This window comes from Hakea prostrata, chromosome 3 (assembly GCF_041222555.1).
Source record: "Hakea prostrata isolate BN-2017 chromosome 3, UWA_Hpros_2, whole genome shotgun sequence".
Taxonomy (NCBI): Eukaryota; Viridiplantae; Streptophyta; class Magnoliopsida; order Proteales; family Proteaceae; genus Hakea; species Hakea prostrata.
Genome location: NC_142602.1, coordinates 28,080,975 through 28,225,153, shown reverse-complemented (window position 1 = coordinate 28,225,153; position 144,179 = coordinate 28,080,975). Strand labels below are relative to the sequence as shown.

Genomic DNA, 144,179 nt, shown 5'->3' with positions numbered 1-144,179 from the left:
ATTTTCCTCTTGTTTTTATGGCGTTTTTGGACGACCAAAACATCTTTCAGAAAATCTTTTCTGGATTTATGGAAGAAATGAAAACTTTTTGTTTGACATTATAGATACTAGACAACAGTAGAAAGAAAAGAAAAACAAGGAGCCATATTTACATCTGTATAATTATAATAAAAAAGAATATCCACAGCAGAGGAAGAACTAACTCATACAAGTATTGGATCAACAGTGGTGCCGCTGAGAAAATTCTCTGGAGGGACAAATTTCTTTAGAATGGCCTCTAACAACTACTCGTTAGCAATCATAAAAGAAGGCTCCTTGCAAACTCAGACGACAAGTGCTCCCTTTCTTGGTTTAATGCCTCTGTTAATGACAACAATTAACCCAGCATTACTGGCCATCAAAAATGAAATCCTCCACCACCAAAGCCTTCGGGGAAGCCTCCTTCAAAGTGGAAAGTGTATTGATGTCCCCCACCACCGAAAGGATTGAAACCGCCGCCACCACCACCACCACCCATCCCCATATCCTCCAAGTCTTCACCTCTATCATATTTTACCCGTTTATCATCATCTCCGAGTACCTGGAGAATTAGGAGATTGATAGGGTCAGAAATCACAAACGAGCGTGGTTATGCAAAAACTAACAATAAGAGCAAAAGTTTAGTAAAAAATCCCAGTTTTTCTTTTCAAATTGTATGATGACACCCCTCGTGAGACTTACTGTAGGCACCACCTTCCGCAAAATGTCAAATCCAACCCAACAGTGTGCTTAATGGGGCCAACTCTAGTGTATATACACTAGATTGGACCAACCTAGTATGGGGTAAGTTAAAAGGCTTGATTTAACTCGTTCTATCAATTTTAAAGCTTTTGGTGCATTGGTCAAGTACCTGAGTTTGGCAACACGACAAGGATTCCAATCCCGAAAAGGGCTACCTGGAGTAGAATTAAAGCTACCAAGAAAGGGCTAATTACGTCCCCAAAAAAAAAATATTGAGGGAACAAATGCAGCCACTTGGAGAGGGCTACCTACTGCCAGAGAGTGAGCTATCTAGAGTCAGGGCCATTGAAGAGGGTGATTGCTAAAACATGGTGGTATGTTATGTGCCTAATGGGGTCCACTCTAGTGTATGGGCACTAGATTGGGCCAGCCTAATCTTGGATAGGTTGAAAGACTTGATTCAACTCATTCAATCAGTTTCGAAGTCATTGGGGCATTGGTCAAGTACCTAACAAACCCCAATCCAACCCTTCCCCCTTCTCTCTCTTTATTCTTATGTTCTTCGTAATGCCTCCCCTGCTTTTAAAGGTATATGAATATGTAACTGTCTGTGTAACTAAGCCCTCTTCCTGACAACAAACTAAATAGGCAAGGACAGAAAAGGTCAGATGATGATTCTCTATAAGTCGTGCACTTGGCAAGAACATATGTGTAAAAGCAATTTGTGCAATCTCACCAGGAAAAAGAAACAATTTGTCCAGAACCTTGGAAGTCTGGCTTGCCCCTCCCCCCCCCCCAAAAAAAAAATAAATTAAATAAATTAAAAAAATGATATTATATATATGCAGTGATTGAATCTCACCTCATATGCAGCAGCTATTTCTCGGAATTTAGCTTCAGCTTCCTCCCTATTATCAACATTCTTATCTGGGTGCCACTGTAAAGCAAGTTTCTTGTATGCACGTTTAATTTCTGATATAGATGCAGTTCTTGATACTCCCAGAATCTTGTACCAGTCCTTGCGTTTACTCAATTTTAAAGATCTCTCAGCCTTCATCAATACTTCCCGAATATTCATATCCTGGAAATTTGACCATTATTAGGACTCTGATTCGGAACTTTCCATGGAATAGTAATGTCTTCAGGTTAACAAAAAAAATGACAAACAGTGATGTTTAGCAAAGAAAATCATCTAATATTAAACACTGATATGTGGTCACAAGAATAAGAAAACAAAACAGTGGTTAAAATTTATATAAAATATATAATGGAAAAAATCAGTGCATAATTTAAAGAAGATTACAATCAAATTTTAAAAGAAACAGGACATAAAAGAAGCAAATTACAGGTTGAAGGATGTCATCCAAACACTCAAGATATGCCTCCGCATAAGAGGTGAAACCACACAATTTAAATATATCAACTTTATAATTTTCATATCCACGCTTTCCTTGAAGAAAAAACTTCGAGGATCCTGAGTCACCTGCTTAATCATGTGTAAGCTCTAGAAAACAAGCAAGAATATGTGTGTGCGTGTGTGTGTTAGCAAATGTGTGTTGCCCATATCTGTGGCAAATTGATAGTTCAGGCTGAAGTGTTACATCTGATAACTACAATCTGCCCAACAGTTCATCCTTCATCACACTGGCTGCTAAAAATATCACATCTATTCTTACAAACTGATCCCCGAATTCCCCTCCATAAAACATCTTGTTTAATGTTCTTTGATTGCCATTCCCCACCTAATGTGTAACTAAATGCATGGAGAAGCAAGTAAGAAACAAAATAAGATGTTATCCCTTGTAATTCTCATCCAGGTTGAAAATCTTGTCAGAGTTGGAAGCGACATTTTTGCTTCCAACAAGAAAACAACAAGAGACTGAGTTTACAAGAACAACAAAAACAAAGGGAAATTTAAAATGACAATGCACACACAATGGAAACAAAAGATATACGTGATACGGAAAAACTGGCTAAACAACTCCAGCGAGAACAAGAGAAGAAATAAAGAGATACTAAACTCCTAGCAATTTTAAAACCAAGCCCCTCATGGCTCATACACTCTTTCTCCCTTCCTTTTCCTTACCTGGTTACCACGTCACCATTTTCTTCTTCTTGATTTACTCTCTTCTCAATTATATGTTTATTTTCTCGGTAGCTGTCTCTATAAGCTATAGAAGCCTCTCCCTCTCTTCCCCCCCCCCCCCCTTCTCTTTTCTATTACCTTGCAAAATATCTTCCAACAACCAACGTACTTGCACCTCCTTAGACCCAAATTGTTGATGACCCCACCTTTCCCTCTCTTGGAAGACCAAACCTTGTAAAGGCTCCATCACTTAGAGACACCACCTCTTCACCAACCTTCCTAGACCACTGAACCAACAAACTTCCAACCAATCCAAAAAAATTAAAAGACAACCAAACCCAACAAATTTGTCCTGAAATCAGTTTTGTTTCTATAGCCACAACAGCAATTGAAATGGCTTGGTCATTTTCTTCTGTGTTGCAGATAAAATTGGGAAATGTTACTATGATAGCTGCAAAGAGTCATTATTTCATCCACATCTTAAGGTTCAATAACGGAAAATATTTGGAACCACAAATAAAAGAAAATACAACCGTCAACGGCAGGTTTTATTCTTGTTGACTTTTCCCCCAGATATTTCCACAAACCTGACTTTATAATGCCATACTTTTCTACTATGTTCAAATTTTTATTCCAACTAGCAGGAAAGGTCAGGTAAAACTTGAAATTGAATTCAATGTCATCCTAAGTCCAGAAAATTCAATCTCTAATAATGCACCAAAAACCATGTCCTTGCAGATTTTGGATTGACCTTTCTTTATGACTGCTTAGCAGGTGTGCTAGTCAATGCTCAACCCAAAGAAAGCAGTTGAACAACAAATCTAAACCCAATCCAGTAAAAAATGTTCAACCCCAAAGAAAACCTGGTTCTTACAGGTTTTTATTTGTCAAAATATTTAGTTTAGAAATCCTAATGCTAAATTCATTAATTACTATTTTTTAAGTCAAACATAGAATACCTACATGTTGTAATATGGGTACAAAGGTGTCTTTGTCCACAGGGGCTTATTTTATGTTGCCCTAATGATGTAATTGTAACTTGTACTCCTCATGTCTCATAAGAAAATAAACAGGATTCATGTCCCATCAACATAAGTTCAAGTCCCCAATATTTTCTTCATAGCATCAAGCGAGTGAATCAATTATGGGATATGCATCCCCATGGTTGTGCAAACCTAGCACTGCTGCTTCCTCCCACCCCCTCTCTCGTTTTCTCCCTTTCTGCTACCACCCTCTGCCTCACCCTCTCCTTCTCAGACTTGACCCCTTTTGAGCCTCCACCTCTACCTCCTCTCTAGGTTCCCTCTCCTCTCATTTTTCCCAACCAGCTGAAACCTCTCTTTTTTCAGCTTGATTACCTTTTTCCATTGGGCTGCATTTGTTTGCAAAGGTAGGGTGGGAAAAAAGGGGTGGGGAAAAAATGTGGGCCCCATGTGTAGTGGAGTGAGGGAGAAGGAAAGGAAAGGAAGGGATTTTGTGGAAAAGTGTTAATTGTGGATCCCACATTTTCACACTTTTCCACAAAGACCCACACATTTGTGGGGTTTTGAAAAGGTTTGGGGTGGGAAAGTTGAGTTGCCACCCCAAGCAACCAAACAATATACAATTTTAGAATTTAAAGGAAAAGTAGGAAAAGTTTGCTTTTTCCAAGAATTTTCCCACCCCACCTTTATTCCAGCAAACAAACGCAGCCTTGGTGGCTAGTTTCATTTAACCCACTGAATGGCTTTGACTTTACATGATTTAGATTCCTCTCTCTTTTTTTGTGGATTTTATGAGCTGGTCTTTGAGTTCTTCTCCTTCCCATCTGGTGATCAGCAGCCAAGTTAGGTGAATTTGCTGAATCTCTGGAATAGAGGATATTATCCAACCATGTGACTGAGTTTCTTTCCCTATAGACATCATTAAGCCTAATGGGAGTCATTATTTAATGTGGTCTATGTCTGGCACTCTTGTCATTGGTTCCTGCAGTATCTCTGCCCATCTAACTGGAGCATCTGTGAAGTGAGTCTGGATCCTCCACCCACATGGGTGGATGGTCACCAAGTGTCAACTTGAAAAACACGATCCTTCTTTCAAGCAAGATTAACATAAATAAACTTGCTGGTGTTAAACCACCGCTAACTATGTTTTCTAATACGGCAAGTTTATTTAACCCCAGCAAGTTTATTAATGTTAATCTTGCTTGAAAGAAGGATTGTGTTCTCCAAATTGACACTTGGCAACCATCCACTCATGTGAATTGGAACTAATTCCAGTCCATGTGGGTGAAGGATCCAGACTCCTGTGAAGTCTTTTACTGCTGCTCCTGCTCAGATTCAACAGGAGACTGATGATGCTTAGTCATGGGTTACCTTCTCAATTCTATTACTCCTGTTATTGCCAAGGGATATCTTCTTTTTGACAACTACCATTGTTTAGAAGACCTATTCGAAGGTGGTAATGATGCTGAACAATATAACCCTGATTTGCACATGATGTTTCAATAGATTATAGATGTGGTTTTCAGAAGCAAATACCTTTCCTACTCATCTGACATATGTCTTCAGGGGAGAGTAGTTTCAAATGAAGAGGTTCCATTATTAATTGCTCCCATGGATGTTCCATTTGATATTACCTTGGATGGCAAAGTACTTGAAGGTGTACCTGTGGTAGAAAATAAACCATGGTTCACGGGGAGCAAAAGCATACAACCCAAGAACTTTATATTATTGGACAGGATGAACATCCCACGGTTGGGGGGAGCAATGTCGAATTCCACTACAATACCCTCAAAAAGCATCTTTCACACTAGAGAAGGGCAAGGAGCAATTTCTCAAGCCCACAATTGTCACTCCTGAGCAATCAGACTTATTTAAGTCCACAGCTGTTCCTTGCTTAGTAAGTCTGTTCTTCTTAATAATCCTACCTGAAAATTTACCTATGGCCATTTGAAAACCCAATAGAACATGCACCCAACATCCTATTTCAAAGCTAGTGTCATATGACTTCTTTTGTCCTTCTTTCCCATCCTTTGTTTCTTCATTTTCTATCCATTCAAAATACTTGACAGAGACTCGAGATAATTTTCATCGGAAGGAGGCAATCAGTAAACATTGGTGGTTTGGAGAAGAACAACTAGTGAAAAGAAGTTTAGCTAACCTCTAGAAAAAGATATTTAGGTTGTATATGGATGTTTGTTAAAGCATTAAGCTGATGGAGCCAACCCAACACAAAGCCAGATTTTTTTTGGCCAAAGATTCATCTAGACATACAAAATTGATCACTAATAAACTTTTGCTCTCATGGCCAAAAAAAACCGGCGAGTTGGCCAAAACCCTAATAATATCCCAATTCTATAGATGCAGAAAAACAAGATAGACCTAGCCAGGGCCCCCCCCCCCGCCGGGTCCCCCCCGGCGCCCCAGCCCCAATATTTCCTCTCTCTCTTCCTCTTTCCCTCTATTTTATCTCATAACCCCTACCCCTTCCCTGGCCCATCCCTAGGGTCCTAACAGAGTTAACCTCTCAAGTGCAATAAATGAAGGATGAAACCTCCAGTAATTAGATGTAAAAATGCATTCTTGCCTGGAGAACTTTAAGAGGTGTAGCATCTGATGGACCACTGGTTAACGAGTTATGGTCGTGGTGCTAGGCCTGCCAGGTAGTTAAGCACTTAAGCAAGCAATTGAATAAGAAAAACAATAAAAAAGAACAAAGAGAAATAAGAAGAATAAGAGGGACACGTGTGCAGCAAAGACAGGTCCAGTTATACAATTTGGTTATGGGAAATTGAACGGCTGAATTGGGCTGGGAGGGGTTTGTATGCAATGAGGAAGAACTCATGAATGTTTTTGGGAGCAGATCACTGCTGGGGAGCGCTGGACTCTAGGTAATATAGGTTAATTTCTTGCTCTTTTTTATTTTCTAATTTTTCCTTCATTTGGATTCTGTTGTGTGGGGTTGAAAGCTTATCAAATTGGCATCAGAGCATGATCAGTCCCAGGAGAATGGTGAATACAAGAATTGACAGAAGAGTGGAGGATTTAGAGAGGGATATTGGGAATTACACACAAGTGTCCAAGACTTGCAGGGACAAGTCACTACACTTAGAGTCCAGAGTAGGTTGGTTTGTACAATAGATCGTGTAGGGAAGGGCACAATCCAATCTTTTATTGAACAAATATGGGCATACTTTAAGAAAGGGACACCGGGGAGGTCAGTGGAAGGGAAGACTGGATTTCCTGAGGCCAGGATTGAGGAACCTCGCGAGGTGAGAGAGAGGAAGACCCAATACATGAATATGCCAAAGGGAATTGAAAGGAAATTTATCACCATCAATTGGAAATGCCTGTTTTCTCAAGCAAAGATCTCATGGGTTGGGTGGCCAGGGTAGAACAATGTTTCTCCATTATGGAATGAGGAAGGAAAAAAGAATGCCAGTGGCAATGATTTGCTTCGAGAGACCCGTGCTTAGCTGGCTGCAGTTTCGGGAACTTAGCACACCCTTTCAAACTTGGATGGAGATGAAAGAGGAAGTGATGAAGAGATTTGGGTATCTGCAAATGAGAACTCCACAAAAACAACTGCTTACACTCTAGCAGACTGATTCTGTAGCTGAGTATAGGGAAAATTTTGAATGGTTGTTGAGGGCAGCAAAGGTGCGAGATCCGGCATGGTTGAAAGAGTTGTTTCTTGCTGGCTTAGAAGAGGCAATACATGTGGAAATTAGGTTATCTCACTTATCTGATCCTGGTTAGTTGGGCCAGACAATGGAGTTACCCCAAGCAATTGAAGATAAAAACAGGGCTTTAAGGGGCTAGCCCAACCCCATTACACTTCAAACACATAACCCAAGCCCAAGACTGAGCTTAGGCACAACTCATGATACCAATTAATTCCAAGCCCATTTCTTTAATGAACCCAGAACCGGTTCGTGCGAACCAATGGCACAACTCAAACCAGGACCAAAATTGGACCAAAACCGATGGAAACAGGACTCGCGAAGTCCATCTTCTCCGGCAATAGGATCTGTGAGAAGAAGAGGCTTGACTTATAGATGGCTTTCTCCTGAGGACCAGCAATCCAAGTATGAGAGATGCCCAATGTTTCAGATGCAAGGGGCCATATTCTCACAATTATGTATGCCCTAACAAGCAAGTGTTAGTGATGTTGCTGAACTACAATGACCCTAGAGATTCCAACAGTGGTGAGGCAAAAAATGAGCATGGAGTCCCTGTTGGAATCTCTGGGGTCCATGAACCGGTGCTCAAAGTTTAAGGTCTGGGGAGATTTGATTCCAACTAGGGAGTTGTAGTTGACAGGCTGGCTAAGTATGGGCACTTTGTGTTACTGTCCCATGAGTCCATCCCTACACAACAGGTGAAGTCGCAATGCAATTCAGCAGAGAAGTTGGCAAGCTGATGGATTACCTCATTGTATTGTCTCCAATCAAGGCCAACTATTCTTAAGCAATTTCTGGTCAGAACTGTTTAAGATTTCTGGTAATATCCTCCAATACAGCAGTGTATATCACCCACAGAAGGATGGCCAAACAGAGGTAGTTGACAGGTGTTTGGAGATTTACTTGCGATGATTTTGTGCCCGGCAACCCAAGGACTGGCCCATTGGCTTGAGTTGGCAAAATATTGATATAATACCACTTATCATGCTTCCACTTAGATGCCTCAAGAAGCAAGACAAAATTATGCATGAATTAAAAGCCAACATACTGGTAGCACAGGAACTTATGCAACAATCCACCAACCAGCATCGGCAGGAAGTTTCTTATAATGTGGGAGATGCAGTTTTCCTTCAAGTTACAGCCCTATCACTTCAAGAAACTTGCTCATAGACCCAATGAGAAGCCCAGTCCTAGATTCTATCCAATTATACAAGGATAGGACCACTAGCAGACAGGCTACAATTGCCAACCACCTCACATATTCACACAGTTTTTCATGTGTAACAGCTGAAGAAAGTCATTGGCCAAGGTATACAGTACAACCACTGCCAGACTGCTTGGCTGAAAACTGGAAGCTTAGCCTCACACCTGAAGAGCTGCTCACATTCTGTTCCTCTGACCAAGGATTGCTGCAGGTTTTGATCAAATGGAAACACTTGCCACACTATGAAAATACTCGGGAGAATCAACAGTTTCCTCACTTTCACCTTGAAGATAAGGTGAGACTCATTGGGGCAGGTGTTGATGGGCCACTGGTTACAAGAGTTTCTGATTGTGGTGCTAAGCCTTCTGGGTAGTTAAGTCAGCAATTGAGTAAGAAAAATAACGAAAAGGAATAAAGAGCATAAGACAAATAAGAGGGGACATGTGCAGCAAAGGCAGTGCCAGTTATGCAATTCAGTTACGGGAGATTGAATGGCTAAATTGGGCTGGGAGGAGTTTGTGCAGAAAGGAAGATCTCTTGAGTGTTTTGGTAGCAGATCACTGCTGGGGAACACTGGACTCTACCTAATCCACCTTAATTTCTTGCTGTTCTTTATTTTCTTATTTTTTCCTTCATTCGGGAATTCTGTTTTGCTCGGTTGAGAGCTTATCAACATCCAAATAAGATTTGCTTCCAAGGGAACTCATTGAAAGGTTTGGAAGCTTAACCAAATTTTATACAGATTAAAGCAGTATCCAAAATCATGGTTTGGAAGATCTCATAAAGCCATTATCTCCATTGGCTACATACAAAGTTATGCATATCATACTCATCCACAAAGATGATAGGCTCTCAGATCACCCATCTTGATTGTTATTGTGATTGATATAATCATCACAAGGAGCACTGATGAGGGTTCTTCCTTGAAGGCTTTCCTAGAAGCAGATTTTGACAAATAAGATGTGGGAAAACTGAGCTACATTCTTGGGCATGTAATAAGCCTACTTTGCACAAGGAATTTCTCTCTCAAAGGAAATATGCTCTTGACCTATTGACAGAGATCGGTGCACTTGTAAGCCCTCTGAAACCTGTTGAGCCTGATACTCATCTAAAATAAAAATGGTGAAACTGTTGAAAAAGGAAGTTGCCGACGGATAGCAGGGAGACTTATTTCACTATGTCATACTTAACCAAATATAGCTTTCGCTTAACTTGTTTAGTGTGTATATTCATGATCTCATTCCTCACATCTAGATGTTGTGCCTAGAACATAGAGATACTTGAAGGTAGCACCAGAAAAAAGGATTTGCAATTTCTTGCCATAACAACCTTAGCATCAAATCCTACGCAGAGTGAGCGGGTTGTCTAGATGATCAGAGATCTACTTTTGGATATTGTACTTATGTTGGTGCCAATTTGGTCACATGGCAAAGCAGAGTTTTGGGTCATGATCCACTAAATCTGTGAGTTACTATGACTAAGGGGTTCACTCACAAATAGTTGATTAGTTGTGCTAATGTGGAAGGACCTACACAACTATATTTTGGCAGTAAGCCTGGAATTAGCATTGCCATAATCCTGTTCAGCATGATAGAATCAAACATGATGAGATTGATCATCATCTAATCAAAAATAAGCTTGGACATCTGATTTGCATTTCATATGCTACTTTTTCTAGTCAGTTAGTTTATATAGGGTTAATTACTAAGAGCTTATTTCTATCAATTGCAAGTCGGGTGTGCTAGATTTTTATGCACCAACTTGTGGGGTAGTATTGTAATATTGTGTACATATGTCTGTTCTCTTAATGGTATAATTGTAATTTTGACTCTTTGTGACATTATGAATAAAGATCTGGGTTGCCGGGGAAAAACCCCCAACACCCCCCCCCCCCCCCCCCCCCCCCCCCCTCTTTTCCTTCCCCCCCCCCCCCCCCCCCCCCCCCCCCCCCCCCCGTACTTACATCACATCAACATAAGTTCAATGCTCCAAATATTCTTCACAACGGTTAATTTTATGGTACATCTCAGCCTACTATATCTGTAGTTTTATATATTAAATCTACAAAGAAAAGAAAAATGTAGCTTGGACCATTACCAAACTTAAATAGAAAAAAATTGAAATAAGCCAGGGGGAGAAAAAGCCTTCATCAACATGCCATCACCAGCCAATATGGAAAACTATATGGAAAACAACTTAATGACATACCTGAGGTGATTTTTGAGCTGCTGCTTTCAAATCTTCCACAGCACCCTCCCAATCTTCAACCAAAAGTTTTGCTTCACCCCTCTGCAAAACAGGGGAAAATGTCAAGAGAAGTTGAATTCCTTAGAATAATGCAAGTTCTCTTAAAAAAAACATTTATTCAATAGATTGTAATCTGGAAATTACAATGGTGATGCTACCTACCCAACTCCAAATGGCCTTTTAATAATATCCAGATGGTAGAATGGTTAATTTTTTAAGATAGAAGGGCCCATAACCTAATGTGAAGTCCCACCACATATGGTCCTTAAGCTTGGTATTTTCCAAAATTGTGGCTGCTCTGCCAGCCAAGCTTTATAGCACCGAACAAAGAGACAGTGCCGAGGATTCTCGTCAATGATGTACTAACAAATTGTGAGCACCAGATTGTTGGCTTCTAACCAGCCAGCACAACAAAAGGTTGATTGTATATCTTTTTCCCCTTTTGCTTGATTCACCCACCCAAAATAAGAAGTTTGAGTTTTATCAATAATTTCATTTATAGCCTTAAGATTGTCTGGTAAGTGAAAGAATCTTATCAATAAAGAGTGTGTATCCAATGAAAATTATTGTTTTGAATTCAAATACTGTAAGTGGACAAGTTATGAGTTGGGAAATGCCTGAGTTGTAGTATTGGTAGTGTAAGTAGACAAGGGTGAGTTAGGAAGTGGACAGGTGAGTAGGACTATATAAGAAACTTAGAACAATAGACCCTTAACAGGCAAGAGTCTAGAATTGATAGATATTATGAGGAGATGAATGGTTACTATCATTTCTATTCAAAGGCTAAGATGTTGGTGACTTGGAATTCAGTAGATCAAAGCAAATGAGGCGAAGTGGTTATAACGGGTTAAAGATCCAAGGAATGATGAGGTGAAAGTTAAAAGAGCTGGAAATAGGAGTATATCCATTAAACATGTGTTGGAGAAAGAGATTGTCAAAACTAACACATACACATCCCAAACAAGATTGGATGAAAAGATGGATTAATACAAGGTTATACTCAGTGAAAAAAGCTTATCAACAGGGGGTGATCTGGATGAACCTGTTGGGAGAGATGGTAGAGGCTATGAAGGAATCCATGGATGCCATGGCTTTGGAGAAAGGAATGAGGAGGAAATATTAGTTTTACATTAATGGTAGTTTGTGATTTATCCATTCATTCCATTGTGAACATTTTTCTTATTTTGATAAGAAACTAGCGACTAATTACTAAAATGTTTAATGGATCAATAGATTAAGGGGGGAAGAGATAGATGCATATCTCAATCCAGGGTCTCCCACCCATAGCTGTGCTTAGATATGTGTTTGGCAGGAGGGGCCTTAGGCAATCTATTCCTAATTATAGTTAGCTTACATGAAGGATCAGCCATGTGGATTTATTTGTTAGCATTTACCATTGATGATTAGCTAAAGGCATACAAGCTGAGGCTCTTTGGTGTACGCTCCCTTTTTTTTTTTGTGCAGAGTTTTTACAAACAATAATATTTTGGTAAATGAGAAAAAAGCAAGCATTGAAGCCAAAGTTGGCACAACAGAGATCAGCCTTGGATCAAAAGCTGGAAAAAAGTAGGAGAGAGTGAATAATGGTGATCTAGAGACTCCACAATGTGAATACTTAGACATCTAGGATCAACATAAACTAAGAAGGTGCAAAGAGGATGGTGTTGCCCTTAGGATTAAAATAGGGTAGATGAAGCAAAGGTGCTTCCAAAGTCTTGTGTGATTGGCAAATTCTTTTAAAGCTTAAAGCAAAATTTATAGGATAGTGCAAAATGTCACAGAGTTTAGAAATGTCACAAAATAAACTCTATAGTGGAGATAAGGGTGTTGAGATTGATGTGTAGAAAAAAGCAGCAAAGACAATGTAAGGAATGACCATATTGGAGCTGGACTTGGAGTAGCTTCATTGCATGAAAAGCTTAGAAAGAGTCATCTTAGGTGGCATAAACATGTCCAAAAGAGACTTTACAATAGAGAGGTCATTTACATCAGATTGCAGTAACTTAAAGAGCCAGGGCAGGCCTAAAATAACCATAGTAGAAGTGATGAGGCCATGAGGGAAGATATGGTTAGCCTAATGCTAATTTCATGTATGGCTTATAATAGAGTTGATTCAAGAGCAAGGATCCATATGGTCAACCTGGCTGTCACTGGTTAAACAGCTTAACTGGAATAGAAAAAAATCTTATAGCCATTTCATATGGCCATTGGCAAAGTCTTCAAGAGTTACATAGCACCAAAAACCTGATGTTGAATTGGCTTAGACCAAAACCACCTCCCCTTTGGTTTAGTCTGGATATAGAACTGCATAAGGGGAATTCATAATCAATCTGGGCAGTTTTCTCAAAAGCACCTGAATTGGCTTAACAATGATGCAGTCCTAGATTGGTAGAAGACCAACTAGGAGCCAATATCAAGGATCTACTGTGAACCAGCCAAGTTAAAGTACGTCAAGAAAAAAAAGAAAAAAGGTGGTCGTGGTGGGGAGTTGTTCCACTTGAGGGCTAGGGTTAGGTTATTATTAGGTTTGATGGTTAGGTTTAGTTAAGTAGATCATGAGGAAGATACTAGAGAAGGCTTAAGGTTTCAGAGAAGTATTTTGAATGCTGGATTTTAAGTTTTCAGCAAATTAAGATTAGGTTTCAAAAAGAAAATGAAAACTAATTCTGAAAGACTAGAGTCGTAATGATGATGTTCTGAAAGACTGGATTGTAAGGGTTCAAGTGTCATTTATTTGATGTTTATAGTAAAATTAGTCCTGGATTTGCAGAGTTAGAAGGTTAAAGAAGATGGACTAGAAAGTTTAGGGTTTTTGCTAGACAGAATTGGACCAACATTGGGGGTGTTCTGAAAATTAGTATGGTGTGTGAATGACTGATGGTACAAGAAAATGAAAATCAGAGGAGTAAGGTTGGCAATTGGAATTAAGAAGATAAAAGCACAATTAAGGGCCAGGAATTGATTCAGCTTACAGATGTTAGAAGATCAGCAACTCAACTGCTTGAGTTAGTCAAGTTACTTGAATTCTTCAACGGAGATTGAACTTGGCAGCTTAGGGAAGACTAAAAAATTTAATGGAAGAGATTGGGAAGATGTACCTCTCAAAGGACTAAGTAATACTCACAAATAATTTAATTAATTAAATCATCGCTAATTGATGGGGATGTATTACATGTATATAAGCCTTCTAACTCTTATAATTTAACTCATAAAAGGACTCTTGGTCATGGTAGAAGCCTCAAAATAGAACAAGGACTTAAACTAAAATTAGGATGTCCAACAAGGACTTACTAACAAACCCTAATTAAGATTACAACTTCAAAAGCAGACTTAAAAAAAAGGCTAGAGTAAAAATGTCTACTAATGTGAACTTACATGACCCCCCCCCAAAAAAAAACTATGGGCTTCTAAACTAAGAAAATTACATCAATAAACTGAAAAATAAGAAGCCTGAGTCCCAGAACCCAACTGTGGGATAGATGAAGACTTCTGAGTCCCAATTGACTTACTTGGACAACTGCACAAACGACTTTTTTTATTTTCCCTAGTTACTTTAATTTTTTGAAACCACAGTTTGATTGTTCAATCCTAGATAATAGTCATAAAACCAGAAGTGGATCCCTTTCCGGTTTAAACCAATTCAATTTTTAGAAACTAACTGATACAGATATAAAATGGGAATCACCCCAAGAACACACAAATATTTCCTGTGCTCATTAAAAATGTTTTGGAGAGACAAAGATGTAAGAAATGGAAATCAGAGCAAACCTGAACCAAAGCTTCAACAAGCTCCTCATCAATATTAAGTGCTTCTGTGCAACTACCCAGTGCATCCTTTCCCCTGCCAAGCTTGACCAAGGCCTTACACAAACCAAAATGAAGGTGTACATTGTGAGCAGTATGATTAGGATCCAGAGCAAGGGCTGCTTTGTAATCCTCCACTGCCAACCGCAACTTACCCTTGTCTATATTATTTTCAGCCTGTAAATATCACATTTAAGTGTGTTTAATTTATTATACCATCTCTGTGTGTAGTAAATATCAGAATTGATAATCCTCATGAACACCATAAAAGCTTGTGGTTCCTACACTTTTGGTCTTCTTAAGAAGATTCTTCAATCCAAAATATGCTTTCTTTAGTTCACTGTGTTCTGGATCTAGGCGGAGCCCTTTCTGAAAATGCCTGTGATTAAGTGATATAAAAACAAACAAAGTCAATAATACTTGTTACCAAAGAGCGTGGCTCATGATGACATTATATCCACAACCAAGTATGTTCTGACAAACCTTTGTGCAACATCATGATCTGCCAGATAATAATAGGCACGTCCACGCAACAGTAGCGCCTCCAGATTACTCTCATCTTCTTTGAGCATATATCCAGTCTCTGCTATGGCACCAGAATAGTCTTTCTCTGCTAACAATACCTTTACCTTTAGGAGTTTAGCCTGAAAAAACCCAAGTTCATCCAAGTAACTGCACCATACAGAATTGATTCATCAGACAAATGGAACTGTAACAACAAATAAAAATTACCTTTGAGCATGCAGGTGAGAAAACTAGGACAACTTTATCAATGTAATCCAAAGATTTTCCAGAATCGCCCGACTCAAAAAGACTAATAGCCGTTTCAAGGGCACTCTTTGCCTGTAGCAGCTGAGAAAGTTCCTTTTCTGCTGCAGAAGTCCGAGGCTTTAGCTCCAGAAACTTGTTATAGTTCTTCTCAGACTCTTCATATCTACATACAAAAATTTCCTTATCAGACATTAAAAATGACTCATGTATTTTTAACCATTTTACTGCTAATATAACTCAAAAGGGGGAGTTTTCTCTCCATCAGATTTAGTGTCTTAGTCTCGGATTACTTGACGTTAAGTTAATTCAATTTTGTTACTGATTCATCCAACCGGCTTTAATGTCTTAAGGTAAAGGACTAGATTAGGTTAAGCTTAATTCAAAATTGTTACCCTGTTCTATGTAATTCCAAGTATATAAATAAAGCTAGTGGAGACAAGGGACTGCCGGACATTGGCTCTTCTTTTCTAGTCAGTCCCCCTTTCCATTCCTTCCCTGCTGTTCACGGGTTCCATTATTCAGACTCTATCACATGGTATCAAAGCACTGAATAAACTAGTAATTGTTCTTTCTCAATCCTGGAATCGATTGGACATCAAGTTTCTTTCTTGGTTTATTGATTGCAACAGCCTTTGCTGCCTAACTACGACAGGGCACCCCCAGTTTCAGATGATTCAGAGTAAAGCTAGGACCTACCATTACCCATCTGATGTTCATGAAGATTAGCACCTGAAGTCATCAAGCTATGATCTATAAAACTTGCACTTCCATGTTCTGGGTTTTCTTCTTCAGATGTCGAGTTTTACTTGATTTATCCTTTCAGCCACTTAATGATGCTGAAAATTTTATGCCCATTGAAGACTTTATGTGATGCACTCACTCCATCCTTCAAAAACTTTTGCCAGTTTGATTTTCTGAATCAGATTTTCATTTATAACCTGTGGATGCTCTGTTTTATGTCTAATTCCAGGGCTGCTTCTTCCTAATTACTTTTAATCGTCCCATCAGATCAGAAATTTATATTCACCCCATAGGGACTCTTTCACTGCAGTTTCAGAGGTATCCAGCCTTATATCATCTCTTACTTTTTGATTGTTTCAACATGATGGTTGAACCTAGATCTTCAGTGGATTCAGTTGATGTACGGATTACCATATTAAAGTCAATGGGGTGTCCAATTACATGCTATGGTCTCCATCTCTTCATAGATGATCCTCCTATATGCTATCTGAAAGGCTCAGCTTCTATGACTGCATATGAAGAGTGATGCATGAAGATCCTATGATGCAGAATTGGCAGCATATACAAAAAAGAGAAAAGCCCAATGGTCAAGCCCATCAAAGCCTAAGGATATGATCCAAAACAGCCCATGGCTTGCATGGGCTAGGACTATTGTAGTGGGATAAAATGAGCCCATGGTTTCGCAAAGGATTATCTACATCAGATTATCTACATCAACACATTCAGATTGAGGACTTGGCCGATCTCTGATATTTTCTTGGTAATGAAGTTCTTGGCATAAGACCTGGATTAGTCTTTCACGGTGGAAATATGTGTCAGACATGTTATCTGAGACTGGTATGTTTGCTGTTTAACCACCATAAAAAATTGTGTACTCATACGAATGAGGATTTTGCTGAATTGCTTTCCCCTAGAAGATTGCTAGTCAAATCTAGAGATATCTAAAGGGGCTTCCAAAAAGAGGGGCTCACTTATCATCCTCATCGAAGTTTTGATCTGGTAGGAAGTAGGCTATTCTGATGCTAACTAGACTGGTGCAGTTAGTGACTGTAAGTCTACTAGTAACAACTATTGAAAGAGGATCGATCAAGATTCCGTTGATCCAATGGTAGGTAACAAGACAAAGCAAAACTAAGCAATAATCATTGCCCAGGCTAAACATTAAAAACACTATGTTTAGCATATATTGATCATGAGTAGTGGGTCGGTGTCAATCACAAGCTATGATATCTGACCAAAAATCTGATTTGGTGCTAAAGAGGGGTGTCTGAGGTAATCTAGTCACATGGTGTAACAAGAAGACAACCACAATGGCTAGATCTAGTGCTCTATATCATGAGTTGTGGGTGAGTGTCAAGCACAAGCTATGATATCCAGCCAAACGTCTAACATGACGCTGAAGAGTGGCGTCTGAGGCCATCTACCCACATGGTGTTGCAACTTGCAAGAAGACCACAACGGTGAGATTGAGTACCCAAGCATAACATAGAACTATGGGCCAAACTACTGCTGAATTGATGCAGTAACCATCTCTTCTTCAAGAGAGAGGATTTTTGCTAAACGTCATATGACTTTCAAGCAACGAAGAAAATTCGACCGAAACAAGAATTTCGACCTTGCAAAGGCTGAAATTTCAATGTTTCGGTCGAAACTACACTTTTTCTGAAGATTAGAACTTCAATTCTTGGGCCCCATATGGACTCAAAATGATTTGGATTTTTGGATACTACCTATTTCAAGCATAATAAACACTATAGAACTACTAGTTTACCAAAAAAAAAAAAAAAACCAGTGAAAATGTAACATCCAAGTATATACTACATATGAGAAGAAGCGATAATGTCACCAATCACAAGTCTACTCTATTCCATGTCTCCCTCTTCCGTCTGCACCCCATACAAATGACAATACAAGTCCCATGATGTTTGCCCCATATAGTTGTCGACATAGTCGGCAACTGCAGCCTCGTACGTGGCTTCATCCACATGCCTAAGATTTCCAAATGGTGGTAAGTTCTGAATTTCTTGATGGCCTCATCCATACATGCTTCTAATAATAACCTCCTATTTTTAAATATAAATAAAATATATATAAGTATTTTTTAATATATAAATAATTTAAAAAATATATAAAATACATACTATCTTAAAAAGCTCCACAACATGCTCCAAAAATTGCATACATGCTTCCACTAATACTCTCCTATTTTTAAATTTAAAACAGAATTAATTAGTTTTTTTTTAATATTTAAATATTTTTTAAATTATTTGAATATATATTAAATACAGTAAAAGTAGATAATTAACGAAGAAGAAAAAAAATTGATTCAACACCATCACAGCAATATGGTGTCTCAACTCTCACATACATTAATTTGAAGCTCATACATCTACTATACATATACATTTTTAGCAATATACATAATTTACAAAATAATTTTTAATAACAGAAAAATAAAAATTTGTCGGAAGAATAAGAAATTAATTTCGACACTACAAATTCATAGATCAACACTCTAAAGTAAACATACTTAAATTTGGAACAAATCCAAGAAGATTTAAGGCACAAACAAAACAAAAATAAAAAAATGAGGAAGTTGGTTACTCACCTTGTAAGATTTGAGAAAATTCATAAATGGAGGAGCAAATTTAGTGTTTGAATGAAATGGAGTTGTAGAAATTAGGTGAAAAGAATGATGAAAGCAAGAGGAAAAAAATTCAAAATAGGGTCGAAACTACAATGGCGATATTGCTCGATATTGTCGAAAATGACGATAGGTCAAAAAATGGGTCGAAAAGTTACATTTTATAACTTACTTACGTGTCGTTTCGATGCGATACAAAACGACACTAAATATCATGTTGTATCGACCGAATACGATACAATATAATACATTTCTTGTTCCTACTACTGTATTTCTTTCGATTTGTGATCTTGCAGACATTTCGACCAAAATTTCGATAATTTCGAACGAATTTTCTTCCATGCGACTTTGTACTGTGATAAGTAAGTTGCTACCAATATTGTTAGTAATCCAATGTCCCATGAAAGGAGCAAGCACATCAACTGATACCTCTTTTGCTCCAGGTACTAATTAGCTTGTTGGTATGTTTACAAAGCCTCACTTTGGGCCAACTTCCAGAAGAACTATGTCAAGCTGAGCATGGGAGATTTGCATGCTCCAACTCGAGAGAAAATGTTAAGCAATGTACCTAAGGTACATCTAGATTTAACTTAATAGGGGGATTTTTCCTCTATCAAAATTTTGTTTCTCAGTAGGTCTAGGATTAGTTCAAGTTTTCATATGATTCAATTTTGTTTGTGACATTTTCGGTTCCTTCTATCAAGTTTCCTTTAAATATTTAGTTACAAAGGCATAAAGAATGCTTCTTTTTTCCCTTTAGTAGATTGTCCCCCTTCCGTTCTCTTCTTTTTGTTGGTTTTATTACTCAAGTATCATCACATGTATGATTTACAAATTGAGGGCATCCAACCAAATTTTTATATGCTATCTTCCCATATATTTGAATAGAATAGTTGTTTTCAAAATTCGACAAAGTTAAGGTTTTGCCATCATTTCTAGTGAAACTATAAATATCCCATATCAATCTCCACTTTTCTCCTTTATGTTCCCTGATCTGGACTTGGTAGTGAATACAATTTAATGAAAACAAATGTGCAACATAAAAAACTAAATACTTAACACATCAATGAGATTCTAAATATATCGGGTATAACTTACTAAATATGCCTAGGACTTCAACTATAAAGAATTCTATGAGGTTCCTTGGTGTATGCTTTTTGCTAATGATATTGTTGTAGTAAATGAGACACAAATAGTGATTAATACCAAGTTAGAATCTTGGAGAGCAACTTGATATTAAAAGGCTTTAAACTAAGTAAAACAAATACAGAATATCTAGTGTGTAACTTTTGTGGTGATTGGAAAGATTATAAGATGGTGAAACTTCATAAGAAATAGATTCAACAAAGCAATTATTTAGGTAGATTGGACTCAATCATAGATAAAAAAATGTGATATACAGGAGATACTTTTCAAAGAATTAAAATAGGGTAGATGAAGTGGAGAACTGCGTCTTTGGTCTTATGTGATCAAGGCATTCCTTTAAAGCTCAAATCAAAATTCTATAGGACCTTTGTGCGACCAGCTAGGTTGTATGGTGTAGGGTGTCAGTGTAAGAAACACCATTTAAATAAACTAGGACCATTTAAATGGAAACTTAGTGGTGAGTGGCAAAACTAGGAAGGATAAGGTATGAAATGTTCTATTAGACTGGATGAGTGGCTCCAATAAATGATAAGCTAGGAAGGACTAAGGTGGCAAGCCACATCAAGGAGTCTTTGAAATGATTATATTAGAGCTGGTCACAGAGTAGCTCCAATAAATGATAAGCTACGAGAATGTTGACTAAGGTGGCATAGCCACATTCAATGGAAGTCTTTAAATGCCCCTATATGGATAAGTGATTTAATCCAAATTGAAGGAATTAGACAAACTAGGGACAGAGCTAAGATAACCTTAAGAGAAATGATGAGAAAGGATATGCATAGCTTAAGCCTTATATCTAGTATGGCTTCAAATAGAGCTGATTAGAAGGCAAGGAACCATGTAGCTGACCCCATTTAGCTGGGAAAGGCTTCTTTCCTTAATTGAAATTGATCACATCTGCAAAATATTAATCCAAGTTCAATAAAGAGCATTTCCGTCACTTTCCCTTCACTAGCCAAAATCTTGCCAATTTGTATCATCCTTACATATTTATATCATAGTATCAGAAGTTAGTATACCTCGATGGAACCAAAAATATGTGACAATAATGTTTAATTCCCTTAAAAAGACACTTCATAAAAATGTCATTGAATAAAGGAACCTGCACAATTGACGAAAAACTGATGCGCGGTGCCAATATGCCTCTGAAAGTGTTGGATCAGCCTCTATAGCAGCATTGAGATCTTCAAGAGCCTCACTGTAGCGTTTCATCTTTACATTTTCTGAAACTTTATTAAATAGGCCAGCGGCATTATCAAATTTCTCATCTGCAAACCATCAGATGGCCATTTGATAAGAGAAACAGATGAATATGTCTAATAAACAATATTAATTGAAAGAAAAGTGTAAAAAATAGATTGAAAAATAACTGTTTTCTGATTCCAACTTGGAGAAATTAGTAATGTCAACCATTTCTGTAGAAAAATGATGGAACTCCGGGGAAACTATGCATTCTTTATTCCAAGATGATAAATCCCCGCTCTCAATCTGTTTACATATCAAATATTCACTTTCATTTTTATTTACTATCATTTTTTTTCCTTCAAAAATCTATCCTTTTCACCTGAAGAAGCATTTAGGACCTGTTACATTAAGATACTACAACGCAAAATCAACAAGATAATGACCATACTAGCACTTCCATTTACAAGTTACACCTTCATCTTTGGGAAGAAGCAATTACAGATTCTATTTACTATCAAAAGTAATGAGCACAATGTGCTCGAAGTCAATAGAATTTTTTTCGCAACAGATATAGAAAGGAATGAACCTAGGTAGATCTAACGAAAAACAAAAGCTAACGAGCAATACGATTAGACTGAACTGCCGGCTGGAGCCGGCGTTGTAGATCAAAATCATGACACTACTAAATCTCTAAATCTCAAATACTCTGCCATAGATCAAACAATGCAGACACAACTGAAACCTCTAACACCACCAAATTTCACTACAGAATAAGGAAAGTTCACTTGAACGGCAACTTAGATGAACACAGTGCAGTGGTAAAGGGAAAACCAAAAACTTAACTAGAATGTGAATTAACAAATCCATGAAACCGATAACAGATCCAGCATTTTGGCATTGAAGCAGTTGAATTGCTGAGGCAATTGCAGACAGTAAGAGAGAATGTAAAGATTACCTTTAGCAGAAACCAAGGGTTGTAGAAGAACAAGTTGGCAAACAAACACGAAATGAAGGATGAAAAGCGAGAAAACGAAACCCCTCCAAGCGCCGAAATCGATGCCCGATGAGAATTTCCTCATCAACACCTCGGGCATCATCTTCGTCAGCTAAATTTGCGATCGCAGCTTTTGTTTGGAGAATTAGAAACGAGAAACACAATTTCTGGTACTCCTTTTCGGAGGGAAATTGAGAATGAGAGCTTTGTTATATGGAATCGGCGTTCGTACCAGAAAAAATTCAATAACAGGGCGTTCTCGCGGCTTAGACGATTTCCGTCGAAACACGTAGCAACCACCTATTGGAATCCACCACGTGGATACCAGCGTGGGAGTAAAGGTTTCAACGTTCCATGTCGGAATACTTTTAGAGAGAACCAAATCCGAGAAGGTCCGACCGAGGGCATCAAAATTCAGGCCAAACTGGTTGGATCGGCTAAAATCGACCAATTCAACTAGACCAAGTGAACAAAGCCCTACACATTGCTGTCAAAATTCCATCTGATATAATTTGTCACGTGTGAATATTCCTCTATGAGTGGAAAAGTTAGAAAGGTTTTTTTATGTTTTTTTGTCAAATGAAAATTTAGACTAATGCTAGGGGTGGAAATATTAGGTGTTAGACTGCTCTACTCAAAATTTATATCATCCATTTTCATCTGGATGAAGGATACATGTGCATCAGTCTAAGGGTGTCAATCATTACGATTTTGGTAATTCTGTATAGTTTCAGTACGGTATCAACTTTGCATACTAAAAACCAGAACTGTACCATACCGAATTTACACGGCACGGCTACGGTTTCGGTATTTGCAAAAACGGTTTAGTAAGGTTTCGGTATTAAATCGGTACAAAAAAATGGTTTAAACACTGTATTTAATGCGGTACACTTTTGGTACAAACAAACCCATGCCACTTTTGTTATTCGTTTATTAAAATCCTAATGAATTTGCGATCAAATAATCGATAGAATCTAATATTAACAGAGAGAAAGCAAATAAATCTAATTAATAGAGATAAAACAAGTAAATCTAAGAAGATGAGTGAAAGATGAAACGAAAATTTGGAATAGGGAATTATGGATAGGGTAAAGGTAAAATATTTTAATTGTAAAATTACATTTATATCCTTTAATTTTGTATGGTTTCGGTACGTACCGACAGTATGAATACCTAAAACCGGAACCATATTGAAGAAATTCGGTTTCAGTACGGTTTCAATACGGTTTTAGACAATGCGATTCAGTATGGTTAAAAGGTTTTGGTATGCAATTGACACCTTTACATCAGTTATATCCAAAAGTTTAGGTAAGATTTATAAGATAAATTTTTTTATTATTTTAATTTTAATTTTACCTTTTGATGGGACTAATGGATAGATACCCTTCATTTAGAGAGAAATGGACTTGATAAAATGACCGGTGAGACTCCAGAGGATAGAATTAGTCTAATTCTAAGAAGGTAATGGACCATCCATTTTTGTGAGGATGTGATGCATGTAGTATGTAAAGGTAAGGCCCAACTCCAGGGGGGGGGGGGCGGGGGGGCGGTTTATATATAAAAAAAAAATCTTCATTGAGGTGTAATCGTGGAGCGGCCGGATGAACGAGTCCGGTCCTTGCACCACAACAAAAAGGGGGGTGGTGATAGGGGGGTTTTTTAATGTTTATATGATGGGGCCCACCATTTTGGGGGGGGAAACCGCGGGGGGGGGCGGGGGGGGGCGCGGGGGGGGGGGGGGGGGGGGGGGGGGCCGCGCCCCCCAAAAAAAAAAAAAAAAAAAAAAAAAAATAGATAGTACATTTCTTTGTCAGAAATAGACTGGATAAAATTCCCCAGATGGTACATGTTCTCCCTTAACCCCGGTTCACTAGGAATTGATATCCATTGTATATAAATTACTTTCAATCTTTCAAGCTAAAACTTAAACGAATTGGGTTTAGCTTTCAAATTTTAGCCCACTCAGATGTAACAATTTTAGTTAACCAAAAAAGAAAAAGATGTAACAATTTTAGGCCCAGTTCACATCAGACACACCATTTAGCCGATCTGGCCCATCTATACATCGAAAGCTCTTGATGTTGATTAAGAGGCTCCCTGTTAAACCAAGGTCACCAATCCGATTCCCTTCAATAAAAAAAATAGAAATCTTGTTGTTGTGGCTATCCTTGCCTTATATGGTTTGGAAATCCATGGTTGCCCTAATTTTTTACATTTTTGGAATGAAATATAATTTATTAGAAAATGGGGCAACCAAGAAGTGTAATTACACAATAATGTCATGCATGTTAACAACACAACGTAGCTCATTGTGCCAGGGAATCAGCTACAAAGTTCAATTACCTTGGTACAAAGGTAAACACACAATCTTCAAATCAATCCTTCTAAACAAATCTTAATTAATAATCCTTCTTTCTTAGTCATTCATTCATGTATTTTGCGAACTAGTTACACAATTCGACGTCAATTTTCTTCTTCGTTTCATGCAATTAAACTCTAAAATGAAGGATTGAGTTTCATCCATTAGGTCATATGAGAAGTTGTGAGAAAATACATGCAAAATCTAGGTCTTGTTCTAAGTATGACAATCAATAGAGCTTTTTGGAAGTTGATGATTTATATACTAAACCCTTTTCAATAAGCTTATCCTTCTTTTCCTCCTAGCTACTCTTCCATTGTTATGATTTTTACTTTATTTTATTTTTTGTATATTCATTTTTTTTTTATGTTCTTTTTCCATTTTTAGAGTTTTCATCGTGCATCTAGCTTCCATTCCTCTCATCTCATCTCTTCAATCATTGTTCTTTTGTTCATAGTGTAATTATCTTTATTTTATTTTTTTTATAAATGCGGCCAACTTCACTAAGTTGGGATATGTTTGAATTTAGAGCAAATTGCACCCCAAAATGGAGGCCTTAAAGCACTGACACCTCACTTTATGTTTAAAAAGCACAGAGACCAAAAAATTAAATTTTTATTGGATATATTTGTCCAATTTGTTATTGAAAACCTTTCGACATTGCTATATTATAGGGATATTTTTGAAAATAAATAATAATTTAATTGTTTTCAATAATAATTTTGATAAAGTCAAGGAAGCCACAACATTTTATCATATCAAGGAATTCCTGGCAATCCCGGTTATTCGATGAGGAACCCCTTGTCTTCTCTTGCCACAATAGATGAGAGTTAAAAGTCCCCAATTCTAATCCAGGGTTCACTTCTTGTTGTAAATATATTTAAAACTTCATATAAATATTTGTTTTAATTGTGTCTTTTATCCATGGTTTTATTTATTCCCTCATAGGATTGTGCCATGTGGCATTTAAGTAATCTAATGGTTATCCAATTTAAACTAAATTTGAATTTTATTTAAACCCACCCATAAATTTGAATTTTATTAAAACTCTAGTTTGTTAGGTAACCTTTGGATTACTTAAATGCCACGGTGCCCCGGAGACATTCCTATAAGGGAATTGCGGGAATTAGGGAAGTCATTCTAAGCATTGAATCCTCCCCTTCGTGGATGTGGATTCGTACCCGTACCTTCTCGTTGCCACAATAGATGAGAGTTAAAAGTCCCCAATACTAATCCAAGGTTCATTTCTTACACTAACAATGTCAATGAGCTGGTCCCATACCATGTGTCTATTACTTCTAATTAGAGAGAGAGAGAAAATGGTTCCTCTTGTAGAACTGAGACTGGCACAGTAATCAATAGATTATCCGAGTAGTAGAACAAGTCCCCCAACGATCGGGTCCCGAGAAATCTAATGCATATGCAACTTCATCTTTACTCCGTAACCAAGGTTTCCCTCCTAGGATTGTGCCATGGTGGCGATTTAAGGTAATCCACAAGTTTGTAGCCCATATATTTTAGATTAGGGGGGGGGGGGGGGAACTAAATTTGATTCAAGTGTTGAGAGGGAGAGATGGATACAAACTGCATCCCATGGAGTCTCCATAGGAAAGTGTATCAGGTTAATTTCTCAGCAGAGCTCTCTCATTCTTTTTACTGTTTTTGGGAAGTATAAGTTTTCCTTGGCTTATGATTTAGCTGCACCATTGTTCGAAGGAGCTGCCAACAAGGGAGTAGTTGGGCTGCAAAATGCATTATGTTATGGTTGAAGGACATGCTACGTTGATTGCTGTTCAATGATTGGATTCGCCATCGCAGGACTACCATATGAGCTAGAAGAAGGGTAGATTCCGCCAGTTTCAATGCATCCATCTCTCCGGCGCCGTGCCGTGCCGGTCCGGAGTAGCCAACAAAACGTCAATTGATTCAAGAAGCCCAACTGCAGCAAACTACAAGTCTAGCCTCCTAAGGAGCATTGCATTCATGAACAGCACGATCTATGCAACTTACACTCTTCAAATTGAGAAAGCTAAACATCTGATCTCTTCATGGCCGATGCATATATGATTCCCACACGATGGCATCTAACACATTCTCTACGTAAATCTACTTCTAATGGAAGTAGAAAATGAAGCTATCTATATCCATGATCACCCGCAGCACAGCAAAAACCTTCAACTTTGGCCTTCGTGTTCCATCCTTTGAAAGCTTCGCTATTAGAGTACCCATAGCAGTTCACAGATACAAAGAGATATAGAAGAAGAAGGAACCAGTGTAACAGGTTTAATGATCCAACACACTCCAAGGAGCAGTAGTAGTAGTAATCTTTGTCTTAGCAATAATTCATATAACCAACCCCATTTAGCTTTGAACAAAGAAAAAAACTACATTTACTTGGGAAAACCCTTATCATTATTGTGGTTGTGTAATTGTATAAGCTACAAAAATTATGTAATTCACCACTCTATGGTAAGTTAACTAATACGTTTTCTTTTACCCAAAAGAACACTAATAAGTCTTCTTATCATGTCTTTCTAGGTTCCTTGGTGCACTCAATTGACTCCAACCAAATCTGGAGAATGAATCATCACATGTTAAATGCACTTGTACTCTTTTCTTCACCTTGAAATTCGCAATAATGAGACACATGGCTGCCCCCCACATGGAAAAAAATTCTCCTCAACCACTTACCTTGACTCTTGTTACTACAAGAAAAATAATTTCAAACTTTGAAATGAAAGAAAGGGAGACACAAGATGCAACGAGAGGGAGAAAGAAAGAAAGAAATTTATAAAGAACTGGAAATTAAGTAGAAAAAAGGAGAAAGAGAACAGTAGCTTACATAAAGAGAGGGTTGACGTCAAAGATTCAGAAGTTTGACCTACGGTCAACGACTTATCTTTCTGTGAGTTTCTTGGGAGTTTCAGTTTCAAAAAGGAAAACGATGGGAAGGCAAGAAAATAGCCGAACCTGCATTAGCAAAAGCATGACTACCATGCATGCCTTGCATGTCTCATTCCTCTTCTCTCCTCCTTTTTGCTTCTCACATGCACCATATAGGCATATAGCCTTCTATATATTGCTGTCTCTTTCTGGGTTTGTCTCTCTCTGGTACTGTTGATCTTCCCACTCAATGTCTCGTTATTCCTTTTAACACAGTGCGCTGTGCAATGGCAGCCATTCCCGAATCTGCCGATCTATCTGGCAGAGTGTCCCATCGATGAGGCGATGACCACTCGGGCAAGCCCAGCTGAGATGTACAATATGATAATATGATATACACACTACATGGGTTTCAGTGATTGGCATTGTAATGGTGGCTCAAGTCCCTCATGGAAGCATACCTCGCCAACTCCTGCTGCAAGAATGGCCGGCCGGCTTCTTCTCCTACGCCCAGGAAATCTCTCGTCAGCCCATGTTCCATTTCGTTTGGGTTTGGGTTTGGGTTTTGGTTTTGGTTTTGGTTTTGGTTTGGCTTAACACTCTGTGCCATCATCAGAGAGCTCAAGCTCATCCCACCCATCATTCCATCACCAGTGGTGGCGGTAGAGGAAGGAGAAGAATTTAGCACTGCGAAGCCACCGAAGGGGGTGGCGTGGTTGGTGTTGCTGCTTCTAGTGGAACCCATCTGAGCTGCCTTCTGTAACAATGCAGTGGCCGACATGTGAGCTGGGCTAGCTTGCTGTGCTTGAGACGCATGACTACCAGTAGGATTGCTAGATGAGTACAAAGAAGCTAAGCTTTCCACCATGGGCCCTTCGTTGTTAACACCATGGCCTTCTTCCTTCAAACCCCGTGGAGAGGTAGTTAATGAGAGAGTGGCATTTGAAGATGACCGACCCAACCATGGCTGATGCTGCTGCTGCTGCTGCTGCATGCAACTTCCGAAGTCCACCATTGAAGATGAGCCAAATAGATTGCTCGATGATGCCATTTGCATCAATTCAGGCAGGCCAGTTGAGCTCGGTGGCAAGTAAGCATTTGAACTAGTTTGTACATTGATAGGATTCATGTTCATGTTCATCTGATTAGAGTTTGCTTGATGCTGTTGATCCAGCCAAAGTGACAATCTGGGTTGATTCAATTGAGGCATTCCGGCAACATCTACTCCTCCACCTCCACCACCACTGCCTCGGCTACCAAACCCATGAGGCAAGCTCTGCGTAGCGTCATTGGTTGAAGAATCAGCCCCGAAGTTTAAGTTGGTGGGTGCTGCAACAGAAATGAGTCTACCACTCTCTTCTGCCAAAGCATCACAGAAGGCTCTGTGGGTGATGAAACTATCCTTCCTGTTTCATAAACTATAGCCCATCAGGAAGCAAACCTGAATCTCGATTTATAAAACATTAATTTGTCATTCATTAATTGAAAAGCTTTCATTTATTCTCATTGTAATTCTATTTCTAGAACTATTTTGTTCTACGTGAGCATTTATTTCTGATTCTTCTCAGGTGAAACAAGAACCATATTTTAATTATATATAAAACCGAAGATTTAACTCTGAAGGGGAGGTAACTAAGAAGAAGAAGATCGAAATAATTACCTGTTAAAAAGTGTTCCACAGTCGCATTTATACTCTCGAGTCCCACAAGTTTTGTTATGGGCCTTCCAATCTGAACGAACAGCGTATTTCTTCGAACATTTCTCACACTTCCATTTCTTCTCGCCATGTTTTCTACTATAATGTTTCTTAATTCCGGTGAGATCTCCGAGAGCCCTTGATGGGTCATGATGAACACAGCTCTTCTCGGGGCAGATGTAAACCCTCTTCTGAACCTCTTTGCTAGTTCTCTGCCGGAGTTTCCATGGCAGATTATGCCCTCGTCGATGAAGCTGGAGGTTCTGGTCTCTCTGAAACCCTTTGTTGCAGATTTCACAGAAGAATCTGTTTGTGGCCATGAGTGTTTTAGGCGAAAGAGCTATCACCTCGGCGTTTGGATCTGTTTTGACACATCAAATGACCCCACAAATTAAAAGTGACCCATCACCAGAAAGCTGCAGAAACAGAACTTCCCATCCCCCAAAAAAAATCCAAAAAATAAACGCAGGAGGAGGAAGAAGAGTTTAGTTAGTTAGCCAAGCTAGGCCTGAAGCTCACCTGGAGTTCCTGGAAGATTCCTCTTCTTCTTCACCACTGGTGCAGGAGTTGGATTGGGAGAAGGGTTAGGGTTTGGATTGGTTTCCTGATTAGCAAAACCTCTGATGGAAGTTGGAATTGAAAGCCCATCTCCAGACATCATCTGCATCTAAAATTATGAATTCAAACAAAACTTAATAACTAACAACGAACTCCCTGTGTCTTGTAACTCCTAGGCAATCTTTTGCTGTAGTTGCACCTCAGACAAGACGAACCAAGAGTCTTCTTCAAGCTTAGATCATACAGAACTAAAGCAAGAGCTTTATTTGTTTTTCTCTGAGAGCAAATTCCGAAGAAGAAGCAATAACAGCAGAAAATGATAAATTCACCTCTATGTTCAACTCTTGGATTCTCCGATTCTGCTTTAAAAAAAAAAAACAACCCAAACCCAAGTTGTAATCCAACAAATTAAAAGAACCCACAACGAAAACACTCTATAGTATCGGATATTCTTCTTTTGTTCTTACAAAGATCTTCTTCACTCCTTCAACTTGTTTGAATCTAACAAGAAAACACCAAAAACCATGAAAAAACTCAAACAGAATATTTCACCTCTCTTCCTCACACACACAGACACAGACAACCCTCTTCTCTCCTTCCTTATTTTACACGCCTCCTTCTCAAAGTCGGTCAGCCTTAGACTTAGCTGGACCACCGCTTCTCTCTCTCTCTCTCTTACACAGTCAAAATTTGTAATTTTCTTGAAGTGTGGTCATTGTTGGTGTGTGGTTTCATCAGATGTAATGACTGAAAAGCCCAAACTGCTTTGGTGTAGGTTTTCGAATTTTGGACAAGATTTACCATGGATTTGCACCATTGATATTTGAACAATCTATGCTTCTGGGAAAGTAGTTGCAGCTGATTAAAAGAAAAAAAAAACACAAAAGCAGCAAAGTAGTGGTAACTTCTTATCTTTAAGGTAGTAAGATTGAGATGTCCTACATTCAAACTTTCTTTCTTCAACACCTTTCTCTTTTCTTTCCCCCTTTTTTCTTCTTGTTCTGATTTTCGAAGTCCATAAATTCAATATTTATGACTACTTTGATGATGACTAGAAAAAAATTAAAAAGAAACGATACTATGTCAATATACATGATTGCATGCATGACCTTCATTTTAGATATTCTAGTTTGATATCGACAATGCCTAAGATTAGAATTTGAATCTTGAGCTCAAGGTGAATTAGGATCATCAAGGCCAAAATTCTTGAATATCAATTAATATCGCAAGTTCATGTTTATCCTTATTTCTAGAATATATGAAATGATGAACTAGAACCTTGATTCTAGTCAATTTGATTCTAGTCAATTTGACTCAAATTAATCCCCTTATTGAGATATATTTGATTTTGTCAAAAGAAGAAGAAGATATATTTGAGACTTATTCTTTTCGACTGATTTTAAACCATTAATTTGGTTAGGGCTGACGTGGGTTTCAAATTTTTGAGATTTAATACTGGATAAATCTTTTTTTTGACATTTTCACTCACATCAAAACCAAGCTTCGAATATCATGATTTGCAAAGGCAAAAAGGAGAAAATGGGAAGAAAGGGGGGGAAGAGGGGGTGGGGGGAGTGAGAAATGATTAAAATAAGAGGGGAGGAATCAGAAAAGCTTTATCAGGAAAAGGTTAAAAAAGTTAGAAAGGTAATTGCCTTTACAGTTCAGTAGTCCTTGAGGAGACATACGTGATTAAACCATTATTGTTTGATAATCATAATATAATAATATTAAAAATCATTTTAATATTATCTAATAGAGAGAAGCCAGAGCCGACGCTTGCGACCTCTATTTGACTAATAATTTGTACATGCAGAGAGAGAGAGAGAGAGAGAGAGAGAGAGAAAGAGAAAGAGAGACACGGGTTTTCGTCGTCACGGTTCCCGGTGGTGGTGGGGTCCAGTGTTAGGAGGAGGGTCAGTCCGTGATACTGTCTGCTGGAAAGGCTGAAAAAGAGTTTGGGCCGGTGGGCCCCACTTGACTGGCTAACTCTCAATCTCTCTCTGGTACCATCTGATTCCCATGCAGCAGTATCTATTCGTAGTAGTAGTAGTATGAGATGAAGATGATGATGATGATGATGCCACTAGCTGTTCATAGTGTAGATGTTGAAGAAAGGTTGGGCTTGGGCAGCTGAGCAGCTGAGCTTCAGAGCTTCAGTGGAGGAGGACAGCTGTAAACCTTATGTAGCATAAGAGTGTTCCCTTGGTTGAAATTGTTAGGGTTAAATTGGTCATAATGGTTTTAGGTCAAGGTTTCAAGCAATCAAAATTGAATTGGTCCAACCGGCATAGCATAGCATGAACTCTAGAAATTAGTGTGAAAAACGGTTTAAACACGGTATAGTTTTGATAAGAATGAACTTATGTCACATTTGTTATTATTTCATTAAGATCCTAATGAAATTGCGATTAACCAATCGATAGAATTTGATATTAATAGAGATAAAGTAAATAAATCTAATTAATAGAGACAAAACAAATAAATCTAAGAAGATAAGTGAATGATGAAACGAAAAAACTGAAATAAGGATAAAAAGCACATTTGTACAAAAAAAAATTGAAATAAGGATAAGATAATGGTAAAATGTTTTAGTTGTAAAATTACAATTTATATCCCTTAATTTTGTACTGTACCAATTAGGTATGGTTTCGGTACATTCCGATGGTATGAGTACCTAAAATCGGAACTGTACCAACCGTATGAAATTTTGAACGGTACAATGCGGTTTTAGACGTTGAAGTTCGGTACGATTAAACGGTTTCAGTACACAATTGACATGTCAATTGGTCCATGCTAGATTTCTAGGTTTCAAGAAAATTCTCCGGTTGGACCGTGAATGAAATTCAACAGTTGGGTTCAATCCAGATTCGATCCTGATATGAGTTTAACTAACATGATGGGCTGGACCCTCCATGGTTGACCCGGACGAGTGGGTGGATTTACTGGTTAGGTGAGTCATGATGCTCACGCATGAGTGGATTAGGTTGGGGAGCTGGTGTAGTCAAGATTCGGAACTTGGAATTGATTAAAAACTCTTTGCTATTTTTGTACTAACACAAATGTGGACCTTGCGTCTTAGAGGTATATTCTTTACATTATTTAATCATGAAATGATGATATAAAAATTTGGCTTTTTTATTCGAGGAAATTTTCAAATGAATATTCAGTGAATTATAGAATTTAATTACACTTAATATTTATTCATAAGACCCTAATCCTTAGATTATAAGACAAAATTAAAACGCTTTGGATGAATTTTCCATCCTCAGTGCCATTCCAAATGGTTAGAAATACTCAATGAAAAGAAAATTCATACAGAAAAGTGGCTATAATAACTATTTTTGTAAATTTTCTATTGATATCTTGATTCATGACCAACATGAATGGAAAAAGAAAGTGACAACCAAACACCACCAAACTTGAAACATGACATGTGTAAGGAGATGTTCACCTATGCCTTGTTATAGATTTTTTTTTTTGGGATTGGGGGGGGGGGGGGGGGGGTTGGGGAGGTGGGTTATGATGACATTTATCAATTTAGAGAACATCCCTTATAAGTAAGTGTTGTTCCAAAATCTGACTGTGAGTTATCAGGTTCGCTGCTGGACCAAGCCTGATTTGTGATAAATAAATAGCGTGAATGTTAGGGGTGCAAGTTTGGCTCTGGTGGCTCTGACCTGCCCTAAGTCCACCCTGATTTTGGCTCGATTTTAATCTTGATCTTGGCCCTGATTTGAGTATGGACCCTCCACCAATATGGAGATGAATTAATTCTAATCCACATTGGAGAAATACTTGACATGTGTCTAATTTTAAAAACATGATCATTTTTTGTAGAAAGTTAATAAAAATAAATTATATCCTCATTACCAATATAGTAAGCATCCATCTGATTTTAGCCCGATCCCGATCCTAACCCTAATTTTGGCTCTAGTCTTATGTTAATTTGATCTAATCATGTACTAGATTTTTACCCTAATTAATCTTCATATTAACACTGATATAACTATAAGTCTCGACTTTGACTTTCAGTCATTTTGATCATATTAGAATATGAGTCATTTTTATATTATTTTTAAGGTAATTTTTATTTTTCGAACTAAGTCATTTTTAGTTCCAAAAAAAAAATGATTTATTTTTTTACTAAGATGAGATAATATATTATAAAAAATAGTATATATATAATTAATATCTAACAAATCTACACCCTAACTTCTCATTATGAATATTGACATCTTTCTTTTGCCTTCAATGTGATATTTTAGAAAAAACTTATTTAGGACAGATAGCTATGTTTGTAACTAAAATATCATTTTCTTAACTACGAAAAAAATATCAATACTAAATTATCGTTGATTAACTTGTTAACAAGGTTTATAATATGGATTTTTTTGTTGAATAAGGACATCAATGGGAGAGGTTTTCAATTTCCATCACCAAAGCAATTGGAGATTTTCAGAGCTCAATATAGAATCTGGAGTATGAATTTATTAGCAATACTATCAACTTATTAACCATTTTATCATTTTGTAGGAGCTTGAATCATCTTATAGTTTTATGAATTTTATTTTTAGCCTTGTCCCTAGCCCTAACCCTAATTGGCCCTAACCCTGATCGACCAAAGTTCGCCTTTCCATCGATATCGATCGCCCTCGACCCTACCCTTCGCTCGTCACTCATTGGGAAAGGAAAGGGGCGCCTCGAAAGCATCACGGAGCGGCTAAGAACCTTTGTTTTTGGGCTCGATCATCTATGGGCTACCGCTCACCTGAGGGGAGTTGGCCTAACTCCTCCGCTCTCCCGCTCGGCTAATAGAACCTCTTCAAAAGGTATGAGGGCTCATCGAGCGCCCGCCTCGGTCCGCTGGACATCTTGTTCCAACCACATGTAACAAAACCCCTCATTTCGGCTTCAAATATGTGATGACGGCTCAACATAGGAAGAGAGAACGAGAGCTACTCGAAGAGAGGTAGCGGCCGGCTTGTATGTAGTCCTATAGATCAACCAAGGCTGGAAGGTTCTGTCTTTCTAGCATTTGAGTCAAGGTTACGAGTAGGTAGGTCCAAGTCAAACAAGCGGAGTTGAAGGCGGAATGCTTTTGGACTCCAAAGAGCACGAGAAGCAAGAAAAGACAAAACAGAAAGAACACAGAGAAAGACCAGCAGACAAAAAGAAAAGGCAAAGAGCGAAAGGAAGAAAAGGAAGGGACCCGGAAGAAGCCAGGGGGGGGGGGGGGCGGCATCAAGGGTTGCGATGAGAAAGAGATCAACACAAGGCTAGGGACAAGGCCAATCAGGGTTAGGGACAGGGACAGGGCCAATCAGGATTAGGGCCAGGGACATGGCCAATCAGGGTTAGGGCCAATTAGGGTTAGGGCTAGGGACAAGGCCAATCAGGGTCAGGGCTAGGGACAAAGCCAATCAGGGCCAACCCATCCCGACCCGTCCCAATGAGGGCCAATTAGGGTGGGAATGGGCTTGGCTTGGCCCTATAGGGCTTAGGGCTATGGACAATAATCCTTGGCCCTGAACTAGGGTTAGGGCGGGAATGAGCTTAGATTAGAACATATAGGGTTGGGCTTGGGATTGCAAAAGCCCAGCCTAGCCCGGCCCAGTTGTAGCCCTAGTGAATATGGACCACCTTTGAAGACGAGAAGCCACCTTCGATGATTAAATCAGAATCTGGAAAATACAAATTCTTGTAGGGAGGAGTAAATGCACGAAGAATACTGAGAATAAATGTATCATTTGGTAGTTGCAGAAGAGTGTTGCCAGAGTTCAGATAGCTGGGCTTACTTGAACTTACTTCAACTTAGTTGCCTTCATGCGTGCTAAGTATGAAGCTTATATCAACTCCATACTTCAAAGGTGGCTAGAATGCATCTTGGCCCTCAGATCTTTTAGTTCCAGATGGAGGGTTGATATGACTTACGTTGGGTTACTTAATCACCAAGTTAACCCCAATCTTCCAGGAGAAGCTTCATAGGACAGTTGCACCTTACCCCTCATTAATTAGAGGATTAGAATCACGTGGGTGCAGATGTGTCATCTATCCCTTACTTGGGCAGACAAAACGTAAGGAAGAGAGCTCGAGGAAGCTTGAGTGAATGAGGAGCTTCCTAATAAGCGTTGGGAATTTATTGAACCTCGGAGCATTAAATGTTGAATTTAATGACTTGATTGACATGCAGATAAGGATACGCCAAATCCCCTTACAACCTTACTTTTGCCAAGATGAAGCTTCTCTGGGTGCTTGACAAGGGTTATCCGAGAAATGCCCGATGCTAGGTGGCAAGCACAGAGACACGTCCTTTAGAGCCAGTATCTTCCCGTGAAGCAACCTTTTGAGAAGTTCTGTGCTAGGAAGTGGCGGGTGAACATAACCAACTAGTACACTAAGCCAGCTAGGAGTCACCATGAGTGTCCTTCTCGACAAGTATTCTTCTGTGAAGTGCCTTGCCGTGAAGTATCTGAGGAACCCTGTGAATCGGGTCTAAGCCAAACAAACTGCTCTGCGTGGCTCACTCAGGTCCAAGGAGTTAAACCAAAATATCCATAACACTAAGTAAATAAATGTATGTTATTCTTGGATGCTAACCTGAGTTCTAGGCTATCATGGTGGTGACAAAGCCTTCTTTTTGGGTGATTGGTGTTAATTGAAAAGTCTACATTTGAAGGTAGGCAATGGGCAACAGATTGACAATGGAATGATAATTGCATACCAACTTCCATGGATAAAAAAAAAAAGACACCGAACGCTGATGGTTGCCCCTTGAATCATATGGCTAACTAATCAACTTTGTTTGTCACACATGGAATGTGAATATTTTACACAGGTACTTCTCACTTGAGGATGTGGAGGCAATTCAATTTGTGCTATGGAGTTATTTCGGAAAAAGGATGCACAAGTTTTTTTTTTTTTTTGGGTGGGAGGGGGTGGTTGGAGTCATGTTGTGGTTATTTTGTTGTAAAATTAGCTTACAAAATGCTGGCTACGAAGGAAGATGCAGAAATGAGATAGACTACTTCTTCCAATCGAAATGGGATTGAATCCCATTGAAGACCTAGAATTAGGGGCAGATCTTCCCTAGGGCCAAGGGGCCATGGCCCCCTCGATTTTTTGAAATTTCCCTTCGCTTTCCACAAATTTTCAAAATTTTCCCAAAGATCCCTTTGGAACTCTTTCCGTGAATAAAATATCAGCACTTGCCCCCTATTGGAGAAAACTTTTGACAGCAAGGATAATGGATAGAAAGGTCATTTTATTTTTTGGCTTTTCACTTGTTATTTCTTTGTAAAAGACCAATATTAATATATATATTATCTATATGACTTGGGAGTTGGGACTTGGGACTTGGGCCGTGGGCTTTGATTCGGAAGGCCCATATTTTCATGGGCCCTATTCTGGAAAGCCCGCTGCTGGGTGATTACGTGGAGATGCCATTAGAGATGCTCTCTCTTGTAGGGAGGTCAGCTAGATATGTACCTTCTTGAAGGGAGTTGAGCTGAAAGGTACCCTCACAAAGAGAGGTGACCTTACCCTTTCACCCACAACCTTTGGAGCTCTATATAAACCCATTTCCGAGTTCATTCTAAGGACTGAATTACCTCCTCCTCTTTATTTCTCTCTCTCCCTGCTGTTGTTCTATCAAGCAGTGAACATTACTTGATACACCTTAAGTAACCTTTTTGGGCTGCAACCTTAAAGGTTGGACTGGTTGATCTTGGGGTGAAGACACTGTAGAACCCGTATTGCACAAATCGGGGTGTCTAAATACCTTAAAGAAAGTACATTTGGTACGTTTAAGCTCTCAAGTAGAATTGTAAGACAAGTGTATTTGCAGATTCCTCAACAAAGTTTCAACAATGTGGATTCCTTGTGTTGGCAGTGTGGTGCTAGAATGGAATCAATGGGTCAACTCTCTATTGACTACCCTTTCGCAAGGGCGGTGTGCTCTAGGAGCTCACTAAGTTACGTTGTTCCTCCATCAGAAAATTTTCGTTTGATGGGAGAATAGCTAGGGAGATGGGAGGTTCTTAGTGATAGAGAAAAAAACTTTGCACATAGTTCATTTTCTAGAGTTCCCTTCTTATTATGGAGTCTCTAGGATGCAAATAATGATTGTCTTTGGAGTTGCTGATGCACAAAATGAAGCACAACTAAAATCGACCAGAGCAAGCTCGATTGCTCCTAGTGAGCACTAGTCCCCCTTAGGGCTTGGTGAATTGTTGATGCAACAATGCATATAGCCTCTACAAAAGGGAGGTCTTGTGTGGTTTTTGACAGCACATAGGAGTGCAACAGAAGGCTTGATCAGTTCCCTGCAAGTTTGATATAGCTCTTCAAGGGTGAGCTTTATGCAATGTGGTTGGCTTTGAAGACTGCTATGAATGAAGGAGTGGAAAAGTAGCTAATGAAAAATAAAGGGGTTTCTAAAGGGAGGTAGGGCAACTCCCTGGGGGGGGCTTGGGGCGCCCGGGGCGGGGGGCATAAATATATATATATAAAATCTCCCTGAGGAAGTAATCATGGGCGCAGACCGGATGAACCAATAAAAAAAAAAAAAAAAAAAAAAAAAGATCTTTACCATATAGTCTTTATCATATTGTGTTGGATGTTGAAGGCTTTGACGCCATAGATGTATGTAATAGATTGAGCAAATTTCATTCCGTGACTTCATGAGTTGGTTGATAATGATGCCATTGATTGTAAAAACCCTTAAATCAGTAAAGTTCCATTGACCCAAAAGATTGAGAAAGAAAAAAATGCGTGCTTTTGAAATATGTTTTTGTTGCGTCTAGAACTTCTTTGAGGGCCGGATACTGAGATGACCACCTTAAGAGCTCCCCAGCCAAGTTGGAATAACTGGGATGCCTGCACTCACAAAGAAAACAAGAACGGTCCGGCCAAGTTTTGGCCCGGGAACCGCCTCCGACGCCCAAGTTAGCCTAGGCAACAATAAGAGTTCTCGAGAGAGTTCTTAAGAACGTAAGGAATAAATGAGCAGATGATTTTTCGTCCCTTTCTCCTTGTAGGAGGTGGGTTTATATAGAAGTTACTTGGAGGCGACGCTTCCTTGAGTTTCGGATCTTCAGTTGAAGAGTGTGGGGAGTTTCTTCGGAGCCAAGATTCCTTATATCAGGACAAACAGAGCCATTATCTGCCCACTCATCTCCGTTATTCTTGGAACGGCTATATCAGGTGGTTATCTGAACTAACCTTCTTGACTTGGTCATCCTCAACGGTATGCTGGACTTAGTCTCAGGACTTATGAGTGTACTTCGAATCTATCTCCCGAGTCGTCTCCATTTTTCATCCCAAAAAGGGATGTGTGCTACTCCCGATAGGGCTCCCTAGGTCTTTTTATCAGAAGACCTTCATGTCCCGTGTGGGGGTGTGCTTTTGTCCCGAGTGGGCTCTCGGGATACATGTTCTCCACAACAGTTTTAAATATATGATTATGATCTTATGGTGTTTAACTCTTTTCTCTCAAACACTAGGAACATTACCTTGTGTGGTTTTAGATCTCACGCTTTGAAACTATGGCTTTTAAATCTAGCACTAAACACTACCAAGTGTTAACAAAGGCACTAGTATGACTAAGTATGCAATTAGATGTAACTGTACTGTTTAATGCTTTATAAATTTTTCTTTCGCATTTAAAAAAAAAAAATAAAAATGAAAATGACTCTTTTCTCTCAAGTTGTAGACATAAGGGCGAGCAAAATGGTATCTCTTCAAATGTCAAATTTCAACTCAATTGCTAATTAGCAAAATACATGGCTAATAGGTTAAAATCAATATTGTAGTCCATCATTAGCAATACCCAAAGTGCTTTTGTTCTTGGTACATCTATTTTGGATAACATATATCTTGCACATGAATGTTTGCATTATATGAAGAAATCTAGATCTAAATATGAGTTTATGGCTCTCAAGAATCTTTACAAAGCTTATGATAAATTAGAAAGATCTTTCATTATAGAAACCCTTAGATCTCTACGCTTTGCTGAACAATAGATTCATTGGGTAATGCAATGTATAACTACTGTGTATCAAATCAAGGTGAATGAACAACTTACAAAGAAAATCACATCCTTTCGAGTTTTGAGGCAAGGATATGCTCTTAGTCCATGCATATTTATTTTATGTTAGGACACCCTTTCCAAAAGACTCACCTCTTCTTCTAGAATCTCGAAGTTGCCATGTTTGCATATTTCTAGAATAGGGCCTGAAATAAATCACTTGTTTTTTGCATATGATTGTATGCTTTTCACTTCAGCTAACCCTAAGAATTCGAATTCACTTTTCATTGTTCATATACTTCAGAAGTATCCCTAAGTCTCAGGTCAACATATCAATTCTATCAAGTCATCTGTTCTTTTTAGTAAATGTTGAGGTATTTGAGTAATACCCAACTTATGTTGAGGTATTCAAACTATACCCAACTTATTGTTGAGGTATTTGAGTCATACTCAACTTATGTTCTAATATGAGCTATCAGATTAGTTACGATCTAACGGTGTAATGAGCCTTTGTAGAAAAGTCCAATTACCAATAGAACTCAGTATTTATTCTATAAATACTAGCTGAAAGCAGCGGTCTGGGTATTCCAATTTAGATACTCAGGGTGTAATGCTTTAAGCAACCTCGTGCTTAAACCCTAACCCTAACAGTAAAGGCACTATAGTTGGCACTAAAAGGTATATATATATATCCTCGCTTCTCAATATCCTTGAGGTTTCTTCACTTGATGTATATCTTAGTCTCTCCTCTGTTGTTGGTAAGTTAAGAGCCTAAGTTTTTTCCTATTTACATGATAGACTCTTTAACAAAGTTAGCTAGGGGAAAAGGAAATTATTGTCACACGCGAGGAGGAAAATGATAAAGATTGCACTCAAGCTCATCTTTTTATAATGAAAAGGAAATTATTGTCACAATCTCTAAATTATAATGTTTTGAATCTAGGTTTCAAAGCTCTAATTATATAAAGCTAGTGCATTCTATTTGGAGTACAATCTATTGGATTATTTGGAAAGATAGGAATGAGACCTCTTTAAAGGTAAAATTCCATGATGTTGTCATCTCGTTTGATTAATGAAATTCATATTTTTTCCAATCAGCTCGAGGTAAGTGATAGAACACACCATCCTTATCCTTTTTTCTTTCCAATCCAATCAAACTTTCTAATGAATTTGTGATCTTCATAGATGGAGCTTGGGATTCATCATCATAGACATGACTCTCAGGCATGCATAGTATAGGAACCCTGGAGGAAACTTTGTTGCTGCTAACCTGATGGTGGGCAAGGGTTTTTTTGCTGCTATGATTGGATTGGACAAGTAATTTGTTATCAAATTTTTCTATGTTCATAGGTTTGAGAAATTTTTAGCTGATTTTCTAGCTCGTGGAGCTAAGAAATTTTCAATTAATAGGTCTTGGTGGCGATCCTCACCCCCTTTCATTGTAAATCCAACAAACTGTCTGTTGATCTATTCTCCTAGAGAGCTTAATGTAAGTTCCCTTTTGACGCAAAAAAAAACCCCCTCAATTCTAACATACCAAGTAACAAATTTAATAAAGTACACTACCCTTAAAGAAAAAAGTACGCAAAATATATTGTAGCTTAGTCAGAGACTCGGATTTTCGCTTCCCCAAGTTACTTGAGCTGAGTCAAGATTATTTCACAACGGCAAGAGTCATGCAAACTAAATTAAGGTGAAAAATGACTGAATCTTCTTACAACATTAAATAAGACTTAATATGTTTGTCCATATAATGGAGTTGATGAGTCTAGTTGTTTTGGAAAGAGATAAAGCCAATTCACTTAAAATCTAAATTGAGTAAAACAAAGCATCCTTAGTTTAAGAAGGGACCTTAAACTCCTTTATCTCTTCTAGATTCAGCTCTTCTATGGTATTAGGATGCATTGGATCGATGACACTTGTGGAAAATTACAACCATTGGATGGAAATGAATCACACCTTTTAAAAATAGGTTAATTCTGTTTCAATCTTTTCATCCTAGAGTAAAATTTGACCGTCCACGTGTCTCCTATATGGTGGTTGGATGAACAAGACGGAGGGAATGCGAGACAAAGAGGATTGGAATTCTTGATTTGTGAACCTTGTCTTTTAATTTTAAAAAAAAATTAAATTATACATATTTATTGCATCAAAACTAACCCTCCTTGAGGAATAAAGTAGTCAACCAAATCTTTGGGTTTTTATTTTTTATTTTTTTGGAGGAGGTTTCTTATGATTTAAAGGGTTTGTTTTATATTTTTGATTAAAAGAAATACTACAAGTGAGAAGGAATCAATTCGAGACAGCATGTAATTTAATTTCCAACTCTCTTTTAATATTTTAATATCATGAGAGATCGAAACAGCAAAGGTGAGAAATTTAAACAATATAAAGCTTTTTGGCTCCATGCATTCGGAGCTTCTTATGCAACAACTACGATAGATTAATTTCTCCTCCCTTTGCTCACTTCCCAACGTCTACACAAGAACATCACAGAACCCTAAAACTAAAAGAAAGCAAGAGTTGTGTTTTCTATCCATCAAAACCCTAATTCCCAGGAGAGGGAAGAGAGAGACGAACCAGGTTAATTACGAGTTACGACATCCCCATAGATTCCCATTTCTCTTTCTTTCTCTCTCTTCTGTCACGAATAGTTGTTTCGTTGTTCACACGCAGTGATAATATTATTGAAAAGCTCTTTGGTCTGGTTTGTTCCCGTTAGGTTAAAAGAATAATATTGATTACAACAAAAAAACAAGAAGAGAAGAGTTTAAAGCCAGACATTACCCCTGGGGGTTGCTTTTTTTTCCCCCTTTTTTTTTTTTTTGGTCAAAAGACCCAAAAAACAAAACAAATCAAACTAGAGCACAACTTTTGAGACAATCCTCTCTAAGGATGTCTGTCATTTCCTGCGGGGGATCATTGAAAAAGACCAGATCATCTCTTCCAATTAGCCGCCTCTTAGACAACCAATCAGCAGCCTTATTATTTTGACGTCTCACATGACTAAATCTAACATGGCCTCGAGAAGCATATAGGCTTCGAATTTCAGCAACTAATCTTCCCATCGATCCTTGCTCGTTAACTTCTCGGTTCCAAGTAACCTTATGGCCTTCAACGAGTCCGATTCTATTTGGAGTGGCCATGCTCCCATATCCAACGCTACCTTTACCCCTTCTTTGATTGCGCGATTTCCGCCTCTACTACATGGCATAGAGGAATCTTGATAGCAAATCCTCCTCTCCGAATAGGCCTTCTTGATCCCGAATCACCCCCGCCTAATTGAGCGTAGCATTCCTTCACTTTCTCAAAGACAGCATCCGTGTTGCACTTAAACCATCCTCTTCTAGGGCATGTCCACCCTAAAACTTCCAATTCTTTACTTGGATCAAGAACAGGGCTTCGGCATGTTGTCCAAGCTTCCTTATTGGCTCGATAAAACTTTTCGATAATGAGCACACCATTCCCTGGTCTGGAAAAATCTACCTCATGGATATCTCGATTTCGCCATCCCCAAAGAAATTGTAGGGTACACACAAATCGCTCAGGCCAATCGTTGCTCCATTTGGCAGCAAACCCACAGATATTGGCATAGATCCATTCCTGCTTTTCGCACCTAAAAAACCATATTTGATTTCGTGGTTTAACCATACGTTTCCAAATGCTTCTTGCAAAGCAACAATCCCTAAATACATGTAATACATCTTCCACCTCTGTCATGCAAAGATTGCATTTATCATTATCTTGAAGATGCAAGTGGCGCTTTCTAGCATTAGTCATCAACCTATTCTTTACAACTAGCCAAAAGAAACTGCAAAATCGGTTTGGAAGATGAAGTTTCCAAGAAGTATTCCAAAATTTTTCATCGAATATTCCCATATCTACAGCTGGTTCGTTCTTTATCAATGTCTCATATGCAGAGTGTATCGAAAAAATACCTTCAGTGGATGGGATCCAAGACATCACATCAGATCCATTGTTACTAGAGGGGAGTGGGAAATCCTTCAGTTTGGTGCAGATTTCTGTAGGGAGGTATCCCTCAATTTTTGTTGTCCATTCCATGCCATTACTTTCCAAGTATTGGTTAATGACTTCCCACTGCCACTGACTGGGAACTGGAGAAATCACATGGTCTTCCAAATTACCTTCTATATCTAACCAGTTGTCCCTCCAGAAATAAGTGTTCCTTCCATCTCCAATTTTTATTTTGCAAAGCTCTTTCATTCTATTTTCAACTCTGCAGATAGCTCGCCACAATGGAGAATCAGGAGAGGTTGCTTTAAAGGGATGTTTACGCCTTTTTGATCCATATTTATCTTGAAGAACTGCTGACCAAAGTGAGTTTTGCTTTTTAACCCCCCAAGCGAGTTTCATGATAAAGGCTTCATTCATCACCCGAAGCTTCCTAAAGCCTAAACCGCCTTCCACCTTCGGTCTACAAATCTCATTCCAGCTCACAAGATGTGCCCTTTTTTTTTCGATTTGACTCGCCCCATATAAAGGCTCGAGTTAGTTTTTCAACTTCACCAAGGACCCCTTTTGGAATCAAAGCTGTCTGCATCGAGTAGTAAGGTATAGTCATTACAACTGATTTTGCCAGGACAATTCGTCCCGCTAGGGAAAGCGAAGAAGCTTTCCAACTGGAGAGCCGATCTGATACCTTGTTAATAATGTATTGATAACTACCTTTCTTGTCTCTTTTATAGTGAATAGGTACCCCTAGATATCTGCCCAAATCATCTGTCATGGTAAAGCCGCTTCTTTGTGCAATCTCCTTTGCTCTCTGGCTCTCTACATTTTTGGAGAAGAAAATACGGGTTTTCTCTGTGCTCACTTTGCTTCCCGATGCATTGCAAAATTTATCCAAGCATTCCTTCACAATGGTAATTTGCTCTAGGGAAGCTTCTGCAAAAAGAACTACATCATCAGCGAACATAAGATGGGAGATTCCCATCCCCCCTTTACGAATACGACCAGGGATCCACTTCCCTACAGCCAATGCATCTTGGATACAGTGGGTCAATCTCTCCATGCAAAGGACAAATAAATAGGGTGACAAAGGGTCCCCTTGGCGAATTCCTCTGGAAGGCTTAAATTCTTTTGTACCTTCCCCATTCCAGAGAATTCTAAAGGTAGGACTTGTAACACACATCATAATCACATCAACCAGTTTGGATGGTACTCCTGCTTTCAAGAGTGAATCAGCAATAAATTCCCACCGGATTCGATCATATGCCTTTTCCAAGTCGATTTTAATAGCCATCTGATGGATTTTTCCTCCTTTTCGCTTCATGGAGTGAAAAAGTTCTTGTGCAACAATGATATCATCCTGAATATTCCTTCCAGGAACAAAACTGACTTGATTGGGTGCAACAAGGCTAGGCATAAACTCCTTCAATCTGTTAGTTATCAACTTAGTCAGAATTTTGAGGCTGACATTACAGAGAGATATAGGCCGGAATTGTGTAATCTTCTCAGGTTTGTCTATTTTGGGAATCAATACTAACAAAGTCTCATTGATCTTAGTCTCTAACTCTCCATTAAAGGCTCTGGCCACATTCCTGCAAACATCTTTACCTGTAATACTCCAAGTTTTCTGATAGAAAGCAGCTTGAAATCCATCTGGTCCTGGAGCCTTCCATGGACCAATTTGATGAGTAGCACGATAAATCTCCTCGTCAGTAAGCTCATTACCAAGAATAGATAACCAATCATGGTCTAAAACTGGGAAACTATGATCTGTTTGGAAAGGATCTGGATCAATATTATCCTCAATAAAGAGACTTGTGAAATAATTGACAACATGATTTCTCATATCTGCATCCTCAAAAATCCATTGATTATCTTCTCCCTTGAGGCCTTCAATTTTATTTCTCTTCCTTCTGTTTAGGGTAGATATGTGAAAATACCTCGTATTCCTATCACCTTGTAAAGTCCAATTTTTCCTCGATTTTTGGGCCCATAGAATTTCCTCTCTCTGCAAAACTTTTTCAAGTTCAACTATAAGATCCTCTTCCAATCTCCCTAAATAAGGGTTATAGGGTCCTACTGCAAGTTTTCTTTGGATTCCCCCTAGACGAGCATACAAACTTCTTTTCGCAGCTTCAATGTTCCCGAAAGTTTGTTTGTTCCAAGTAGACAATTTTTCTTGCAAATGATGTAAGGCATCTGGCAAAGGATGGTTTGTTTTCCAGCCCTGTCGCACAGTATCAACAAAATCTGCATGGGTGAACCACATAGCTTCTAATCTGAACGGTCTCTTTTTGTAGGGACTTCTAACTGAGTCTGTCTCAACTAGTAAAGGATGATGATCGGATTTGATTCTGGGCAGCACTCTAACTATAGCATCTGGCCACAAGATACGCCACCCACCTGAACAGAGTGCACGGTCCAGCCTTCGATAGATTCTTTGATAACCGTTCCACTTGGGTCCTCTCCAAGTAAATTTTGGACCCACAAATCCCAAGTCTATAAGATTGCATAGATTTAAATTTCCTCTAAACTTTGTACATTTTATGATCGACACCGGACTTCCACCTCTTACTTCAGATTGATCAAGTACATCATTTAGGTCTCCCACTACTAAATATGGGTAATGATATAAATTCAATATAGTAGCCAAATCCTCCCACCCTTCATTTCGATTGGATTCAATGGGGCTGGCATACATAGCCACAAGACCCCACCTATTATTATTGACAGTATCCAAAATTTCAATAAAAAGAAATTGGGTATGTGTATGAATAAGAGATACCTGATAACTTGTATTGAATAAAATGAACCAAATGCCTCCTGATAGCCCAACTGCATCACTTTTAAAGTGACGCACACCCTTAATTTTAGTTATGACACGCTCCGCCTTCTCTCCACTTATTCGAGGTTCCATAATAATAACACAATCAGGATTATGCTTTTGTCTATAATGCTTAAGAGTGGTGGCAAATGCTTTATTGCCCGCTCCCCTTGAATTCCATGCAAAAACCTTCATAAAGAAACTTGATATGGGTTTTGGTTACCGTCATTCATCACCACATCATTCCCAAGGGACTGGTCTTGTCCTTCATTGAGCATCGGTGTTTCGACCACAATTTCATCCATATCGTCAACTTCATCAAGAGGTTTACCTTGTTCAGGTAAGAGAGCAAGAGAGCAAAATGAGTGGTTACTTTTTTCAAAGCAATTTCCACTTCTCCCACCCATTAGATTAGGATCAAAATTCTCCACATCCTCTTTTTCTCCTATTTGGTCCTGCCTCTGAAGTTCCTTCTCATTTACAACTTCTTTAGTCAAATTTGTTATCATATTACTTGCCTTCTGTAACTCCACTAGTAAAGAGTAGTTAATCACATGTTGGCCACTTGACGGCAGCCTTGTACTTTTTGAATTCTCTTCAATATCCTGTCTAGTCTCTAACACACCTCTTTGATTATGATTTCGAGGAGCCATCACGTTTCTACCCTCTCTTTGATGTGTGATACGCTGCCACGTGGCCGCAACACGAGTCGTGCTAGTTTCCATGTTGGGTACTACTTCCTGATCTTCTTGGGAAACCATTGCAAGTGCTGCAAATCTAGAACCTGATCCCACTCCATTAACTTTATTTCCGTCTTCCGTACCACTCTGGCCTCCTCTTTCCCGTCCGCCATTTTTCTCTCCGGCATTATTAGAAGGGTTCCGGCGATTGTCTTTTCTGAATTTTGTTTTCTGCACATGTAACCACGGACCATATGTATCTGTTGGTGCCCTCTTTGCCTCAGAATTTTTAATGGTTTCAAACGCCTTTTGTGCACCCTCTTTGGGTTCAGGCGCTGGTACATCTTCTTCTCCGCCATAGAAACTAGAACATTGTTCTTTATGATGGCCATATCTTCCACAATCATAGCACAACAAATTCATTGACTCGTAGAGAATTTGGTGAACACGGCCTTTGAGTCTAAACTTGGACAGCAAGGGTTTGGATAAATCAATCTCGACACAGACCCGCGCATACTCACCGCGGATAGCTTGGGCTGTTGTTGAATCGATTTTAATTACCTTTCCTACTCGGTTACCCAGCCTAATCAAGAATCGAGTATCAAAATACTCTATGGATACGCCAGGGAAACGCACCCATACCGCCAATTTCTGCAGCACTTCTTCCTCAGGATTGAAATCCGGTTGCCATCTCCTCACTGATAGATAGTGATCAGCAATTACCCAAGGACCATCAACTAGGGCTCTCTGAAAATCTTCTTTGAAAGCGAATTTTGCAATATAATAATCATTGCCAATGTCAATAAGGTCCAACGCTCCTGTAGGTTTCCATAGGGCTGATAATCTACCGGACAAAAACTTAAAACCCACCGTTTTTCCTACCAGTTTAACAATCAAGGTCTGCTGCCATGGTTTCCGCAATCTTTCTTTTTCTTTTTTGGACAAGGTAATACTAGGGCAGAAAGCATCATCTTCCTTCTCACCATCATCCTCATTCTCATCGTCCGTGTCCCATTCAGAATCGGGTTGGTTCAAAAATCCATCATCGTTGAAACCGTCGATCTCCTCAGTCTCCATACCCTCTTCTTGGCTAGGGCTAGGATAATTTCTAGTTACCATCTCTGCATAAGATCGTTGCACCTCTACCGGTGGAAGATTTACATCTGCTCCACGACCTCGCTTAACTTTCTTATTGCTTCGTTGCATCTGGTCAATTTCCTCTTTCGATGCTCCATTCAAATTTGTTTCAGCAATCGCATCTCCCGCAGCCAATCTTTCCATCTCTATCATCGGGTTCCGCTGAACCCTTTGGGGGAAAAACCCCCCCGGGGGGGGGGGGGGGGCGGCGGGGGCTTTCCCCTACCAAAAAACACCCCTCCTCCTCTTTTTTTTTTTTTTGTAAAAATAACTTTTTTTGGGGGGGGGGGGGGGGGGGGGGGGGGGGGGGGGCCCTCCCGCTTTGTTGCCCGGCCGGGGCTGGTTGGGGTTGGGGTGGGGGGGGGGGGGGAGTGCTAGTATGATCGCAACCCTCTAATTTTTAAATATATAAAAAAAACGACTTAGTGCAAAAAAAATAATAATAATAATAAATAAATTACCATTAGTAGGTATGGAGACTCTAGGAATAAAATTAAGGAATTCAAAAAAAATCAAATGATTATTAAACAAGATTTAAATTTCTATTAGTAAGAATTAAAATTTTAAAAGAAAGTTAGGGAGTAAAGTAAAAAAAAAAATTCAATAATAATGATTAGATTTGAAAAAAATTAATGGCTAAAATTCTAATGAGATTTATATTGCTATTAGTAGAATTGAAATTTTAGGAAAAAGTTCCGCTGTGACTTGTATGCTGCGCAGCATATGCAGCGAACGGTCGAGATTTCGATCTTGACCGTTGGCTTCACCTAAATGCGCAGCACTGAAGCACAACCCAGAAAGTTCAAATAAATTCTAATGAGATTTATATTGCTATCAGTAGAATTGAAATTTTAGGAAAAAGTTCAAAGATTCTTGGAAAGTGGGGGGCAAATAATGGATTCGAGTCTATTCCAAACATATAAATAGAAAATCAAGGAAAAAATCAAAAGAATATGAAAAGTCTTCAAAAAAATCAAGCAAAAAAAAAGGAATATGAAAAGTCGCCCCTTAATAGCTCCACTTCTGCAAGTAAGAGTTGAACATGTCCTCTCGCATGTGCACGTGAATAGACCATTCAATCCTTTGTCTTCCCTTAATGTAGTTGAGACTTTGAATTAGATAGTCTTGCCTTGTAGGATTTTTTTTTTTTGATCTAAGGTTCATCTAGGCTAGCTTACGCATACCTCGACTACATCCTCAGGGTAGTTTTATAATTAATATAGGCGGGGCTTCGCCCCTAGCCTCAAGGGGATTCGAACTCTGACCTCCTATATTGAAGCGTTGGTCTTGCCTTGTAGTTTGATTAAATGCATGCTGAGGTTGCAGCTTTGTCCATTGGGAAACAATTCCTCACATGGGATGCTATTGATTCTCCTCATAATTGGAAGTGTAAGTAAAGGAAGGAAGGAAGAAGGAGATTGAGGTTGAGATTTCTCAACACATATCTGTCAAGGTTCTCTAATTTCCAACTACAACTTGACACAAGAAGTAGGCCTAGCAACCTCATCAGCCCCACATATATTTCCTGGTGTCCACTAACATCTGTCTGTTGCTATCACTGGGCCCATGGGCCTCCTCCCCTTTTTCTTTATCACATCTTGTGACTCTCTCTCATCTCTCTCTCCCTCTGTGTGTCTGTGAAAATGATTTGTGCAGAAACAAAATCAGCTTTCTCTTTTATAAAGAGGTACATAATACTCCCCAAACTCTTCCAGAAAAATTAACTATTTGAAATTAGTACCAATTTTTTTTGGATGTTATGGGTCAGATTTTCTTTTTGTCTCTGTTTTTGCATATTTGAGTTCTAATGGTATTCATGCCTATGTTGGCATGAAGCTGTCTGTGTATAAAATACTCTCTCTCTTGTGGCTTTTATCTTTGACAAATCAAGTTATCATCAAAGGGAAAAAAAAAAAGGCTTGCCATTGTCAAGTCATTTTTAACTCTCTCACAAGTCACAGTTACTTCTGTTAACTACCCATTTGGATAGGAAGAACCCAGGAGGCAATGCCCTCATCTAAAATTAGAGTTTGGATCTTCTACTTTTACAATGAGATACATGACAACCTAGAAGCCAACTATGTAGAAACAATCATGGGACCCACAATTGAGTGATTTCATTCCCCAAGCATTTGATTCCATGTGGATGACTCCTAAGGTGTCATGCACTTTATTATACAAGTACAGGATCCTGAAATTAGGTACATTATTGGGATAGGAAGCAACAATGAGGCATCCCATGACAGATTTTGATGGGGGCCATGGAATGTGTTCTTTAGATGCTCTAATTTGTGGGTACACAAGCTCCATCCCCTTACTGTTATTACAGTAAAGTCTTCCCTGGGCATTGTAAAACAAAAACTACCCTTATATTTCTATGGTTTTTGTCTAAAAATAAAAGAAAGAAGGGGTGTCTGTCAAGGCAAACAACATGCAAATTGTACAAATACAATGGAATTGTGAGATGTAAGATGAATTAATGAATTAGTGGTAGCTTCAATAAAATGCATTATTGGTACTTCCATTATACAGAGAAGAATTTCATTATTGATACAGAGACATCCCAGATGCCTAAATGAATTTAAAGGAGAAGATGCTTGTGGTTCTGCAATGTTGAATGATGACACCGAAAACAGTTAGAGAAGAATTTGTCTCCCCAAATGAATCTAAAGGAAAAGGTTCTCTGAACAAGGACAACCCAATACAGGTAAACAAGAACACATTTAGCCGAATATGATTCTGGTTCTGCAAGATTGAACATGTGCAATTGAATACGGAGAGAGAAGAGCTTGAGATAAAATCATGTATATGTAGCAAGCCTCAAATAATGGAAGAAGAGTTAAAAACAGCCAGCAGAAGAATCCATTGCACTAAATCACCTCAATATACTGCAGCAAAAAAAAAAAAAAAATAAATAGTCAAAGATCCATTAGAAAAAAATAAAGCAAAGAGCAAATAAAACCCAAAGAGATAACTCAGCATCCACACACACAATTGTTGGGCAAGTCTGTCTCCCTGAAGCAATGGAACAACTACTGAACTTTAATAAACTACAAGCAAATTGAAGTTCCTCAGGATTGGTAAAATAGGAAAAGTAAGGTAAAAAAGTAAAAAGGTAACATATTTCTGCACACCATATATCTCAGGAATGAAAATTTTGGATGCATCTCATTAAGTTCTCAAAGAATTAGAGGACACAAGTTATCATAAGGGATCAGCTGCTGGCTTTCTGCCTAGATTCCTACGTGGTAGCAATGAACCCATCTAGATGGGCCACAACACATTATATAAAGCCTTGCAGCAGCTAAGTTTTCTCCAAGTTTTCTATTAGCATTATAGCATACATTTTTCTGGAAATCTTGCCTTACCTGTTTTGGCTAGGTACTGAAGTTGAACCTCAGCCTGTTTTCAGATCTAATCCAGGAAGTTTAGCGGGCTGTGTTGCCATGGCTACATGCTTAAACAACCCAAAAGGGCAGACATCGGTGCTGACCCCAGAAGATCTTGTTGAGAACTTCAATTTGATATATAATATGCTCAACGGAGCTTTGGGAATTCTTTCATACTTTTTGGGATTAGAGTTTTTCTCTGTCATAAATAATAATTGCCATACATGTAAGTTCAGATCTTTACTGTGGAACATTTTTAACTATAAAATTCTTCTTGCACTTCAGTTGCACTGTTTGTTAGACCTAAAAACACAGCTGAATGGTGATTTTGTAAAAGAAAAGAGAAATACAGAATCACACAAGATAATGATTTATGTGGTTCACTCCCCCAAGAGGGAAGACTACATCCATGGGTGAATGATGCTCCACATCCAGTATATATAGAGAGAAGGGATAAAAATCAGAAGAAAGTGGCAACTGGAGTTCTAGATCCAAAGCTTACAATTAATAACTTGTTCAAATGATAAGTAATTAAGTCTGCCACTGGGAGGAACTGACCATGGAGATTAACAACCTCTCCTATGAAAATATTTTCCATAAATTAAAAATCCAGAGTGCTGCACCGGTGACCCTAATCATATGAAGATAGTTTTCATGAAAACCCATTACATAAAGCAATCTAAACTTATAGATCTGATATTCTCTTCTTGTTCCATCATTTCTGACTTATATCTTCATCCATTGTCCACTGGTATCCTAACTTGAATCCCCTGCTTCATCTCCTCATATATTTATTCAATTCTAGTGATAATCTAAAAAAATAACATGGTCCTGATAAGCCTTTAAAAAAATACCATGGTGCTCAAGAACAACCCCTGCATTCATGCTTAATCAGCAGAAATCAGAACAAGTTGACAATTTGCTTAGGTCTTTAAGCTGCGTTGCAATAATATCATTTCCAGTTTACCCAAAATCTTATAAAATCCATTTAAGTATAATAGCTATACAGGACCTAAGGTTAACCTACTGGATTTTTTTCGAATGAGGTTGATCCACTGGATGAGATGGTAAAAAGGGTTGGAGGTTGATTAGGATAACCTGATGCATATCAGAAGCCTTGATCGGCTAATGATGCTTCTGAGCCACACTAGTAAAAGCATTTTACTTCTCAACTAACTCTTGAAACATTTTCTTTACAAGAAACTTTTTATTTTAAGAACAGAGAAGATAAAGAGTTTGTTCCATACTTGGTGATTAGAATACCAAAACTGCAAAGGCATCATTTAACATTTTGTTCCATACTTGGTAATTAGAATACCAAAACTGCAAAGGTGTCATTTAACATGCTAAGCTATATTAACAAGAAAAAAAGGCCAGCTGGGAATAAAGCTATTAGCACTGGAAACAGTTGTAGATCAGTAACATGGTTTCTACTTCAAGGTGTCATGAAAATGAAAATTCCCTCTCAAGCAGTAAGTAGGTGATGGAACCTTTCATGTTGCAGGAAAAAAAAAGGTGATTATCAAGTGAAAAAGAAAATAGCAAGAGGGAAAAAAAAAAGGAGGTAAAAGAAAGTGTACTTATTAGGGATGCATCAAGATGTTGGTCAGGTTAGCGAAGGATGGCTTGAGGCCACAACAGCAAAATCAGACATGGGCTGGGTTCTATGCAAGCCTCCAAGTTTCTTCCTCAATGATAGAATGCCAGCATTAATAAGTTTTATTGAAAAAGAAAGGATTTGGGAGGAACAAGAATGTTAAAGGCAATCAAACAGTGGCAGAATCATGAAGACTGAAAACACGACTTACACAAATCTTTGGAGAAAACTCAAAGTTCAGGACCAAGTTTGGAGCCTCACAAATTCTTTTGCAAGATCATAAGGGAGGACTCTTTCCATGCTTTTGCCTACTCTACATTCTACTAGTTAACAAACAAAGGAGCTACCGGAAAATAAAAGTATGTAAGTATGCATGCATGCGTGGACGTGCACACACATGAATATACCTGCTATCTGACAGGTATACATGCATGTCCAACATGAAACAGTTGGATGCACGAGAGCCTAAAAGGATGAGTCCTGGAACAGTAGCTTTTTAGGAAATTCTATACTGCTTCCTTGCAATCCACACACTAGGAGCCTTGATGAAGGGGGATCCATTAAAATACTATTTTGCATTTTGGATCCAACTCTTTTACTAAAGCACATCAACCACTACAAGCCAAACCACTCCTAAACAAAAGGAAAGGAACCCAGCCATTACTTGCACTCTGTCCATCTTGTAGCACTTTTCATTTTGGGCTTTTTTATCTGTTCCAATATGTTTGCCCATTTCAAGAGCTTAATGTATAAATTATGTTTGGCATTTTACCAATTATCATCCTAATGAAAATCTGGTATCAGCAATGAGGAAGAACAAACATGAAATATGAGTTAGGGTTCCGAAAATATGCGTCCCTCCCAAAAAAAACAAACAAATGGACAATCTTTATGCAAAATAAGAAACAGCAGTTAGCACAAGTTAGGCATAAGTGCATATACCCCAAGGAACAGATGAGGATCACCAAGGGTTATTTCCACAAATCATAATTAAAAGAAGAGAAAAAACATTGAAATACACAGTGATTTTATATCCCTGAATGGCAACTAAGATATTACAGAAAAAGAGTAACTTACTTATAAAGATACATAGCAATTCCAAGAATTATACACAACAGAACGAAATCAATACAGAAGTTCCGACTGGACCTCAGCTGAAAGAAGAAGGCATCATTAGATAAATCATCCTAGATAAATGACTCTGCAATTCATATTAACTGAAGGATACAACCGGAACTAGAAATCAAGAAAACCCAAATACCTGAGTAACTGTCTCCTTAAGTCTAACATTAGTATTCTTGAGGTCAGCATTAGCCCTATCAACCTGTAAAAGCATAAGAAATGTGCTAAGAATAAATAGTGAAGTCCTTCCATCCTATTCGATCCCATCTTGTATTTTGAAAATACAGAATATAAGTGATAAGAGCAGGATTGTTTACCTTGGTTTCGATTTCATCAACCAAAGGCACTTGTTTATCCAATTCCTGTACATATTACAAACATATGATGATTCCCTTGTTAATCACATTCCATGTAGCTTTCAAAGCAATACACAAAACAACCAACCTCATTCATGTCGTGGGCCATTTCTTTCAGTGTACCCAGTCCTTCTGATATAACATCCAGACCTTGATCCTGCATGTTTATCAAATTAGATCAGATGCAAAATTCATATTATTCACAGAAATAATCAAATTGTTAACAGAACAATTAGGATGTATTGCTTGAGTGAATAATGAAAGAGAGAAGAACAAAATTACAAAAGCAGGCACTTTTCATGAGTTATGATTCATGTGACAATTTACATAATAAAATCCCAAAAGGATCACAATATTCTGAATTCCATTATTCAACACAACTAATGGATCCATGGCTGAAAACTAATCGGAAAAACTTCTTTTCTGGATTATAGATATAAAGAAATTGGAAACCAAAATGCAACCCTGCCTGTTTCATTTTCCGCAATTCATATTCGTCCCGAAATTGGCTTGATTCTTCAGATTGTTGAAAGAAAGCAGAATCAAACTGTCCATCTGCAACAGATTATTAAATTAGGCTAGAAGAGTGTCATTCAATGGTTGCAGATAAGAACATAAATGGGAAATCAATAAGTCAGATCACTTACCTGATGATGAGTCAAATCTGATTTCAGGATGAGAGGATGCCCAACCCCCATTTTTCCTGGCTGCATTTGAAGTCCCATCTGGTATTGCTTGAATTCTCACTGGCAGAGCGAGTACCAAATCATGACGGGTGACAATATCTTCTTTTGTCAGTCCACTAACCTGTAATTAGTTAATGCCAAAATCAATATAACAGAAAATCATACCAACCACCAAATTGTTTCATTCTTTTTCCCGGAGTCTAGCAGTCCAGACAAAATAAACAACCACCTTGAGAGTTAACATTCTAATAGCTAGGTAAAAGATGAGGCATCAGATCATATATATTTGTTACTTCTATACGAATAGAAATGGAAATTCAGGAATGGTCTTTTGGTTCATTCCACAGCTTCTGATAGTCATTCTGTGCAGAAATGTAAAACCTGAATACATTGGCAAGAAAAAATTCAAACCGAAACAATGTAGCGATGCAATTTTATCAATTCTAGGAGAGGCGGTAGAACAAGGTCACAGACAAGAAACCCACAAAAATAATGGCATGAGGTACTAAGCATCAATAAACTCAAGAGTATGGCCAGAGAAGTCATTTCAATATCGTATTTAAGCAACATGATTCTCAAGCAGCAGAGAAATACAAAATGAATTGCATTTTGCGCCTCGTAACAAACCCAACCCCAGTTTAGATGTTCTCGCCACACCCTAGAGCTTCTCAACATTAAAAGCCAAATTCCAAAACTCTAGCAAATTAAATCAATAATAAAAGAAAGAAGAATGAAAAGACGACCTTGTGAAACCTTTCATTGAATGTAAAATAGAACCATTTCATTGATCAATTAAAAATACGCACAAGAAAAAACTTTAAATGTGAGAAAACCTTCTTATGTGCCAGTCTCTGCAACTTAGGGACCTCCTCGAACATTCGAGCCTTTGCCCGACGAATCTCAGCGTTTAAGGCGACGACCGTGGCTCTGTTCTTCTCATCGGCAGCGATTTCCGCTTTCTGCATATAAAATAATACATCACTGAAGTTTTCTTTTTCTTGTTTAACTCCTTCTCCACGTCTAGGTGAGGGAATTGACTTGAACATTGAAACCAGAGAGAGAGAGAGAGAGAATGTACCTGAAGAGCTGTATCAATGTCGCCTTCGACGGTGGCGTAGAGACAAGCGAACGCATCGTCGCCGGAGACCTTGAGGTCCCTCTGCTTGCCAATGTCGTACTTGTCATACTTTTTACAGATCGCATCCACACGGAAGAGGATGTCGATCACGCTCATCTTCCCTTCTTTGTGTTAACTGGTTTCAAAACAAAAGACGGAAAAATGAACAGGTAAAAAAACGTTAAACGGAAGCGAGGAAAACCAAGAAAAAAAAAGTTGCAGAAGATGGAAAGGACGAGAAACTTTTCTCCGGCTGTCTTCTTTATTTCTAAGGAGACGTCCTCCGTTGAATCCGGGGTCTGCATGTAAAATTGAAAAAATGGTAACAAACCGAAATAGAAGAACCGCAACGCAGCATTGCCAGATGGCAAACAAATGTTTATTTACGATGAATTTGGTGACTTTTCAGTTCTTTTGGATAACGGTTTTTACAGGTTTCTACTTTCTATGATGAGAGTTTGCTATTTATTTGCAAATGGACTTTAAATAAATGTGGAAATATTTCCTAATTGAAGCCACATCTAAAGTCCAGTTTTCAAAATTCAAATCAAGGATGTGGGGTGGGAGAGCAAAATAAAAAACAGCAATAATATTAAGCAAAAGAGTTTAGGTCATAGGACCGATACAAAGATGGTATACCCCACCAGGATCTATCTAGAGATAACCTGCAAGCACTCTTGACAAGAAAATCAGCAAAGCCATTGCCAGTTCTAGGAATATAACTAAAAGAAACCCTAAGGAAGAAAGAGCAGCGCTTCAAAATATCTACAACTAAACTGAGATACATCTAATCTAAAGATGATTGGAGACTTTGGAGAACACTAACAACAGGTAAACAGTCCAAATGAATATGTAAATCAACCGCTCCTAAAGAGGAGCCCAAAATGATGTCATCTCTAATGGCTTCAAGTTCAACTAAGGTTGCTGAAGCACTATATCCACATTTGCTTTGAGCTGCTACAAAACCACCATTATAGTCCCACATGATGCATCATCTACCTCCTTTGTGTGAAGTACTATCCCAAGATCCATCAACAAAATTTTGAAATAGAGCAAGTTCTTCAGAAATGATATAACTAGGCCTTGGATGAGGTTCCCCTAGAGCCTTTTGGAATTCCATAATATGAGATTGTATATCTGCAAATAGAAAAAAAAAAGTAGTCATTGTATGCATAATGGATGCATCAATCCCTCTAAAAAGTGCTGCATTCCTAGTATTCCATATACACCAAGCTAAAGCACTCCACATCTGATTCACTAGGGTTAAATTGTTATAACTATTGAACTTTATTTTGATAAAATCCACCCAATCAAATAAGTTTGTCCCTAAAAAATCAGATGTATTAATACGGAGGAGGGATAGTCTCCAACACTCCTTTGCATGATGAAAAAAAAACAAGGCATGTGACATACATTCTCCGAACCATGACCACAAATTAGACAAAGTGGGGTGAGTGAGACATTCCTCAAGAAGAGGGGGTATCCAATTGCAATAGCCTCATATGAACACCACCACAAAAATTGTTTAATCTTTGGAAGAGTAGGAATCTGCCAAATGATTTTCCAATACAATGAAGAGGAGGAAGAAGAAACAACATTACCTTGATCATCGGCCATGGCTAAACATTGATAATAAGCAGACTTCACAGTGAACTTACCATCCTTTGTTTTGTCCCATATCCAAGAGTCTAGAGTATCAGGAGACAATATAGGGATTGTTAAAATAGCTTGAACTTCACCTGGAGAAAATAGAGACTGAAGTAAAAGTAAGTTCCAATGGCAAGTGTCCCAATCAATAAGCTCTTGCACCCAAATTGGACTATGTCCCAAAGGGGCACTACTAACACCATGGAAAAGCAAAGAGGGAAGCCATGTGTCCTTAAAAATATGCACATTAGCACAATTTCCCACTTACCTAATAATACCCTTTCTGAGAATATCCCTCCCAAACAGTATACTTCTCCAACCCCATGAACAATTATTTGGGACACGACATTCAAGAAATGGAATATCCTTAATGTATTTTGCATGCATCACTTGGGCCCATAATGAATTTGGGTTGGTTAAAAGTCTCAAACTTTGTTTGGCAAGAAGAGCTTTGTTGAAATAGTGTACATCCATGAACCCCAAGCCTTTCTTTTGCCCTTGCACAGGGTTTCCCATTTTACCACATTGAATACCTCTTCCTTGATCATTTTTTCCACTAAAATTGTCGGATACTTTGATTCATTTGTTTGCAAATTTCATTGGGTATGAGAAAACATGACATAGCATAGACCGGGAGAGCAAAAGCAACAGCTTTGATTAATATCTCCTTCCCTGCATGAGAAAGCAATTTCCCCCTCCACCCAGATAATTTAGAATTTAGACACTTCAAAATAAAAGAAAAAGTTTGCACTTTAGATTTTCCAATAGAGGAAAGGAGACCTAGATAAGATCCATGAGAATTGACCTCTTTAATATCAATAGCAGAGACTATATCAGTCCGGAGTTCATGAGAGGTTCTGGTACTAAACATAACAGCAGACTTTTCAGGATTGATGTGAAGGCCAGAGACTTGTTCATAATCTTGCAACAAAACATTTATCTTTGATGCATTAGAAATAGTTGTAGGGGAAAAGATCATGCTATCATCAGCAAAAAAAAGATGGTTAATTTATGAAGCAAAATGGGAGAGCCTAAAACCTGGTAGTCGAGGGATACCTAAATTGGACCTAAGCCTTTGTAAAAAAATCTCCTAGCAGAGAATAAAAATGTAAGGGCTTAATGGACATCCTTGTCTAATCCCTCTTTGTGGCACAATAGGTTTGGACAAGGCACTATTGATTTTGATTTGATATTCAACAGTGGTGATGCACTGCATAACCCATTGAACCCATTTAGAATCAGACCCTAGATGTCTCAAAGTATGTATAATATATGACCACTCTAATTTGTCATAGGCCTTGCAAAGAGATTTGGATTTGGATTTGCGCATAAAGTGTAAATACTTATGAGCAAGATATATATTATCAGAAATGACACAACCTAGGACAAAGACATTTTGAGTCTAACTAATAATGGACCTCAAAATGGGTTTTAATCGATTAACCAAACATTTTTCTATGACTTTATATGGAGTAGTGCATAGACTAATGGATCTAAAATGAGAGACATCCTGAGGGTGAGTCCTTTTGGGAATTAGGGGAATAATGGTTTTATTAAGACTGCGCAACATATATCCCCCATTAAAGAAATGTTGCACAACAAGGATAAGATCATTGCCAATGATATTCTAGTGTCTTAGAAAGAATCTAGGAGGGAGCCCATCATATCCAGGAGCTTTGGTGCCCTTCATTTGAAACAAAGTTCTTTTAATCTTATCAAGAGAGAAATTTGAGCAAAGAATAGAGTTATCTGAAGCTGTAATGCATGCAAGAGTGCTAGTGATAAAGTCTTGGGGAGGGATAGGGTGAGAAGTGGTGAAGAGTGAATTGAAATGAGACCATATTGCAGAATTAATTTGAGAATCTTCAGACAACCAGTTACCTAGATGGTCTTTGATTTTTGTGATAGAATTTTCCCGCCTCCTGTGTGCAGTGGAAGCATGAAAAAACTTTGTATTTCTATCATCTTCTTGTAACTATTGGACTCTAGATCTCTAGCACTAAAATTTTTCTTCTGCTAATAAATGTTTCTCAATTTCTCTTTTCAGCTCAATTTCTTCCTTAATAGAATTCTCAGAATCATATTTGGTTTGACACTCTTCCAACAATTGGGATAACCTAAAAATTTCCTTGGAGGCATTATGGAAAGTATTTTTACTCCATAACCTTAAGGAATTTGTGCAATTCTTGATCTTTTGATGCAATCTGTATGTAGGGGAGCCAAAGTTGGTTGAGTTCCAACCAATGGAAATTTGAGGAGTAAGGTCAAGGTGATCTTCCCATTTGGTCTCATGATGAAATCTCATAGGGCATTTATTTACTGGGTGTAGGGCATTTATTTGTTGGGTTAGTGGCGGAATAGAGGGTCGGTTCCATTATTTTTCTCGCTTCACATATGAAATACCACTATTTCCCATCTTTCAATATTAAAATTAAACTTTGAATATAATGATGAGGGGTATAGATGTCATTCTTAATTATTATTTAACGGTTACCATTTAACTTTTCTTGTAAAGAACAAAAAGTTAAAACTTAATTAGAAACTAATTTACTATGTATAAATTTCTTCCTATTTGTTCTCTCATAGTTCTATTCTTATTTATTCTCTTCCAAGTCTCCTTTTTTATTTCTTTTCTTTTTTTTTCTTCCTTCTTTCTCATATTTCTCACAAATGGCTAGGTAGTTAAGAAAATTTTGGAAAAGTTAGCACAAGTTTTCCTAGGGCTTGTTTGGCTACTTGAGTCTAGAGATTTCAAAATTAATTGTTTTGTTAGCTTGAATCTTTGAAATGAAATTTGTAGAGTCATCCTGAAAAAACATTTATGGAGTCATGGTTCAAATATTTAACGCTTTTATAGTAGGGGTGAAATCTTTGGATTTCATCTCTGATGTGGGGAGCTAAAGTCCCGAGTCCCCATCTCGAGAGAGAGAGGCACCCCCGTGGGCGGGTGCATCTCTTCCCTCTTAGAAGGTCCCGATGGCCTCATTCGGGAGAGATACCTCCCTCTTGGGATGGCTCACCTTATCCTTGAAGAAGGTCCCGAGGGCCTCATTCAGGAGAGATACCTCCCTCTTGAGTAGGCTCATTTCTTCGTTGGAGAAGGGTCCCGAGTGCCACACTTGGGAAAAATATATATCCATATCCAACTTACACGGTTCTCAGAAGACTCTCTTGACCAAGTCAAGAGAGAGTTAGTTATGCATAAACACTCAGCATTTCTGTTTTGAGAATAGGGGAGACGAGTCAACAAGATAACGTCTCTATCCGATGCGATAAAGGAGGAGCCGTTATCCCACTACTCCACTTACTCACCCCTCAACTATCTATCCGGAATTCAAGGAAACGCCGCCTCCAGGTAGCCTCTATATAAACCCACCTCCTACATGGAGAAAGGTACGAGAACTTTCATCTGAGTAATTACTCATTAAGTTCTTGAGAACTCTCTCAAGAACTCTTATTGTTGCCTGGGCGACTTACCGAGCGTCCCGCCAAAACAGGCCGGACCTTTGGCATCCATATCCAACTGTTGAGAGCTCTTAAGGTCATCCCAACCCTCTCAAGAAGTTCTAGACGCAACAATCTCATACCCATAAATCTACAGATTCAAGTTTTTAGTGTAAAAATGTGAATCTCTAGGTTTCATGAATCTAGAAATTCAACCAAACATGTATAAATCTCCAATTTGTGAATCCATAGATTTGAAATCTCTGAATTCATGTAACCAAACAGGCCGCTAAATCATCTCCACAATAATCAGGTATTGTTTCTCTAAATTTTCTAGTATTATTTTTAGAAAACTTAAAAAACATGAAGGCACGAACCAATTGATTTTTTTTATTCAATTTAACTACAAAACTATTTTTTTTTTCTAACATTATATTGAAATAATTATTTAAGTAATAGGTATTCTTTCTCTGTTTTTCTCTATTATTATTGTTAAAAAATCATGACCCAATTTTTTTTAAATTAAATTATGGGTAAATATCACTTACCTCCCCTCTTAGCTGGACAAATAGCACTTACACCCCCTCTTAGTTGGATAATATCACTTACCTCCCCTCTTACCTAGCAAATATATCAAACACCTCCCCTCTGTTAACTTTCTCGGTTAAATTTAACTTTTACCGTTAAATATTTTTCTAAAACCCCAAACTACCCTTGGCTAAAATTTCTTTTTATTTACCCTAAATTACCGTAGGTTCGTAATCACCTAACAGTTAAAATATTAAATTACTCTCAATTAAAATAATTATTAAAAACCAAAAATCATAGTTAAAATCCAAATTATCTTTAATTATCAAAAGCCCAACATACCTTTTTTTTTTTAATCAAACAATTAAAAAAATTAACGTCAATATTACACAATAAAAAAAACGCGTACTACTATTTTGGGTTTTTTTAATTGTTTGATAAATATTTTTTAAAAAGAGTATTACACGCTAGGTAAAAATTAACATCAATATTACACAATAAATTTAACTGATTAAATAACTCATTAGTCATTTTTTTAATTGTTTGATAAATATATTTTTTTTTAAAAAATATGTTGGGCTTTTAATAATTAAAGATAATTTGAGTTTTAAGTTTTAATTATGGTGTTTTGGTTTTAAAAAATTATTTTAATTGCGGTAATTTAGTATTTTAATTGCTAGAGTGATTACGGTAATTTAGGGTTTAAAATAAAAAAAAATTTAGCCAGGGTTAGTTTGGGGTTTTAGAAAAATATTTAACGCTAAAAGTTAAATTTAACCGAGAAAGTTAACAGAGGGGAGGTGTTTGATATATTTGCTAGGTAAGAGGGGTGGTAAGTGATATTATCCAACTAAGAAGGGGTGTAAGTGCTATTTGTCTAGCTAAAAGGGGAGGTAAGTGATATTTACCCTTAAATTATTGAACTAATTAATTTAATTATTTTTTTAACATTGTATTTGTATTGAACTAATAATTGAAAAGAAAAAACCCCCCAGGACAAAAGCACCGGGAAAACACCCCCCCCACCAGCAAAAACAAACACCTCCCCGTAACCGGAAAAACAGAAAACAAACCCCAAACACCCGGATTAAAAAAAACCAAAACCAACACCAGCAAAAAAAAAACCCTCAATTAAAATAATTTAAAAACAAAAACCAAGTTAAAACAAAACAAAAAAGCCCAATATATCAAAAAATTTATCAAACAATAAAAAACCCAAAAGAGAAGTGTTTTAATTTTACAGACGGTTTAAAAAAAGAAGAAGGGACGGGCTTTAATAATTAAGTAAAGGATTGGTTAATGAGGAAATTTAGTAGTTAATGTAGCGATAAGGAAAGGGTTAAAAAAAATATATATATAGCCAAGGGCGGTTTAGGTTTAGAAAATATTAACGGTAAGAATCGAAAAGCAAGGGGAGGTGTGTATTTGGGTAGAGGGGAGGTAAGTGTATTTCCAAGAGGGTGTAGTGCTTTTGTCCATAAGAGGGAGGTATGATATTTACCCAATAATTGTTCTATTAAAAAACAAAAAAGAATTATTGAAATAATTGAATAAAAATCTAATAAAATAATCTAACAATGGGTCCCACATGAGTCCACACAAAATGTGTAGTGACTTAATGCTCGTCCGTTGGGAAGTGATCCAAACTTATTATTGGACCCCCTAATATTTAATCTTGCCTTTGCCGCCTGAGCGGGGTTTTGCTTGGTTGGTGAGTCTAGCATGAAGGTGTCTGTGGTGCCCCAATGTGTGCTACATGGATTCTATTAAATCTTAGTCGCTCAAAATATGGTTCGGTTTGTTTTAAAAATGGTTTTTCACTTGAGTTGATTATGTGCACATGGTGTATTGAGTGGTTGGGATTTAATGAAATCCACATGGTATTCATTCAACGATGGACACACACAAGCACCATCATGTCAGACGCACTAATCGAAGCAAGATCCTCAGGTGGTCTTAAGAGACCTTCATTGTTTCGAGACCATTTTATCAAGGTCCTTGTTCTCCTCCATTGAAGCTAAGTCAACCCAAAATATTTGAGCCTGATCTAGGGCCAAGAGTAGGTCTAGGATGAGCATTTGTCTCAAGCGACCATCCTTACTCGTCCCTTATTTTTTTTGTTCTAATTTTGGCCCTGTTAGAGATATTGATTTTGCCCTAACCCCAATCTTGTATTTTTGGATTTAACCTTAATATTAACCCTCATAATAAAAATAAATTGTCGGGCACATTATTGTAGTTTTTCATCTCTCTTCTTTGAAGTGATGCACATCTCCTTAGCCTGTCATCAATGACTATTATTCACCTGCTTTACCTAAAGCAAACAAATCCCTTATTAATTGCCAAAAGATGGTATGTTAAAGCGATTAAAGACCCAACTTCTCTAGGGGAGGTCTTGGGTTTGTACCCACTCGGCGACATTAATTTAAATTTTCCCCTGAGGAAGTAAATCGTGATGCGCGCAAGCTGACCCGGATGAACCTCAGTAAAAAAAAGAAAAAGGAAAAAACCTTATTCCCTTCCTCTTTTCTTCGATTGAAAAATCCTACCATACAATGTAATCCACGTAAAGTACTTTGGTGGGAAGATTCCTTTTGTATACCAAGGCTGTCTAGTTAATTGTATTCAATTTTAGGAGAGAACCGAAAGCAATCAATGGTAGACCAGTCAAGAAATGAATTACAAGACAAGAAATGAATTAGTAGAGCGTAACAACGCAAGCAAAGGAATAGAAACAGCGAAGGCGGCTGCGCGGTGCTAGCATACACAGAGTTTTGTTTCGTTCACGCAAGTTTTCATGCTTGCGTGTCCCACATCCCCACCCACTTAGATTCCAATCCGTCAAAAACTAAACGGCGCAAGTCATACCCCCTTACTTCTGTTATACACAAAAACTCTGAAACCTTGCAAGTGGGTATTTTTGCGAATCGTACAATCTGTTTAGGAAAATTTTCAACGCCGCTCGTTGAGAAACCTACTAAACTTAACTTAATGCCACTTCTTGATTACTTAATTCATCATTCAAATCCTCAACGGTTAACACGTTATTCTGAGTTATTATTATTATTATTATTATTATTTTGATAAATTTTTTTATTATTTTAATATTATATTATTAATCTCACATCATAAAAAAAAATGAAAAACGAAAAGAAACGAAAAAAATTCCTAAAAGAATATAAATAATATAAAAAAATAAGAATGAAAGAAATTGTAAAAGGTAAAAAAAGACAAAAACCAACAGGGGTTGGTGTTGGTGTAAGTGGTAAGCAGCTTGGTCTGCTTAACTTAAGCAAGGTGTAGATGCAAAAAATCCTCGCTTCAAGACAAAATTGAGTTGAGTCATAAGTGTAAAGTTTTTGGTTAAAAATATTTTTTTCATTTAATTTTTTAACTTATATTAGCACCTAATTCAATAATCTAACTGATAAATTAAATAGTCTAGGAGGTGACATTCAACTTAGGGGTTCTTTTTAAAAAAGAAAGAAAAAAGAAAAAACTTTAGGGGCATGAGGTAAGGGTGTCAATTTGATACAAAAATTGTTAAACCGTACCGTACCAAACCGTTTAAACCGTAGCGAAACCAATTCGGTATGGTATGGTTATGGTATATGGTATCATACTGTCGGTAAATACCGTTTACCGTACTGTTAAACCAAATACCGATTACCAATTTCGATATGTAAAATTCTTAACACTTTTTATGTTAACTTGCAAATTGTTTTAGATGTTACAAGTGATATGGCAGCACTGGAAGTTGGTGGAGGCCCATGAGGAGTTTTGTCAAGATTTCTTCTCTAATGTACTTGATGTGTCTTCTGAACAAACTTGTGAACCTCGGGTTTTAGATGAGGACACTTCAACTCTGGAAGCGAATGTCTCCGATGATAACCTTGAAAATGAGAAGCTTGAAGATTCTGTGCTCAAGGAAGAGCAAGTTGATGATCGGATGAGGAAGCAACGCAAAAGGTTTGATTAGTTCATTGCTGGTTTGCTGATCAGTCATGTTTCTCATTTCTCAATGTTGTATGATTGTATCTAAAATATTAATTTTTTAGGGATTTTTCTAGGTATATGTCATTTTTTCATATCGTACCATTTTTTAAAATACCGATACGATACGAGTATGATTTGAAGTTTTCAAATTCAATACAGTAACATACCAAATTATCGACATCCTACTATGAGGGTATCCCGGGACGTGGCACTGAAAATTTCCTGTCTTATTTTACATGTTACAATCTACGGTTAGCGACGATGGTCCTCTCTTTTAAGATGAGTGCACGTGTAACATGTGATTCTTTTTTATGTAATTGCATTTATCTCCCTGACGAAAAAACCCATAACGTCGTCGTCGACACTGTTTCAGTATTCCTTATTCCATGCCTTTCCCGTTCAATACGTGTAATCATCACGTGTCACAGTTACCCACTCTTTTTTTCTTCACACGTGGTATAAATAAATATGGGACCCCTAAGGCCATAAGGGGTAAGATTGTAATATCTGTGCGCAACAAATAATTCCTGGTAGGCGGAAAACACTTTATTCCACGTGTCAGCAGATAAGAGCGAGTTAGTCTGGGCGCGTCTCCCAACTGTAGAAGGCGCCTTTTTTAAACCTGCTGTTTGGGTTGGAGAAGGAGAGAATTACTTGCAGGTTATCTTTTTTATATGTGAGGGATTGGATTGGATATATAAAGGGATAATTGGTCCTTAAGCCAGTTTCTTTATTGCTATTCTGGTACGGTGGGCGTCAAAGCAAGCTCTCTTTCTGTTCTGTTCTTCACCAACAAGAGAAGTCACCGCTACATCTCATTTCAATCAAATTGTCTTCAAGCGGTGAATCGTTTCGTAGTTTGTTAATCTTTCCTTTGCTAGCGATCTTCTCTGATCGTCTCGTTGATCGATTTATCGGCGTTTACGGCATCTAAGGTACGCTTTTCCTGCTAAACTTCATCTTATTCAGATCGATGATCGGTTTGTTGATCATTGTCATGCGGTTTATGATCTCAAGAATTATCAAATTTATCGCTTGTGTTGTTTTAGTTTTATCTTTTTCGATCTCTTGAAGTATGAGTAGGCGATCATTCATGTATAATTTCACTACCGTTGGTTAGATGCTCCTGTGACATCGATTACTTTTAATGTTTGTGAAGTCTGATATGTTTTGTGATATCCGCATCTAATTTTTCTTATTCTGGTTTGCTGTTTTTGTTTTATCTGTCTTAGGTCCGGAATTGTTGTTCTCTTTCATCTGTTTTCCTTTTCAGGATCAGTTCATGAGCTCTTGACTCCATAATATTTGAGGAAATTTTCTTAAATTTTGGTGATAGTGGTTGTATTTACGTTTTTCCTTCTTTTTTTTCTTCTTCAATTGTCATGTTGACGATTTATCAGTTGAATTTCAGTTCCGGATGAACATGATTGTAATCGGCGATGCTTCGCCACTGAGCGTTCCGTTTTTTCAGTATTAGTTTAGTATTACAGAAAAATTGTTAGACTGTCTTTCGGCTTGTGCTCACCATATCTAACATCATCGTGGCTGTCTTAATCTTCCCCTTTTCTTCTGTGTTCTTTTCTTTTCTCTTTTCCCCACAACTCAATGAGATTCTTTTTTTGGTGGGTGTGGGGGTTAGGTTTATGTTCTTTTGGTTTTGCTTTTTGAGTAAGGGACTTTGTATCTAGGCCATGTACTATAGTTGAATAAGGGAAATGAAAATAAAGCAGAGAACTTGGGAGATTCGAAATGTATTCTTACATCAGCTTTGTGGTTGTTGCGGTCAACCTTCCCTGATTTCTTTGGTTCTATTTGCATTATACTTACAATAGTTGGTGGAAAAGCTTTGAACTATGGGCTGGGATATGAAATGGAACAAAGAAGGGTTAAGAAGACAATATTAAGGAGTGTAGTTTAGCTTATGAAAATTTATTAATTAATAAAGCTATTCCACTACAGGATTATTGTCTTTAAAGTAGAAATCCAAGAATTTGATGCTTCAGTATGTAGGAGTTTTTCGAGTTAAACAGTTTGTGTCTAGATCTTGTTCTTGTTCTTGTTCTTGTTCTGACCCTATTGACAAACTATATCTCAATGTCTTGTTATAGGAAATGATCTGGGCTATCTGACAACGATTAATGGGGCATTGAGGATAAGTACAAAATTAGAAGCAATACATAGTGTGTGGATTTAATTAACTTCATTGGTTCCTAGGAGTTGATTGCCCTCTTGGAAATTAATTTGTAAGTGACCTTCGTACTTGATGCTGCTATTGTTGGCTTGTTGCTGAAATTTCATGAGTATAGCAAATGATAACCATAACCAGGGCTAACTAGACATAGTTGTTTTATGTTATCAACCCATGTTTGTTGAATCCCTCTTTGCTACTATAGGGGGCTTCTTTAAAAGTAATTACTCGGACTAATATGGGTCTGCTTTCCCATTACAAGATCTCTAAGATTCTGAATGTCTGGAACAAAAAGGACCTATTCCTTGAACAAAGGATCAAGTGATTATGTCAAATTTTTAAGCACTAATACTGAATTTACTTGTTTTCTTGCTATATTCTTCTATCATTATCGTTTATAATCCTATTTCACTGTTTATATGGGTGGCATATATTTCTGAATATAGCAAGGAATATTTTCTGAATAGATTCTTACTTAGATGGTTCATCATTGTCTTTATTTTCCATCCTAAAATCTTTCTTAGTTGGAGCTTTGGAAGCTAATAGGCTTGACACAGGACCTTATATAATTATGATGCTTGCTCCTTTGACATTTTCCTTTGATTCTTTATAAGATACAGTAATATATCTGAAAAAGGTGTTTTAGCACCATCATGAAATAGGCATTCTAGCATTCAAGATCCATATGCTGGTTTTGTTGCATATGAATTCAGGATATATCTTTGAAATAGCTTTGTGATTCCATTGTTTTCCCTATCTGTGGTTAGGTTTTCTTAATTTCGATCAATATGAAGGTTTTTCAGAAGATAATTTATCATGATCATACAGCTCCTAGTTCCCTTAATTCTTCATGATTTAGCTGAACAACGGGAAACATACATTTTCAAAGGTATGAGGCTTTAGGCTGGGAAAATGCCTGTATGTGAAGGTGAGAAGGGTTGGTACTTGTCTATCTATCTCTCTTTTTTTCCGTCTTTAACTCTATACATTTTATATCCTCCTGTCTCCAAGGGACTCACCTCGGTGGTAATGGCATTCTAAACTTTTATCCTCCCAATAGATTTCTCAGATGTTCTCTTATCTAGTTATTATTCAGGAAATCTAATTGCTTCTTTAGAAGATTATAGCACCCCAGTCAGCTCAAATTTGCTAACATTCATATCCAGTAAGTTTCCGCACCGGATCATCTTAATTTGATTTGGCTCAGTTAGTAAACAGCCAAAAGATTGTCTGATGTCTCTATTTTGACTTACAACATTTTCCTCCTTTCAAGTAGGTTAATATTTTTCATGACAAATAGTCAAATAATGCAGTTATTTGAGGGTTGTATTGGTTGATGGCTTTATTTGCAGTGTAATCTGAATTTTGAATGGTGGTTAACGGTCTGTTTCCTATGAAAACATATGTTCTTTCATAATGTTGAGTTTCCACTCACGGATCATGTGTTCTATCATCTAGAGTTTCAACTCTCCTAAGGAAGGTATGGAGTGGAGATCATTAGAGGTTGTATTTTCAATTTACGAGATCATTGATGTGTACACTGACGCTGTCCTTTCCTAACAGTCCAAGCTTTTAGGTGGTATGGTAGAGGATAATCACATCATACCTTGCCAACATGGATTGCTATTTCTGCATTTCCCATTGTAAAATCATTGGAACCATGCCAAGCCTTGACTCTTCTTATTAACCTTTGCTGCAGGCTATCATTCTAAGGGTGACAGATTCCTACTGGGATACTGGTAGTGGTTTTAGTGAGATAAGATATTAGACTGTTCTTTATGCTGAGTACATCTGATGTCTTTATTACCTTGCATGGTTTTTATCGTTGATCAAGCTCCTGAAAGGGAAGGTTACAGAAATTCGTATCAGGTGATTTGCTTTATAATCATGTTTAAACATTAGAAAATCTCCCAAGCCATTCTGTCATCCTGTTAATTATAGCTAAAATCAATAGGATGACTTTATGTTTTCTATGGGATGAGATATTATATGGACTACACTGGTGCAATCATGAGTTACATAACCCTGCTTTCGGGTTGCTATAGGCCACCCAAGTGATCAAAATGCAAATGTAAATGAACAGTGGAAATTCTGTGAAAATGTAGAAGTTTTTGATCCTTTTGGATAAGATAACAGGATCTGAGACTGTTGACAAATGACAAGTAAATTTTAAAGGAAGGATCATTCTGGAGGTGAGTACTAGAATGGTGGATAGAGCAGAGTAACAGCAGAGAGCCAGGGGGTTTGTAAATAATTGTCCTTGTTTGCAAATAACAAAATAACGTTGTCTTCAGCCTCGCGTTGGAACACGATGACAGGTTAAAGATGACAGGTTTTACAACCAGTCTTGGCCTGGTTAAAGATGACAGGTTTTACACAATCTAACATAGTTCGAAGTGAAACTTTGGGTGAGTAATCCTATCACAGACCCTCCAATTCGTACAATCCCAATGAAACATTAAGTAAAGACCAAGCTTACAGTGATAATTGCAGAACCAGTTTTGATTTCAAGGAGATATCTCACAGCAGGGTTGGCTTTGGCTTTTGGGAGTCGGTCACCTAATGTAGAGAAGACCCATGCTCTCTGGTGGCAACAGGACAAGTATGATGAATTCACTGATATTGTTTTCAGTTCCTACAGTATCATTCAACAGTAAGAACCACTGAATGAGTAAATGGTATTGAATCTCAATAGTAAAAGAGAAGAACTCAAGAGGAAGGAGAATTAATGAGAAAGGGGAGCTCGCAAGGAGAGGAGAGACAGGTCTAAATTGATGGAGGAGGAGAATTGCATGGCCAGCAGTCATGCAACAAACGGCATCGACAGTAAGTGTCCGAGTAAATTCCTACTACTGCAAGTTACGGGTGGGGTGGGGTCAAATGTACACAGACTTGCCCCTGCTTTATGGAGAGATTGTTTCCATGTTTCGAACCCACAAGCTGATGGTTGCAAAAATGCAACTTAAAGTTTGCACCAAAGCATGCCCACAACATTAAGAAAGCCAGTATCCTTTATCCAAGTTGTCATACAGTAGCTTTATCATGGCTTGAGCGAGATGATTCTAATGTGGAGATATAAACATGTGCATGCTGTTGTAATCAATCATCGTGAAAGTTAGGTTGGTTGACCATTCTAGTCTCGCTTCTTGTGTCAATTTCTCTTATTTTCCTTACATCTCAGTCACAATCTTCCCTTATTCTTTTTCTTGTTCCTTGTTATTATGCATTCAATTTCTTCCCCTGCTACTATCAAAACCGCAGGCAGAGAGAGACTTGATAGATCTCCTTTGCCTTTGTTCTTTCCCCTTCAAACTTCGGGCTTGGAATTGTTATGTTAGTGTGAATTCTCCTGCAAAACTCCAATATTAAATGGTGCTGAAAGTCTAGAGACCTAGGTTTATCAATTCTCCCCAGGTTTAGTGTCAGAATTTAACTATCCTTTCTTCACTTTCTGTTCTAGGTCCTTTTGCTAAAATTACAAGAGATCTGAACGTGAAATACTATTCACCAAAAGTTTCAGATTGATCAATGGTCGCATGAGAGTTCTCTCAACTGAAACAGATTTTGGTTTACCGCTGTGCATGTTTATTTTCAAAGAGGGAGGAGACTGATTACAAGAGATCTGAATGTGAAATACTATTCGCCAGGGTTTTCAGATAGATCCATGGTCGCATGAGAGTTCTCTCACTGAAACAGATTCTGGTCTATCACAGTACCTGTTTATTTTCGGAGAGGAAGGATCCATGTAGCTGACCCATTTAGTTGGGATAAGGCTTCTGTTATTGTTGTAAAGAGACTGACTTTAATATTCCATTTAGCCATCTCTCTATGATTTTTGTCCCCCCAAAGATCCCATCTTTTTCTAGTTGATCCTACTTACTCCATTCCCCCCCCCCCCTCTCTTATGAAATTCCAGAAAAAACTCCTTTGGAACCTATATTTACAGCTTGATTGTAATACTGGTTTAGTTACGAGTGTTCGAATTGTTTCAGTTGCAAAATTTCTATCAATCCTCATTATATTAGTTATTATCACTTGAGGTGGTCACCTATTTCAAGGACTGTTTTATCTCTTAGAAACTTAGAAGTGCCAACTCCAATTCAAAACTCCTACTTCCTCACAGCAGGCATCCACATTTCTCTAATCACCAAATTGGTATTTTTTGGAGTGAATGTGGGTTCCCAACAAGGGGTTCTGTTTCATATGTCCTACAACCATACCACCATATGGAGCTGGTCAACCTGTTGACAACCCTTTTTGTGGAGCTGAAATGGGGCCCAAGTTGGATGCTTGCTCCTCCTATGGGGATAACAATCTTGAATAATACCTTCATTGGACTTTTAGGCCGGAGATAATCTTTGATGGTATGGCTTGAGTAGGCAAGGAAATTCTTAATCCTCCAACGCCAAGTTGAAGGGCAGGGCTTGAGTGTGGTGGATTGAGTACTAACAGCAGAATCAGGTCTGAGGTATTGGCTGATCAACACCAAAGCTTAGATGAAAGAAGCCATGAAATGGAGAGTTTTGCCTTTGGCCTTCAAGCAGCACATGCACCTTCAGATCCTAAAATTGCCACCGATCTGTATGACTGTTGGGATATGCATTGAACGGTCACAATTCTGTAACTTAGCAATTAGTTCTTACCTTGTTGGAGGAAAGAGGCTTTTCAGTGACATAGTTTTGACACCGGTTGCACCTTAGACCAAACATGGTGGTTTGCAGCACATTTGTGAGTTGTAAAGGAGTATTTTAGGTTGATAAGCCTTCAGTTTCCAGCATTCTCCTTGAAATAAAAGTTTTTATTCTAAAATTTTGAGTATAGTAGATGTGTTGTATACAGAGATTGCTGTACAAAAGAAAAACATACATCGAAAGATTCACATCTGTACCTTTTGTGGAGATTAATGTAGATAATTTTTCTCTTAAAAAGTTTTCTTTTAAACAACAATCAGTGGTCATCTTTTCCCTGTTGCTGTAAGCCTCCATGAAAAGAGAGTTAATTCAAGACGGAATAGGAGAACCCTAATTTACTTACGTCCAGAGAGGCTCTTCATCAGGTTCAAAGTGGTGGATGGCATAAAACAACTGCATGCTATGTATGCTTTTTATTTTGGTGATAGGAACTTGTACATATTGCGAAAATTTTATCTCAGTTGGAGCATTATTTTTGTTGAGGATTATATTAGATATGCCGGGTTATTATAGTCATTCTGCAGATAAAACAGGGGTGTTACAGATGCATCTTCATAGAAATTGAACTTGAGAGTAGTTGGTTTTATCATTACCAGTACAACATGGAGGTAAGATATCCATATTTCTTATTCGATTAGAAAAATTTTCAATACAACATCATTATTCTGCTCCATCCTATGAAGAGAAGTGGGTACCACTTTCATGCTTGATATGTTTTACATGTCGAGGCAGGGCTCCCCCTTCCTGTATATATATTTGGATAATACTTCTGCTAATAAATGAAGGAAAAATACTACTTACAAAAAAACCCACACAATTTAGCTTTTTAGATGTCTAAAAATAACCACTTCTAGAGACAGTCCTCAGCACAATGCTGAGGCTGTTCCATTGTGACCTGGTAGTCATGGGTTTGAGTCAGGAAGCAGCCTTTACATGAAGCAGGTGCTGCCTACAATATAACCCTCCCTAGACCTCACAATTGTGGAAAGATTGTGCAGTGGACGGGGGGAACTTCTAGGGTCTCTTTGCCCGCCACTGTGCTTATTCCTCTTCCACCTACTTACGAGATTCAATTTTCTTTTCATCCTCCCTCTCTATCCTACATGACTGATCTGAGTGTCTCTGTCTCTTGCATTCACTGTTTACTACAGAAACTACCATTATATGCTTGGCATGCTATACATAAAGATATTTCTCTCTCTCACACACACTATATATAATATTAATTTTCTGTGTGCTTCGCAGCCAGTACCGTGCAAAATGAAATAATGTGAAGGTGAGAAAGAAATATTTGAACTCTTCAGTTGCAGGATCTTAGAGGAGTTGGTGGTTGTCTGGGCGCCAAAACAGAAGAAGTTTAAAGGAGCTAATACATATTACCCCTACTTTAAGAGAAAATCCTTATATGGAGGAAAACAAAGAAGGAAAGAATGATCTTCTCGCATGCTTAATATAGTTCCTCATTTTTGCTTTGATACCGTTTCACATCCTAGCCTTCTTTCTGCAACTCTTGTGCTTTCAAAAAACCAGGGATGGGTGGGATGAATCATATGGAACTGTCTTGAAATTTTGATCTACCAGTGGCTTGTATTTAAGTGGTTCCTGATCAATTTTAAATTAAAAACCTTGTAGTAGTAACTTCATTCTTTTCGGGGGTACTCTAAAACAGAGCCATCGATTCTTGGTCTAGGAATTGGTTATCAAATCATGGATTTCCTTACCTTGGCACTAGGTTTAGTTGATTTCGCTGTGCAGGTTGGAGGAGGATGAGTGTATATCTTCTTGCTCTTGTGTGTTTCCCCTGACCTCTGAGATGTAGCACACCAATTTGTACGGAAGCTTTAGACTGGGGGATATGTGCTGTTACAGGTAACAAGTGTTGGTTTAGTTAAGCTCCTCTCTTGCTCTTTGTCAATATGTATCCATCTATTTCTCTAGTTAAGTATTTACTTCCTCGAAACAGATTTCTCGTAGAAACATCGATACCACCAGTGGTTTTGCCACTTGCGTGGTTGTTTGGGTTGTCCGTGTTGATCAAGTCCCATGATTTTCTGAGAATCCTATCTCCTTTTGTCAGGTCTTCTTGTTTACCTTCCTAGCTATCTACGTGAATGCCAAATCGTGTGGATGGCTTGGTTGGCCTTTCTACTTTACGGCGAACAACTGATTTATGGATGGTGTTGCAGGCACCTTCTGAATTTGCTGGGCAACAAAAGGAAGGATTTCCATTTCTGAAATCCTGTATTTCCATTGTGTTTGATCGTTGGGAGAGAACAATAGTGATTTCAGAGACCGCAAATTTTGCTCATGGAGTGAGCAGAACTTTGCCGTGCTAATCCAAACAATAGAGACTGTGCTGGGATGGTAGCGTCCTGGATATTTTCATGTGAGAGTAAGTCTGAAAGACAACGAGGCTGAACATGCTAAGGGGCATTGATGACACTAGAGATCCAGGAATAACCTAATGTTTCTTCTCATTGGTTCCTTGTTAGCTTTTACATGATGATCTCATCTGCTACAGTTCCAAAAAGTGGACTCTCTTAAGAGGCCTCTCTTTTTTTGATTTGTTCACTGGGAGCCCTTTTATGTGGGATGATTTCCTGAATATAAACATTGGATGTGATAATACTACAGGAGCAACTCCAGGCATGGTGGCATGGTACAAGGATAAATGTGAGGACTCTGGGTATGGTGTGCTGGGATGGGAAGCAAACTTGTATTCTTGTGGCCAGAAAGCTTGCATCTAGAGCTTTTAGTTATATACCTCTTGACATATCAGGAGGTATATATGTGAACAGCAGGTCTCTTTGGCATATCTGTAAATTGACCTCATTCTGGAACTACTGATTTTAGAGGCAGGCTGAATAATTATCATCAATTCTGTTCACCAGTGGTTCTAATACGGAGTTACTGATACAGTTATTCCCTATTTCATCTGTTTCTATTTTATTTGCTTGAATTGTTAGGGTTGATATTACTATCCTTTTCCTCAGAAGTAATTTTCATGCAGTATGTAGATAAGGGATTACTATCTTGGTGCAAAACTTCCGGAGAGAAAGGTTGAGGTACCTTGTATATTTAGTATAAATTTAGCTTGCAGTTGTTGATTTAAGTGGTGGGCTAGAAAGCATGTAAGATCTTCTGTTGTGATTACCTTTTCTAATATGTCAATATCCAACAAACATTCACAGCCATCTGTAGCCTATTCTTATTGCAGAACTTTGTAAAATGGGAAGATGTGAACTTGGCCTTTCAGCCTTTATACAGCTGGATTTCAGTGGATTGTCACAGTGATTTAACTGTCCAAGAAGTCAAGAACTAATTGTCTTTTTAACCTACTTTCTGTAAATAACAAGAGAAGAAGAACTGAGAGAAAAACAAAAACAAAAAAGAGAGGGGTGATAGCCTTTGTGGAAACTTGGGTGTCTCAACATTAATATTGGAGCATAGCTGTTAATCATGCCCAACTTATTACAAATACAATTCACTGTTGCACCCCGTAAAGACTTTGTAAATATATCAGTGGGTTTCTCTCGTATACAAACATGATGAGGACAGTCGGCTCTTGGTGAGCTTTTCTCGAACAAAAAATGTCAGTATTTTTTTGTCTCTTTGCTAAAAAAAATAGGATTCGTAGGTAAATGAACAACAGCTTGATTATCTCACTGCAGCTGTGTAGGAAAATCGTTTGAAAGTGAATGCTTGGCCAATAACTATTTCACTAATATTGCTTCAGATATTCTGACTTTGCACTAGACTTTTCAACTGTTTTTTTTTTTCCCTTGGTTTCCCAGGACAGGAGGTTTGCTCTAACAAAAGTCTACTAACCTTCAAGTGCTATTTTATAATGATAGGACCTTGAGAGGTAGCCACGTGGAGGAGAGAGAGAGAGAGGTTAGGGGTGATTGAGGGGATTATAAATAGAGAGAATTAATAGGAGTTGGGGATCGGGCGTTTTGTAGTGTGAGTTAGGGCAGCCTTTGGCTGAGGGCACCATGAGATGTTGGGGGTGATTGGTGCCGTTAAAACCAGAGAATTACGTTTTTATTGAATTTCATAGTGGATTTGAAGGTTCTTATCATATTCTAACTTGAAGTGCTATATCTAGAATCAATTTTCATCTATTAGTATTGAAAAAGGATAATCAGTATATGCTATTATGATCTACTGGGTTGGTCCAGAGTTCAATGTTCAAAAGCATGCTTTGTTGGAACCAGGAGCCACAGAAGATAGTCTTTGGTCATCTACTTGAGACAACATAACTAACATTTTCCTGTGTGATCTAACTTTGGATGGATCAGCGAAGTTCATCTTCTCAGGATAGAAATTTTGACTTTGGGCTGTCAGTGAATTCTGAGTATGGTGATCGGTATGTGTTTATATATTCGAAATATGAGAGATTATTCTTACTTCATCCAGATTAAACTTGAATAAAGTTTTTGATCATCCCACTTTCTACTTTATCCATGGTATGGCTTTGTTGGTTTGGGTACGTTTTGTGACGCATTCCCCTCTGAATCCATTAGGCTGATGTAGGAGTTGGTGGTTTTAATTATTTGTGATCTCTTGAGTTGTTTTCAATATTACAATGTGACACTACCAAGTTTAGCAAGCTAAGCTTTTATCTGGAGGCAATGTTCAAACTTGATTAAATGGTCAATGCTTACCTAGGATACTGAAATAATGCTGGTGAGACGGGGCATCACAAAACTGAGAGCTGTTGGATTTTGGTCAGTGAATAGAAATATGCATTAGAGAACAAAACCACAAGTAGCGTTTTTTTTCTTCCCTTTCTGTAAAAAATATTCAGATGTTTAGCACTGGGGAATCAGTTACAGAAGTGGCTACTCTGATGATCATCATCCTCCTAGAAGTTCAAGCTTAATGGAAGGCTTCTGTGATCAGATGATTTTTAGATCTGACATCTTGACTGCTTATTCTTCCTTTTATTGGTTTAAAACGGATGATGTCTTTACATGATGCACCTTTTGTCAAGGTTATATCAGTCTCTGAACTGTATAGGAGAATTTTGGTTGAAAATACCACCTTCAGGTAATGAGCCTGTAGCTTAGTTGATTGATGCTATATAGTGTCAATATGCACAACATTTGAATAATAATTACCTAAGAAGAAAAGTAGGTGTAAGAACATGAGAAGAAATAATTCTATGAAAGTTTGCACTAACATGTATGTACTGTAAGTGTCAAATTCACTGCGGCTTATGCTACAGATAAGATGGTGGGGCTTTCCTTTATTTATTTATTTATTTATTTTTTTTTGGGGGGGGGGGGGGGGGGGGGTTGTCGGAGGATGGCAGGGTGGAAATTCTAGTGCCATGGAATGTGAAGTTTTATGTTACACTTTTAAGATACTGCAAATTTATGTATGTCCAATTGTTAGACTGAAAATCTTGCAATATTTGTTATATCTGAACCTATATCGCATGTAAATGATTTCGAACATTGTGCAGAATCACTTAGACCTTTTTGGATATATTTTTTTTAATATGCAGGTTGGTCTTCCTTTGCTCTTCATAGTTTCTTTTCCAGAACCTAAGTCTTCTTGGACTTTGAGGTTGCATTGTTATGGGGCATAGGCATTTGTCTGGCAAATCCCAAATTTTCAACATGGAACCTGATCAGAACCGGAACCATATACCTGCTGAGCAGCCTTTTGTGCATTTGGGTATGAGAACTTTATATGTTTGCAAGTATTAAACCTATGACTACAAACCACGAATAATAATTACATCTATGGAGGAACCTTTTAAGTCATGCGGTATACATGCATGGTACTTGGAATTCGGACCTCCTTTTTGATGGGTCCTGCCTAGGAGATTTGGGCTGGCATTGTATGCTGTGTTGTCCATTCAATGGTGGATTATTACCATTCACCAGTCCATAGATTGCCCTTATCCTAAAACTATTTTCTTACTTGTTTGTGTTGCAGGCATGGCTGGTCCTCCAGAAAATGGTTCTGTTGTTTTTCCTGTTGAAAGTATATCAACAACTGGGGTAACTGCTGCCTCCCAGTGGAATTTACCATTGAGGTCAAATGACTATCCATCCTCGAGTCTCACCATGGAAGTACCTCATTATCGACCGGCTTCAGGAGGCTCATCCTTTGATCCCTTCCTGCAGCCATCAGCTGTTGGGAGTTACCGTCCAGGCTCTCAGACATATACACACCAGGCATCTTCTTCTTGCTACTACAGAGACACAATTCATGGTGCTGAGGGAAGTTTTGTCAGTCCTACTGTTGATGGCGGAAGAGGATCACGCAAAAGAAAAAGCATAGCAGTTCCTATCTGTGAGAGGGGTAGTACTAGTAGATACTATGATTCTGGAAGCTCCTCTGATGCCTCTATTTGCTCCAATGCGCAGCAAGAGAAACCTAGTTTTCATTCTCAACATTGGGGTTGGGATCCTGTCGGCATAAATACCAGTTATAGAGGTGGAAGTCTTTCAATTGGGAATGAAGGTTCACAAAGGAATGTAAGAAGACGACCTACTCTTGATTTGGAAGCGAACTTGGCTAGAACCAACTCAAGCAGTGTTTCTCGCCTCCCCCATTCTTCAGGCTATTCAGTGGATCATTCTGCTATGATGGATCCTGCTCGTCTTGGTGTTAATGCAACCACTCAAGGATGGAGCCATAATTCCATTCCTCCTGTTGCTCGAGGGAGAATTCCTGCTATAGGTTTGTGGATATATTTCCTCATTGTTATCAGGCTTTTCATGTTCCAACTTTTACTAAAAAAATTTCTGGAGTTGCAGGTACCACTGGCTTGAATCAGGACACCAACCATTTTTTGGGAGTATGCAGTAGAAATGGTTCTACAGAGATTGGTGGGTACCAGAATGAGAGCATTTTGAGCAGAAATCCTGTTATTCCTCCACAAAATCTTCATGGTAATGCAACTCAAGCTGTGAGGAGTGGTCGTAGTAGCCATTACCAACGATCATCAATGCCTGCTTACAGGGCCTCTCTGAGCTACCCACGCTTGGGGCACATCACAAGTTCTTCGGAAGATGTCCTGCAGTTGGCATCTGAAACTTACTCTTCAAGACATTTGAGGCAATCATCCACTGCAGGGTGGCGTAGCAATGACAGGAACGGAAGATCCAGGTTACCTTATGAAAGGTTCAGATCACTTTCTGATGATGCAGGTGTTCATGATAGATTGGTGTCTGAGGTGTGTTTTTTTTTTTTTTCTTATCAAAGAAACTTTACTTTAAGCAATGACAAATTTGAGGATCAGTATGTTGAGCTGCCAGCATGTAGCTCTTGCACATATATGTGTTAACGGTTCCTAACACAAATAGGTCCAGTATTCGGGAATTCCAGGTTAACTTTTGTGGTAGGATGATTGTGACCTCCTACATGCTTGTTTGGTGAGGTGGTCCATGTAGTTAGGCCAGAGTTTGGGGTAAATGCGGTAGCTTCTCCTATCACATATGGTTGTGTTGCATTTAACTATTGAAGGTCTAGACTGAACCATTTGGGTCTTTGTATTTCGGACCCCCTTGCCCTATATGAAAGAACCAAACACACAGTTTAGCTATGAGGTTAAATGGTTTAGACTAGTGCCAAGTTGATGGCACTATGCAGTTCATTCTTTAGGGGACATACTTCTTTCCTCGGATAGCATGACAAAAAATTAAAATGGCTCTGATCTCTTATGCAATACCAAACTTCTTACTATAAGCCTAGAGCTTTGTAAATGATCATGGCAGGTTGGATGCACGTGAAAAGAAGAGGAGGGGGTTAAAGAGAGGAAAAAAAGAAAGAAAAACAAAGGCCCCTCTAATCTGCTTAACATGTCTAATGTTCTTATTTCAGGCATTGAATACATTGATCTAGAGCGTTTCTTAGTTGTAATTTTGTTCCTTGGCAGGGTCTCATGATTGTAGATCGCTCAGCCTTGTATGGTTCTAGGAATTTGTTTGATCAGCATAGGGAGATGAGGCTAGATGTAGACAACATGACTTACGAGGTTATTATAATCTCTTTTTCCTGTCTTCCTTTTTCCATCTTAATTGGTATTTGCCTGCTTTCAATCTCTCTGATGAAAATTTGTTGGGTTGGAGCAGGAACTCCTCGCTCTAGGAGAAAGAATTGGCAGTGTCAGCACAGGATTGGTAGGAGATAAGATTTCAAAGTGTATGACAGAGACAATATACTGTTCCTCGGATCAAATACAGGAGGAAGGAAATTGTGTGATATGCCTGGTAAAACTTTAGCTCACACTTTGATCCTTGTTTAAGAAGAACAAATAAAAATAAAAATTGACCTGTTATTTGGTTTTTAATTGACAGGAAGAATACAAGGACAGGGAAGAGGTTGGAACATTGAAGAACTGCAGGCATGATTATCATGTTGGGTGTATCAAGAAATGGTTGTCAGTGAAGAATGTCTGTCCTATCTGCAAGACACCTGCTCTGTCAGATGATTCTAAGGACAATTAGCTCTTTATTGCTATTTGCATGGGGCTGTGTCCATGTTGTAAATATTTAGAACTCATATGGTCTCCTAAGGAAGGAGGCAGACTAGCTTTGACAATTTGTATAGAGACATTCAATTCCCATTTCTTTAGTTATTCACTAGGGGTCAGATTTGATATGATTTTTTTATTTCAGTTTCTGATTGATCTCATGAAATAGTTTACAAATAGATTTGTGTGTAGGGAAATTCGAATTATTTTGGTTGGATCAATCTGAAATAAATTAAGAAATACAAGAATTCATTCTTTTCTTGGTAAACAAGAATTCAATTGATAATTAAATTTCTAAATAGAGATTTTTGAAACCCCTCATGGTGGATGACCTTGTGCCAACTTTGGTTTCTTAATTGTATCAAGATCAAGGGGTACCCTTGCCACAGTAGTGGCTTCTAAAATGTCTGAAAGGTTCTTTACAGCTGCTTGAAGACTCTCCCGTACGAGAGAGGCCAGTGGCCTCGAAGAGCTGTTTGTTCCTTGCTTTCCATATACTCTAGCAATTCTGTTTTTCCAAGCTTGAGAAGCTTCTCCTCTGCCATTTCATTTCATGCTTCAATAAAGCAGGGTTGAGAGATATTGGGGTTAGGTGCAACAAATCCCAAATCCGATAGGAGCCAAACAACTCTAGCATGTTGCACTCCACCCCGCGCTCCCCCCCCCACCAACCCAAAAAAAAAAAAAAGAAAGAAAAGAAAAGAGAGTTCACATTTTAGTCAAGAAAAATGTGTTCTACAGTTTCTTCCCCATTTCCACACGTAAGATACTAGGGGTCGACTTGGCCTATATTTCAGTAATGAACTTGTAGCCAGCCCACCTGAGAGGGTCTCAATAGCGAGTCGGGGAGGGAATCCGAATCATCACCCTGTCATGGCTTTGTGCTCCCCGACGGTTTTACCACCACAAAATCAGTGGCCCCACAGGTAAAAAGTTAAAAAAAAAAAAAAAAAATCTCTCATCACCCAACCCCTGGGCCCCTGTAATTTGTGGTGATAAAGCCGTCGGGGAGCACAAAGTGCTCATCCGATGTGATTGAGAACTCTCGGGGAGGTGCACATATTGTTGTCTGACACTTTTTCACCACAAATTTGTGGGACCCAGATCTGAATAGCCAAATTTGTGGTGAGGACGCCCCACGTGTAAGTGTGGAAGTATTCCAGACGTCTCAATAGGAAAAGTTTGGAATTTTAAAGGGTCTTTTTATATTTTTCCTCTCTCGGGAAAAAGGGGGGGGGTGTGGTGGTGTGGGGGAAGCCTTGGCACTTGATGTTGTTAAAGTTCAGCCCCTCTTGTAGCATTTCTATTATGGGAATCCAATTATTGTGTAAAAGCATTTTGCATATTTCCGGTGGTTAGAGATTGTTATTTGATAATTGAAAATATTTTCCAACTAGGCCTACAAGCTGAAAAATCTAGTTTCAAGAAAAGAGATGGATTGGAAAAGCAAGTGAAAGTAAGTGAGTGAGGGAGAATAGCAGCGGAGATAGTGAGTTGAATTTCCGGGTAGAAGATTATGTCTCTTTCCATTTATTGAAGAGATTTGAATACATGTAAGATTTTTACATGCATAGACTGGAATCTGGATCCTCACCCCGTCGGGGTAGCACAGAGTGCTCCCCGACGGGTTCTGACCACACAAAACGTGGGGCCCATGGATAAAATAAAAAATTTTTTTTTTACTTTTTTTCAAAAAGTGTTTTTCACCATGGGCCCCACTGCTTCATGTGGTCAGAAACCGTCGGGGGAGCTGATCCGGACTCCATAGACTGATGGGTCGAAATTCCTCATGAGATAAACCCTCCAGCTTTATACGGTTTGAAGTCAAAAGGATGTCCAACGAAGAAAAAGAAAAGAAAGAAGAAAAAACAGGGAAAAAAATAAAATAAAATGAAATCTCCAATAAGTAATCAAATTTGGTTTAACACTAAAAGAAAATATTTTTTTTCATGATTCTATTAATCCCACCTAATAGCTTCTCAAAGGAAGAGAGTTCTGCATTCTCATACATTTATTATTGTGAAGATCAATTTTCACCACATAAATGTTTTGAAACTCGTTCTAGGAACTAAACACGCTTGGACCATCATTTTCAATGCTAGCCATTGTCTGTTAGACATAAGTCTCATTCAGAATTTTGAGTTCTTTAAAATTGTTGATTTTGGGCCCCAAATTGTTTGAAGATCCTATCTTCTTCTTGTTGTTTTGGGTGTTTTTGGTTAAGGGCATTTTGGGGAAGTAAATTTTTTACCTGTTTCTAGATACATAGTCACCGTTGAGCCATGTATGATTCTGCTCTGTTTTGCTAACATCCATCACCTCAACATTGCTATTCAACTCACTATATCATTCTCATGTAAATGGTGAAAGAACTACTCATAATTCATTCAACTGTCTCATAAATCGTTGACTTTCTGGTATCATTTCATCAAGGCAGAGGAAAATAACATCCATGCTAGCAGTTTCTTAAATAGCCTTAGAACATTTGGCCAGAATTGTTCAAATAATCAGGTGCCGCTTTACACAAATTTACCAGCATAAAGAACAAAGCCATTACTAACTTTACAGTCTCAGCTCCATATTGCATCTACTTTCATTGCCTACGATTGGGTACAGATCCATTATTTGCTCTGGTCAGTGAATCAAGTAATATACAACTTTCAAATGAAGTCGCAATGACCAGAGTTTCTTGTGTGTTCCTTGCATCTAAACAAGAAAAATATTGACAGAGTCAGCTGAAGATACAACAGATAAACGGCAAATTTAGTTAAAATAGTGAGAATCTGCTTCTTCTCTGGGTCTTTTAGACCAGCATACAGCAAAAAGTGAGCCCAGATAAACTACTTTGATAATTGTAGATGGAATACGAATACCTGTCTCTTTAAATAAGTGAATCCCTGACAGGAATTTCATGTGTAGAATGATAATTGTATGAGATGGTCAACACTCAACTTTCAGAAACTTCTCCATCCATGTGCTGTCTGTGAACCATCTTCTTGTAATCTGCAACAGAGGACCATCATGAACATTCAGCTCAAGTACCAATTTGAGATGTCAACGGAAAATGTACTAAAACTGTCATTGTTGATATTTGAATCACTTGCTAATGATAAACATGCTAGAGTAGCATCTAATATCCTGACTGAATTTCAAGAAAGATTGGATGGGGAAATAATGGGTTGTCTTTGACACTTTCTTTCAGTGCATATACACATTCTCATATATTGATATCTCAACAGATTCTCATTTGGAAGCTCAGAAGCAACCAATTAAATGCGCTTCTAGATATTCTATCTACAGGAAATGAGCTTTAGGGTACACCTTCTAATTCTCATAGTTTTACAATTGTAGAACTTTTCTGCACCAACTTGATCAGGATAGGTTATTGGTAACCTGTAGATGTTAGGATTGAGGGAAAAGGGAAGATGCATTGCTAATTCCAATCCCAACCTCAGGTTTATTACACTAAACAAACCTATTTCTGTGATTTATCTGCATCAATTTTAATTGAAAATAAAGATTTCACAAAGGTCAGACAATCGGGTCCAATTGTTGAGGGAAGCACAAGTAGTAAGACAAGATGGCTTTAACAGATGTACGATTCCTACCTTCCTGGTTGTTCCATAGAGCTGCAGCATAGCTGTTTAGAGGACTATCAATATTGGGTTCTGCATATGAGGATAAAGAATAAGGAAACAGCATGTACTGCTGAAAAAGAAGAGAAAGAGGGTAAACCCAACATACCTCCCAGTAGGCTTTGAATGGACAAAAGAACAGTTCTGCAATCATAAGCTGATGACCACTTGTCCTAGAGAACATTGAAAGGATGATCAGTTAGGTCTTTGTTATATTTTGTTTCCAAAATAGTTCTTATACAAGGAGCCCTTGAATCAGGGAAAGTGGATTTCTCCACCCTCTTCTATAAAGAGAGAGTCCCTGCAGAACCCCAAGGGCTAGTCAAGTTGGCAAGGTATGGTTGCCTAAGGAAGTGTGAACTCCTAAGTTCCTAAGGAAGTGTGAACTCCTAAGTTCCACTGCTTGCACCTTTGAGGCCACCACATGGAGGTGAATAGTGCTTTTCTATTTGCAGTGAAAGTTGAATGGTTTTCATTCAACTCCAGTATGACCTAGTCCATGCAGCTAAGGAATCAGTATTGACCTGCAAAAATAGTCAAGCAGAAGACCTGAACACCCGTATTAAAAATAAATAAAGAGATAGACCCTACAGGAGACCAGGTTCATCCAACAAAGGAATATTAATCTAAAGGACATAATACTGGTTAGACCCATAACCTATAGGTCAACACCTAACTGTGTTTTGAAGGGAGAGGAAGGAGAGGGAAATATAGACTATTAATGTTCTCCCAATTTGACTGCTGCATTCCTCATTGAAATACTGTGAGATTTACTAAAATAATTTTGCTAGGAAAGATCAATACCTGGAGGATGTCAAGACAAATGTTGCCATACTGATCAACATTTGGATGGAAGCACATAGTTTCAAATTTGACCTGGGGAGGCTTAAAAGGATAGTCTGGAGGAAACTTCAAGGAAAGCTTATAAGATAAACCCTCGTACAGAGTTCCTTTGCCACCTTCAATTGTGCCAATCCAGGAAAATATGCTCTCACCTTCAGGGAAAGCTGATACCCCAAGATCACCTCCACTCATCTGTGGATAAAAAAGCCATCACATATCAAATGAAATGGTGAGAAAGAAACTAATAATGGCCGAAAAGAATGGGCGGAAAATGAATAACGAAGTAAACATAACCTAGGGAAATTTCGTCTTGCAACAACAATCTTCAACATCCAGAAGTTTACTCCAATACTAAGTGATGTGTGAAAGAAAGGTAAAATTGCCTCAAACAAATTCTATCATCCAAACTCCCAGGAAAAAAGAAAAAGAAGAAGAAGAACTTCTTGGTTGAACAAGGTAAAATTTTCTCAAACAAATTCTATCATTCATCCTCCCAGGGAAAAAAAGAAAAAGAAAAAGAAGAAGAAGAACTTCTTGGTTGAACCATTTATTCTATCAGTGTATTAGAAACTAACTTTTTTTTTTTTTTGATGCTCAAGAGTTGAGCTGAAGAATTTCAATGATATCTCTGTGCTGGTAAGTAAGCCCTCCCTTCCCCCTCCCCCCCCCCCAAAAAAAAAAAAAAAAAAAAAAAAAAGAAAAGGAAACCCAATTAATGCATATATTTCCAACCAAAACAATCTTATATTTTCTAGAGCAAATTACACAGCACCCACTATATTTGGGGTGAAACTAGTGACCACCCACTATTGTCTCAGAAATTACATGGCACCCATATGCAAATTAAAAGTTACCCATAGTTAAGCTTATTATTAAAATGAATGATTAAATTACCTAAATGCCCTTTGATTGCATACCCAACCCCTAGGTGGGTGAAGGGAGAAGTGGGTGAAGAGATTCTCCCTTCACCCCTCTTCTTCCTATGTTGGAAAATGCTCTCCACCACCGGAAACCGCCCTTCACTGCTGACGATCAGACCCCTCTCCCCGCCGGCAACCACAACCCCCCCCTTTCTCTCAAATCGCCTCTTCTTATTCTTCAACGAGTAATCACCAATCTGGTAGATTACCCATTACTCTACCGGGAACAATGGTGAACTCTGCACGTGCTGATGGATTTTCAATTGTGCGGTTGATACATCCATCGAGACTGGGAGAACCAGCTCTAGGATCGCCGGGGTATAAAGGGATTACATTGTTAGCTTCACAGTACACACCGGCGAAGTTGTAGGGATCGGAAGTGAAGTCCCAAGAAGAAAAGAAATTTGACCCAGGCAAATCATTAAGAGATTCACAGATAGATTGAAGAGCCAGAAAATCAACAGGGTTTAAGATGGAAAAAGCACTCAATGGAATGTAAAATAGAAGCAAAATGAAAATTACAGAGTTTACAAGCAGCTTCTTAGTGTCGTTCATCAACTTCATTTCTTGGAAGAAGCATATAAAGACTATAAACCCTCGAAAGTATTGCTATTGCCTAGGTTTTAAAGCCTACGAAATGAGCTTTTCTGCAACTTTTCCGTGAGAACAAACTACAGATTTCTCATGCGAAACAGCTTGAGAGCTTTAATGGCAAAGAAGAAGAAAACATCAATTAGTCAAGATCGCAAGCAAGAAAAAGGAGAGGAGAGAGAAGCGATGACTTGGGAGATAAGTTTTGCTTTTGCTTTGAAATCAATCAGCACTTGCAGAGTTCACCATTGCCTATCATGTGAGAGGTGACCTAAATCTCTGCTGTAAGTCTTGCTTCTGCATCCATTATCTCGTGGTTCGCATTAGGGGGGTGGGCTGTGGTCGCTGGCAGGGAGGGGGACTGGTGGTCGGCAGTGGTGGAAAGCAGTTTCCGGCATAGGAAGAAGATCACCCACCTAGGGGTTGGGTATAATATCAAACTTAACTGTGGGTAACTTGTAATTTGCATGTGGGAGCCATGTAATTTATGAGACAATAGTGGGTGGTCATAATTTCACCCCAAATATAGTGGGTGCCATGTAATTTGCTCTTTTTTCTATATCAAAAATTCAAAATTACAGACCACACTCCTTTATTAGAATGCTGCTTTCATCCAACTCAACCACTTGAAATCAAAATCTAGTATTGGAATTTGATGTCCATGAAAAATTATTTTTTGAGGGAAACCTATGATGTAGAACCTCTAAGATCCTGTTAGCAAGAGTTTTTCAGATGATCTATGAATAGTACCAGTAAAACTGATAAAAACCTGTATCACTTAGCCAGATTACCCCACCATTCAGGATGAGTGGAATAAAAGTTGCATTTAGTTCCTTACTGATAATTTCCCTCACAAAATTCATCCAAACCTCAGCAAAGCATTCTTTTTGTAGTCTACAAATTAATATGATAACATCACCAAAAAACCCCCCAAGTAACTGCTCGACGTTTATTTTGGGAAATCACCATTCTGATCATTCAGTATTCTCATAACCTAAAGCAGGAATTATTATCTGAAGAATGCATAATCATCAAGTAAGTAAAGCCTTCCAATATCCTTTTATCAACCTCAATCTTTGAGTTGTATCTTCATCTTCCATTTGCAATCCCGTAAATGAACTTAGATTTTCTGTTGTGACCAACGTATTCCCTCCTTCCCTCCATCCTATTCTTTCCACTATAGATTTAATTCTCGTCCACTGCAGTTGAAACTAGACTGTGCAACCTCCCCCCCGCGGGGGGGGGGGGGGTTTGGGAATTATATAGCACAAATGGTGGCAAAAGCTCATCTATTAAATAATAACTCAATGTACCAATAAAACTAAAGGAGAATTCAGAAAGTTACCAACCCACCCAATGCAATTCTTAACCCACAACAAAAGGCAACAGTAATATCATTCTGGAATATTACCAAAATAATCAAAATGAAGAAAGGCTGATAAAAGAAGAAGTTTCAGAAACAATCAGAGAACCAGTCTCAGAGGCAGCACAGTCATGCGCAGGTTGTAACCATTTATTCCTGCATCATTTCTTCATTTTTACCCATTCAGGAAATCAAACCGCGAAATTAAATATTCAGACACACAAAGAGAGAGAGAGACAGACAGACAGACCATGAGAGACATCAATTCCTTTTGAAGCCTGCAAAAGACAAGAAGAGAAATGGCCAGCAATGATGAGAAGGACGCATAGTTGGTTCATTGAATGAATAAAGAAAGAGGGATCCAAACAAGGAAGACAACCCCCTTCAATAATGGATGGAAGAAAAGGAGGGAGGAGAGAGAATGGTACCTCTGCTTGACAGAATTAGTGTCAACAGAATTGGGAGAAGCTTTGGCTTGCTTCGACGAAGCTGTTGGTGTTTGCATCTGCTGCTGCGCCATTGACGAGTTGGTCATCGCCGCGCTGTTCCTCTCCTCCATCCCCTCAATCCTTCACTTAGTTTGAAATTCGAATCGAATTCAATCTGATCAAAAAAATCAATCAATCAATCTCTGTACGCCCCTCACCAAAGAATTCTCCTCTCTTTTCTTCCCAGTTTTCTCCAGAGACAACACGCAGAACCACTTCCAATGTGGAGAGAGAACCATCCCACATTGATTTTCAGATCTTTTATTGATTTATTAATCTTTCTCTAATAAGAATTAAAAAGAAAATGAATATATTTATTTCTCTCCCTTTCTCCGTGTTTCCTTCCACTCCTTTTTTTTTTTCTTCCCCTCTCTCTTCTCTATCAGAGTTCTGTTTCAGTATTAACTGCGCAGTTAACATAACAGAACAACGACACAAGCGAGAGAGATCATGGAGGGGATTGTTGGTCAAAAAATAAAAACTTGGCTTTTAATTCAGATGTAAGACTTAAATTATTGCAGAAGCATCCAATTTTTTTTCCCACATTAAACCAGTCATAAGAATTGGGCATAGACCTAAAAGATGGAACGAGGGGGTGGTGGTGTGGTCAAACCCAAATCCTTTTTGTAATATGCCAAAAGTATATCCATAAAAAAAATCCATTATCTATATGTTAATCATTTACTTGGAGGGGCTCTCATAATGATTGCCCAATGAGTTATATGATCCAATCACGTGGAGTGCATTTTTTTTTCTTAAACCATCCACACCTAGGCTCCTAATAAGGGCCATAGCAAATAGAGCTTGCTTCAGTTCCTCTACCAAAGTTTCACCGGGCAGACTGAGGCGCGGGGGAGGGGGGCGTACTAGCCAAAAATCATCATTTTCTTGTGAAACTAAAGGCAGTATATTTTACAAAGCTAGTAGCTTAGGTGGCGTTTGGTTCTGCAATTCTCTGGAATTCGTCTCAAAATCATGTTTCTAGGGAATCATGAGTCTGTGGAATTAGGTTCTGTAGAATCATATTTGTAAAAAAAACTATTTGGTTACCCTGATTCTGGCAAGTGAATCTGTTTGAAAAAACTATTTGGTTATCCTGATGCTGAAAGTAAATCTATCTAAAAAATTGTTTGGTTACTCTGATTTTGTGAGTGAATTCGCACCGGGGCGGGAAGAAAACCCCCCTGGGGGGAAATTAATGTTCCTGTGGTAATATTTTTTGTACTTTAGGCAAACTTTATGAGAGTACCAAATTAAACAAACCACCACCACCAACAACTTGAGGTACTGGGTCCAATGTTGCATGGTCCTATATTTGAAGATAAGATGTTTGATGAATACCTAGTTTAATTAGGATCCCTTTCATGCACTTGGCTAATGTCAACCTCTTGGATCTCTTTCCATTTATAGCCAACCTGCCATTGGCTATAAATCTATGGTCCATGCTTTGTTATTGGTATCACAACGAGTGTGCAGAGAAATGAAGGAAGTGAAATTAAATGGGATCAAAGTCCAGGTAAAATGATTATGATCATTTTTTAGTGTTTAACTCATGTGAGTTTTGTATTATGCCTTTTTCTCTCTTTTTTTTCTTTTTTTTTTTTTTAATTCCATAGCTACCATTTAAGGGCCTGTAGATAACCTAAATACCCTTTTCATCAATTAAGCAAAACCCTTTAATTTATGATGATGTTTAAAACTTTAAATGTATGTCCCTATAACTTTCCTTATCCAACTATATACGACTGAACCATTGTACAAGGATTCCCATCTCTTCAACTGTTTTCAAGGTCAATCTCTATATCAACAGATCCATTTTTGCCTTGAATTTTGTTTTCATTTTTCCATTTGGGTTTTCAATTTCATCTAATGGGTCAATCTCTACTTTAAATGTCTTGGCCAGATTCTTATTAGTTGATATCTAGGATCAGAATTGAACTACAGATTTGAAGAATGATTAGTGAAACCCCTAACTATCGATTTTCTGATTGAAAATGGGAGTTGGAGATTAAATATAATATATTATTCTCCCTTCTAAAACAATGCAATTGCACATTTGACTAGAAAATGCTTATCTACCAGCAATGCAAGAGCCTCATCTGGGAAACTTTTAAAAGTGATTCAGTAAGTCATTTTTTTCTCCCTATCAAAAGGTGTGAAAATAGGAAATAGGAAAACAGGTCTCTGCTGCTAGACCATAATTAACCCTAGCAATCACTTTACTAAACAGATGGAAGGACTATTAAAAATAATTTTCCTTCGTCTCCTAGGAAACTAATTTATACAGCTATACCTATGTTCTCCTTTCAACCAATTCAAAATGAACAAATGGACCATTCTACTATTTTGCAAAAATTACCAGATCAAGATTGACATTGAAACCACAACCTTGAAACAAGAGCTCTCCCAAAAGTTCTGTTTTTCAGCACCAGATCCTGCTCCTTGTTGCTTCATAGCCAACTGATCTCTGAGTTCTTTTAAAGCTTTGTCCTTCCTCTCTCCCATCTACCACAAACAGCAGGAAACAGATACACATTGAGAAGTCAGCAAAATTCAGGTGGAACAAACAATAAGATAATATTAATCTTATCAACTCTATTTGTTTTATACATATGGCCCACACCAGAATAAGCTTTTAATAAGAAAGGTGGATGGTTTTAGGTTTTCAGACACTCTTTTAAAACATGAAGCTAATCAGAATGAGAGATGCTCCATTTGGATAGCTTATACATAAGCAGACAATCAAAAGCCCTCAATATTAACACTCAAAATTATACTTATTTCCTCCCTCAGTGGCATTTCCATTTGCTTATCCATGTCATGAGACTCAGCTAATGAATTAGACATAAGCTTAAATTAAAAAAGGCTATGGAAACTATAATTGCCAATCCTCTTAGTTGATGAAACACTAATAATGCCATGAACATCATGGACCAGCACAATAGGGCTGCAGGCTAAGTAAAGGACCTACCAGGAAGCATTGCTGACAAAATTCAAGCTTAATAACATCTTCCCATATTTCGTACAACCTCAGCATGACACCCCAAATAAATTGCTTGCAAATGAGAAACGATCATGTTTGAAACATATCAAAAGGTAACATATAACATAATCTGAAGTTTGAAATTTGAGGTGATTAGCAGTAAAATTGAATCGATCCTGAGACATCATCATGTTTGAAATGTCAGAACCTTTGAACTATCAGGCTCAACACTCCAGTGTCAAGTAAAACTCAACAAGAGAATTCTATGCAGGAAACTAATGAAGTAACGATTGAATAGAACAGCTAAGGAGAAATGTAATTCCTCTCTTTGCTGACAAACAGAAAAAAGGAAGGAAGCTGAACTGAAATCTTCAAAAGGAATTTCTAAGAAAGAACAAAGACTTCACTACTAAGCTACCCAAACAAATGTACAAAGTGGCAAGTGTATCCAGGAATTGCATAACAACATCAGCCCAAAGTATTAAAGTCATTCAACAGCACTAAACATCAGCCATATTTATCTAAGAAGAACTTGATGACGGTTGCCCTATCCTTCTCTTTCTCCGAAAGTAGTGCATTCGCAAGCCAGATGTGATTTCCAAAGAGGTCTTTTGCACGCAACCGAGTCCCCAAGTCAAGCTCCGTGACTGCATTAATGGCATCACATAGAAGTTCATCCTTGTCTTGAGCCTTCTCAGCAGTGGCCTTCTCAGCAGTAGCCTTCTCAACAGCGGCCTTCTCAGCAGCAGCCTTCTCATGACAAAGCTTCACCATGCCTATCATAGCAACAGAGATATTCTCCAAGGAAGCCACTAGTTTATCAACTCCTTTCTTCTTCTTGTTAGACTTTTCAGACTGGTCATCACCTCTTGGCCTACATCGAGATTGACTACTTCCATGTGGTGTAGATTGGGTACACGACATGTCAGGTGTATTAGTCTCAGGCTGAAAACTCGAGATCAACTCCTTTTCTTCTAATGTATTCAATTACGTTGACAACTCCTGCAGCCACTAGATAACTATCAACTCATTGTGATTCATGTTGAAGAAGGTGAGTATCAGATTAATTTAGGTCCTGAAATGTGATTATAGAGAAAATGTATAAATCAAATTAGTTATACAAGGCAAGGAAATGGCACAAGAAAACAGACTACTGCCTTATTAGGGGCTGCAGAGAGTTACATTAGTTGTACTTTAAATAAGACTACTGCCTTATTAGTGCTCGTAATCTATAAAATGAAAGTAAACGAAACAGATGACCCACCAACAAGAACATATTAATAGACTAATCCAGTGGAATGAGAAATAATCTCTGCATTTCTTTTGTTTTGTCTTCTTTACTAGTCTCTCTCTTTCCCTCTCTCCCTTCAAAGTTGTTTTTATCCTAAGCCTCAAGAAAGGATTGTAAGAGGGACAAGTTCGGTTGGTTAAGTGTAGAGCTTAATCAAATGTATCACATAAAATTCTTGAATATCATAACAACAACAACTAGATGAAACCCTCGTGGGCTACAATTCAAGTTACAGATCAAATATAGCTATTGGGTATTCTTAGGTTTGTTGTGGGACAGAAGCTGTATGTGGAAAAGTTTCTCTTTTGGACTCTCTTTTCTGTATGGGTATCTATAAGTTCCTTCTTTTTCTAAGCTTGGAAAAATTTTCTGGTTTCAGTGTTCCATTCTTACTCTGTTACGATCAAATTCTTACCTCAGATATTCTGTAACCGATCTCTGTTTCTTGGGATAATTTCCTTGTTTGAATCTGTTTATGAGTTGAGAACTGTACTCTGTCTTAGGGTATCTTTGAATCTATCTTCGGGAATATATTCCGCTTATCTAGGCTTTAGTTTTGGGGCTGTTTTGAGGTCTTGTTCTGCTGTTCTATTCTGGTCTAGTTTGAGATCTGTTTGGGGAATTCATTCCGTTGCCTAGATTATTGTTGGTACACTTGAGGATATTATCATCTGATTCCATCATCATTTATTAAATGGAAATATATTCCATCTAAATGAGAAAAACAACACGACCCCCTAGCCTGCCCCTAAGACCCACTTCAATAACCAGATCATGTAACTGTTGGTGCTTTTCTTTTCAGACATGAAAAATAGCAACATTGTTAGTCCAGTTAAGATTAACAGTGCTCATGTTCATGATTATGGAGATATAGACAAAAATTGGATATAGATTTGAAATGAAAGCAAAGGATTATCAATGGAGACATCAGAGTAGGAAGGTAATGTCTCTATATGTACCTAAACATTATTCTCCTAAATTGAGTTGTTTGGTCTGAAAGATATACAAAATAACATGGCAATGATTCTTGTACCAATAAAATGTTACTAACCTTACTAAGACAGCTATTGGGGAAAACAAAAATATAGAAGCAATGGAAAGGAAATTAGGAGCAATGGACAACAGGGAGAATCATTATCAACGTTGGAACTGATATAGGTGCTGAGTCCTAGCTGGTTGAAACTAATTATGCATGAATTTATTAATAGAGACCTTAGCGTTTTGCTGCCTTGACAGATTATTTAATCCTTTGGTCTTTATGATTGAGTTATAGGGCAAAATCTGATCTTTAAAATTGAATAAGCCCAATAGCATAATAGAAAAGCCCAATATCATAAAATTGTATCAGACAATTTTAACATACAAAATCCTACAAGAGTGTTGTGTTCTCTAAATCCTAAATTTTCTAACCATCAGTTTCATGGAAACCTTTCTCAGATAACCCAGCTGCAACAGGATCAACCACTACACCTACAGCTGCAGAAATGTAACATCTTTCCGATGGTTCTTTGACTCTCCTGCAGCTGCAGTTGTAAGTATGTGATTTCTATGGTTAACCATCTTCAAATGTACCCAACGATGATCCTGATGCAGCAAATACTTCAGATCCTTGAAGAATAATTAATGCAGCATCTTCTCCTCAAAACACACCTAGAAACATGAGAACAGGCTACCATCAAAAAAATAATCAATGCTGCCAAAATTCTGAACTGGGAATAGAACAACATCGTGTGGTGGTCCTTCTGACATCTCAATTGTGCCCCATGACAAGTTAATCTATGACATGTAAATTCCACATATACTTGCAAGATGCAACCAATTTCTAGCATGAAGCTTAGCCAAAAATAGAAACATAAAAAGAACAAGTATGGGATGCAGAAACAAGTAAAAAATGGAAGCATGAAAAGAATTCAAGCAGGTCAGTTTAGTGTCAACCCATATGAGAATATGAACCACATCACTGCATCCGAACCAATATTCCAAAAATATAAAGATCTACTTAAGAATACAGGTGCAAAACAACTATGGATTAGTGATGGGAGGTGGTCACTGGATAACGTACAGACATTCTCACAAACAGTTAGTCAGCATACTGGCATGTTAATAAAATTGAGACAAGTTTGGCAAATTTAGTCCCGTGAGGGTGAAATTGATCAATTGTATACTGTTTCTTATACAGCTAATAAGATCACATATATTGACAATAAAAATGAAAACTTTTCAAAATGTAAACCCCATACATTCTAAGAAACATGTTTGTTTCAAGACACCGCAACATAATTCTAGTTGCTATTGCCGCTTAGATCAGTTACTCCCTCTCGCCACCAAACGAGAAAAATTAAGAAGAAGAAATCAGTTGCCCATTGACAGTGCACTAGGATAAAACCTATGCAGCACAAAATGAATTTCCCAACACGAACCAAAAAGCTCAATGAGATCTTCCTAGTTCCTACTGCTGTCCCCAGCAAATAAAAGGCAAAAATAGTGATGGCAAATGAAACGGAATACGGAGGACAACCCTAATCCCTAACCCCTAATCCCAACCCCCAAAAGAAGGTCTTTTTAGCAAAACAGAGAAAGAAAACCAGAAAATAAAGCTTACAGAAACGATAGAGAAGTTAGAGAAGACTAAGTATTGCACCCAAACAAAAGCAGAGAAGACTAAAAAACAAACTCCATTACTGATACATCTGCTTCCACGGATCAGATACTTTGAGAAGATAAAACTTACAGAAACGATAGCGAAGTGAGAGAGAGACCTGGAACCATTGCAGTGAAAGCATACAGGAGAGTCAAAGAACAAAGATGAAAGATGTTACCTTTTTTATGGATCTCTTTTGCAGAAATGGGTGTGAAGCCAAATCGTAGCTCAACAAGGCGATGGAGCTCAACTGGAGCTCGGCGACAGAATGGAAGAGGACTCTGCTCTGCGAGACAAGTTGAACCCGGAGTGAAGCCAAATCGAAGCTCATAAAACAAGACAATGGAGTTCAACGAACCAGGAATGGAGCTCGGCGACGGAACGGAAGAGGACACTGCTCTGCGAGACAAACCTTGATTCCGAATCAACATTGAACCAAATGGGTTTTTTTTTTTATTGAAATCATGATTTCCTGGAATCTGTTTCCGAAAAAACGCGGAATCAAACGCTGCCTTCTCCCTGAGATTATAAACGCCTCATCACTATGTTCCCAAAAGAAAAAGGTAATGAAATCTTCAATGGGTCATGTTCTTTCCTAAACGTCCAATAATGAGTTCATGTAACGCTTGATGTTGCCAATACAAATGAACAATTATGGTTTCTTTAATTTAAATGCATCAGAAGTTAATTTTATTTCATAATAAAGGATGAGGAAGGAGGATGGTTATTAAAATATGAAATAAAGATAGAAATGCATAAAACTTGCAAATTCTTAGGGCCTGTTTGGTTACATGAATCCAGAGATTATGTGAGATTTATACCTGTTTGGTTGTGAAAATTCTTGGATTTATGAAATCTAGAGATTCATATTTTTACATTAAAAACGTGAATCTGTAGGTTTATAAGTATGGAGTGAAATCCAGAGATTTCACCCCTCCTATAAAAGCGTTAAACATTTGCGCATTCACAAAATTCACGTCAACCAAATAGTTTATTATGATGAATAGATTTCATTTCACAATCAAAATTTTATGAATTATTACTTCCATAGATTTGAATCTATAGATTTGAAATCTTTAGATATTTGAAATTTCCAGACTCATGTAACCAAACAAACCCTTAAAAAATTTAATTATTATTTCAATTGAAAAATGCATTTGGATGCATCTTCTCAAAGCTTTAGTGGAGACTCGAGAAAAGAAAAAAGAAAGATGGGATCTGAAACCTTGAGAAGTCTCATTTTAACTCAATTATGTTTGCTTGTAATGGGCCGATCATGGACCAAAAATTGACATGCCCCGAAATGGACCAAGACCGATTGGATTGAATATTTGATAGGGAGTAGTAGGTCCAACTTTTCCTAATTGGTCCTGACAAAAATTGAACTGGCCCAACCAATTGATACCCCTAAGGGTGAGGACAATTTTATTAGGACTTTTGAGCATTTGACCCCATTGAAGAAATGTTGGATGTGTGGATTAAATTTTAAATTTTGGATATGAGGTTCATCCAGGCCAGCTTGCGCGCACCACGATTTACATCCTCAAGGGAGCTTTTTTTTATATTAATGCCGTCGAGTGGGTGCGAACCCAAGACCTCCCCTAGGGAAGTTAGATCTTTAACCGCTTTAACATACCACTTTTGGCAAGACTATCACCAAACTAATGTTGGATCCCCTTAATACAATATATTACGTGTGGGTCTTGACTAGACTATGACCATTAGGTCTTGACTAGACTATGACCATTAGTCGAGGATCAAACATTAATTTATAGTCCACTAAAGAGACTTACATGTAAAATCTCTATTTCAATCAATAAGTTCCCATTATCCAAAAATAAAAGCCAAAAAAGGCAAAAGGGGCATTCCGAGAATCGAACTCGGGACCTCTTGCACCCAAAGCAAGAATCATACCACTAGACCAAATGCCCTAGTGTGAGTGTTAGAGGTATCCTAGAGACTAATTCAGTGATTGTGACAATGTGTAGAGACTTCTTTTGTCACTAAATGGTAATGCAAAGTTCATAACCTTGGTATTAGATTTGGACTGAGTGGACGAGATCAATATCATCAAAACTTATGTGCATGTGTATCTACTGAGCCACAGGGCAACAGATGGAGCGTAGGACTACTCCAAAATGGAATCATTATGGATCTACAACAAGGCAGGGTCCAACCGGGGCAACTTTTGAGGTACTTATTAGAAATTATTTGGACTGTAATACAAAAAGCTCATCAACAAAATGTACAACTACGATACATTTGATGTGATCAAACTCTCGATAAACATCTCACCAGAGGCAAGGCAATACCACAACTATCACCTACCTTTTTTCCTTTATTAGCGATGATGATACCAATCACATCGAAACTAGAAGTTTGTAATCTAAAACAGGACACAACAAGGGATTGGTTACTTAGTTTGACTGCAGGAAACATAGGGTCTAATTATAAAGACACTATATCTTATATTAGATGTAGCTACTACTTATAATCTTTATCCAAATTTCTCATATTATATATATATATATATATATATATATATATATATATATATATATATATATATATATATATATATATATATATATATATATATATATATATATATATATATATATATATATCATCAAAACTTGGAGTTTAGATCAACAACCCTCATGAGTTTTGACCACGGAAATAGGGGTGGACCCACTAGGTTTCCCCTTTTATAAATTTTTAATATTTGCCCGCCCCGCCCCTATTTCTATGGTCAAACTCGTTAGAGAAGCAAATTGTGTTCCCTATTAGGGGAGATCATCCGAACTCCAAAAGTTGGACCACACTTGAATACGTGATATTTTTTGGAAAATTACACGATTAGCTACTTTTAAGTTTTCCTTTACAAAAGAAACCGCTCAATGTTTCAATTAACAATACTAGGCAAAACTAATTTTAAGTGTACAAAACTAACCAAAAGAGTAATCTTTCATCCCTGTTGGACATTTTTCCCACTAAAACCAATAATACCAATATATTAATAAACCATCATCTCCTTCTTGCAACCCCTTGCAACCCCAACTTCTTAGTTCTCTCTCTCTCTCTCTCTTTCTCTCTCTTCATTGCTTTCATGGTTGGCTAATGTCATTTTAGGAGCAAAAATGTTCAAAAGGATGAAAAATCACTATTTTGGTTAATTTTGTAAATTCAAACTCAATTTTGGCTAATTTTATTAACTGAAACATTGAGTAGCTACTTTTGTAAAAAGAAACCTAAAGGTAGCTAATCATGTATTTTTCACATACTTTTTTTGGTAGAAAGATGAAAATTTTATATTAATAAAACGTGGAGAAACACATGGTAGAGTTACATCAAACTAAGAAGCCATTGAGTAGAAAGAGACCAAACCATTAGACATGACACTAACAAGGCCATCCAAGCCAAGGAGCTAGCATTGCAGTTTTCCTCCCTTGGAAGAAAGAAAACATTACATGTGTCAAATAAGAAACATAAAGGTATATCATCATAACATGACTTAATTGAAACTATGTCATGCACTTTCCAACCATGAGCACTTGTGCAACTAACTTTCCACTGGAAACTTCCATTGGTACTGCCGAAAACCAAGCTTTGTATGTAAGATCCAGATCAACTAGGATTTTGTGCATTTCGTTGGCAATACTCAACCTTTGGAAATAAATTAAAGCATTTGAGAATTGAGAATTGAGGCTAGTGGTAGCATACTGGAATCACCATTCTTCACAGCGTTTCTTCCCGTCTGGTGATTAGAAATGATCCAAACTATACTTTGTGATGGAAAAGATGAGAACATCATAGTGATAGAAACACACTCTTGAAAGCAAACAATGTCAAAATCATGGCTCATGGAAGTAGGACAATGATCCATCTTGCAGCAACCACAAAGAACATATTTTCTTGTGTCCTGACAAGAACATGGCCCCTCAAACGCCGGAGTTGAGTAAAGAAAAAAAAGAAGGATCTAAAAAAAAACGAAAACTAGAAGAGCAACGGAGAACAAAATTCCCCTCCACCATTCCATGGAGACAAAATTAAATGATAGTTTTTTTTTTTTTTTGGTAAGAAAATTAAATGATAGCTGCAAGAAAGAAAAAAAGCAAAATAGTTCAACCGGGGAAAGATGTATTTGAGTACATGATACTTTTACCATTGTAGAATATTCAGGAGTTCTATAGTTCTTTTATCCACTTTACCGTTAATCTTATAAGATCTTAGCCGATACCTTGTTGATCCAACCAAAACCTATCAATTCAATGCAAAATTATGAATTATGTTGGAGAGTAAGTGACCTTGCAATACAATATTGTTATGCAAGGGCAGTTGTGTACTCTTCGACCTGGGCATGGGATCACTACCAGCTTCTGTGGATTATACTAGGCATCCGGTGGGGCTACGCTGATGGGGCTTTGTGTTGGTAGTTCATAGGGCTAATGCTTGCATCAATCAAACTCGAAAGTCCGAATATTGCCTAGCGGGGGACCCAAGGGCGCCACTGCTACATCCCGTTTCTATTTACCCAAAAATATATATATATATTTTTATATATATATATATATATATATATATATATATATATATATATATATATATATATATATTGTTATGTCACAAATGATGACCATGAAAAACCGAACATGTAATAGAACAAATCTACATGTAAAAGGCCAAAGAAAAAAAGAATTGTTACATCTACAAGGTTAAAAATGGTTTTACGATTTAACTTCACAAGCTACCCAATTAAAATATAACCAAAATGAAATAATGACCCCGGGAATTCAACATGCTTTTTTGTCTCTCTTGTCAAAGCATCCCCACACCACCAACACCACTCACTCCGACCTACCTCCCCGAGTCCAGATCGTCTCCTGACGGCTGTTGACTATGAATTATAGGGGGCCCACAGGGTTAGGGTGATGGAGTTTATTTCTTTTTAATGTTTTATTATTTTTTACTTGTAAGCCCCACATAATTTGTAATTATAAGGCTGTAGAAGGAGCACAGAGTGTCCCGTCAAGGGAGATGATCCACATTCACTAACCCCTTTCATTCTCCTCTCGCCTATAGTCTTGCCTCACTCCTCTCCTATCAATAGAATCACCAAACCCGAGGAACCCAAGGGATGTATTTAAAAGACGCTTACAATCATAATTGCTTTTCTTAAATATAACTTATTTCTTGACTGTTCAAGCAAATCTTCTTGTCAAATGGGAATGCATTCAAAAGACACACTTCCACACGCAAAAAAAAACACTGACAATCATATACCTTTTTTTTCTATAACTTATTTTTTGACCGCTCAAGGAATCTTCTTGTCAAATTATGTGCCAATGCTGGGTAATAAAGTGGTTAAAAGCTCAACCTCTCAAGGGGAGGTCTTGGATTCGCACCCATTCGGCGGCATTAATTATATAAAAGCTCCATTGAGGGCGTCCGGATGAACCTCTACTTTGATTTTATTACTATTTTATTTCTTGTATTTTTTAAAATTATTAATCCAACCTTTAACTTTCTCTACAATTACTAATGCCATCTATAGTTAATTTCCGTTAGTTTACTATTTTATTCATATTTTATTTCTTGTATTTTTTAAAATTACTTATCCAACCTTTAACTTTCTCTACAATTACTAATACCATCTATAGTTAATTTCCGTTAATTTACTGATAATGTGGCATCTATATTTTTTTTCAAAATTCCAAAAATAACCTTGGAGTTATCTCTTTACTTATTCACCCTTTTGTCAAGTTATAATATTACCCTCAATTAACTATAAGAAAAAATTAACCTTAAATCTATTTTCTTTAATTTCTAACAAGAAACTACAGAATAAAGAAAAGATATGATTTTCCTTCTCTAAAAAGAAACCACTAAATAAAGGAAATATATGAATTTTCTTTTCTAAAAAGAAACCACCAAATAAAGGAAAGATGTGATTAAATAAAACTCAAAATAGAAACTAAATATAAGGAAATATCAAATTTATCAATGCTAGTAATTGAAAATCACATAACATATGCTAGCCATTTTGCATGTCACCAAATTTCCTTTTAATTAGCACCTTATATGTTAATTTTTTTTTGTAAAACTTCCACAATTGTGATTGTGGAAATTAAGTGGAACATGAGAGTTTCAACAACCATAAGCATGTGGTCCCACCAATCCACGAATTAAATTCTCAAAAGAGAAAAAAAAAAAAAAAATTCAGGACAACACTTTCATTGAAGATGAATCGTACCTAAAAATCTATATGATTTATATTTTTTAGTGCAATAGTAAGATCATTGATGTTTTGTTCTTTTGTGTAAATTTCAAGAATTACAATCACACACATAGAGATTCATTTCTTTTCTCCCAGATTACTGCTCCTGTTGTTAAAACTTAAATTTATACTGTGGAACAATTCGTGTTTATCATGATGCACATTTTGATGGAGTTAGGAACGAAGAAACAAGATCTCAAGAGATAATTTATCATTTACAAATTTTCTTAATCTAGGACTTCATCACCATTTAACTGGTACTCTTTCAGAACCAAAATTGATTATAAAATATAAAATTTTAAAGTTATAATTGACATTTAATATAGTTTATATAAATGAAGGTAATGTAATTTTTTTGACTTCTTAATTTTAATGAAGGGAAAAATAGATATTACATATTTAATGTTAATAGCCACTTAGCATCGTTAGAAAGTGAGGGGGCAATAGTAATTTCTTACAAAAAGATGTTTAATTAGTAATAAAATAAAAGTATAGGGGGTAATAGTAATTATCCCTATTTTAAAGTATCATTTAAATTTTCAACAAAACTTACACGCAAGGTATTACCAGAGAGGTGATTCTTTCCACCTACAGAGAAGTAGGTTGATACATTCGTACCCTCAAGTTAATATATTCATGTACCCCTAAGTTTGGATATCATAACCACAAGATAACCTTTCATTCATTTAAACTTGAAAGAAAAAAGAAATACAGAAACACACTAAAAAAAGAAATACATAAAGATAGATGCTTGGAAACACAAGGTTCGAACAAAAACATTCGAAACTCAGGAGTGGAATTCGATCAAACTGTCATACATGCACTAGACAAGGTTGTCCAGGCTAAGCTATGGGTCAACCCCAATAAAACATTAGAAATAAAGCTATAAATATAGCAGCAACTAATAAGCTCAAAAGATGGGAAAGACACATCCTCCATCACAAATGTCCAAATAGGTGAAAACATACCACAAAGGCGGAGACTAATATGCCACATGGACGAGAGAAAATACACCACAAGGGCGGAGAGATAACATGCCGGCCATAAGGGCAAAGCATCTACAACTTGAATAACTATTGGATCGAATGGGAAGTCGAACATACAGGGAAGTCCCATTGTTTGACTTCGTGATTCGGCAGCGGTGACTTTTCCTTTGCCAAATCTATGGCCGAATGATGTTATGGTAGGGGCTTTGGCTAAGGTAGTTGCAAAGGCTGCGGTGGTGGCGACAAGCAGCAATACAAAAGCTCAACATGGGCACACAATATTAGAACTTCCAGATCTGAGGGAGTTGCTTCAAATCTAACATCTACAAGAAATAGAGGAAAAAAGAAGAGGAAATCAATGGAGAAAGGAGAAGATGGAAAGGGATAAAAGAGAAAGAAAGGAGAAAGATTTATGAAAAGTGAAGAGGAGATAGGAAAAAGGAGGCGGATAAAGAAGAAGAAGAAGAAGAAAAGGCGGAGAGAGGAGGAAGAGGAAGAGGAAGAAGAAAAAGAAGAGACAGAGAGACAAAGGCTCTTTGCATCAAACTTCTACTTGGGCTTTAGGGTTTCTAGGGGTGGTGATAATTGACATAATACATAAATGGTTTATACACCAAAGCTTGTATGGCCAACCCAAACAAGGTTCAAAATCTCAAAACCGATCATAGAGAATCTTGCTATGATTTTGAATAGGATCAACCAGTTCTCAGTCATTTTCTTACAAACACAATAAAAAGTCTATTATTCCCAGCCTCAAATTGTGACCACCTCTTTGAACTCAACTCTAGTTGCTCTGTCCTCTCTACCAAAACGTTGGAAAGATGGGGTGATTTCTAAGGTGAGAGCATTTACCATACCCCTATTTAATGAACGAGTTGAAAGAATGTCCAAGCTACAATTTTTGTTAGAGAAAACCACACATACACATTTGAGGAAATAAATTGAGATCTGTCTAGTGTATACAATATTAGAATAAGCAGACAAAGGCACAATGGTAAAAAAATATTCAATTCATCAACCTGACTATTGTGGTTCCTGAATACAAATAAAATTTTAAAACCTAGTTCCAGGAAGGTGTAGTCCACCTATACACCTCTGTAATCGACAACAGGCATCTTCACATACAAAGCAGTGCTAGGAAACATACCAAGAGATAAGACTTATTAGAGTCCCCCCATGCCCATTACCACCCTTTCCTAATGGGTGCCAAACACTAATAAAACAAACAGTAAAAGAAAGGCAAACTAATTGTACAACTATGTCCAATGGCAACAAAGAAAATTTATGAGAAAGGTTTTAGCATTATCATACATTCCGAACATATAACATGGGTTGAGCAACAACATCCAATACATGCATGCTATAGCTATGTAAGTAGTCTGGTGGTCTAATAAGCCAAATGAGCATAAATAGTAAAACCAAAGCAAGCCTGCTGCTCAATAAGTATTGATATGGAATCATCTAGAGAAGATGGCATGTCATAATCAACTTATAAGGTGCTTCTGTGCTAGGGATACCAGGGATATGTTGCCTTTATCTAAAATTACCTACACATGATGCAAATATAAGTCTCAGCATTATGCCCGTAGACAGACAAATTTCAGATATGTGAGATCTGTAACTGTAATTAGAAAGTTCTTGACAATGTACAACAACAACAAGCCTTAACCTAACTAAATGGAGTTGGCTACATGGATTTTTCCTTTTAAACAGCTCTGTTTGAGGCCATACTAGATACAAGGCCTAAGCTATGCATATCTTTTCTCACCACTTCTTTTAAGGCCTAAGTGATGGGTGTTGAATCCACCAAAGATAATCATTCTCTCAATTGAATTTGTAATAGCAGTGAGTAAGGTCGAATCCGCAGAGATTGGTTAAGATTTATTCCTTAATAAAAATTAGAGGGTTTTGAATTAAGAAACTAAATAATGAATAAAACAAATAAACGAATGCAGTAGTTAACATGAAAATCAGAATAATAAAAACTTCCAATCAAGATTTAATTTCAGTATTGATTCTCTCAATTGATCATTGATTTAAAAACAAAAATTTTAATTTCGGGTAGATCGGTTATGGTCATTGAGGATCAGTCCTCTAACAACCAATCTTTCCTTACTTTCTTGATAACCTTCGAATCCGTCCTTTGAGTTATTCCCTAATTAATAAGCATAATACCTTCGGATTTGTCCTTTGAGTTATGTCTATTATTGCATCAAATATGAAAGATCCAATCCTGAGTCAATAAACCCGAAAAAATCTTGTTTATTTAAACTAAGACATACATTCTCATAGCAAACTTTCTAGGGCATTGATTACCCATTAAAAGATGCTATTTGTCACTTGTATGAGAATAATAAATAATTATTCTAATTGACTAATTATTGTATTAATCATCAAACAATAGGCCTCTTGTCTAAGGATTAATCCAATAACATAATAAATATGGAAAATGTATAAATACCTGAGAATTAAAGAAAACTAATTACTTGAAGTCTCACAATTGTCATAAATCAAACTTCTATTAATCTTGATCGAAAGTTGGAATTAACTAGACATGGAAAAGAAGAATAAAGAAATAAAAATAGAAAACATCGTGTCGTTTCTTCCTTAGAACTGTGGCTTCCTCTTGTTGTAGCTTGTGATGATCAATCTTCGAAAATGCCTTATCTTCTTATAGAGGTTTCCTACCAATTCTGCATCCTTTCCAATTTTGTTATTTCCTTTGTTCTCTTTAACAATGCAATTCTTCTCAATTCAATTGTTTCCTTTCTTTCTCTTTTCCCATTTGATTGTTTCCATTATTCTTCCTTGCCTATTTGATTGTTTCCATTATTCTTCTTGTCAATGCAGTGGTTTCTAATTTAGTTACTTTTCAATTTAGATTCTTCCTTTTCTCCACTTCCCACCCCCAAAATCCAAATCACTTTCTTTCTAGTTCTACTTCTTGCATATCTGTGAATGAAAATATGGGTCTTGCTAGGGATGTATCACCTCAGGAAATAAAATTTGCTTTATTCCAGACGAAGGGGGAGCAAATCCCCAGGGATTGATGGTATGCATGCTAGCTTTTACCAAAAAACCTGGGACATAATTGGGAATGACCTAGTCCTAGCCATTTAACATTTCATTAGACGAGTTTACATGCCTCACCAGTTCCAATAGAATTGTCATATCCATGATACCAAAAAGGAAAAACCCTCAGGTGATTAGTCATTTTAGGCCTATAAGTTCATGTATTGTTCGTTTAAGAGTTATCGCTAAATGCATAACTAATAGGCTGAAATCAATTCTAAGATGTATACTCAGTGAGAATCAAAGTGCTTTTGTTTCTGATTGATCTATATCTGACAATGTATATATGGTACATGAATATTTACATTTTTTTAAAGAAGTCAAAAGCAAAACCTGGTTATATGGCTTTAAAGCTTGATTTATGTAAAGCGTATGACAAGTTAGAATGGGGTTTCATAGAAGAGAGTTTCAAATTCCTAGGATTTGATATGAAATGGATTGGATTGACCATGCACTGCATAACAACAATTCAATTTAAAGTGAAAATAAATAGTCAATTAACAAAAGCTATGTTTCCATCTAGAGGTATTAGGTAGGGCTGCCCTTTAAGCCCTTACATATTCATTTGGTGCCATGAAGCTCTATCTAAAAGGTTAAATGTAGATAGGGTTCCTCCTCTTCTTTTTATGAATAAAAAGTTATATTAAAGAACTGAAACCAAGAAAAATATAAAGAGGGAATAAAAGGGGGGGGGGGCTAGCAAGCAGTCAAGGGGCGACTTGGAAAGAGGATAAGAATCAGGAACTAACAATCAACATATTCGTTGAAGAGTCGAAACAAGGGGGTGGAGGATAGTACAGAGCCTAGAAAAAACAGCAAAATAGATGGCATTCCAGATCAAGATTTGGAAGTCAATTTTTTCATATTGTGCTCCCACCACAAGTGATGAACAATAGCAGCAAAGACAAGCTTACCCACTTGGTCGACAATCTAGGAGCTAGAGAAAGTTCTCAGGATCCAGTTCCAATCTCGAGCGAAACCATAAGAACGTCTCGATCTTGGCCAAATAGAAACAAGGGCTAAACTCCAGATAGATCTGGAGAAGGGGCAAGAGAAGAAGAGGTCGTCAAGGTTTTCAAAATCGTTCCAGCAGAGGATACAACTAGGGGTATTCCTAGGATGCCAGGTATTAAAATTTCTAGATGTGGTTCTAATATTAACCATCATTTTTTTTTCTCCAGATGATTGCTTGATTTTCACTCCCACTGCCTCAGAAAATGCTCATCACATCAATCATATTCTTCAAGAATACATGCACTCCTTGGGTTAGCACATCAACCCTAATAAGTCATCAGTGCTCCTTCATCCTCAACTCGAGTGATTGTTCAAAATATTTTAAATATCAAGGAGGCTGAATCACATCGTGTACCTTGGATTGCCTTCTACCATTGGCAAATCCAAAGGACGAGTGTTTAATACTTCTCAAGAAATAATGAGTAAAAGATTAGAAGGGTGGAAAGAGAAATGTCTATATTCTGCAAGCACATAAATACTAATCAAGGCTGTGGCAACAGCCCTTCCTTCTTATGCAGTGTCTCACTTTCTAATCCCTAAGTGAAGTCAGCAAATCCGAAAATTCTGGTGGGGAAATGGTGAGAGAAGAGGAATACATTAGGTAAGTTGGGAACGATTGTGTAGACCAAGAAGACAAGGTGGCTTGGGCTTTAGAAATTTGCACATTTTCAATCAAGCTCTATTAGCAAAACAAGCATGGAAAATGTTATCTTACCCATGGAAAGTTATTTCGGCGAATTTCGCCGATATTTCGCCAAATTCGCCAGTTTCGCCCCCTGGCGAAACGAAACCAGGGGGCGAAACGAAATATGCAATATATCTCCCGAAATCTCGACGAAATCTCATTTTTTTTCGTCGAACCAGTGATTTCCGACGATTTCCGGCAATAAATGCACCGTCTCAAGCCAAGTTGCAGGTTGAATACCATCGTCCATGGAAGAAGAAGATGAACAATAAGACATTTTGAACCGTGAACCACACATGTTGAGACCACAAAATTATTAAAATAAAAAAAAAAAATTGACATTTCTTACATGATTTGATGAGTGAGAGACATGATGTGACCATTAAACATTATTTTTAATATTTTAAAACGTTTGTGTCAAGTCATCGTTAACTTTTGCATATTTATAATATATATTTATGTTATATATTATATATAAAATTGATTATATATGTATATTATATATTATATATGGGTATGATTTGACTAATCAATTTACCATATATTATTTTATATATTTTTTAAATCTGATGTTTAACGTTTTAGGGAAACAATCAATTTACCTGTCAATGTCACTCGTCAGTTATTAAATATTTAAAACTCATAAACTATAGTGTCATATCTCATACATTCATACAGTTTGCCACCCGGCGAACCGGGCGAAACGAACGAGATTTCTTTCCTTGATCCTACCCAAACTCTTTGTGGGCTAAGTATTTCCCTTTTTCTAGCTTTCTTGATTCCCCTGCTCCAGCTCAAGCCTCTTGGGGCTGGAAGAGTGTTATGGTGGGGAGAGAGACTCTGAAGAAAAGTCTTGTGATAGAGGCATTGGAAATGGGCAAGACTCTTTTATATATAAAGATCCCTGGCTTCCTGATTTACCATTTATATATAATGGTCCTCTGTTGGTAAGTAACCTCATTCATTGGCCTTCTAATTCTTGGAATGTCATTAAGTTGAGATACTGATTTACCAAAAAAAAAAATAATAATAAATAAATAAATAAGTTGGGACACTTTTTCTCTGCAGTGGAATTGACAGCAATCACAAACTGGCCACTATTGGGCCTAATGGCATTGATAAATGGGTTTTGGGGCAATCCAAAACAGGTTCCTTTACTGTGAGATCATCTTATTTCTTGGAGCTGAATAATATGAATTTGCAAGGGAATAGAGCATCATCATCTCAATAATCACCATATTGGAGGGAAATATGGAAAATTAAAACCATCCAAGGTAAAGTCTTTCCTTTGGGAAGTGGGACATAAAGCTATAGCAACTGGGCAGAATTTATTTGATAATTATAGATGCAACCAAATTATAGCTTAATTACTAGTTTACTACCTTATTTCCTATAGTTTTTGAAATTACTAATCTAACTTTAGACTTTGGTTGAAATTAATGATACATATACTATTATATGTGGAGCATTATAAAACAACCAAAATGCACATTTCAAATCAAGTTATTATATTATCTTTATGAAACATATTGAATCAATTTTCATGCTTTAGAAGGCTCATTGCAAAACAATTTTGACATGTTTTGTTATTTTCAAAATAAAAAAGGTAACTCTAGTTGGAAATGAAAATGAATTACATCTTTTTTTTTTTGGTAAAAAAAATGAATTACATCTCGACTTAAATTTCCTTCACACACGATTCAATTCCTTCCCTGTTTTACAAAAAGAAAAAAACAAATTAAAATATTTTAAACAAGGGATAATTCCTGATCCCGCCCCCTTTTCCTCAAATTATAGCTTAATTACTACCATATCCATTTTAGATTATGGAATTACTAATGTAACATTGACTTTGCCTAAAATTAACCGTTAAACTTATTATTTAACTGATGAAGGGCATTTTTGTGCTTTTCAAAAACTTCAAGATAACTCAAAGGTTTGTTATTATTTATTAATTTCATTAGGATTTGACTCCTTGAAATCCAAGAAGGCAAGAATATAAGTGCAATTTCGTCCTTTTGCTTGTTAATTTTATTATAGCGAAAAATGGATATCACACATTTGACCTTTGTTTTTTTTGTTTTTTTTGATACTGAAAAACTTACTATTACTTAATGAGAACAGATACAAAGTTTAGTTGTAGCTAATACTAATGTCTTCTGGTGTTCTGCGGAAGATACAGAAGCAACATACTTAAGCCACTGTAAGAGTGTGGGCTGACTAAAATCCTTAATGTTAATTCCATTCATATTATATAATATTTTTACCAAAAGCGGAACATAAGTTAATGGCCACCTGTTGTGTGTCGAAGGTGAAAATAAGTGTCGCACATTCTTTTTGTCACACCAAATTTCATCAATTTGTATGTTCCTTTGTTGTGCTTGATCTATTCCAACTTGTATCCCTTGTAGTAGCGCTTCAGTCATATTCCCCTTCCCAATTCCTCCTGTACTAATATGCTTTATTTGTCCTTCTCAGAGTAGCCCCACACTCCATCCGCCGCTGTTTAGTACTGTATTATGTACCTCTGCACACATTTGACCTCTGTTAAGCCTCTTCACAGCGTTCAAACTTCAAACTTCAAAGTGAGTGAAGTTATATACTAATTTCAAAGAACATGGTTTAATTAGTAATTAAGCAAGAGTGCAAGGGGGTGCTTATCATTTGTTAGTTTTTTGTATTTTAAATGTTAAGGTATGATTTATTGTAGGGATAATTACTATTGCCTCCTTGTACTTTAGTTTTATTACTAATCAAACCTCTTTCTTTATGAAATTACTGTTGCCCCCTCACTTCTGACGGTGTTAAGTGGTTGTTAACATCACATATGTAATGTCTATTTTGCCCTTCATTAAAATTAATAAGTTAAAAAACATGACATTACCCTCATTTTTAGAAACTATATTGAATGTCAATTATATCTTTAAAATCTTATATTTTACAATAAATTTTGACTTTGGTGGGACCACACACTTTGTACAATAGTTAGCATATATTAGGAGATTTTCAATTTTCAACTTTAAATTACATTTGATATTTCCTAATAGTTTAGTTTCTATTTGAAGTTTTATTTAATCACATATTTCTTTTATTCAGCGAATTCTTTTTAGAGAAGAAAAATCAAGTCTTTTCTTTATTCGGTAGTTTCTTTTTTAAAAAGAAAAATTAATTTATTAATTTAAAGTTAATTTTTTTCCATAGTCAATTAAGGATAGTATTATACCTTGCAAAAGAGTAAATAAGTAAAGTGATAATTGTAGGGTTATTTTTGGATTTTTGAAAAAAATGTATAGATGCCACATAAACTTAAAATGAGCTTAATGGAAGTGAGCATTAGTCAATGGGATAAAGTAGTAATAAAATAAGAGTACAAGGGCAAGAGTAATTATCCTTTATTGTATTATACTTCAAATTTTTTTCTTTTCTACCGTTGTTTCATTATTTATATGGGTAATTTTCATCTGGACCCCCTGAGGTTTGGTCCAGGTCACTTTTAGTCCTAAAAAAGTTTCCCTTTACATATGGATCCCCTGTGGTTTTTAGGAATAACTAATTAAGGACAAATCATAATTTTGATGACCAAAATACCCTTATGGTACAATGGATAAAAAAGGCAAGTTATAATTGTAATTTTAATCTTTTTATTTTACATTCAAGGGTGTTAAAGATTTCAAATTTACAAACTCATGCCCTTATTCAACTTCAATGAAATCTCATTTCTATTACCCAAGAAAAGATCGCTCACTGTTTTCACCTTTTTCATCTCACTTCCTTGCGAATCAAAGATTTCTTACCTTTCTCATCTCTCTCTTCTTTAGAAACCTTGGTCGTCTCTCTTTCTTGCAAGATCGGGTTGATTAAGCGTGAGTTACAATGATTAGCAAGATGATTCATGTCAGTCTTTAGTATATCCTCAACCACCGACCGTCTATGTCACCCTAAATTGCCACCGATGTAATGAGCCAATGCACCCAGAATTTGTAACGATGAGACGAATCAACCCAGCATCTGTGCGAAACAAATCTCAACATGAAAAAGTCCAACTGGAAAACGCAGAACCTGCAAGAGAGGAGAGTGTGGAAAAGGAGGAGAAACTAGGTTAAATCGATAAAATTGAATGAAATTACCTCATCAGGCAAATAGAATCACCTTGATATGTAATCTTTCAAGCGTCATCTACCATCAATAGAATCATACCAAGAACTTAGATTCACAGGAACAAGTATGCAAGACAGCGATCTTCGCAATCGTACCAAGACGACATAAGGGAAAGAATAATAGCTCATCGCCATGATGAGAAAGAAACAAAAAAACTGAAAGAACTTGAGAACGACCAGTGGCGATGGAGATCACAAGAACGATCTAAATCATCAAAGAGGGATGGAAAACAAAATCAACAAATAAAATTAGGAAACAAAATGGGGGAACACCAATTTATTGGAGCAGATCCACAGAGTGATAACCAACGTGGAACACAGAGATCACAACTGAGGAGATTAGAAGCCTAATTTATGGAAATGGAATTTCATTTGAGTTTCAATCAGGGCGTAATTTTGTAAATTTAAAATCTTAAGACCCTTGAATATAAAATGAAAATATTAAATTAAAATTAAAATTTGTCTTTTTAATATAAACCGTTAGATCGATATAACATACATGATACAATCTCGACCATTGCATCATAAGGGTATTTTGGTCATCAAAATTATGATTTGTCCTTAATTAATTATTTCTAGAAACCACAGGGGATCCATATGCAAAAGGAAACTTTTTTTGGACTAAAAGTGACCTAGACCAAACCTTACGGCTCGACATGAAAATTACCCTATTTATATATTTATATTTGCCCTTGTTTTGGAAATCCATGTTATAGACTTAGCAGATACAGCCATACAACTCAATATTAATGTTTGGTAGGGCTTACCCAAAAAAAAAAAAAAAAAAAAAATGTTTGGTAGGGCGGAAAGGTGAAACAAAGGGTTTTTGGGCAGGAGGGCGGAAAACCTCAGTTTGACGTCTCTCGCTACGAGTTGCAGAGTAGCCTCCCCTCTTCCTTCCTGTTCAGCTGCTGTTCCGGTGAGTTTTCGTAGAGTAGTAAGTAGTAGTTTTCCTTCTTTTCCCCAACTCTCGCTCTTTCTTCCTCCTCCGTCTGCTACCCCACCGCCCACTCTTCCTGCTAAGCTGCTGCAGCTCTCTCCAGCGTTCATGGACAGAAGCCCACTTCAGGGTTTCCTCTAGAGATCTTCAGGTGAAATTTGAAATCTCAGTCATATATCTATGCACTATTAGTGATATTAATTTGAGTGTCGTCACTTTGGTTGTAATTTTTTGTTCTCCTGTTTGGTGGTTTGCGGTCTCAGATGTGATTAGGAATTAGGAATCGATGCCTTCCATGCTAAGTAATACAGTTTGATGGTTAACATTCGTCGGCTTTTAGGCTATAAATGTGCTAACTACTTGCATTAACTGGTAAGTTCATAAATTGTTTCAGAACTTCGAGAACTGCTGCTCCTTTCAAAAGTCCTAACATTGTTACTATTTCTTTTAGGTTAATACTTGGACAGAATACATTGCATTCTGTTTGAAAGAGACAAAGTAATCAGAACACAGTAAAAGAAGCCATGAATTTCCGATTTCAGAACCTTCTTGGTGCTCCTTATAGAGGTGGAAATGCTGTCATTGCCGGTAACAGTCTCCTCATCTCTCCTGTGGGCAATCGTGTATCTGTCACAGACCTTATAAAATCAGAAACTGTAACTCTGCCATCTGAGAGCTCCTCAAACATATCCCGGATTGCCGTCTCTCCAGACGGTAACTTTCTTCTAACACTAGATGAAAATAATAGATTGCAGTTCATCAATCTTCATCGGCGTGTAGTTCTTCATCGTATGTCGTTTAAGAAATCTGTCTCAGCAATCAAATTCAGCCCTGATGGAGCCTTAATCGCTATTGGTGTTGGTAGATTGCTCCAGATATGGAGATCTCCTGGTTTTCGGAAAGAATTTTTTCCATTTCAGTTGATTCAAACGTTTGCTGATTGTGATGCCTCTGTCACAGCCATAGATTGGAGCCCCGATTCTAATTATGTCCTTGCTGGTTCAAAGGATTTGACGGTGAGACTTTTCTGTTTGAAAAAATTCAGTGGGTTTAAGAAGCCGTTTTTGTTTCTTGGGCATAGGGATGTCATTGTAGGTGCCTTTTTCTGCATAGACAAGAAGTTGAATCAGGTTTCCAGGGTTTATACAATTTCACGTGACTGCTCGATTTTCAGTTGGACTTACAGTGGCTGTGAAGGTAGCACTGAAGTTTTGGATGGGGATGTTTCAGATCCTCCTTCTCCAGGTACTCCAGAGCGGAGTACTGCTGGCTGTGCTGAAGGAGATGTGGATGGTTTGAACAATCATAATCCTAAGAAAAGGAAGACTTTGGATGGTATTGCTTGTCATGTGAATGATGAACATGAGTTTCCTCTTCATGGGGGCAAATGGGAGTTGTCTAGGAAGGACAATTGTATGCAGGCACCAGCTAAATTGACAGCTTGTGATTATCATTGTGCTCTTGATATAATTGTTGTGGGGTTCTCAAATGGTGTCTTTGGGATCTATCAGATGCCTGATTTCGTCTGCATTCACTTGCTTTCTATATCAAGGGAGAAGATATCAACTGCAGTTTTTAATGAACTTGGTAACTGGTTGACATTCGGCTGTGCAAAACTAGGGCAGTTGCTTGTATGGGAGTGGCGGTCAGAGACTTACATCTTGAAACAACAAGGGCATTACTTTGATGTGAACTGTCTGGCATATTCATCTGACTCACAACTCTTGGCAACTGGAGCTGACGATAACAAAATCAAGGTGACCTATTGATGCAACTCTCCTTTTTTTGTGTAATTATCCTCTTTATGCTTTACCGCCTATTGATGTCAAACCTATCTTTATGAACAGTTATCTCTAGCGAAATGACCAATTGAGTTGATGGCTGCACTTTTTCTAAAGATATTCATGCTGAACCTAACAGATATATTATCACTTCCTTGCTACAGGTGTGGACAGTTTCATCAGGTTCTTGTTTTTTGACATTCTCTGAGCACACTAATGCTGTCACTGCACTCCTCTTTATGGCTGGGAACCATTGTTTGCTGAGTGCATCTCTAGATGGCACTGTTCGTGCCTGGGACATGTACCGTTATCGAAACTTTAGGACATTTACTACTCCATCTCCCAGGCAGTTTGTTTCATTAGCTTCAGATCAGAGTGGTGAAGTAATTTGTGCTGGAACTCTAGATTCATTTGAGGTACACATTTCTCTATCAGAAAATTTGAGGCTTTTTATTGGTATCTGGCTCCCTAACTCAAGTTTACATCTGTAGATTTTTGTTTGGTCAATGAAGACTGGCCGCTTGTTGGATGTTCTTAGTGGTCATGAAGGACCTGTTCATGGTTTGATGTTTTCCCCTACAAGTGTAAGTTGAATCATCTCTGTACATGATTTGATGTTTTCCCATTAGTGTAAGTTGAATCATCTGGTTAAATATCTGGTTGTCTCCAAGTACTATATATTTGAGAAGAAGTATTTTGTCTGGGCTAGACCTAAGATGACCTTAAGAAAGTGCTGAGAAAGGATAGGCATAACTTAGGCCTTATATCCAGTATGACCTTAAACAGAGCTGATTGGAAGGCAAGAATCCATGTAGCCGACCCCATTTTGTTGGGACAAGGCTTCCTCCTGTTGTTGTTGTTTTCTCTGTGGGAGGGTAGCTCTTGCACACACACATCATGAAGCAAAATGACCACTTCGCCCACATCAAAGGCTCATATTTTCTCGTGTACTCCCATTTTTCCTGCTTATGCTGGAGCCATGCCTCCTGTCAGAAACCTCTTCCATATATTTTTGCTTTTTTTTTTTTGATAAAGACGCTTTCCAACAGTTTGGAATTTTATCTGGCTCTCTTAGAAGTTATGGTTTTTGGCCCTTCTTATGATCTCTCCATCTTCGCGCCCCCCCCCCCCCCAAAAAAAAATTTATATATATATATATATATATATATATATATATATATATATATATATATATATATATATATATATATATATATATATATATAACCCCCCACCCTGCATGTGAAAAAGAAAAAAAAGTTGATTTTGTGTCTGAGAAGATGCTTTGTTTTGTTTTGGCCTGTAGGCAATCCTAGCTTCTTCTTCGTGGGACAAAAGTGTTCGATTGTGGGATGTTTTTGAAGGAAAAGGTGCTGTTGAGACATTCCCTCACACACATGATGTTCTTACTGTTGTATATCGCCCAGATGGAAAGCAGTTAGCTAGCAGCACGTTAGATGGTCACATCCACTTTTGGGATCCCATTGATGGTGTGCTAATGTTCACTATTGAGGGTCGACGGGACATTGCTGGTGGACGTCTTATGACTGATCGGAGATCTGCAGCAAACTCAAGTTCGGGAAAGTGTTTCACAACCTTATGTTACTCTGCTGATGGGAGTTACATTTTAGCTGGTGGGAGCAGCAAATACATTTGTATGTATGATGTTGCAGATCAGGTTAGTTTTCTAAGGTGAAGTTTTTGCAGACATGATGACGAGTCATATTATTTCGTAATATATCAACATAGTTATATAAGAAATCTAAAAAGCTGTCAGTAATAGAACTGGGCAAGCCTAATATTTTAGCTTGAGGGCGATCTGCAGTAGCTGGTGGATGTTTAGAAGTAACCATGATTACGAGTTTTGTTCTGTGTTGAAATAATGATTCATGAAAGGTTACAACGGGGATTAACATGGAACCATGGCAATGTCTCCAGGTTGCATTTTTGTGATCATGTTGTGAACACCTTCATCCATGGCACTAACTTTGGCTCATGCCCTTTGTAGTTTTGTAGGTTGTATCATGAGCAAATGATGGCTGGACAGAAAGGCTATTGATTTTGTGTTCTATCATCATCTCATTTTGGTGTTCAGTAGTCTCTTTGTCTCATGATATGCTGTTCCTAGGATACCCTTGTTAGAGCTGAAAGATCGACTATTTATTCCAACCTCTCCTTTTTGTTTTCTTGCTTAACTACCTCTACAGAGATAGTTACTTTTCATTTGGAAGTTTCTGGTTTCTCTTAGTTTCTTTAGTCTTAACTGCATTATGATTTCACCCATATGGAAGAAGATATCTGTCTTCCAAGTAACCTGTTCTTACCTATTGGGCAACTAAAGTATCACTTGGGCATCTTATGAATGGTACTGATGCCAGAACTTGCCATGGATTTTGATCCAAAGCCACTTGTGTATCCAAATTGAGTAAACCGTTTCCCAACCACATTTTGGTTCAGTTTTGATTCTGGTTAGCTGTTAGGGAAATGTCCAATTTGAATTTTGTTGAGTTTCTAGTTTCATTAGTTTTAAGTTTTAGGAACTAATTAGAAGTGTGTTTCCTGGGGTTTATAATAGATGTGTAACCATTGATTGGAGTACATTGGAAAGAATCTTACAAGTAGTATGGTTTCAGAGCCTGTGAGGCTGTGCTTGTGCACCTCTCTCTTCCCCTTCCCCCCCCCCCTTTTTTTTTTCCTCCTTCCCAGCAACTCCAACTTCTTCCAGGCTTATCCTTCTCCTAACTTGCCCTTACCCTGTCTCTGGAATTTTGTGATGCTTTTTGATTACTTGGGAAGTAGCTGGTTTCTTAAAGTTATTAAAATGACTACTTGGGTAGTTTGACACAATTTCTTACTACTATCGGTTGTAAGATTTTTGTCTAGCCCTCGTCAGGAAAATAGGCAACTCTTTTTTCTGGGGCTATTGGATGCAAGACTGCAGCTTGGTTCCCGTATCTTAGATTTGTTAACCAAAAATCTGCATGGGAAAATGCTTTTACCTGTTTAATTTCTTTTAATCGTTTCAAATGGAGTTGCATCAGGGGGGCTTATAAATTTAGTGCCTTGATTAGGTGGGTATAACTTATCCATCTTACATGCCTTTGCCATAGGCAATGAACCTTACTAATTTTTGTGTAGGTAATCTATGAGTTTAGACCCTATTAATGCTGTCTGGATTTCTTCTGTGCATGGGAAGCATTCGGTGTAGGATGTCTCTGAATCAACTATTAGTCTGCTGGCTCCTACCAGGCATTACCAAAGAATTTTGATTGACAATTAGTATGATTATTTATTTAATCTCTGTAATCTTGGGGGTTTCTATGGATGGTCCAGTAAATTCAAATCTCTTAGCATTTGTTTCTTGTACATTGCTCCAGGTCCTGCTGCGTAGATTTCAGATAACTCACAATCTTTCTCTGGATGGAGTTTTAGACTATTTGAACTCCAAGAAGATGACTGAAGCTGGACCAATAGATTTGATTGATGATGACAATAGTGATGTAGAAGAAGGCATTGACAAGCAAACCAGAGGGAAGTTGGGATATGACTTGCCTGGGTCCATGCCAAACCATGGAAGGCCTGTAATTCGGACTAAATGCTTGAGGATAGCACCGACTGGCAGGTCTTGGGCAGCCGCAACAACAGAGGGTGTCTTGATGTATTCAATAGATGAATCCTTCATATTTGATCCCACTGATCTTGACATGGATGTTACACCTGAGGTACTCACCATTCTGTTTCTTATTCTTGAGTCTCTTAAGAGTGTTTTTTTAACTCTCAAGGAACTTGATTTTTGAGTTTACTGCAGTTAAGTCCTTATTACTTTTGGCCTTTCAGGCAATTCCTTATATTCAGGGTCTTATTTTTTTCCTGTTTCCCGTGGTATTGCACAGGCAGTTGATGTTGCTCTTGATGAGGATCAACCGCAGAGGGCACTAATCCTCAGCCTCCGTCTGAATGAAGACACATTAATAAAAAGATGCATTTTTGCTGTAAAGCCAGTGGATATAAAAGCTGTTGCTATGTCAATCCCTTTCAAATATTTGCAGAGGCTAATTGAGGCATTCGCAAATCTTCTAGAAAGTTGCCCCCATTTGGAGTTCATTCTGAGATGGTGTGAGGTATGTGTGTCACTGTTTCAGTGTCATTTCTTTTCTTTCTTCCTCTTGTTGACATTTATATACTCTGCTCTTCATTGCATTTGCATGCCACTTGACAAGAATTTGTTTTACCGTTGGGTGCTTTAGGAGCTCTTCAAAGTTCATGGTCACTCAATTCAACAGAACTTCAGAAACCTTACTCCAGCTTTAAGGTCGTTGCAGAAGTCCATTACAAGATCGCATCAGGATTTGGCAGATACCTGCTCCTCCAATGAATATTTGCTTCGATACTTGTGCTCTATGCGTTGCAAAAAATAGCACAACATTGTAGAAGTAAGAGCATTCAAATTTTGTAGAAATTTGGCGGCATAAATACTAGTAGGGTGTTTTGAGCCAATGTAATTTTCTTCTTGTCTCTCTTTGCTATGTAATGAGAAAGAAGGAATTAGCCATTTGCCTTTGATAGGTGTTAGAATGTGCATCTTGAGACTTTCACATGGCTGTGGGATTGGTCCCTTGAAACCAAGAGGGGGACCATGGAAGGGAGGTTCTTAATCAAGGTGCTTTGGAGATAAAATCTTGCATCGTTAGATACAACATGCCCCCAGAAATAGGGGCAAACGACGGCCACAGAAGGAAAGGCCAGGACCATGAGGGAGTGATGCATTTTGATGCTATTTGAATGTGGACTCGCTTTGGTTTTAAATTTGCAAAAACCCTTAATTTTACAGAAGAACCTTCCTCCCTCGTTTTAGATTGCAAAAAGGCTGCTTCTCTTGTTTACCTTATATATATATATATATATGTTCTCAGATGATTACAGCCACTGGATTGCTTTCTTTTGATTTGTCAAGAAGTCATATCGACAACATTACCTGAGTAAATTAAGTGGAAAATGTCATATTGTTCAAGGAGGCAAACAAAGCAGCAAAAGAGGAAGACATCTTCTTTCTTTCTTGTGAATGGACAAAAAGGATTTAGATGACGGAACCATTAGGATTTCCATCGATGGAGTTCATTTCCAACAACTCTTTTATTCAACTATGCAACTCTTTCTTTTTAAACTCAAACTTGGATATTTGATCCGAGAAATTGTTTTTCTTTCTTCTTCATAATAACTTGTTACTTTATATGGAATTAAAGGTACTGTTAAGTTTTGTAACAACAAAGAACACAACCCCATAAGAGTGCTGAACAATATAAACAAATGGATAACTGATTCAAATCTGTACCATGAGGTTACGTACAAATGCTGTGACCAGATTTTTTTATTCACCTACTTCTTGTGTGTAGAGCTAAATAATGATCTTCTAAAAAAGATAGATTGGAGTGTGAGACTTTTTTGGGATGGCAATGTCTATTTTGTAAGCACATAAACACTGGTACAATGAATGTGGCGATGGTGCGATGCATTCTCCAAGGCATGAGCGAAACAACGGAAGTAGGAGTATAAATCAAATAAATTTGGGGCCAGGAAAAAGATCTAGCCATGCTCAATGACAATGACCGCAACAGATGGCTTCTAAATTTGATACCCATTTTGGTAGATGTTATTAGTATTATTAGAAAACGTAACGCTGTGTGAACTCCAATTCCACCCCTTGAAAAAATGGTTATTAGATCAAATTCCATCTACTTCTATCGAGAGTCAGTGATTTAGAACTCTCTCCTTCAACTGTACCTGTAAGCACTACTCAAACTGAATGAATTTTTTTTTTATCATAAAAAGAAAAAACGGCAGATTTCATGACATCATCAGCAGAAAACAAGCTAACTTAAAAATCTGATAGATTTCTGGCCCCAGTCATTCCCCATGATTTACACACGATGCAATTGGTAGAACCCATCAGACAGATTCTGATGAATAATTTCCTATCAAGCTTGGGAGTCTGAAGAATTCCTGTTGGTATGAATACACTGTAGTGATATACAGTGACATTCTCTTGTACATTATTTTCTCTTTTCTTTTTCTATAATACAAATGATCTTTAGCGCAAAAAAAAAAAAAAAAAAAAAAAAAAGATTGTAGCCCCTTTACAACGTTCCTTCCATGCGATAAGAGGCCATAAATTTGATTCCACTTACTACACAATATCATCTTCATCTGTAGAAGATATCCCTAGATGATATGTGAAAGGTAAGAAACAAAATCAACTCAACAACACGACTGCAGCACAAGGGCAATCCCTCCACATGTGAAATATGAACAATAGTATGACATTACTGCACTCTCTTGATAATTATTCTCACAGGGGCACATTTAGGAGAATAAAATCTGAAAAAAGGGGAAAGAGAGAGTGGATGCTTATCATGGAATGTCGTGTTACTTGCCAAAAGCTACAGAATCATGCCATTCCACCCTGCCCCCCTTGTTACCGCGATCTTGACTGGATGGAGAAAGTATAAAATCTTCAAATTTCGCCAACAAATGTCTCTGGTACTCTAAATCATGAAAAAACATCCTCTGCGCACACAACAATGCACATATATGCCAAATAACTATTGAGAAAGCAAAGAAACCACAAGGCTATTTTGAACTTTTCAAATTTGAAATCAAGCTTTAAATCTCAATCTATCATTTGGTATAAAAAGTGCACTGTTGTGCACAACAAGAACTATGCACAGAAGATGATTTTCCCCCCTAAATCATACCCTAACAAAGAATTCACAAACTAATGGACCAGTCTTTTAAGTCAACTCCAAAGAAATTAACTCAACAATGCTGCACTACAATGGCAATCTAGAAGCATACCGTCCAAAAATGTATTTGACTAGGTCCAATTCCTTGTAAGAAATCCAATGGTCAGATACTGAATCCAAACATGGAATGTAGACTTACATGCCATAACTATATAAACATACTAACCTGACCTATCACTGTTGTTTACTGTACAACTCACCATGAAGGGAGGAAATAAATATCTTAAGATTTCACTGACCAGTGGCACCAGGGTCTCTGAACTGAGTCAACCAACCCTGCCCAGACACAAGCACTCAGAAAGAGGATATGATTAGTATTTAACTAGATAAATTTATGGAGCTCTGCATAAGTTTCTCGTATGTCAACCTACATTTGCGTCAGTCCCAAATACAGGTCTCAGCATATGATGACTAGGACTCGGGTGTCTGACATTTCCAGGGGCCGAAGTAAACATGACACTATTGGAGGGGGTAGATAAGGATGGGTGAATGGCAGAGAGGGGTAATTGAGGTCCGTATGCAAACATTTGTGGCTGTGGCATGAAAGGCATGTGCGGATGGTTTGCTTGGTTATTTCCATAAGCTGATATGTTTGTCTGTGCAGATGATGCTGATATGAGTTGAGGCCTGATGTTTACACTACTGCTTGCGACAGCAGCAACACGTGGTAGGGTAGTGTTAGCTGTTCCAGCAGATCGAAATTGAGTTGAGATAATCTGGGCCTGCTCAGCCACAATCCTCTGCCTTGTCATTTCCACCTGTTCACATTCTTTTATTAACATGCTGTCCACCTCAGAAAATAGCTTTAGCTTTAGCTCTAGTTTCTTCAACTGCATCAACAATAAAAACTTGTTCTAAATAATGCTTCCAGGAGATTACTATGTCAAAGAACACATAAGTGAATTAATATGAGAACACTCAAACAAGTCCATTCATCTAGATGAAAGTTCCTTTGCAATAAATCATAGCCCACAAAAGCGACAATTAATAAATTAATAAATGGTCATACATGCAGATAGAAAATGGAGCTATCTTTTCCAAAGGAGACCACATCTGGATGCATCTGTTAAACAAAATTAATAACAGACATAAAATATAAGGCATCTTGAAAAACAAAGGACCATAAGCCCAGTAAAATGGTCACATGGAAGCGAGAGAAGCAGCAAAAGTCATCTGGCTACATCTAGAATAGCCTAAGGCAAAAATCCGGTCCTGCAGAAACATGATAATAATCTCAGTTTCAGCTACATTGGGCATACAGTTTTGCAAGTTCTAGTTACTTCAAGTTTCTGCCATATTCCTCAGGTTCAGGTTCACTGCACTTCTGATTTCTGTAGCTGTGGTACTGTTTGCATTGTTTCACCCAAGCATACCTCATTGCCGGCCATGATTGCCACGTAACAATACAGAAAATAAGTAAGTTTAGGAAGAAGTGTCAATATTGTCCCCAGTCATGGATTATTTTTTCCATTGCACTCAGAGTCGACCATTTTTTATAGTAATAATCCTTTTAAAAGTGCATGAATTAATCAATACTGCTTGAAGAACTTGGACAGTTAAAGTAAGAAGAGGAGAAGATCATAGATTGTGCAAAATACTAAACCTCACAAGTGACCTACATAGGAAATTCCATACATTGAATGATGAGAATGACAAGGTCACCCATTTGGCAGAAATAGCAGTAGCAGCATATAGCATTTCAAAAGTGTTCGCCAACAATTGTAATGCAAAATTTAAGCAACTGGATAAGTATAGCAATATGCTAAAAGAACAAGGGAATCAGTAAAATACCTTGTGATTTATAATTATAGCAGCCATTCTCTGTATTTCACGTTCTTCATGTTCAGCAAACAGTTTTGCCTTTGTTGCTGCAGCAGCGAGACCAAATTTTGCAGCATTTTTCACACTTTCCATGGGCAACTGAAACGAAACTGTATCTTTCTGACCATAAAACCCTTGTATTGCCATGCTTTCCTCTGAAATTCGTCGAAGAAAATATTATATTGAAAATAACTGATTTCATAAGAATTTGGGGGGAAAGAAGAAGCTGCAACAGCTTACCTAAATGAAGATTACCTTCTCTGCCAGATGCACTCTCTGAACTGATCCTTCACACAGGCAAGGGACATTTCAGTTCATTTTCTCCAAGAAAAAGTTGCATTTTGCCATTTTCTATTAAAAACTTCAAAAGTAAACTAGAGAGGAAAGGGTAATCATTCCAGATTATTGAAAAAAAAAAAAGGTACCCATTCCTAAAATGAGAACAAAAGAAAATCTCCAGTGATTTACTATGGTTCATAAAATGCACAGAACAAGGTACTGCAAAAGCAATCTACCCCCTCCCCCCTTTTCTTTTCCCTTGGGGTAGCAAGAGAGAGAAGTGAGCTTCAAACTGATTTAAAGGAACAAAGATCCCACCTATCTCCATGAACAGAGCTTTCCTTTTGTAAGATGTTATTCGAAGCAATTGATTGATGCTCTTCCTTGGACAAGGCTGCTAATGATGCATGAGCACAGGCTGCAGCAACTCTTGGCCCCACCACAGAAGCCAAAAAGGCAACCTAGAAAACTTTTCAAACAGTTAGACCGGAAGTTACTCAAATAAACAATAATAATGATAACTGCACTTGGACAAAAACCAACGTCTAATCAAAGAATACTAGCTTAAGAAAGCAAAAACTTACACAGTATCCAAATATCCACATGCTATGAAAACTTACAAGGTCCAACAAAATTAAACCAGCTTAAGAAAGCAAAAACAGTATAATAATAAATGAAGAGAGAAATGAATATCTTTGAATCATCTAGATGATATTAAAGCTATAATTATCACTATTGTTAACTTCACAGGCTGTTCAATTGCTTATCCTAAAACTTACACGCATGGCCCTGCAGGTGATTCACACTTATGCAGAAACAATATCATGTGGCACTCGCACTAAGGGAAGACTGTATTGAAGAACCCAATTGCAATTCCCAGGTACACAATTGTCGACCTCCCTGCTAATACCATTATACAATTGCTTATCCTAAATGCTTGAAAAGGCAACAGTATATGTATATCAACACACGGGCATGAGTTAGTATATGTAATAAGGAAACTCAGCATCTTAAGAAATTCCTTATTTAGAAGCAGCAAAAATGGATGACAGGATACAATCTCTTAAATCTGAAATATGAAAGAACTCCTATGACTAACTCCACGCCAAGACTTGTAGATTAATTGGTAATATTTTTGCATCCAGAGGACCAAATAGTGCATCTGATGCAGTAGCACTTCTTAGCACCAGTGTGGACCTGTTTGGAAGTTTAGACCAAGATGAGGCAAGTCCAAATCTAGTTTTGCTCTACTAGGGTCAGATTCTTTTTCCTACAGTGTGTCTTCTCTGTTAGTCACTCCTCTCTTTCCTCTCTTGTTTATCTTCCTTGTTCCCATCACCTTAATTTCTTCTTCTCTATTCCTGCTCCAGCATCACTGTAAGAGCTCACAAATGGTTCCATTTCTCTCACTTCACCCACATTCACTTCTAAACTTGAAACATACTTGTAAGGCAACCTGTGCAAGCTTGGGTCAGAATCTGGCATGGATGGTGTGGTGAAGCATTATTTTAAGATACAATCAGCCCAATTTCAGGGGATTTCTTTTTAAGCCATCTCTAATCAATTGTATGCCTGTTAAACATCAGTTTAATGGCTTGGCTGAATCCAGCAGGCCCAAGTGATTCTTAACTCTGATGTTTCAGAGGTATTATCGATAGGTTTCAGTTGAGCAGTTTGATTTCTTAACTCATTTCTACCATGACTTTTCTTTGATCATGAAGAAGAAGACTTGATCTATCCATTATCCCTGAAGACATGTATTGTTTAGTTTCTCAAATCCCAAGTCTGAACTTTAATACCAGATACCTTGTTTTCTTCATAATTTCTACACCATTTTACCTTGGTCTTGTTTACTTTTCCTAATTAGGTACTGAGCATTAGTTTAAAAATGAAATTGCCACCACTATTGCTACTTCTGGAGGGCCTGAAGTGATCATGAAATAGGGTTTTGGAATTGGGATTACATCAGCATCCAGTTTGTTATGAACTTGGACAAGTTTCATATGCCAGTGGAGGATGGGTACCATTTATTCACTCTGTAATCATGCAAAGGAACTGGGGAGAGAACTATTGATCATGGGTGTGGAGTTGGACATTTCCCTGCTCAATTCAGTGTGTCATTATAGTGGAAAGAGTGAAAAGTTTTGAGGGAAAGGGTCAATGCGCAGGTTAATAGACCTGGCATCTTAGTGTGCATATTGGAGGAGAGGAATGCCTGAACACTTTTGGTAAATGAGGAACTGGCAAATTGTATTACATCTAGAATTAAGTTGACAGCTTTAATGGTTCCAGATTTTCCAGGGATTAAACCATTTAATATAAGGGATAGGTGGTACGAATTTGTAAGAGAGTAGCAATGGTGAAGTGTTCTTCTTTATTTCTTTTTTTTTCTTCCCCCCCTTTTCTAGTGGAAGGGGGGGGGTAGTTGACATTTTCCGTAGGGGTATTTCACTTATTCTGCATTTTTGTAGAAGGCCCTGGTTGCCATAAAGCCTCTATATAGAAACTAAGTCTAGATGTTGCTTTCTCTTTTTTGTTTTTTTCTCATTAATACAATGTCTATGGCCTTTCTCTTTAAAAATAGAAGACAAAATGCACACTCCATCTGGTTCTCATTGAAACTACGATATAAACATCAAGAATCAAAATGACACCATGATGCAACTCTGCTCTGCATTAAAATGAAAATGATACACATACAGAAATCATGCAGATTATTATACAGAGCTACAGAAAGTAGACTACTATGATAACTTACCAGGGCCATGAGGGGATTTGTGGAGTTCTCAAAAGGGATTCTGTTTTCAGAATCAAGGCCTGCAAGGGAGTAACAGATACGCTTTAATAACAATGAAAAATGAGCCTTACAAACAACTGCAGATTCTGTTACCAAGAATATGGAACTAGAACAAATACCTGCATAATCAAAATTAGGATTGGAATATTGTGCTCCATCGTCACCACCGCTTGACATATTAGTTGAAACAGACTTATTTGGAAATTCAATATTCCCCAATAGACCATCCTCCGTGGGCAGACGAATAAAATGAAGGATGCACTGAGCTTTAGATTTAGTACCAACATGCTCAGCAATTTCGTTCCAGTTGTCATTATAGATTTCCAATGCCTCAAGCATAAGAAGTGTTTCTTGTTCTGTCCACTTGTCGCCATCAATGTCAGACAAGTCTCTTACAGAATCCACCCTTATAAAATCAAGGCTAGAGTGACCAGTAACAAATCTCCCATCATGGAAGCAATCCGAGCAAAGTAGAATGTCAGCCTGCTCATTTAATAGGGGATTGTTCATACTTCATAGTCATACAAGTGCAAAAGTAGCTTGAAAAGACAGATTAATTGGTTAAAAACCCAAAAATATAAAATCTTTGTAACCAGCAGAAAAGAGAAACGGGAAAAAGAGAATGGAGAGAAGAAAGAGTGAGACAAAGCTAGAATATGGAATATGATTACTCTCCTATTATACCAGCAGCTGCATTTATAGTATAAGTCAATCAGTTACACAGTGAAATAACACTTATTTCGTCTAATTTCAAGGTCTAAGCACAATAGGACACTGGTACTTATGATAGGAATTACAATAGGGAAATATAAAATATATATACTATACTTAGAAAAGAAAAACATTCCCATGTTACAAGGCCCCTAGACACCCATGAACCTCCAACAAGACTACACTTCCCCTCAAATTGGACTATATATCTCCATGTATAGAACAGCCACCAAGAACAGGTTGCAAGTTGAAACAGCACCTTCATAGGCTTCATAAACATATAACCCACAGTTGCTGGCCATTCAAAACAGGTTATTGGATGACTGTATTTCTCATAAAATGACAATCAACCTCAATATGTTTGGTTCACATGCATAAGTGGATTACAATAGCACCACCACCACCACCAAGAAGAAGCCTTTGCCCAACTAAATGGGGTTTGCTACATGGATCCTTGCCTTCCAATCAGCTCTATTTGAGGCCATGTTAGATACAAGACCTAAGCTATGCATATCATTGCTCACCACTTCTCTTAAGGTTATCTTAAGCCTGCCCCTATTTCTTCTAATTCCTTCAATCTAAATTAAACCACTTCTCCATAGAGGGGCATTTAAAGGCCTCCGTTGAATGTGATCGTGCCGTATCAACCCCGCGACCATATGGGCTTAGCTAAATAACTTATGTACTCAATCTGGCCACAGAAATTCTATTTCTTACTCCAAAAAAACAAGATTACCACAAAAAAAATGTACAATAAGCAGAAAACAGAAGCTGAATGGTGGTCCAATGTGAACATGTTTGCCCTTTGGCCAAAACCCTAAGTGCGGCCCACAAGATGCACCTAAGAGGCCTCCCTAGGCAGGCCGACCATTCTAGGAGGGGTACTTTGGGCATTTTCTGCCCTAATTAGTTGCTGAAATTTAATTCCAGTTTAATTATAGAGTCCAAGTTGGTTAAAAAGTCTTGTTTTTAGTTAGTTGTTGAGTCCTCAGTCTTTTAAAACTCTAATACATGTGATAATTAGAGTTTTTATTAAATACGAATTTAGCATGTGCTTATTAGAGTGATGTAAACCACGTCTAGGGTTAGGGTATTTTAGTAATTTCCCCAAACCTAGGGTTTGCCCTGGAAATTCCAGCAAAAGCTAGAAGGGTTTTAGGGTTTCTAAGGGGGTTTTATAGCCTGCTGAAACTTAACTTCAGATCTGAACCTTTTGTAAATTGAATTTCAGATTTGAAAATTCGGCAACTTTAAGTTTGCAATTCTCAAGGTTGAAGATGAAGCGCAGAATTTTTGAAGTCAAGGGAATAGGACAGAACTGCAGAAAATAATGGTAGAACTTCAGTCTATGGCTTCCTGCGATCCTAATGGAAGTAAAAGGGGCAGAGAAGTGGTGGGAATCAGGGTTTCCTCAACAGGTTAGGGTTTGGCTAACGTGGGTGAGAAGGGAAGGGAGTCCGGCGGGTGCTAGGGTAAGTTGGGGAAGGGAGGTCGTGGGGTTAGGGGAAGGGTTTAAGGGAGTTGTGGGACCTAGGGGAGGCTGCTGGAACGATGTAACAGCAAGGCAGTGGCTTGGGGAGGTTGCGCAGGGCAAGGGAGGGGTGGGGGATGGTTGCGGACAAGAGAGGGAGGCTGGGAGTGGCAGTGGGAGCTCTTGGACTTACTTGAGTGCTTCCTGGTCTTGATGATTTGATGCTTCTGAACTTGAAGTTAGGCTGCTTGAATGCTGCAAGTAATTAAGAAACTCTGAATGACAACTGCAAGGTACCCCTCAAAGGAACCTTGCCACTCACTTAAGCAATTAATCAATCAAAATTCTTATTCATCAAATCTGAGAAATAACATTGCAAGAAGAGGCTATTTATAGCCTAAAAAAACAGACTTCAACTCCTACTGGGATCTCCTTACTGATAGGATTCCATTACATATTGGACTGGACTCTATCCAAAAGTCCTAACAAATAAGATAAGATAAGGAATCTTATCTAAACTACTAAATATGATTCCTTCAAAACCAACTTCAGCTCAAAATAAAATACTCCAAATAAATCCAAACCTGACTCAACAAGACAACAACATTCTGAAAAAAGTTCTTAATTAATTTTGTGGTAAATTAAGGGCTAAAATGCTCAAAATACCCTTCATAAAGGGTTTGGCCAGCCTATGGAGGTTTCTTGGAGCCATTTTGGAGGCCCCACTTGAGCCTTAGGCCAGGGGGTCCTTGTGTTCACATCAATACTCCCGTTCTTGAAAAAATTCATCTCTTGATGAATGTGTTGCTCTAGCGCTGCTAGCTAAATGATTCAAAAATCCTGGGTGTGGACTCGTCCTTGAATATTGCAGTGGGAAGGAAACAGTAGGTACAAGGCCACCAATACTGCTCCTAGACAGAACTCTGAAAGAATGATGGATTAGCGACTTTGCTCTCTGAGTCTAGGAGCCTCTTCATCACTGGTCCAGGTAGGCATGATGAAGATACCGAATCCAAGGTAGTGTGCTGCTGAGGTGACTCCATCAAGATACCCTTTAAGGTCAAGGGTCGGTTCAGTATAGTGCAGGATAGAGGCTGGTGCTGATCTGAAATTTGTGGGCAGCAACTCTAGAACTTCAATTTCAGAGCCATGGTGGTCTTCACTCAGAGAAATTTTTAGTGACAGGCCCTTTTCTGTAGTGGTCCTAATTAAGTACCTGTATTTTTTAGAGGCACCCTCTTTATCTGTTAGGGCCTTGTCTTCAAGAGCTAGGATCTCCACCTCGTCTTTCTTTGTTCTGGCCTTAGGGTCACCATCTAATCCCTCTACTGTGGCTGTAGTTGTCATAAACAGCAGTTGTGCCCCTTGTGTCACATCACTAAGATCATGGTACTGGGACAAAAGTGCTACCTAACCAATTGAGTGGTTTAGGGCTGCCTTTGGTGGTGGCCATGGGGTCACTTGCACATAATTTGCTGAATGAGAGATGGACAGCAATTCCCCTTCTTTGAAGGCATTCCCTAGCTAAGCGATCTTCTACTCCAAAATAAATTTTATCAATCTTCTCTGGCACTTTTTCTGGAGGAAGCTTCTGACTGGGTGGGACTAGTCTTCTATTTGAGTTGGCCTGTACAGCTGTACTATATAATTATTCAAGGTGCTACCCTTGTAGAACCTCTTGTATTGTCTCTTTTGGAACAATATCTGAAAACTCAGTGAGGAGCTCTTAAATTTAAGGTGGAGGTTCTTCTTCTGGCTGAGGAGTCTCTAATTTGGTGGCCAGTGTCAGGATTACACTCAATCCTTCTTCAAGGACTTCAAGCTTCTTGGTCAGAATCACTATGGGTTGGGGTTAAGGAACAAACACTTTTGTAATTAGATTGTTTTCTACCCTCTTTCTTTCTTCCTCTTGAGTATTCAAGGGAAGGAGTAAAAAATGTTTTTCCCTTGGTGCCTAATGGTATACGTATTATCCCTACCATGTAGGTTTACATCATTGTCAAATAACCAAGGCCTATCTAAGATGACATCAGTGACGCCCATAGAAACTACATCACACCAAACATTATCAACAGAGTGTAGACTAAGAGGAACAAGGCACCTATGTGTTACCTTTACAAGCTCACGATTAAGAAGCTAAACTCAATATGGCTTAGATGCTCTTCCAGTGGTCAACTAACTTTGTGTAATGTTGCTTCAAAGATGATGTTGGCGCTACGTCCGTTGTCTATATGGCTTTAATCATAGATCTACCAGCCCGCAATCGTGTGTAGAAAAGGCTGCTCCTTCAATCTCTCTTCAAACATAATAATCTTGGAAAAACTCACATTGATGGCATACTCAAAAGTATCCGACGATAGGGAGACGGTTTGCTAGCTCTTCCATGATTTGGGCTATTGAGGATGCATCAAGGATGGTACTAGCACTGGTAGAAATCTGAGCTCTAATACCAATTGATGTAAACCAAGTCTAGGGTTAGGGGTATTTTAATAACTTCCCCAAACCTAGGTATTTTAACAATTTCCTGAGACCTAGGGTTTGCTCAGGAAATTCCAGCAAAAGGTAGATGAGTTTTAGGGTTTCTAATGGGAGTTAGAGCTTGCTGAAACTCAATTCCAGATCTGAATCTTTTTGTAAATTGAATTTCAGATTTGAAAATTCTGCAACTCTAAGTTTTCTGCAATTCTCAAGGTTGAAGATGAAGTACAGAATTTTTAAAGGGAATAGGACAGGAACTACAGAAAATAATGGTAGAACTTGAGTCTGTAGCTTCCTGTGATCCTAATGGAAGTGAAAGGGGTGGAGAAGGGACTGGGAATCAGGGTTCCCTAAAGGGGTTAGAATTTGGCTGCCGTGGGAGAGAAGGAAGGGAAGGGAGACTTGCGGGTGCTAGGGTAAGTTAGGGAAGGGGCTAGGGAGGTTATGGGTTAGGGAAGGGTTCAAGGGAGTTGTGGGACCTAGGGGAGGCTGCTGGAATCATGTAGCAGCAAGGCAGGGGCTTGGGGAGGTTGCGCAGGACAGGGGAGTGGTGGGGGATGGTTGCGGACAATAGGGGAGGCTGGGAGTAGTGGTGGGAGCTCTTGGACTTATTTGAGTGCTTGCTGGTCTTGATGATTTGATGCTTCTGAACTTGAAGGTAGGCTGCTTGAATGCTGGAAGTAATTAAGAAACCTTGAATGACAACCGCAGGGTCCCCCTCAAAGGAACCCTGCCACTCACTCAAGCAATTAATCAATTAAAATTTTTATTCATCAAATTTGAGAAATAACATTGCAAGAAGAGGCTATTTATAGACTAAAATAACAAACTCTAACTCCAATTGGGATCTCCTTACTGATAGGATCCCATTAGGCTGCGTTTGTTTGCTGGAAAAAAAGGGGTGGGGAAGTTGTACTTGTGGGTCCCATATGTTAGTGGGGTGGGAAACAGGATAGTAAAGTGTGGAAAAGTAATGGGTAAATACACTTTTCCACTTTTAATACTTGTTTGGTTGGATGGAGTGGTAAAAGTATTTTAGATTAAAGATATATTATTATTATTTTTTCTTTTTATAAATAATATATTATCATTATTTTTATTCTCACCCTGTGCGTGTTGTGATATATGTATATGTGCTTTGCTCTCTCTCTCTCACCTGCAACAAAATGAAAAAGGAAGAAAACCCATGAAGCGGAATCTCAGCACCTGCTCTCTCTCTCTCTCTCTCTCTCTCTCTCTCTCTCTCTCTCTCTCTCTCTCGCAACGAAATGAAAAAGGAAGAAAACCCTAAAATCCATGGAGCGGAATCTCAGCACCTGCAACGAAGGAGAACCTGAACATTTACGCCTTTCTCCTTCTCGTGCCGGCCGGACATATTGACAAGATGGAATTGGATGATGGAGTGATCGCTTCGACTGAAAACTACTGGATCTTGAACTGACTAGTTTTCCCCTCTCTCAAAACGTGGAAATTGACTCGCAGCAGATTATCGTTGCTTCAAATCCGCCGATGCCGTCCAACTGAGACCGAGAGGAGATGCTGCCATCTGCCTCCCTTGTTTTGCCTTTGCCTTTGCCGCCGGCCACCTTTTCCGTCATCTACTATCTCCACTAAACCTCCCGCCAAACAGTTGCAGATCTCCTGCCAAAGTCTTCTCAACTCTCCCTCATTTTCCCCTCAAAATCCCATCAAAATCGTGGGGTTTTGAGAGGGCCTGGGTGGGAAAAATGAGCTTCGATAGGGATTCCACGGTGGCCATAGTTGTCGGGTGAGTTTCCCACCCCAGGCAACCAAACAGGTAAATATTCAGAATTTTGTGGAATTCAAGTACACTTTTCCCACCCCTTTTTACCCACCCCTGTTTTTCCTGCAAACAAACGCAGCCTTATATATTGGATTGGATTCTTATCCAAAAGTCCTAATAGACAAGATAAGGAATCTTATCTTACCTTAACTACTAAAGAGGACTCCTTCAAAAACAACCTCATCTAAAAATAAGATACTCCAAAAAAAATCCAAACTTGACTCAAACTGACTCAACGAAATTCTGAAAAAAAAATCCTAAATTAATTTATGGGGTAAATTAAAGGCTAAAATGCCCAAAATACCCCTCATAAAGGGTTTGGCCAGCCTATGGAGGTTTCTTGGAGCCATCCTGAGGATCTCACTTGAGCTTTTAGCCAGGGGATCCTTGTGTTCACATCATAGAGTTTTAAGTTATTTAAACTTTTATTTCTACATGTGTCTATTAGGAACCTATGGATGTTTTAGATTTTATTTCTATGGTTAAGATTATCTAATGGGATCCTAATCTATAAAGGAATCACTTCGTGCTAGAGTCTTTTTAGTAGGCCATAAATAAGAGTCTACTCCTTCTTTGTAAGTTATGTCTGATTATTGAATGAAAAGTTATTGAGTTGAGGACCGGGGTTCCTGTTGAGAGGGCCTTGGCAGATTCTAGTAAAGTTCTTTATATTCAGCACCATTCAGAATTTCTAGCAAGTGTTCTTCAGCAACCAAGTAAGTAAAACAATCCCAGCCCCTTTCCCTTTCTTCCCCCACCTCTTCCCCTTCAACCACAGCCCCTCCCCTGTCCTCGCACAACCCTAATTCCCCTCCCCCTGCACACCCCTGCACCTTAACCCCACCCCCTATGATACTCCCTAGGCCCTCCCTTACCCTCTCCCTATCCTGCAACACCCCCCTCCCCTTCCTTCCCCATCCCATTTGACCCTCCCTCTCTGTCTCTTCTTCCCTCGCCAGCAGTAGAACCCCTCCCCTTTTAGATCCCTAATCCCCAAGCCCTTGCCTCCCCTTACCCCTCATCCCATCCCTACCATTAATTCCACCTAAAACCTAAAACCCTGACACTTCTAAAATTCATCTTCTTCATTAAAAGTTCTACAATTCATCTTCAAACTCTAGACCTAAACCCTAGTTCAACCTATACCCTCAACCACACTGTAAAACCATTAGAACTAAATCTGAAATTACAAAAACAACACCAACAGTCCCATTCCCCCTCCTAATCGAAATCCTAAATGTCCTAGTTTCCAAGCCCTACTGTTAAGTTCCAGATCTGAAACTATTTTACCGCAAGGTTTTGAGTCTAAAAAACCCACAGCCCCTTTACCTCAAGCTTGGCCAAACCCTTTAGGTGTTGAGTCTGTTGACCTAACCCTTGTAAGCCCTAAAACCAGCCCCAAAACACCTCATTAAATTTGTCTTAATTGCTGGAAGATTCAGGGTAGCCCTTAGTTTTAGGGAAAATCCACAAAAACCCTAACCCTAAAACTGGGTTTACATCACAGTCATCGGCAACACCAACCAAATCAGCATCTATATAACCGAAAACATCACTGTGACCATGATACAAATGAATAAAACCATTGTCAGTAACACCTTTAATATTCCTCAAGATGCAGCCAGTAGCATCAAGGTGAACTTGTTAAGGAGTCGCAATAAATTGACTGATGACCACCACATCAAATGAAATATATGGTCTAGTGACTGTTAAACAAATTTCCAACAAGTTTCTTGTACTAATGTTTATCCTCGAACTCTTTACCTTCAAATGCACGCTTAGTTTCAGATTTGGATCCATAGGGTTTTCAAAAGGTTTACACTCAACATACTAGTCTCAAATGGAAGTTCTGGGACATATTTACTAGTGGACAAATCAATACCTTTTTGCAACAAACAACTTCAACGGCAAAAATACCTTAGCACCTCCAAGTATGTCATCTGAAAATGCTAACCGACATGTACCTTCGTCTCTCTTCAATGCCAAAAAAGTCATTTCCTAAAATTACAATATCATCAACTTGTAGAACTAGGATCACACCCATATCCCCCGACGGCACATGGACATGGATGACCAAAGAAACACAAAGTGAACCTGTAACCACCAATAACTTGACAAAAGTTATTGAACCAAGCATGTTGACATTGTTTTATCCCATATAGAGTCTTGTGAAGACGGCATCGCATGGATGAATTTCCCTAAGCAAAATGCCCCAGTGGTTGAGCTTTGAAGACACACTGCAATACATTCCAATGCATGTGATACAGGACATTAAAGACTCATGTTAAAATGACTTCTCAAAAGAGTCTCATTCCTTTTCTTAATCTCTTTTTCCACTTTTGGATGGATATAGATTTAAGAGTGACTTATCTTTTGATTGTTTGAGTGACTGAAATTAAAAGTTGGAAGTAGTTCTCAGAAATGTAGGTTTTCAAAAATGTGTAGTAGAATATATTGTTGTGCGTCATACTGATGCCAAATTTGAGTCATTACTAGAAAGGTCAGTTGCACCATGAAAAAAAAGAACTCTATCAAACCATACATTACATTGTGTTGATTGATTTGCTTTCAGGTATTGACCACAAAGTGGTGCACATGAGCCAACTTACTAGAGTAGATTTTAGATGTCAGTGGTTCACTCCTTACCAGAAACACATTGGGTATAATCATAGAACGAGATTCGGTTGAAACTTGAGAAATTTCTGTCCATTTTGGGAACCTCGAAACTAAAAACTAGGGGACCGAAAAAAAATCCCAAGTTTTGATCGAAACCGTCGAAACCTGGTTTAACCCAGCTGATTCATGAGAAGAAAAAAATTCCCAAATTTCGTGGGAAACATGGCAATTTCGTGGAAATCTGGGAAATTTCATGGAAACTTGGGAAATTTCGTGGAAACCTACAAGTTTCTAAACTTTCACAAATTTTCAATTTTTTTGTTTCTTTCATGTTTCCCCAAATATCATGACAAATACCCCCCGACTTCCCTATCCAAATTGCGTATTCCCTCAGACTGGTTATCTTAGGCATGGTGATGACCAAACTTATAAAGTTGTAGTTGTCAATTACCTTGACAACCATAGGCATAAAATGTCATGGGATGTCTATGTTCGTTGGTTGGAGGAGAAGATGTTATAGGTATAGTACTACTCAACTCACAGGATGGATCCACTGAGGCACTCCTCTTGGCACTGAGTTGTACTTTCCTTTTATTGTCAATTACTTTGTATTTGATGTTTTGAAGTTAGAAATTATATATTGAATGTTAAGTACTTAAGTAGTTAAGTTTATAGTGTATTTCTCGGACAACTCTACATTGATGTTATGTAATTGACTTTTTTAGCAAAATGCATGTGCCAATGTGTTCTTTATACTCTAATTAGCTTAAATGCAAAGTCTCACCCTAAAATACTCCCTAAAACCTATCAAAACTTGCACGAAAAAGTCCCAAGTTTCCTCAAAATTTCCCAGTTCAGAAATCCCACCTAGGTTTCCCATTTTCACCCAATCGAAACTTGAGTTTCCCTCGAATTTTTTTCTATGGGTATAATAGCTAATTGTCCCTGAGAAAACTTAGGATTATCTGCTGAATAGAGATGGACACTAGTTGAAACTTGAAAAAATTTTAGAAGAAATATTAAAAAAAAATGCATAAGATGAAATTCTGGGTCTATGCAAGATTGAAAATGCAATCAAGTAACTGTACCCAAGTGACTGATCACTCCAAGTGGATCAACAAACAGATAGGAAATACCCTAGTTAATCATTATGTCATCAACAACTATGGCATAAACAATAATTGGCGGCGGCTGTAACATTTACAAATAACCATTATCAACTTTCAAAACCAGAATCAGTAATTAAACAAGGTGCTCTACCACCAACGAATAGTATCAGACCTTGATAACTAGAAGGAAAAAGACACGGGAAGAAGAGAAAGAAGAAGGAGAAGAAGCTAGACAATGGAGTGTGAACGCTCTCCTGTCATACCAGCAGCTTCATTTATAATAGTAAGTCATTCAAATTAGACAAAGAAAGAAATAATTAAATTAGATAGTCCTAAGGTCTAAGCACAATTGGAAACTAACACCTACTTACAAAAGAATCGACAATAAAGAAATGCAACTAACAGCCAAAACTACATAAAGAATAAAAACATTCCTGTGGTACTGAGGTCCATGGACACCCACAGACCTCCAACCAAAGACTCAAAACAGCATATCAATCAAGTAATTAAATAGACTTGCACTAAAAAAAATTTCAAAACAAAAAGAAGGCATAAGTGAAGGCTCCACACTCAAGGATTTTTTTTGTTATGTTTATCCATAGAAATTGATCTTCAACCAAAAAATTTCAAGACTTGAAGCAACAGTTGTATGGTGCTCCCAAGGAAAGTTCTCTTTATTGGGGCCTGCTAACTAATAAGCAGACAAGTTGGCTTGGATAGTCGATAGGCAGTTTGCTTTAGTTTGGAAAAAAGTCCTAAATTCCCTTATAGAGGTTTTAGACATTACCTCTACTTTCAACATTCAAGTCCCTTATGCATTGTATACTAACTGTTTTTGCATGTCAAGAACAGTTCCCTATGTTGTCCTCCCATTAGAAAAGTATGCCCAAATAAAATCTGAACCTTTCATAGGATAAATTAGAATATGTGGTTCTCTTATCTTATATATGTGAGAAAACATTTCAGTAACTCATAGTACAAAATCCATCAATGCTAAAGTCAATAACTTGGCAGGTTGAACATGAAAAACCATACACATATTTCATGCCAGCAATCAAACATAAAGGGATGTGTACAACAAACAAATTCACAGGAGCAACCAAAATAGTAGCAGAAATTTCTGCAAATAAATGTCATAGTTATGTAACTTTTTAGCTTTAGGATGATTCATTATTAGCATATTTAATTAACACAAGAAAGTAAGGGTTTCTATCTTGAAGCCATTAGTTTGTTATATTAGCCCACCCATCAACCAATTGATTGACAAAAATTCAATGCATTGGAAAATCAACTTCATAAAAATATATAAATACAGAACATTAAGAAAGTATTCACTATTCATATATACAAGGTTTATGAACTCATGTTCTGCTAAGTATCCATAACCCCCCTTCTTGCCTCCTGGTTTTACAGCACAAGAAAAAAATAACCTCTGAAGAGCTTAAAACAATCGAGACAATGTGATCCATGTATGATTAGGGAGAGAGTTACCTCTTTCTGTGATTGATAACACGCACGAGCTAGGGGGCAAGAACAATAATAGCATTGGTTTTCAGCTAATCGCTCCCTAATTCTGCTATCCAAATCAGCAGTCTCATCACCAGGTCCAGACAACAAGGAGGGAACATTCGAAGCCTTCAGCTTACTTTTGGGCTTGTCAAACTGAATCAAACTATCAATGGACCTCAAAGCAGTTAAAGGAACCTGAATCTCCCCATTTAGATCCTCCCTCAGATATGGTTCATCAACCCTGTGCTCAAGACTCGTAACAGGGCTATAATTAATGATGCCCCAGTGATCCAGAAACCTAAAAATTCGATTCAAATCACTGAAATCAGAACTAGGAGACAGCCCTTGGCAATCGTTAATCCTGAGTCTCTTGTCTGGATTCTCCATATATTTAGCAACAACCCGATTCCTGATATCCATATATTTTCCTGGAGTATGCTCTGCAAACTTGCCTGAAAAGAAATGTGGTACAACTTGCCTCTCCAATATGTGCACTGAATTGGGTGAAAACCAATCTGTACAACCAAATCCAAACGATATTGAAAACGCTACTTATTTGAAACCACAATCTACAGTATATTTAGGGAACAAGTTAGGGTGAAGAAATGTGAAAAATGCATTCGAAACCAAAATCTACAGCATATTTAGGGAACAAGCTAGGGTGGAGAAATGTGAAAAATGCGTACCAGCGTGCATAGGAACGACAAGAACCCGATTATTCCCGAATTTCTTGATGACGCCTCGACCTTCCATGATTGCCGGGGGAGTAGATACATAGACAGGTGGAGGTGCATCGAGTCTGTCTCTGTCGTTATCGGGAGGGGCTAGAGAAGGACTATCAGCTGGAACAGCCGATAATGCTTGAAGCTGGCCATGAGAAATGTTTTCGAAGAAGAAAGAATTCTGGTTTTGTAAAAAATACTGTTCTGGGAATTGAACAGCACATTCTGCGGTAACAACAGAGAGAACAGAAGAGTGTGGTCGATTTACATTGCGCTTAATTACGAGAGGAAACTCAGAAATCCGAACACTACCACCATCAGAGAGAACCTCGCTTTCTCGTGAATCGTTCTTGGCACCAGGAGCGGCTGTTGCAGCGATGGTTTGAGTACTTTCTTCTTCGTCAAATTCTGCTTCATCCTCATCTTCATCTTCCTCTTCTTGATCTTCTTCTTCGGGTTTCTGTTTTCTAATATTGCTTCCGAGATTAGCATCTCTCTTCCTCTTCTTCCACTTACCACGGGTTTCTGCTTGAGATAATCAAAGCAAATCAAGTAAAGAAAAATTTTAAATTGAAAAGTTGAAATACAAATCCCCACAAGGATCCAAACGAAAGAGAATTGATTCAGGGATTTCGCAATACCTGTAGCTAAAGGTTGATTAGGTGACATTGGAAAAGCTTGGAAGTTGGAACCAGGAGAAACTCCGAGACGCGAGACTCACTCAAACTCAGAAGCTCAAAAGGAAATGGCGCGCAAGAGAATGCCCCTCCCTTTACACAAGGTGGTGGGCTTATATGGGGAAGGGCCTTGGATTTTTGTTAAAACCCCAGCCCAACCTTATGGGTCTGAAAGAGATTGAGGACCTTCCATGGATGGGCCACAGCCCATGGGGTTGAGAATCTTATCAATCTCCTTGTGAATGTTTTTCCACCAAAGAATGTAATTTACTTCTTCTTGTTCTTCCCCTTAGGGTTGTGTCTGTGCAGCCCATTGGATTGGAGCAAATTATTGTATGATCATGATTATATTGATTATAGTTCATCTTGTTCATGATCTTTAAAACATTTTTTTACATATTTGTTTATGCGCACCTGTGCTAGTCTGGAAATTTATCTAGTCCATTTCTTTGTCACAAATGGACCATCTATTTCCTTTTAGATATATGACATGTGATCCAACATTACATCAAATGGTTAAAATTCATTTATAAGTCACATCAAAGACTTGTGATTAAATTTTAAAAAAAAATGATATGACTTACAAATAGGGGTGTAAATGGATAACCGAAATCCGCTCCTGAATTCGCATCCGCATCCGTTTAGAGGTATCTGAATCCGTCGGATTGCTAATAGGATGCGGATATGGTATACCCCTTTCTATCCGATTATTATCCGTCCGATAAAATTATCCTGATTAAGTTACTTATTTGGATTTGTTTTTCTTATTTTATATATTTTTTACTTGAAATATGTGAGTATTTTTCTAGATTTTTGGCTAAATAACTACTAAAGTTGTTAAATTCTTAAATTTGAAACCTAACCCTCACAAATAAAGTGGTAAGATGTTATTAGGTAGACGAAAACTTGTATTCAATCTATATTCATTGTCATTTAGATTAATTTATTCAATAAAATAACTATCCAATTATCATCCGAATCCGGCTGAATCCGTCCGAAATCCGATAGGATATTATCCGAATCCATCCGAATATAATAGGATGCGGATATGGTATTACCACTATCTGATCCGAATTCGATCCGTTTACACCCCTACTTACAAATAGACCTCAACCTTCTGATGTGATGTTGAAACACATGTCACACATCTATAAAGAAATGGATGGTCAATTTCCGTGTTAGAAATGGACAGGATATGTATAGCTTACATACATAGAGAAGAAGCATTGGCCTTTGCCAATTGAGCTAACTCCTTGGGTTGTGGTAAATGACATCTTGCTGCACTTTGTAAACAAAAAAAACACCGAAAAAAGTGCTGGTAGTGGTTCAATTTTTTGTAATGAACACGACCAGCATAATTTGGCTTCTACTCACTATTTGGAACCCAACCAACATATACCCTAGGTCCCAACTCTTGTGATCACATCTCTCCTCCATGGTTGGATGAAGCAATGGCTTGGATACCGCTAATGGTACTTTATGGTGGCCATGTCTAGTGACATTAACCTAGAAGAGCTCTTCACTCTTCCGCTGTTGAGACAAGACTTCTAGATTAGAAATAACCTTAAGGCCAAACTTCAACGGTTGGTTCTTATGTGGAAGTGCTTTGACTTCGTGGGACAATTTGGATCACAATGGAATCTGCATGTTCTCCCTTCATTATCGAAGAACAATGTTGGCTATCTCTATCTTTTAGGTGGCTACATCTAAAGCTGATGGCCATAAGATGATCAATTCTTTTGTAATTGGACCCTATGGTCAAAGGCGAAGCCAATATTCAACATGGGAGGGTCGAGTAATGAGAGTTTGGATCACCTCCCTATTGTTCATACTGTTCAAATAACATTTAACAACAAATTGTTCAAATCAACATCATCCTCAATTGTGTTTCTACTCAATATTTTATGGAGATCCTTGGGAATTTGATGAAGAGCTTGGGGCTCCGGAAGCTGCATGTGATGAGCCATTTGGTCCGTGTGCCGATGCATATAAAGCAAATGACCCTCCAATTGTGCATTTCTTCCTTCTATTTCTGCAAATCTTCCATCAATTTTGTCACACCCCACCCCACCGGATCCAGTTATACCCGAATGCCCCTGGGGGTGATACACCGCAAGATCTAGGTTCAGTGACAAATCCATACAAAACATGATATAACATTAAATGGGAAATAATAAATCAAGTTTCAAGAAATAAATTATCAAAACTAAAATAATGGTTACAATTATTCATTACGTCAAACCAAAAGGTATAACATCAGAGTTTTGAAAAGAAAAGAGGATGGTTTTCCTCGCAGTAAAAAATAAACTAGACTAATTCTGGGCCGGGCCCCCCGGGGACCCGCCCCAACACCCCCCACACCACACCACCAGGAACCCAACCACCACACCCCCCCACCCCCCCACCCCCAAAACCCCAATTCCCCCACTCCCCACCCCAACAAATCAATCAAAAAAAAAACAAAAAAAAAAAAAAAAAAAAAAAACCCAAAAAACACCCCCCCCCCCCCCCCTAATGGAATCCACACTGACATTAAGCCCCATGTACGTTCACTTCTTCTTCGGTCACTCCTTCAAAGAGATATGTCGGCAACAAATTCTCCCTTTGGAAAGAGTCCTCATAATCTGCAGTATATTCTAATAAAAAAGACATATAAAAGGAATGAGTTCAACATAACTCAGTGAGGTCAACCAAACATCATATACAATGCATTCATTCATAAAAATCCACATCACACATATAACATGAATATCAATAATGTAATTAATGACAATGGTATGATATGTGAATGATTATGATATTATGTTCCTAACTCTATCATGAAGTTTCTATGGTAGACATGTATTAAGTCACACACCAGTCTTCTTTGGGCGGTCTCAGTCACTCTTCCCTCATGGCACTCAAGCACGTCTGTTGGGTTCTCCACGGTTGTTGGGTAAAGTCCTGCTAAGCCATGGTTGGGGATTAGGTCACCACTCTCTCACATCACCATTGGTATAAGATCTAGCGTGTGTCAAGGGTAATCCTAGGCCCAATGCAAAGTCATATGGTTTCGTACTACATATGGTCCGGATACTTCCCCTCACGCCTAGTGCTCTGTTGGTTCAATACCTTCCCACCTTGTGAATGGAATCCTTAACGGGAGGCATCCGTTGGATCCCATTCCTTAACCTAGCGGTAATCCACATATAATGGACAGGATGATCTCTATGTCCTCTCATGAGTTGGTTACCGGTCTTGAGCGCCCATGAGCCATTTTCTATTATATGCAACCTTAAATCTCTATGATGATAGTGGGCTTGTTTAGCACACAGGACCTAACTGCTAACATCACGGGTTAATCGGCTTCAATACCCCTACCAAAAGGGTAGTAGTACTCATGAGGTCACCTAACCCAACATTTCTAGACATGCCCTAGGTATGTCAATCAGTAATCAGGGAAAGCGCCAAAGGCACCATAGGAATGCGTTCCATACCACATCCTCTGGTATCCTATGACAAAAATGCCAAAAGGGCAATCCCCATTCCCCAATCATAACCTAAGCAATCATATAAAGTCACTAGAACAATGGGCAAACCCACAACCCTAGTAAGTAGCATAAAATAAAATGAGTAATTTAATTCAACATCATCCATATATTTTCATATCAATAATTTAGGATTCAACAAGAAAAACTCAATCGATTCAATCTCATCCATCTCATATCACCATTCAAAGATATTGAAAAATAGAAGACATAATAACGAGATAATACTAAAGCAAGTCCAAGATATCAATAATAAAAACTAATTAAAATAATTAAACATGCAAGAAAAGGTTAAGTATATTCCTCACCTTCCAACTATATTTCTTTCTCCAAAGTTCAGTAATTCCTTCCCACAGCTTGATGACTAAAGATACAAGATACATAAACCTATTTATGCAAAAGAAATAATTATCACAAAAATGGAGTCAATTTGGGTTTCAAAGGATATCCCAAAATCTTCCCATGAAAACCCAAATCTAAATTAGGTTAAAGAGGGTAGTTCTCAACCCCACTAGTGAATGGTATTTAATTTGCCACCAATTTGAAGTTTATATCGAAACAAAACTTTGGGAAAGCCTAATTGGCAGCAAAAGAATCC

The 144,179-nt window shown here is 37.9% G+C and overlaps 8 protein-coding genes and 1 non-coding gene across 13 annotated transcripts in view; 2 read left to right on the top strand and 7 right to left on the bottom strand.

The window, feature by feature from the left end:
* Positions 1-22,317, bottom strand: part of P58IPK (DnaJ P58IPK-like protein) — a 22,436-nt gene extending 119 nt beyond the window's left edge. The window contains exons 1-9 of the mRNA XM_089150186.1: positions 22,167-22,317; positions 21,129-21,294; positions 15,457-15,658; positions 15,208-15,368; positions 15,010-15,103; positions 14,689-14,901; positions 10,882-10,962; positions 1,583-1,801; positions 1-580 (exon numbers count right to left, since the gene is read on the bottom strand). The exon at positions 1-580 is cut by the window's left edge and continues 119 nt beyond it. Coding sequence (XP_089006312.1) covers positions 398-580; positions 1,583-1,801; positions 10,882-10,962; positions 14,689-14,901; positions 15,010-15,103; positions 15,208-15,368; positions 15,457-15,658; positions 21,129-21,294; positions 22,167-22,308 — 1,461 coding nt within the window. The 5' untranslated portion in view covers positions 22,309-22,317 and the 3' untranslated portion in view covers positions 1-397. The remainder of the gene's footprint in view (positions 581-1,582; positions 1,802-10,881; positions 10,963-14,688; positions 14,902-15,009; positions 15,104-15,207; positions 15,369-15,456; positions 15,659-21,128; positions 21,295-22,166) is intronic.
* Positions 22,318-26,548: 4,231 nt separating this feature from the next.
* LOC149021975 (zinc finger protein JACKDAW-like) lies at positions 26,549-30,319 on the bottom strand. The gene is made up of 3 exons (XM_089150185.1): positions 29,663-30,319; positions 29,108-29,504; positions 26,549-28,853 (listed from the first exon to the last, which is right to left on the bottom strand). The coding sequence occupies exons 1-3, from the start codon at positions 29,808-29,810 to the stop codon at positions 27,860-27,862; spliced, it is 1,539 nt and encodes a 512-aa protein (XP_089006311.1). The 5' UTR covers positions 29,811-30,319; the 3' UTR covers positions 26,549-27,859.
* Positions 30,320-54,397: 24,078 nt separating this feature from the next.
* LOC149021974 (syntaxin-71-like) lies at positions 54,398-56,918 on the bottom strand. Its single transcript, XM_089147224.1, has 8 exons — positions 56,567-56,918; positions 56,322-56,447; positions 55,450-55,609; positions 55,272-55,357; positions 54,891-54,959; positions 54,764-54,808; positions 54,586-54,648; positions 54,398-54,478 (listed from the first exon to the last, which is right to left on the bottom strand). Exons 1-8 carry the CDS (start codon positions 56,720-56,722, stop codon positions 54,398-54,400), a joined length of 786 nt encoding a protein of 261 aa, XP_089003350.1. The 5' UTR covers positions 56,723-56,918.
* Positions 56,919-66,879: 9,961 nt separating this feature from the next.
* LOC149021973 (RING/U-box superfamily protein) lies at positions 66,880-81,984 on the top strand. Of its 4 annotated transcripts, none has more exons than XM_089150181.1 (8): positions 66,880-67,155; positions 68,329-68,463; positions 78,612-78,784; positions 79,049-79,798; positions 79,876-80,294; positions 80,997-81,095; positions 81,193-81,330; positions 81,418-81,977. In XM_089150181.1, exons 3-8 carry the CDS (start codon positions 78,685-78,687, stop codon positions 81,565-81,567), a joined length of 1,656 nt encoding a protein of 551 aa, XP_089006307.1. In that variant the 5' UTR covers positions 66,880-67,155; positions 68,329-68,463; positions 78,612-78,684; the 3' UTR covers positions 81,568-81,977. The 4 variants fall into 4 exon arrangements, with proteins under 4 accessions (XP_089006307.1, XP_089006306.1, XP_089006308.1 ...); XM_089150180.1 differs by having other exon boundaries at positions 68,329-76,164; XM_089150182.1 differs by lacking the exon at positions 68,329-68,463.
* A 1,604-nt stretch (positions 81,985-83,588) lies between these two features.
* LOC149021972 (uncharacterized) lies at positions 83,589-89,928 on the bottom strand. Its single transcript, XM_089150179.1, has 7 exons — positions 89,374-89,928; positions 89,196-89,223; positions 86,033-86,263; positions 85,338-85,401; positions 85,202-85,261; positions 84,467-84,596; positions 83,589-84,299 (listed from the first exon to the last, which is right to left on the bottom strand). The coding sequence occupies exons 1-6, from the start codon at positions 89,502-89,504 to the stop codon at positions 84,541-84,543; spliced, it is 570 nt and encodes a 189-aa protein (XP_089006305.1). The 5' UTR covers positions 89,505-89,928; the 3' UTR covers positions 83,589-84,299; positions 84,467-84,540.
* Positions 89,929-91,958: 2,030 nt separating this feature from the next.
* Positions 91,959-96,961, bottom strand: LOC149021971 (uncharacterized). Its single transcript, XM_089150178.1, has 2 exons — positions 96,527-96,961; positions 91,959-93,491 (listed from the first exon to the last, which is right to left on the bottom strand). The coding sequence occupies exon 2, from the start codon at positions 93,338-93,340 to the stop codon at positions 92,924-92,926; it is 417 nt and encodes a 138-aa protein (XP_089006304.1). The 5' UTR covers positions 93,341-93,491; positions 96,527-96,961; the 3' UTR covers positions 91,959-92,923.
* A 1,246-nt stretch (positions 96,962-98,207) lies between these two features.
* On the bottom strand, positions 98,208-98,279 carry TRNAP-UGG (transfer RNA proline (anticodon UGG)). Its single transcript has one exon. It is a non-coding gene; the product is annotated as a tRNA-Pro (tRNA).
* Positions 98,280-113,364: 15,085 nt separating this feature from the next.
* On the top strand, positions 113,365-119,960 carry PWP2 (periodic tryptophan protein 2). The gene is made up of 8 exons (XM_089150177.1): positions 113,365-113,458; positions 114,022-115,236; positions 115,425-115,676; positions 115,752-115,844; positions 116,567-116,938; positions 118,638-118,982; positions 119,154-119,381; positions 119,508-119,960. Exons 2-8 carry the CDS (start codon positions 114,271-114,273, stop codon positions 119,676-119,678), a joined length of 2,427 nt encoding a protein of 808 aa, XP_089006303.1. The 5' UTR covers positions 113,365-113,458; positions 114,022-114,270; the 3' UTR covers positions 119,679-119,960.
* A 1,571-nt stretch (positions 119,961-121,531) lies between these two features.
* SWI3C (SWITCH/sucrose nonfermenting 3C) lies at positions 121,532-140,117 on the bottom strand. Of its 2 annotated transcripts, none has more exons than XM_089150175.1 (9): positions 140,019-140,117; positions 139,342-139,902; positions 138,638-139,170; positions 127,077-127,440; positions 126,919-126,977; positions 124,479-124,621; positions 124,122-124,168; positions 123,852-124,036; positions 121,532-122,890 (listed from the first exon to the last, which is right to left on the bottom strand). In XM_089150175.1, exons 1-9 carry the CDS (start codon positions 140,044-140,046, stop codon positions 122,423-122,425), a joined length of 2,388 nt encoding a protein of 795 aa, XP_089006301.1. In that variant the 5' UTR covers positions 140,047-140,117; the 3' UTR covers positions 121,532-122,422. The 2 variants fall into 2 exon arrangements, with proteins under 2 accessions (XP_089006301.1, XP_089006302.1); XM_089150176.1 differs by having other exon boundaries at positions 124,122-124,162.
* Between the last annotated feature and the right edge of the window lie 4,062 nt (positions 140,118-144,179).

Bases quoted from the DNA above. Each gene is read 5' to 3' on its own strand.
- LOC149021971 (XM_089150178.1), bottom strand. From the start codon at position 93,340: ATGTCGTGTACCCAATCTACACCACATGGAAGTAGTCAATCTCGATGT.
- LOC149021972 (XM_089150179.1), bottom strand. From the start codon at position 89,504: ATGGAGGAGAGGAACAGCGCGGCGATGACCAACTCGTCAATGGCGCAG. The intron at 85,262-85,337 runs GTATGTTGGGTT...CCTCATATGCAG, and splicing joins CATTCAAAGCCTACTGGGAG to AACCCAATATTGATAGTCCT. The intron at 84,597-85,201 runs GTAGGAATCGTA...CCTCTGTTGCAG, and splicing joins TCTATGGAACAACCAGGAAG to ATTACAAGAAGATGGTTCAC.
- SWI3C (XM_089150175.1), bottom strand. From the start codon at position 140,046: ATGTCACCTAATCAACCTTTAGCTACAG. The intron at 126,978-127,076 runs GTATTTGTTCTA...ACTCCCTTGCAG, and splicing joins TCCTAATTTTGATTATGCAG to GCCTTGATTCTGAAAACAGA. The intron at 122,891-123,851 runs GTATTTTACTGA...TTGTTGATGCAG, and splicing joins CTATAATTATAAATCACAAG to TTGAAGAAACTAGAGCTAAA.
- LOC149021974 (XM_089147224.1), bottom strand. From the start codon at position 56,722: ATGAGCGTGATCGACATCCTCTTCCGTGTGGATGCGATCTGTAAAAAG. The intron at 56,448-56,566 runs GTACATTCTCTC...TTTTATATGCAG, and splicing joins ACATTGATACAGCTCTTCAG to AAAGCGGAAATCGCTGCCGA. The intron at 54,479-54,585 runs GTATTTGGGTTT...TTCTTCTTTCAG, and splicing joins TTAAGGAGACAGTTACTCAG to CTGAGGTCCAGTCGGAACTT.
- LOC149021975 (XM_089150185.1), bottom strand. From the start codon at position 29,810: ATGCAGATGATGTCTGGAGATGGGCTTTCAATTCCAACTTCCATCAGA. The intron at 29,505-29,662 runs GTGAGCTTCAGG...GTGTCAAAACAG, and splicing joins GAATCTTCCAGGAACTCCAG to ATCCAAACGCCGAGGTGATA. The intron at 28,854-29,107 runs GTAATTATTTCG...TTTATGAAACAG, and splicing joins TGTGGAACACTTTTTAACAG to GAAGGATAGTTTCATCACCC.
- PWP2 (XM_089150177.1), top strand. From the start codon at position 114,271: ATGTCGTTTAAGAAATCTGTCTCAGCAATCAAATTCAGCCCTGATGGA. The intron at 115,237-115,424 runs GTGACCTATTGA...TCCTTGCTACAG, and splicing joins CTGACGATAACAAAATCAAG to GTGTGGACAGTTTCATCAGG. The intron at 115,845-116,566 runs GTAAGTTGAATC...TTTGGCCTGTAG, and splicing joins TGATGTTTTCCCCTACAAGT to GCAATCCTAGCTTCTTCTTC.
- LOC149021973 (XM_089150182.1), top strand. From the start codon at position 78,685: ATGGGGCATAGGCATTTGTCTGGCAAATCCCAAATTTTCAACATGGAA. The intron at 79,799-79,875 runs GTTTGTGGATAT...CTGGAGTTGCAG, and splicing joins AGGGAGAATTCCTGCTATAG to GTACCACTGGCTTGAATCAG. The intron at 80,295-80,996 runs GTGTGTTTTTTT...GTTCCTTGGCAG, and splicing joins ATGATAGATTGGTGTCTGAG to GGTCTCATGATTGTAGATCG.